At 38.6% G+C, this 144,179-nt stretch overlaps 2 long non-coding RNA genes across 3 annotated transcripts; both read left to right on the top strand.

Annotated features, from left to right (window-relative positions):
• Positions 1-40,524: 40,524 nt before the first annotated feature.
• Positions 40,525-109,948, top strand: LOC129784797 (uncharacterized). 2 transcript variants are annotated; one of them, XR_008747891.1, is made up of 4 exons: positions 40,525-40,607; positions 53,449-55,260; positions 76,515-76,621; positions 109,821-109,948. It is a non-coding gene; the product is annotated as an uncharacterized LOC129784797 (long non-coding RNA). The 2 variants fall into 2 exon arrangements; XR_008747890.1 differs by lacking the exons at positions 76,515-76,621; positions 109,821-109,948 and having other exon boundaries at positions 53,449-69,641.
• An 18,140-nt stretch (positions 109,949-128,088) lies between these two features.
• On the top strand, positions 128,089-144,133 carry LOC114013659 (uncharacterized). Its single transcript, XR_003556771.2, has 2 exons — positions 128,089-128,222; positions 139,084-144,133. It is a non-coding gene; the product is annotated as an uncharacterized LOC114013659 (long non-coding RNA).
• Positions 144,134-144,179: the final 46 nt, after the last annotated feature.

The following is a 144,179-nucleotide window of genomic DNA, read 5'->3' as shown; positions in this document are numbered from 1 at the left end:
AAGCTTCTGAGTGCTCAATATAACTAGTGCCTCAGATTGGATGCTGGCAGAGAACTACTAATTTTATTAATGATTGAATAACTAATAAGAAAATGCTGTAGATCTTGCAGATTTTTAAATTAATGACACTTACCTTAGAAGACTTCTGCTCTCTTATTCTGATTGTAGATAGAATGTACTTCAGCTGAGACATTTCCCTACTGATTTGATTTCTATGGGATATTTTTTCTGCTGCTCTGGAAATCAATTACTTGGATGACATAATAGGCCCCATTAATCTGTATGGAGCACAGTACAATCTGTTTCATTTCAAGCCAAGAAGACCCAATTGATGTAAATTATAGAGTCACTCAGTTTGTTGCTATTTATAAAATTAGTCACCTGCAGCATCATCCTGGAAGAAGTCCAGCGGATGAAACAATATTGAAACAGTCCTATCAGCACTTAAAATATATAGGACACAGTGTTTCCCTTGTGCATCTGCAAGTTGTACATCTCTTACTTTGAGGATGGGAAGTCCCTTTCCATTCATTCTGAAACAAATATAAAAAGACAATAAAAGCATTTTAAAGTAAGTTACTTTGTTTCCCTAGCAAAATTCTATATCCCTCTGTTCCCCTCAGTTATTGAAAATGACAAAATTGCAATTAGAAACTGAGAAGATGAACATCAAAATTTTGCAGGCCTAAAGGATTAGAAGAAAAACAATTCTACTTTTTCTTTTGTTGTCCAAAACCCGTCTAGCATATCAACCAATTTATACAAACTAGAAAAAAATATCCTTAGGAAGTGATAGGATTAATCTTGCATATGACTTCTGTTTACCCAGAGTAATCATGACTTACATTCCTATGCTGTTTTGTAAGCAAAAAAAGTTATTACTTTCTTCCACTTAATTTTCTGTAGATAAGGTGAAAGAGAGAAAGATATTGCTGTTTTCTACTGCTCATGATGACTATTGCATTAGTAGTTTTGTTTTTCTAAAGAGACTACATGCAATGCTATCACAACAGATCTGCTGTAGCATTAATAGTAACAAGCCAATGTAACGCTAGAATAATTCTTATTCAGTAATGTTAAATTTGCATTCACATCCATGAAAACAGAATTTGTCCAACATACTTTTCTTGTAACACAGATGTTTTTTTCCTCTTAGCAGCTATTTGACCTGGTAAGGGAGAAGATGCTTTGTGCCACTAACAGATGCCACTTTTAATGGGCATGAATCAGTTAAGCAGTGCCATGCTAAAGCTGAGCATTAAGAAGGCCTGTCCACTGATTTAGTTCAAAGCAATACAGCTTAAATGTCAAGCGTTTATGTGTATACATATATTTTTATACATATACATTTACATTTATAATTTAGAAACAGCGTACTGTAGCCTTGCACAACACAGAGCTGAAAAGTGACCTGATGATGTGGACATCTCTGGACTTGTTTTAATGAATTTATTTAATGCATGGGTGATTCTCCATGTCAGAATGTGATTGTAAGGGTTTGGAATGTGTCCAGCTGATTTCCTGGCAAAAAAAGGATTGATTCTCATTTGACTTAGTGTTGCTACTCACTGTGAGAAAGCAATACCTCCTGTCAAGACAAAGGGAGTTTTACTGGAGGAAGTTACTTTATCATTAATTTTGATTAAGTGACTTATCTCCTAAAAATCCTGGATCCAGTAATGGAATGCCAACATTTAAGAATTGTTCATGAAAGTCTGAAGTATGGTGATGAGCTCACACCATTTTGATTGGGATCCTAATTTATATACCATCTCATCACTGGTCTAGTCCAAGATCCTTTCTCCAATAGTGGCTGGTGCCACTAGTTGGAATTGACTAATGGAGTTTTGGTTCATGCTTGAGCCACAAAAAATAAAGGGGTTAAAAAATTCAGGCCAGATCAAGCCAAAACAATATACTCAGTGGGACACAGAAGCAACAAAGAAAATAAAACAATTATAATTAACTTTTATTTTTAATTTTCCTGAAATTTTTCTGGGAACCCCAAATGAAACTGTGCATTGTTTTCAGGTTATTTAGCTTTTTCATATAAAAGATAGAAACCATTTTAAAAATAAAATTTCAAAACAAAATGCTGAAATTGGTCTTTGGCAAATACCTTAACTGAAGAAATTTCTGAAACAGTTAGTTGCATTAAAAATTCAGAACAACTTTAAACAATATTCTTTTATGAGAAACATGCATCCAATTGTGTATCAAATCTGCAGGTCCAGAATTATTTGGCCATGGAGAGAGGTTTTTCTGAGCTCATAGTTTTACAGATACTGGTTTACCTCCAGAAATATTAAAAATTTTCCCTTGTTTTGTGTAGTTCTCTTTTAAAACTTCCACTTTTTAGCTACCCGTAGATCCCTCCTGCTTTGAGCAGGAGATCGGACTAGAGATCTCCTGAAGTCCCTTCTGACCTTAACAGTGTTATGATTCTGCCTCTATGATCAATACTTGTAAACACCTTTTTAAAGTTCCCTTTTTCTGAAGTGTTCTTCCTCACTACTGAGGGAATAAGAAATATTTCACCCATCCCAATAAACAGTCTTCACAAAGCAAATTCTTTCTTGTATACAGAACTAACATATCATATAGCAACAGAAATTCATTTATCAGTGTGCCTGAATTCAGACATGTCAGGCTACCCCAAGGAACAAGAAAATTGTTCATTTCACTGTCCTGTTACACAGCCTTAGGCTTATCCAGCAGGGACATCAGTGTAGTTTGAAGATTCACACACTTGAGATAACAGCTGAAGAGCCATCAAGTTTTGCTGCAGGAGCCATCACCAGCGATCCTCAACATCTCCCTAAAGTAGTCAGCAAAACCCATCTGCACTACTCATGTTAGTATGAGTGAGAGAGAGTGGAAGGGACACCTCATCTGTTTTGTACCACTTTTAGGAAGGAGGTGTCAGTTTGTCTCCATTGCCCAGAAGGAGGGCCTGCATAGTTACTGTAGCCCAGGCAACTAACTCTTAAGTTGCCAAACTTAGGCTGTGTGGGTCTCATCCTCCGTTACTATTGTGAAGATAAAACTGGAAATCTGGAGTTTAAAGCTTTCATTAAACATCACCAAAATCCTGGACCCTTAACACCCATGAAATATTTTTGTAAAATTTCTCTGATTAAGGCATCTTTGAAGGCACTTACCCTAATCCAAGATCACAGTCAAAATCTCTGCTCTAGAAGGGCCATAAACAGTGACCTCCAAAGCTTTCCAGATATCTTTAAAAAGGTGCAACTGAGACAAAATGATAAACTTGTAAATCCTCCTTAACTAAAGGAAATCAAATGCTTTCAGGTTACCAAAATTTAAATACTAGTGTCACAGACACCTAGTTCTTACTGCTAAGTGCATATTTCTTTTCCTGTGAAGTCAGTAAAGTGCACCTATTGCAACTTCTCCGAAGAAGAGGAAAGTTAGTACCTATTTATCAGAAAAGTGAAAAAAAGTAAAAGATGAGGTAATTAGATCAATCAGTTTAACTTCAATTCACAGAATAAATCTGGAACAGCCTTCAGTGCCTAGAGAACAACAGGGAGAGGAGCAGAAGCCAACATAGATTTGCCAAGAACAAACCAAAGCAAATTAAACTCAGTCTTTCAATGTTCAGGTAACAGGTCTTGTGGATAGATGAGAAGAATAGTTCATGTATCTTTACTCAGGCAAAGTTTTTGACACAGTCATAGTTGATAATCTCATATCCAAGCTAGGAAAAACATGGCCTTTAATTTGTGGGCACAAAAGTGATTAGATAACTACACCATAGAGAAGTTAATAAAGTCTCATTATGCTCAGGGTTCTGTGGGGGGTCTGCCTTAGATCTGCTTCTCTTCAAGGTTTTCATTAGCAAAACAGATGGTGGAATAGTCAGAATGCTCATTAGTTTTGAATATGACACAGTGCTAGGAAGGACCCAAATGTGTTGTAGGATAACAGTAAAAATAAAAATCTGGAGAAATGGACTGGAAACATCGGATGTAACTCATCCTAGACAAGGAATAAGGGCAAGGTTAAGACACAAGTGCAAAATACTGCAGGACAAATCAATGATACAAATTCAGGATGTTAAACATTAGGAAGCAAGTTTTTCAAAAAGATCTTAAGGTTATATTGAATCTCAAATTGTGTCTCAGTCCACAATGTTAGGTTATTTTGAAAAGACAAATATTCTGCTCATGGTGTACAAACAGAAACACAGTCCACAAGATACACACTATGATCAGAGGTTGTAGAAGGCATGAGGAGATAAGATTGGAAGAATGGATTTTATCAGGCCTAAAATAAAAAAGACAAGAGAAAGATGTTAGTGGCAAGAATGTTTAATAATCTTAAGGCATTCCTGTTGTTGCAAGGGGAAGCAATGCTGTTCTCTGTATCCACAATGAATGAGGCAAGAAGTAAGGCAGTTAAATTGACACAAGAACTATCAAATTAATTAGAAATGCTTTCTAATAATAAAGCTAATTGAGCATGGGAAGACATAGCTTGGGAAGACTGCATACTCTGTCACAGGAAGTCTTTAATGAAAGTTTAGTTGTACATCTTTCAGAAATGATATAAGTATTGCTAACTCTCTATAGAGCATTGAGATGGATCAAATTGGTTTGTATTTTTGAGTCCGCTGGGAGGCTGTGGCCCAGTAGGTAAAATAAGAACTGGGTTTTTTTCTCATAAGTGTAACTGTATTGTGCATTAGTTCATCATTTCAGTAAGGCTAGACACTTACATTTTAATGTATTTGCTTTCAGAAATTTTGCTTTTACTTAATTGAGGTAGAACTTAAGTTGGGCATTATAACTTACATCAGTAGCAGCAGATGCCCATCACTGCTAGTTCTTGACTCTTCTCTTAGAAGTGTTTTTCCATAAGTACAGCTATTAGCACTGGTGCATACTGCTCTGTGTGGTCTGTTGGTTTTTATATTTATTCTAATTGTGCAGCACCCAAATGTGGTGGCCAAAGAACAGGAGTAATTAAAAAATGTAATCATATGAACACTGCTCTTTATGGCCATATGCAATTGCAAAGATATTGGCTAAAAATTGGTAAGAATATTATTTCCATTAGACTGGAATATGCATAAGTGACTTTGATGACTTTAGAGACATTTAGAGACATTATAATCCCGCTTTGTTCTGTAACTGCAGTGTATCTCTCCCTATAGCAACCTTGTTCCATGGAGTCTAGGACTAATGAAACCATGGGCTTGTGTCTTGTAGTTGATCACCTCTTTGACCAAATTAATACTGAGGCTGCAGGGGAAGCTCATGCTCTGTCTTTTACTCGGGTGAGGACCCTGACTGAAAAAGCAGGTTCTCAAGAGCCCTGTAGAGCCTGGTGCCTGCCTGAGGCTTTCCCAAAGTTGAGTCACCCAGAAAATTTTCCTCATTTGGGTCCCCTTGTGTCTAACACAGGGCAAACTCATGCTGCAGCTTTTCCTTCAGTGGGTTGTTATCTAAGGTCCTCACTCATGCAGGCCTTTTGTTTTTTTCTTTCTTGAAACTCCCAGGACAGGGTGTACAAGTCAAGTATTTATCAGAATTCATTAAAGACCTCCTTGTATTATTATTGGACTGCAAAATTCCCAGCACTACAATAGCCTAAGTTTCCCCCAAACTGTCAATATCATCCTGTCAAAATACACTGAACACATCACTTCTGTCCCTATACGGATTAACATCCATTCTCTGTCTTTTCCTCTATTCCTCATCATAATAGTCCTTGTTCCTTCCTGTATTCCCTACCTACATTTGTTTAGCCTGGAGGCTGGCCAGGAGGTGATATCTGCTCTGGCTAGCCCAGACCCATGTACACGTGAAATGGTCAAGCTGGTGTTTCCCCTGCCTGAGTAAATGCCTGGTGCCTTTTCATTAAAGATTTGCAGTACAGATTTAGCCCTGGGAGCTGGCCCAGGAGCTGTGTGCACTGACTGATCCCAGCCATATCTGTGGGTAAACCTTCCTTTGCCAAGCTGGAAGATGTGGTCAGGGCCTGAGTTTTTGGATGGGGTTGGCAGATAGGCTTCCCACTCCTTCAGACTGACTGCAAAAGAAATCTTTAGTTGGGGAAAACAGGCAAAGTTTTCCCCTGCTCTGCCCTACAACCTCCCCAGCTTTTAATCTGCTAGCTGTAGATCACAAAAAGAACCTAGTAGCAACCCTTCCTATTCTCCACACACATCTGTATTTGCCATGTCTGTACTGCTGTACATCGTAATAAAGAAGCACTACTTCTGCTGGGTAGGACAAGGAGAAACTCCTTCCACCTACCATAAGCAGAAGAATAAGAAATGTAGAAACAAAATCTGGGATTAAAGAAGACAGCAAAAATCACCTCCAAAATTTGATTAAATGGAAGTAACTGAAGGCTCTTTAGCAGTTTCACTGAATTTAATATGGGTATTTTTCTGCCAATGAGAAAAAATTGGAAACCAAATTACTGTGGTAGACTTTCAATTAAAAAAAAAACAAACAAAACCAAACCAGAAAATGTGTTTCATACATTGTTCACCTGATGTCTATTATTTAGTAAGTCATAAGTCTTTCATTTGTAAACAGAAATGTTCTTAGAATTTGAGAGACAGAAAAATATTTTGTGCAAAACTACTTTTGGAAGAAAAGCACTCTTGACTAAAACTATATCCAAAGCATTGTCTGAAAAATAAACTAACCCTAGGCAGTATAATTTGCTTCAGTGTTAGCTACAGAACACTTTCAGTTTACCTCTCTTGGCACATAAACTAGGGAGCATTGTGCTGTAGAAAAGGGAATGGGCTAGAGTGCCTCTTCTTTTACCTACAAATGTCTGCCTTCCTATTCGTGAGTGTTTCCTGGTCCTTTTTCCCCACCTGGATCCCATAAACTTCTTTTAATCAATGGGTGTGCAAGAGTTTGTGGTGCTGTGTATGTATGTGTATTATATTTGGTTCTTACAAGGGGTCAGTCAGGTGTGTGGTGCTCACAGTCACAGAGCACTAGCTCAGCATGAAATTTTCTGATGGACTTTGGTGTAATCTGAAGTCAAAAGACGTATCTTGTAAATCCCTTAATTCCTGAAGCATAAATTGTCTCAAAATATCACTCAGGCTCACCTAAGAAGGTGAAAACAAATTCCCATAAAATGTCATTTTTACATACGGAAAGCCATAACCTCAGTCCCAGCTTTGAGGCAAAGCAGTTCCAATGAAATGCAGAGTGGATCAACTGCTTTTCAATATGCACATTAGGACCAAAAAAGGATCTTTGTCCAGACAATGTTATGAACAAACAAAAAGCTGCCCAGTTTAACTTTCCCCCCCCCAGAAATGTATTGATAGAAACTATTTTAGATATCAATAATATTGACTATATATAATTAACAATTCGGTACTTGGGCCTGAAATATTTGCACCTTTTGCCCCGATGAGATGAGAAGGATTTTGCCATTTCCTGCCAGGAGCTCTGTATGCGAATTCACGAACAAGCAGTTCATCCCTGACATTTCCTTATGCTCAGACAGACAAGGTGACATGTGAAGCCCAGGGGCAAAGGGAAACCTGATAGCTATATAACTGAGCTGCAGTCGGAAGTGGTGAATTCCCTGGACCACAGGGAAAGCTTCCTGTTCTTTGTAGATGATCCTATTATTGGAATACACTTGCCTGCAGTTAATCCTCAAAGTAATTAAATGGAAAGGAAGCAATTAAGTCACTGAAAAGGAATTACATCTGGTTCAGAGGGAAAAATCCAGCCCTAGGAAGTATTTCAGTGATAGCTGGATGTACTCAGTGTAAACAGGTATCTTCCTCTTTGCACAGATGATTAATATTTATATGCTAATAATATCTTGTGGTGATCAAATGAAATTGAAAAGCAGAAGTTCTCATTATTGTGGCCTATAAAGTACCAAGCAGAGAAATATTTATATATATTTTTCCTATGATGGGATAAAAACCACACCCGGTATCTTCACCTTGCATCAATTAACCTGGCACCTTGAAAGCCAGTAAAGCAGTGTACATTTACATCTGTTGAGAAACTATCTCAGCATTTCAGTAAGCACATCCCAGAGAAGGAAGGTTGCAAAAATGAAACTGAGGGACATGATTCATACAAGTCTCCAAAGAGAAAGAATACCCAAGTTCAGAAGGACCTTGGAGTGAGTCCTTAAAATCAAGTGCCAGGGCTATGCAAAGCAAGACTGTATGGTTTTAAAATTGACAGAAATCTTAAAATAAATACAATTTTAGATGTGTTGTAAACACCAATTGTTTTAGAATTCTTTTTTATGCTTGTTGATTAAACTTGTTAATTACTGCAAAATAGGACGTATCACTGCATTTTTAAGGTGCACTTTTTGCTCAGATTGTAACAAGGGATCCCATATATTGCTCCAGTCTATAGGTTAATTGCTGGAAAGCCATCAGGAGTATCTTGGAGAGATGTACTCATCAAAACTGTGACTGACGCTTCTGTATTTTCAGTGCTAGAAAATAAGTGGTTAAAAAACAACTATATTATTTTAAAATCTGTAGTACAGAAGCAGGATTCTGCTGTAAGAGCATAAGGAACCATAAAAGCTTCTCTTCTCCTTTTCTTTGTCTTGCTTATGTCTTTTATTTTTAATTTGCCCTGTTCCCTGGCACACTCTGGTGTTATATGGGATCTTACTGTTTTCACTGTTGCTGTCACCCAAGAAGCTGGAAGCTGGTCTGGCTGAAGGCAGAAGGTGATGTCCTGATGAGTGAATGACTACAGGTAAGGTAGGATAAGCTGCCTGTGGCACTAGCAGTGATTACTAGTAAGTGATGTTTGCTTTGGCTGAGCAAAAGGGGGTGATGCAGGAAAGAGAGCTGACATGTTTAAAACAACAGATTCAAAACTGTATTTGTGGAAAAAGACTAGTAAGAAAGATGGTGGTGGTAGGAACTAAGACCTGAGAGAGTGAGGGTATGGATGGGAGTTGTAGGTGTTTAATTGGACAAAAAAAGGTCGTATCTGACAGGTCATCCAGTAGCAAAGATGCTACCTTTTTGCTCAGTATTTGAGCTGAAAAATGTGCCCAGATTATTGATCTGAGACATAAACATTTGTTGCTGGGACTGGGAGATGGGTATGAAGGTTTGGGGAGAGAACAGCAACACTGACTGACCTTTGGTAGCCAATGTTACATACAACCTGCTTCATTATTTAAAGTATTTCACTAGCTGGCAAGAAAGAAGTGTCATTATGTGTTGCACATGAAGGACCAAACTTTACTTTTGAGTACCCATTGGTGTACTCAAATTGGCTCTATTGTGCTAGCCCAGATACAGAACAGGCTCTTGCTATAGCTAGGTCTAGAACCTTTCTTTTTATCTTCTATCAGTCTTTAACTTGCTTCAGGCTCTCCCCTGCTCTCAGAGAATCAAATGCAAGATGACAGTCAGCTACATTAAGATTTTCTTCAAGACCAGCTCCCTGAGCTATACATCTTCATTGCTATAATACAGATAGTATAGTACTTGGATGCTTAGTTCCCCATAAACTACTGTCTACCTGTGTCAGACCTTAGTAGATAGGAATGTTAATATCCAGATTGCGTAACGTGGAATTTATTCAAATGGACATATTAGTATATTAGAAAATTTGCTTGTATCGTTCTCACTATGAAATATTCATTTGCATTCTTTTAGATTTGTCTGGTAGGACAATTGAAGTTTGTGTGATACTTCCAGAAAGGTCTAATTTTTGATACTTGCCTAAGACAAGTCATGGGGTTGACATTTTTTGTGTTCAGTACTGCCATGAGCTGTTTTATTTTGTTTTCTCTTCAGATGTTTGCAAAAGGGGGCATGTCTGCAGGAAATCGGGTTCCTTAGTCCATGCCAGAAAGATTGCTTCTCAGCATCATTAGGCTCCTCATATTTGAGGCAAGGATTTGAGGCAAGGATCTATAGGGTAGCAGGCAACCTTTGTATCAAGAATCTACTTTCAGCTGTCTATGATCTTTGCCAAGATGGAATGTTTCAGAAAAACTTCTGTTTGTTCAGTAGGGACTACTGAGACTTTAATGAACAAGCCCCGTTCCTTCCCATGCCATTTGCAGCAACATGCTAGAAATCCACTGAGCTGTCAGGAAATTATGGTCCCTGTGTAAATGCAGGTACTGCAGCTGCCTACCGTGGCTCAATGAGATGCTGGGCATAAGGAAGAAGGAAGAAAGGGAGGGGAGAGGAAACTGCAGGACTCGGCAGTTGGAAATGAATTGGGAGCATGGGGTAGGAATGGGGCTAGAAATAGGGAACAGACTTTAAGACTATATCTCCATATATATCCATGAAGAACTGAATTGAATTTGATCAGACAGCTTTAATAGTGCAGTTTCTCAATTCTAGCGTCCCTTTCTATACAAGCTTGATGACCTTTTAGGCTCAGTTCTTCTGCCCATGTTTTGGCACTTATTACTATTTGCAATGCCCAGGAGTGTCTGCTGGGAGCTGACATATAACACAGGACCTGCAGATCTGTGCACTGCTTGAGCTAGACAACATACCCTGGAGTGTTTCACATGGTACTAGGCACCTTTGAATAGGCTAATGAATTGCTCCCTCAGTGCGCTTTTTGGAGAGGTAATACATGTTCTCAGGGTGCTAAGTGCCATTTGTGTTGCTCAGAATGAACAAGCAAGGTTCTCCCCTTGCACTGCGCTCTACATCTGGTTCTGCTGCTCCATCCTGGCATTTCTAAGCTATCCTGGCATGGCTGAAGGAGGGATGCAAATGCCCATTGTGGTTAATTCTTGCTGTTGCAATGGATTCAGGGTAACTGTTGTCAAGTTGGCATGACTGAATACTATCTTAAGGTTATTCAAGTTTATGTTGGGACTATCAGTTTGGACCCTAGCTACTTAGTTTCCTCTCTTTTGTAACCTTGTTCAGAAATAAGCTTTTGAGAAAGTGAGAAAGGGAACAGACCGAGATTGTATCATAGCATAAGATGATTTATAAATTCATATGAAGGGCAGAATTTGCCAATAAATTTTTTTTCTATGTAGATTCTTGCATGTACACTCTTTACAAATGCCATATGAATTTATCAGTCCCAAAGTTATTTCAAACTAAGATGTTGATCATATTCTAGTTGTTTATTCATGCAATATTTTCTTTCCTTTTTAACTTTTTTTTGGAATTCTGCATCACCTCGAATATATTCACTCCTACTGCAGCTGGACTGTTGCAAACAAACATCACCAAAACAATTTTGAAGTGAGCATGCAGCTGTTCTGCTACAAGTGTTATATGCTGGCCACAGGAACAAAACCCACAAGGTTTTACTTGGAACCTAAAGGGCCAACTAGGAGGTTGTGTTGGGGGCGAATACAGGACTCATGGAAGATTTGGGTCAATAATTTCTCTGTTCCAGTAGTGCTAGTCTTAGGGCTGAAATTGCAGATAACAGTGGGAAGTCCTCAGTGCTGTTAAACTTTGTTTAGTTTGGAGTTCTGGCATTAAAAGGTCAATTTCATTTACATTATTGGCCATTTCTAGCTTACTATACCTGAAGAATGACTTCGCAAAGGCACGTAGAGAGCAGTTATCTCTGCAGTATACTATTCTGGGTACTGTGAAGGGGGAACAGGAATGCATAAACTGCCAATTGGTTTGCTATGGTTTTGATAACTGAACAGTTTGTCTTTATGGCAGGAGACACTGTAGCCATGTTGCCACTACGCTGTGTAGGGAAGGCAGAACTTTGGAAATGCTGAAGCTTCGTTGCTTAGTCTCTTTGAAAGCAAATAAATAAAACTAAAATGTATTTAAAACTGCCTCAAAACTGTGGCAACATTTTAGTAAGAGAAGCTAATCAATATATCAGTGGCACTGCTAAATCCTCCCCTCTTCTCTCTGCATACTGCAATGAACGAAATTCTTGCAGCCTCAAAACATGGGAAACTCATGATTTAAATGTGGTTTTTTTTCCACAAATGTCAACACTTTGAAGAACATGTTGCAGCTGCTAGGCAAGTAGTCTAAAGCTGCAGGACTAGTGAGTACAACAGTGAATGAATCAAGCAAGCAAAACTGGGCAAGCTGCAGTATTTCATGCCCTTATAAACCAGAATGACTTCTCAGCCTTTGCTTTGTGCTGTAGGGGAGGATATGATGCACAGCAATGAACAGATTACCTGATGAAGGCACAGTATTTTTAATTGAGTTCTTTACCTATCTATCTATCTATCTATCTATCTATCTATCTATCTATCTATCACTCCTATTTTATCTTCACTTACAAGGATTTTAAATTAACAAAAAATGAGCTGTTTGATGAATGTAATTTGTATAAAAATTCAACAGTGTTGCCACAGATAAAGCTAGGCAAAAATAGAGGTGTCGGTAGACTAGATGCACTGTAACCCTACATATGTAAAGAAGACCAAGGCACAGAAAGGATACCTCTGTTTGTTGGAGAAGGATCCCAGGGAAAGATACAATTAAAAAAAAAAAAAAAAGAATTCATACACATTTGTAGATTGAAAAGTGTGCTAACCAAATATAGGAAAAACGTCCTCCATTCCCAGACTGTCTGGTAAAATGAGATGCCCCTTGTAGGGGTCCGTTAAGTCCAGGGCTGGTGTCACTGCACAAGTCACACCATGCAGTCAGGCCTGGTGATGACATAACCTGCCAGCTGGAGGGGACTTCCCCGAAGAAGCCTATGTCACCACTCCTCAAAACAGTCCAGAGGCTTTCAAGGACTTCTGGAAACTGGATATAGCCAGGAGCAGCTGTTGTAACAGGTGTGCTGTTCAGTGATCCCTCAGGGTTAGATCCACAAGGGAATGAAACCTCCACTAACTCTGATTGTCAGGGGCCAGCTTGTGAGTCTATGATCCTCATATCCCTTTGGGTTTTTTTCAGCTGTCATCTTTGGAAATGTGTAAAGCCCATTTGAGCTTCAGATTTGGGTAGGCAGAGGAGGCTGGCTTGTCCTACCAACACAAAGCCCAAACCAGGACTTCCTTCCCTCTGGTGAAGGGTGCAAGTGGCCGGGGGATGGCTTCTGCTTCATTCCTTGCCTGAGTGGATGTTTCACCATGCTGTGCAGACTGGAACAGTCTCCAGAGGCGAGATATCCAGTGTGGCTTCTCCTCTCACGTGGCTTGGAGCGAGGTGTATAGCCCCCTCCACCATGCATCAGCAGCTTGGTGGCTCTCAGATGAGAGGAGGAGCTCAATCCCAGCAGGAACACAGCAATCACAGTGTGCCCTCGTAGATGCAGGACTACTGACAGAGGCAGGCACAAGACACACCTCCAGTCTGGTAGATTGTACAGTGGAAGTATGATGCATTAACTGTGAAATATGTCTTTTGGTGATTCATACTATAAATTAAATGTTATCCTAATTCTTTTCAGTACAAAATGTACTTTAAAGAGTTATTCTTCTGGTATGAATCACCAAACCAATCCTTCCTCTAGATTAGCAACAGAGAGTAAACTACAACTGGTCAGGAAAAAGAATATAACTTTTCTCCACTCATTTTGAATTAGGGAATATATTCTGTTTAAGATAATATTTTCCAGGAAACCAAGTCTCCAAAAACTGAATTCTGGCACCCCTAAATGTGGACTTTCAAGCCTGCTGTCCAGCATGGATAACTTATGTGGCCAGGCAGTTCTTGGTGTTGCCTCAGCCTGCACTGAAGTGGTGGAGGATTGGCTGCCCGAGGAGCAGCTAACGAGAGAAACCACAGGCTCAGCTGCCTTTCAGAGCCGTTCTTGGTGGGAGTGGGGACCCAGAAGCCTTGGAAGTGCCACCGTTGCAGGAAGAAGTCAGATGGGCAATTTGGAGAAAAAAAATGGCAGGGCATCCAGAGCCTAAAAGTCCCTGGCATCCAGCTGGGGCATGTGGGGAAGCAGGCAGGGAGAGGCAGAGAGTTGGATGAGTGGGGCAGATCTTCTCCCTGGTTGCCTTGTTTTGGTCAAAAGCTTTGACAGAACTGCATATCCCTGCACAAAACTGAATATGCAGCTTTTCCCAAGGGAAATATTTCTTGAGTTTTGGATCCTGGAGGCTTAGAGCCTTAAATAGAATAGTAGAAGCCTTTGCTTACAGGTATGATCTTCAGCCTATTCACAACTCTAGCAGTGAATGTTCAGATTAGGTTTGGCATTTGGAGCATGGGGACAGAGCAAGACCTCTTGAGTTGAACTTGAAAATAAAGCATGACAGAAGTAGTGGCAGGAAGAGCTACTTACCCACCAAATTGAGTGTGAATGCTATGGTTATGCACAGGAGGTGTTTTTAACAGCAAGGTCTACTGAACCCTAGCAAGCTAACTGCAGACCATCCCTGCACAGTGTAACCCCTGGAGAAGTATTTAACTCTCCTGTAGTGTGTTACACAACTGCATACTTATCAGCTGTTTTAGCAGCAATGAGCCCTGGAGTCTATTCCTGGCTGAAGGTGATGTGCTAGGTATGAGGAATAGAATAGTTTAAAAAAATAAGGATATCTAGAATAGCTTAGTCACTCCATAAGACACTGTCAGGCACTAGATAAGATTACAAAGAGTTAAATGTGATCTGGAGATGGTCTGCAGTAACAGGAAAGCCATGGACAGGACCTTCTCTTAAGTTAATTTAAAAAGTTCAGATTTTCCCCAGCCTTTGTTTGTTGAGGTTCATGATTTCAGTCAATGATAAGGAAAATGAATTCTAAAAGTTTCCAGGAATAGGCACAAGTTTTGGCCTGGGCAATGTTTTCTGAAAATGTAGCCAAGCTCTACCACTGCAGAAGCACAATAGGAGAAACAATGCAGTTTAAGAACAGTAACAAGCTACTTTAGCATGTTCTAAAGAAAAGAAAAGAAAAAAAAAAAGGGGGGCAATTTATTAAAAATTTGCCAAAAGTGCCAAATTTCAACTCTTTTTCTTTCTGCAATGTCCAAAATATTCAACTTTTTTTATCGGACCACCAGAATAATCTGACAATGTTCAGGATTTATAAACTGAGTTTTAGAATTTGCAATAGCAACAAGATTTTTACTTCGGGAAAGTTTAAAGAGCTGATGAAAACTAAATTACTGCTACTGAACCATAACTTAAAGCAAGAAGAAATAAACTAAACTATTAAATGCACCAGAAATAAATGACAAGTTTTTTTCTTGTGAGTTTATTGTTCCTTGTAGTTGGGATACCACATACAAAATGGTGGTTATTACAAGCAGCTGCTGTCTCTAACTGCCCTATTATTAGCACTATTAGCACTTGCTGCTCTCAAAAGTCTTAACTAATTTACATTTTTAATCATAAAAGAACACTGCACTTTTCTTTCTAAAAGTGGATCTACTCCACTCTTTATTAGTTTTAGTCTTCAGCTTTCTAAGTATATTTCTTAAAGCAATGTGGCATTTTTCTTGCTTTATACTGAACTCCTTCGGCCCACAAAAGTATTCTAAAAATGTTTTTCAAATTCAAAAACAGTCTTCTAGATGAGTTTTACACAGAATCATTATTTTTGGAACATATATATGCTTTTCAGAGTGCTTCATAAAGTTAATCTTACCTAAAGATGTGAGAAGGCACATAGCTGTTACTATAAAAAAATGTTTAGGTGGGTAAATACTATCTTCAGTTTTATGACTTTAGATTTGAAGACATCTTATTATATTTCAAATGAAATGCAGGTAATTAGAAAAGAAAAAAAAATCTGAACAAAGTAAAAAAATAAGTAAGAAGTAGCTTACTGTGCATGTCAGATTTTAATGTGAGTAGAAAAAACTTTTCTGCATAAATATTTATTCTTTAATTGTTTATATTCGTAAGTCATTCACATTTTTTTTTGCAGCCCTACTGAAATATGTTTGTTAGGTTTGAGATCAGTATGCAAGCCATAAAACTTGAAATGCCAAATTGCATTCCTCTCCAAAGCATGTTAAGCTTCTATTGCACAGTATTGTGACTGCAAGGACATATTGAGATGTTCATATCAACACATATCATAATACATGGGTATACTGAGGGTAGGAGATGTAGATGAAGAATTGATTGACCCTCAGAGAAGAATTTAAATTACCTGGTCTCTTTCAATGCATGTGATTATGAGAATTTTCCCCATCTGTCCTTCTGTTCTGAAGAAAAATGTTCATGGAACTGACCAGCAGATGTTTCATTATTGTTAAACCACTGACAGAATAGTAAGGATACCATGTGACTGTTACCTCTCTGTATGATTACTTGGCTTGCTTTGATTTCTTCTTTCAGGTTTAAAGCTGCTTCAGGCAATGCAAAACAACAGAATTGGCATGTTCCTTACATGTAAGATGAATATTACTTTTATTATACTGTTGGCTTCATGAGGTTTATTCAAAATTCATATAATGATAAACATTGATTTTCAGTGCTGTTTCATTTTCATAACCTGATCTGTCCTCCATGAAGAGCATGAAAGCTGTACTACATCCAGCCATGTATTTTCATACATTTATTTCATGTAAAAGCATCAATATATTGCTACATGTGGTCTTTAGCTCAAATAAATAGATATTTTGGTACTGTGAAAAAATACAAAAGGATAAATTTCTACCTTTTCTTTGCACAGCTATTATAGGCCCAAATAATTATCTATATCTCATCATGTTGATGAGTGTTTCAATATTTTAACTAATGAAATAAAACTAAATATTTTTTAAGAAAAGTTTATAATGTGAATATTTCTCTTAATTTTCTCTCAAATGCATGAGCATGGCCTCTGTATCTTCAGTTTTATTATGCTATGGGTCTGCACACATGCTGTGAAACACAAGCACATTTTCATGCTTTCAGAGAGGACTGAAATTTATATACAACCATCTGACAACCTAATCATTCTCTTAGAAATCATTGGGTTAGAGCTTTGCTTTACATTTTTCATTAGTATCCATTAAATCAGCAGGATAGATTTCTTGGCAAGACTGTAGCAGCTCCATCATTGGAGATCTAGGAACTTGCTAGACAAACATCTATTTCAAGCTTCATAAAACAAATTAATCCTACTTTTGGACAGAGTGATGAATTAGATAGCCCCTAGCACCACTTCCAATCTCATGATTGGATCATGTTTCCTGAAAAAGAGCATATAAAATGATTTCTGGCACATGGAGATTCTGAATCAGGCTGTAGACTGACCCTATTGACCAGATGGTCACTTCTCAGCAGAATGGCAGGAGGTGTGTGTGTGTATGAAAGGTATGGGTATTTATAGGTGGGTGTTGAATAAAAACTTAGGGGGAATATGATGAATAACTGGAGAATGTAAGACATTCTGTCATCTCAGGATCCAAGAAAGAACTCTTTATCCCAGCATGTGTCCCTGATGTATCTCTGAGATGCCTCACAGAGATTAAAAAATGGTGAAACAACAAATTTAACTGTTCATTTGGGGTAGAATGAAAGAAATGTTAAGTGTGGAGAAATGTTTTTTGCCATTCTTGTCAATAGTTTGAACAGGAAAAAAGCCACATGGTATTTACCATAGTGCTAAGTTCTTAGAAGTGAAAAATAACAGTAATCAGAAAAGGTTGGAGAATTTGTTAGAACATTTGTTTTTCACCCTTTCCCTGTCAGCCTATGAACACTGAGAATTCTATTACATTTTAGAAGTTCTAAATCCTTTATATGCATTAGAAATTACTGTCTGTGCTATAGCAACACCTGGAGACTCTAAAGGAGTCTTGGCCTTTTGAAGATAAATGCATACCTGCAATACTTAGAAGCAATGCATTTCCCACAGAGTTTGAATTCCAATCAGAAAAGCCAGGAAAGAGATTCCTAGTTTGTGAGGGGGGTTTTGTGTTTCTTTTTGCTTGTTGGTTTGGTTTGGTTTGAAGTTTGTAGAAACTAATGCAGAGAAAAAGCACATATGTGGCTTAAAAATTATGCAGGAAACCTATGATACATATCAGAACCAAGTGAATCGCTGCCAAAGGTTGTTCTGTAGGCATATAATAATATTTATTGTAAGCAGACAGTAATTATACGATTTGATCTACAAGTTGCAAGAGATCACTTGAAGGGATCCAATGGCAGGCCCATGACCTCTGCTTATAAACCATTTAGCAATCATCAAAAGTGGTTTTACGTGTGCATGTTTGTTTGCATACCCTGTTGTATGCACCTGAAACTCAGTTGCTGCTTATGCAATATATGGTTATTTGCTACATTTGTCAGAATAGTATCGATATGCATTTTTTTGATGAGAAAAAAGTGAGTAATTGAAGTAGAAGGCTACTACAGAGAGAGAAAAAAAATCTGGTAATGGCTTTATAGATACAGAGGAGAGATTTCTGTATTGAGTGTCTTAAGTACAGTCTCTAGACAGTGCAGAACACTGAAGGAACTGCATTCCCAGCTTGGGAAGTTTGTCAGGAAGAAAATGAAGATCTGCTATTGCATTTTAGAAGGTAATTTTTGAAGTGAAAAACTTCATAAGATTAAATTGTGGACACTTGGCCATCCCGTGTGAATCCATAATTTGTCATTCTACAAGGTGTTAAATCACCATGATGTCAACAGATCCCAGAAAACTTAGCTTGGATGACACAACTGCGACAATACTAAATGATAAAACTACAAGAAAGACCACATGGAGAACAGGGAAAAGCAACAAGACTTAAGGTGCTTCCTGTAGTCACACATGCCACAAATATTAGCCAAGGATTTTTGCATGTAGTCAAACCAACATATTCTGCTTGACGAAGACAGGAAGAGAGTCACGTGAAGTCGCTGGAGTAAGAAAAAGATAAAACGTGTATCTTATATTTTGTGAATTAAATAAAGACAAACTAATTTTTTTCACTTCCATTCAGTATTAGAAATATCAAACAATAAAATCCACAATGTACACTAGGTTTATGGATAAAATGAAAAAGTAATAAAAACATCTATTTTCATTCTTCTGGTGGAGTTTTTAGTTATGCTGAAGGATATTTCCTCAAATTGTAATAAAAATATGCTTGACTATCCATTGTGTGCCTTATAAAATGTTTTGTTTACAGATAAATGAGTGTAGATATACTTCAAATTTAAAGGTTTATTTTTAAGAAACCTGGGTGATCATTATTTTATTGTTATGCTACTAATTTATTAGAAATTGGCTTCAATTCTTTAGTATTACTTATGTAAGGGAATTAGCACAGTGAATATAATTTTTAGAAATCTCTACCTGAAGGAAAAAATGTTGCTGGAATTCATTGAAATTAAGAGAGAGTGCTTATTTTCTATTATACTTAACAGTTTTTATTGACGCTAGGGCCTTATAGCACTTCCACAAACCTGTTAGCTTCATTTCTGGTAAAATACATCTGAGTTTGCTCTATAGGCAGTGGGCTTGGCAGTCACCAGGCACAGAAGGTTGTGGAGTCCAAAGTTATGTACTTGCTCACTGTTCAAGTATAGGGTTCCTGAAGCGGATCTGACCTGGACTGGAGCATGGGACTTTTTATATCCTGATGCCTACTGGGACCCAGTTAAGAATTCCTGCCTGGATGCCAATCCATGGGTTACGTTTTCCAGCCAGTCTCCACTGTGACTGAGACCTTCCCAATTGCTCTGCCAGTTATGGTGGGAATCAAATTATGTAAAAATGACAGAAAGACTGATCACAGGGGAGAGGAAGGAGGAAACATTGGCTGTGGAAGGGACAGGATCTGTTCAGCTGGAGGGTTTAACAATGACTTTGTTTGATGGGTTACATTTGTGAAGAACAGTAAAACTCCATGTTGTGGTAAGAGCACAGGGCCTTCACTCTTCTTGGCCAGTGGGAAAACATCCCCTGAACAAACGTACTTGCAACTCTTCACTCACCAGAGTATCCCCATGTGCTACTGTTTGCCACCAAGGGCTTCTTTTGGATTAAATCTGCATTGATGTTTGACCAAGGCACACAGAAAAGGAGACTCAGAAGTACTATTCATTGCTGCCTCTGAGCCTCCCTCCTGAGGCCCTCAAGAACCCTCAACTGACTGTCAAACATAAAAAAATAAAGTCAAATTATTACACATTGGAATATTTTTTAGGTAGTGTTGCCTATGCTGAGGGTTAAGGAGAGGGCATGTGACAGTATAAAAGCAAAACAAAATGAAACAACGCCCCTACACCTGCAATTTATTAAATAATGTACCTAGCCTTTAGGCACCCATCTCCTGAAAGAGGATGGAGGCACAGGGTTTGCTACCTCACCTCCATGGGCAGTGTGTGCATGGGGTTATGAGCCTTGATAAGAAACCTTTCATTGCGAATGGGGGACACCCCAGGCTATGCAGCAGAGAAATAACAAGCTGTCAAGTGAATCTGAGATGTCATTGGTTCCCATATGGTGCAGAGAAGAAAAGTGTACTCTGTCACCTTGATGCCCAGGGCCTGTAACCTCCTCGGAGGGAGGGAAGCTGAGACACATCTTCCAGAGAAGGGAGTGCTGTCTACTTTGAGTGGTGAAGGTGGCAGGGGAGATGCTATTGCTGTATAATAACATCATGGCACGGTGAAAAGGTGCAGCCCCTCATCTAGCTCCCCCACAACATGAGGGAACTGCAAACCAACAAATTTTGCCTCAGGAAGACTGCCTTTACCACAAGGCTAGAGACAGGGAATGGCATGTTATGTCACTCCCACTGTGTGCAATTACATACTAATGAACATCTGAGAGGAGACAGAAAAGAAATAGAGAGAAAGGAAGTAAAGGAATGAGTAGGCTTGACAGCTGAATGGAGGGCAGCTGGGACATCTGGGTAGGAGAAAGAGTATCTCTCTCCTGTTTTCAGGTCCTAACTGCACTAAACTAAGGAGGGATTGTGAGGCTGCACGTGTGGGTTTCCCAGCTCTGCCCCAAGCAGCTAGAAGTTGGGTGCTACCCATGTCCTCATCCACATCCAAAGCCAAGCAGATATGGCAGAACCTGTCTTTAATGTAAGAGCTTCACAGTCAGTGCACTCACTGAGGAAAGAGAACTCTTCATTGCATATTCTTTGATTCAAAATCATATTTCCCATTTCAGAGGTAAGTTTCCTGAGCGCTGAGGTGTGAAGGGATAGAGATGCCCGTCACATCCTTAGCTGAAACATACTGCTGAGTGAAACCAAATTCAAGGTTTACTGTGGGAAAAAGAGATGAAGAGATGTAGAGCACGATTTGAGCACCCAGGTTCAGTTTAGAAAGGTGATGTCTTGGACTATAATGTTCTGTGCCAAAGAACAGTTTCTGTGTTTTGTATTAAAGAAAAACTGTCCCAGCATCAGAGACACCAAAACTCTAGATTTCCTCATCCAAAAACTGTCTTAACATTAGACTAGAGCATTTTCTTTCTCCTGTTATTTTATCTTCTTCTCCTTCTGACTCAGCCACCCCCCCTCTATACAGTGGCACAGCTCGCATGGAGAGAAGTAGATAAGAGAAGATGGAGAGAAGGGTCAGAGCCAAAGAATATAATTTTCTCTCTGCAGCAGACTCTACTCCCACAGCTGCGGCATTATTCTCAGATAGAGCTTGCCTAGATCTGAAGACTGAATTGCACCGTAAGTCCTTCTGCCTGGGTGAAAACCTCCTCATATGAGGCTATTAAACAAACAGACATTTGTTCTGCTGCATCTTGTGCAAGAAAGTGTGGCTCCCTCTATTTCTTGAAAGGAGTTGTTTCCCATTAGATTGTTTTAGGATTACTCCAACTGAGTGTCCCAGAATAGACCTCAAACTAAATAGTGAATATTAAGTAGAGGAAGCATGGTAAGTAGAGGAAGACCCAGTTTCTGAACTTAAACAGTGCTCAGGCATGAGCCACAGAGACCTGCCAAGCCTGAGGTTGTTTTAGACCTGCACAAATTTTACTCTCTTCCTCCTTTACTTCTCAAAGCAAAGTTATGCCCAGTAACATCTTTAAACTTCTTAAAGATTTCCAAATGCTAGGAACCACTGCAAGAGCTTCTTTGCTCTATTTTCATGTCCAGATACCTTCTACTGAACCTTTGGTCTCACTTCTGCCTCTGATTTGTTCTTTGTTATTTGCCCTGTGAATTCAGCTAAGACCCAGATTCCTGACTGCAGGCTCAGAAGGAAGGTGAGCATTCAGCTTTGGCTGTGCTCAAGCTCACCCTGGCCTGGTTTTCCCCAAAAGGTCCTGAGTGAGGCCATACATGAACAGGGATTGTGAGGACTGAAATTCTGGCTGCAAGTGCCTAAGTCCTCCCTAAAGCCCCTACTCAGCTGCTCTAAGGTTGAAATCAATAAACTAAAGCCAGAAGGTTCTGAGACAGATGTGACAAATGTGAGGTAAAGGGTTAAAATAAGTGCCTTGTTGGTGGTTCATTTTCATAAGGGGGTAGGCATTCATTCATGCTGGAAGCCATTGAACTAGGAACGTATGAAGTCTTTAATTAAAGTTGATTAAAATGGTAATTTTTAGCGATCATTTAGAATAACATTTTTTTTCTCTCCTCACTCCACATTTGAAAATGTTCAAACTACTTCAGTGGACTGCAACCTAAGTAATCCTGCTCCTATTTTTAGGGACATAAGCCCTGGCTTCAGCAGGGCCATGGCAGTTAGAATAAGAAGATTTTGCAAGTGTGGAGGATTAGCCTTTGCAGCAGTTGTATGACAAAGCAATACAGTCACCACTGATAACACAGGAGGAGGAAAGAATTTATCATCTATTACATATTCATATTTGCCTTTTTTTAACTCAGCAACCTGCTAAAATCTATCCAAAATGACTCTTCTTTTGGATTAACTCGTAGGTTTCAGACCCATGAATGTTTCACCTCACTGCAGAGCAGAGTGGAGGAATACTGGATGCCAGCACTGTCCTGGAAATGAGAACACTAAGCATCACAGTTTGGGTCCTGTCTAATCCTCTGGTGTGGAGTTAACCTGCTGAGACCTAAAAGCTCCTCTCTTCCTGGGTACTGATCTTTGTAATCACAAGGAAAGCAGCTAATTAAGTACACAGATGAAGGGACATTTTATTATTCAGCTCTTAGATATCTGTACTAGCTTTACGCTTCCTCTAAAATCCATGCTCCAGCTGAGCAAGTGAACCAGTGCCCTTAAATTTTATGACATCAATCCTGCACTGGCGAACCTGCAGGATAACAAAGGAGAGAAATTACTGAAACAGCAAACCCGCAGAGGATAGCACAGAAGGCTAAGAGGTAAAACTTGTCATTAAAGCAAAAAGCCCCCAACCTACACCATTCCCCCTTGTCCCCTCCATAAAACCCCAAACAAAGACCCCCAAGCAGCCAAACTCAAAACTCTGTAATAGCCCTGCTTGGTGAAACACACAGGATTTCAGAACTAGGGTGGATAAAAAAGGTCAGAGACGTGTAGCTTTGTATATTTACTGAGTTGGGATAAATCTCCCCTTTCAGTTGCAGAAATTTTTGATGTAAAGAAGTAATAACAGGGGCATCAGATAATCTTGGTTACCTTAATTTATATGTTTATTTGGTCCTGTTTACATTGCCTTGAAGTTCACTGTCTATAGATTTTTCAGAGGTCTCCTTTTCTGACTTAAACATTCACGGATAAGGCACTTCAAACTCATGCATAAGTGTTTACAGCTCCTGAGGGACACACTTCTCTTCCTTTTTATGCAAACTTACGGCATGAAGCAGCCATTAATTCAGACCATAGGTACCCTGAAAGATACCCTATTGCCCACATACTGCAAGGTGCTGGAATGATTTTAAGTCATTTGCCCCTCTTGTAGTGCCTTAGGTCTTCTCTCAGGAAGCTGTCGTGTTCAATGGAAAAACAGGGGAGCCTTAAAACCTTGAAAGCCTCTTTAAGGTAACTGCTAGTGGGCAGATGCAACAGCCAAGCAGAGATTTCTGGAAAGGAGGTCCCAGGAATCCTTCTTTTTCCAGGCCAATACTAGCTGCAGGGTGGTATAAAAGCATGGCAGAAACTCGGCATTTCCAGATGCTATGTTGATTTCTATGGAGAATGCCAGTGCTAGGTTACTGTTGGATTCAATGATCTTTTCCAACCTAAATGATTCTATACTTTGTATTTTCAATACAATGAAATACCAAACACAGGCGAACCTTCCTTAGTGAATCTATGACGTTAGTATGAGCAATTTTGGTCTTTAAGCAGTTTCACTGGGTCTGGACATTAACAAAATTGTTATCCTCTGATACAGACCCATGATCAAAGTTGCAAAGACATCTTTGATGCTGATAGATGTGCCTAGTGGGATTTGCAAAGCACCTAAAGAATGTAGGTGCCGAATTTCAATTGCTTTGGCAGAAATCCTAAAAGAGATTTACTAGATGACACAAATGTCTAAAAATGAGTTAGAATATTGCCTAAGTTTCAGGTGTGAGCCCTACCATCCCCCCCAAAGGGTTCTGAACCTTGATGGAGGAGTCTAAGTCTCTACAGACTTCATGGGAGGCTCAGGTCCTTCTGTTTGCTTTGCAGCAAGCAACCTGTGAGTGCCTAGCATTAACTCATCAAAGTTTTGAGAGAAATGTCAGAAATACTGACCATCCTTGTGGTTCAAGACTCATATTCAGAACTTCAGGATGTTTTGATCAGTTCTGAATTCATAGAAAAGGTGGGCTGGTTTTTTTTCCCCTCCTGAGAATAGATTTATCCAGCCTTTCTTTTAAGAGAAGCTGAGCTCGATGTCAGAACTGCACCTGGTGGCAGCCTCCTTGTATTAGCCTGGTGAAGAAGCCCAAACACTTAGAGCCTTTTTCAGCTTCATCTTCCTTTTCCCTGAACAATGTCCTGAGTGTCAGCCTACATGATGCTTGGGCAAGGCCAGACTTTAAGCTACAGTGAAGCTAAGCCATTTGGATAACACACACCAGAGAGAAAGTGCATGCAAGGAAATGGGTTTGAGTGCTGAAAATCAGGTATTCAACTTGAGAAGCATGTTTCTGGTTCCAGCTCCTGCTGTGAAGACTTTTCTAGAGTTTTTAGTCCATTGGCTAAATGTGTGAGAAATTGAGAATTACTGCCCAGGATTCTCCACTTCCACTCCCGGATAGTCCCTGCTAAATATCCTTTTCCGTAAATAATGTCACTCAAGTTATTTGCTATGCAGTGCAGGAAAGACAGCGTGTCCCCAGGCTGCCTATTCTATCAGGGTTATGCTAGTCTCATGGATACGTGGGTTGGACTCTGCTCACGTTGCAGAGTCAACAGAATTTAGGGCTATGTTTCCAAACTGTCCTGCCACTGAGAAACATCTACTTCTGCTCCCTCAACTGTAAAGAAAAGGATGCCTTCATTACTTTGGAGTGTGTTGAATACCTCTGCTGGAGTGGGATCTTCAGCAGGTGTGAGGTGTGTGCTAGCCATCAGCATACACACAATTGGCATATGCAGAAGGCATAGGTACCTAAAAGAAGTCTTAATTAGCAAGTATCCATTGAAATTTAGATGCCTCGAAATTTAGGTGACAGGAGGAGGGGGGAAGGATGCTATCTTCTAATTTGGGATTGGAAGTTTCAGTCCCTGTAGTTACTAAAGCCCTACTGGAGAGGCACTTATCTGATTCTTGGAAGCTTTGCAAATTTAACTTTGGAGCCCTTCCCTCTGAACCCTAGATAAACAAGTGGAAGATTTTTCTTTGCTTCTACCTTCACTAGCAGCAGCCTGGATGGTTCAGTTTGTCCTCTGTGGACCCCTAAGTCTTACTTACTGTCATGGCAGTTCAGTCTGACATTTGTAAACCTGAACATCACCATGACACTGCAGCAGAACACTGGTGATTTAAGTGTAGGATAATTTCAGTTTGGTTTATTTCTTATAAAAAATAAAATCAAGGGAAAATATCTCAGGGAAGTTTCATATAACATCACAGACCCTATTCTGGCATAATTCCATGCCCTCTAGAATATCCTTCCATTAAACCGATTGCAAAGCTTATATGCACTAGAAATTGAAAGGCAATGTGGGTTTATCACTTAATCTTTAATATTAGGTTTTTTTGTTTGTTTTTTTTTTTTTTTTGCATGGGACACTTTAGTTGAATCTCTTCAGAGACTATATAATTTCTTTCCTGGTTTTCCATTTAAGATTTTTCAGTGGAACAAGTATTTGTCATAGATCATTTTGACCTGAGGTCTCCTCATCAACAATGTACACATCAACCACACTCTGAAATGTGTTCAGTTTTCTTTTAAATCTGTCATGAATTTGCTAATCTTCAGCTCACCCTCTATATCACTCAGATAAATTATAAGCCTAGTGATTCTGCAAATGCTGAGCAGCACCTCTCTTATTAATTTTTTCCTTGCAGCAGAGATTTGTTTCATGCACAATCATTTTAATTTTTTTATCAGGATACGAGAAAGGCATTTTGAATAAGATAAACACTGAGCTGAACTTTCACCCAAACAGGAACCAAATTAACCTCAATGTTAGGAAAATAGTCTTTAGAAATACTAAATCTCTGTTTTGCAGAGATATGGCAATTTCACAAGAAAACCAGAATGAGATATTTACAAAACCATTTATATGACACACTCAGATGATCTTTGGATTAGAATAGTCTTCTAATTTTTGAAGTTTCCCCATCACTAGATTATATTCTTTCTGGCTTTTTAACAATGCACATAAAAATACATTTCTATAAATCTGGTTCATTGGTTTTGCTACTCTTTTGCACACTATGGTTTATTATATTGCTACCTCTTAGCTAGCCCCTGTTCTAGTGAGGTAAATTTTATGGGAGCTGCATTTAGACCAAACTATGCATACATAATATGCAGCTGACATTTTATATGAAATGCTAACAGAAGCAGCTGATTTTGTTTCTAGTGAAGTCAGTAGATACAGAACAAGTCCTGAAGTAAGTATTTATTCATGAGTATTAGTTGCTGCACACACATATCCTTACCTGGCAGATGTGCTAGGGACATGCAACATTGCTAAGAGCTATGAGGACAGCATAAATTTTAGGAAGAATTACAATTCCTGAACTGAAAGAAGGAGTAATTGTTCCATCTTCTCAGATTACTTATGCTGGGATCAAACTGAAGTGCTTTGGTTAACGGTATGTGTGTTTGCTGCTACAGATACCCTCCTATTGGAAAATACAATTTTGAAGAAAGTGAAAATGGCTAGATGAATTTGCCAATTTTATTGCAATTCAAGGGAAGAAAATGGAGGAAGGCTTTTATATAAAACAAATGTCATATATACAAAGTATTGTCATTTCAGGTCTGTAATATTTTGGTTTTTCAATATGAAATGGTTTTGAATTTTAAAAATTCATAGAATCAAAGAATCACAGGAAAATTCAGGTTGGAAGGAACTTAATCCAGTCTGTTCCTGATAATAGACTCAACATTATACTCAGACCAGATTATAGTGTAAAAACTGAAGAAAAAATCAAATATGAGTCAAAATATTGTGATTAATCATAAATTGAGAGAAAAGAATAAAGGATACTTTCAAGACAATTTGAAATTGTCTGCTTTCTTCCTGGTAGGTTATGATCCAATATTGAAAATATGAGTTTCCCAGGAAGCAGAAACTCCTTTATAACTCATTTATAACTTCAGCTGACAGCATCATAATGTACCAAAGCCAACACAATAATACAAGAATCAGATTCAGTAACTGAAAATCTCACGTGTCTAAATTAAAGCTGGTCAAAGGGCCACACTATTGTAAATATTGTAGTTGATTTACTCAGAGTGAATATTGATTTTCCATATACACAAGAATAAGTTTATACCCTAGAGGAATAGCAATCCAACCTGCATGTTAAGCTCAAGCACAAATAATGTGTCATTTCAGTATCAAATGGAAAAGTGTATTTCAAACAGTAAGGCTACCAGACCTCTCGTCTTTGGATTCCCCTGTGACTCTCTAGCAATATTTTAAGACAGAGCTGAAATTCCAGATTCAGTGTTTCTGGTTCCCCAGATGTGCTAAATCCTCTTCTCTCTTCCGCTTCTTACAGTCCTGGCAAATTCTGCCTCTCTCCTGTACCAGCTTCTTGCAACAAATTAAAAGAAAATGAACCAAGGATTGACTGCTGTCCTGAAACACATAAAATTAAACCAAACAAGCCTTTCCATGCCCCTCTTCCCCACATAGTTGATACTATAAGTTAGGAAAAGAATGTTGTCTTTAAAAAGTCAGCCTCTAGGTATAAAAGGAATGGATAGTATTTAAGTACCTAATACAATCCAGAGTGCTTCTTTTTAGTGTTTTGACACTTTGATCAGACAAAATATTGCAGGTAACTTTGTACAGTATTTTAATGGAAGTATGCTATGAATAAACATGTCTTGCTTCCAGCATGAAAAAAAGACAAGAAAGGCAAGAAAGTGGAAAGCAAACACATGTGTAATGTGTAAAGACACAGAATGAAAAGGAATAATAATAAAAAAAGTAATAACAGTGATACTGAATGGAGAAATACAGAAAACAAAAAAAAATGGGAGTGGAAGGAAATTAGAAGACTCAAAGGTGAAAAATGCAGTGAAGCAGCAAAATGGGAAGTCCAAAAAAATAGAAAAGAAAAGCAAATAAAAATGAATTAAAGAAATCTCCGTGCAGTCACACTGCATAGAAATAAACAAAGTAGAACATCTAGGGAGATAAGGAGATAATCCAAGAATGAAAATATGTATGTAAATTGAAATGTGTATTATTGGAAGATGGGAACAGCAAATACTGTAATGTAAGTTAATAATGGAAAGCAAGGGGGAGGCCAAGAATTTTGGAAGAAAGTTCTTGACCAATTCGAAAAAGTTTCAGGATCTGATTTTTAGGTTTTTAGATTACAACTGACAAATCTTTCCATGGGGGTTAAAGACCATCACTTCCTCAGCTGCTTTCCCTTCGCTTTTGTTTTACTCTGGTGTTGGAGAGACTTGTTGGAAAGTGTGTCCTGCTTGTACTTCAGCTGCAGCAAGGCACAGCTTGCAGCGCTGGGGCTGAAGTGCCTGGGCTGAGGTTTTGCGCAGTCTCCATATGGTTCTTTGAAGGTTTGGGTTAGTTTGCCTACCAAAAGCCCTGTGGGAGAACAAATGTCAAAAAAGTCATTGAAGGAAATACACCCTTGCAAAACGCCTGAACCATGCAAGGTCTGCTGTGTGAGGGAAGAGTAACATAAACCTTCGTTACAGTAATTTGGTCGATCATGGGTGTGTCCTTGAGACTAATGCTATAGTGCCTCAGACACTCTGAAACTCAATCTATACTAGATATCTAAAGGATACAGAGTCCTTTTGCTCCTGTCCACCTCTGCTAAGAGCTTATCTAGTTTTTGCTGTTCAAAAAAAAGTGTTTCCTGATTTAGAAGCAACTCTACAGGTTTTATTGCTGGGCATGGTACTCTTCCAAGTTTGAAAGATTGTTAGAGCAGAGCATCAGCAATGACAACATAAGGGGCAATATGTGTGACTCTAAGTGGGAGAGAAGGATCCATGCAATGGAGTGTGTCTATGTCTTGGCACAGCAGGTCAGAAGGCAGATTTACTGGTCTTGGAGGACTGGCAGGGGAATCTAAGCAGCTGAAAAAACCCCAGGGCTTGGATAACAGCAGAAAGGGTGTTTTCAACAGTGCAAGGGGATACAGGGCAGAGGGATGGGGATCAGACCTCTGCAGAGGAGGTTAGATGCTCATCTTTCTTAAATAGCCACAGTAATCTCTTAGATGGATCCTATCACTGTACTATTTATTTGAGCACCTCACAGTCTTTAGTACAATTATCTTTTCACACCTTTTGTAAAATAGGGAATAATCATGATGCCCCAAGAGGCTGAAAAAATTTGTTCAAGATGATTCAGAAACTGTAGCTCAGCAGGAAGCTTACATGGAGGTAATGTGATCCTGCATCACAGACCATTGGGTTTTTTCATGATTCCCCATGCTTGCTCCCCTTATTCCTTTCGTCTTCAAGAAAGATTTCCACTAACTTCACCTAGTCACCCTTTTGGTCTTCTTCCTCTGCTTTCATTTGTAGGTGCCATGTTGGTACCTGTTGCTCAGCAAAGGGTACAGCTGGGGAAGGGATCTTCGGAAAAGCAGCAGAGAGCTGCACAGGAGGTGACCAGAGAGGAAAGCTGGGCTAATACACATCCAGGGTGTTGCATGGCTGTGTCAGGCACTAGTAGGGAACCAGAAGCAGTGAATGTGGATAACCTGTATGTGTCAAAAATGCTTTGTTTATAAACAAGGGGAAATTAAGTGCCCCAAGGCTGCATTAGCACTGACTTGCTGTTGCAGTGAGATTGCTTATACTTTTCCAGAAAGTGCACACTGAAGCCTTGAGGCACTTAGGAGTGCTATAGTCTGCATGTTATCACAGCCATGGCTTTTCTTTCTGCACCGTGAGCCGTGGCACCCGTAAAATACTACTGCTGTGATAGGAAGCAAAGCACGTGTCCACAGTAAAATAGGGTCACAGCATTTAGCTTGCTGAGGCACAACCTGCATTTATGTGAGTTTCCTGAACAGCAAAGCATCCAGTCTACCTGCACACCAGTCACTCAGCTACTTCACAAGAACAGCAAGTTAAGGACCACTTTTCCCCACCAGTTCACAACTCACCATTTAACTTGCCACAACCTGCTCATCTCATGCCTTCCTACTGACCAGCTTCCACAGCCGAGAAGCCTTGCTCTCTGCTTGCAATGCAGCCTGCGGAGCACAGTGCATGTTGTGACAAACTTGGTCACTCACCCAGCTCATATTTTTAGCCAGCCCTAAAGGAAACCCCATATGGTAAATAGTAGTGTCCGTAGTGACCTATGCCTGCACTAAGATCCTGCAAAGGCACTAGTCTCCTTGGTTCCAGCAGCTCCAGTAGCAACCATGGACATGTGGCTTTTGGAAGACAGCTGGTACCCAGCCAGCCAGCAGGCTAGTAAGCTTCAGCCTGCAAAAAGTCCTGTAGCTCTACCCCCATTTCCTGTTATCATAGTCATAATCCTGCAAAATCGATTCTGTGAATCCTTTTGTCACACAGCTACCTTTATCTAAATGTATGCACCTCAAATTGCAGTTTTCAGCTGGGGTTCACAGACACAAATGATGCTGAGAGGTAAGAGATGGAAGTAGCCTGAACCAGCTTCCCAAGAAAGGGTCTGCCACCCCAGCAGAACACTGTTAGAGGTTTTACAACTCTCAGACTACAGATTTAGGTGACAATTTCCATCTTCAGGGAAGCATTAGTATGTTTGGTCAGACTGGCAGGGTCTATTCAGTGAGCACATGCATATATGTATACATGTATTTGTTAATCCTGTGCTGAAAATTCCTAAAAAACTACCTGCAAAGAAATGATGACATACTGACATCTCCTTTTCCATCCCAATAAAAACTGAACAAAATAGTCTGTCAGTTTCACAGCAGCAAAAGAGTTTCCTTTTGCTCAATGACAATTTTGTCCTATCGGTTACTAGGATGGGAAGCCTTGCTACAGCATATATTGCTTTGCTGCATTGTTCTTAGGTATGTAAAAATATTAGCTTGTGGGTTTTCCTGAAATTTGGGAACAATAGGAAAGGAGCAATATAATTATCTTTAACCATATTAAAAGCTAAGGAAAAGCGTGTGAATTTGTTTTAATTAAACCAAATCACTCTACCAGCTTATGCCCTAAACAAGGCCATTTTAGCAAATTCTGTCAAATGAAACCCAAGTGGGATGAAGTGCCAAGTATTTTGCTGCCAACTCTGTAAATGCTGGTGACATTATCCTCTTATTTTGCCAGTGTAATAGGGGATCAATTGTAAGATTCTACAGAAGCTCAGCTACATAATCATTAATTATGGTTTCTGCATTAACTACGAAGAAAAAAAATTGGTAAAACCTTTCCTAGTTTCAAATGTCAAGTTGAGTCTGCAAGAGGCTGATAAATGTACTGAAGATTCTTTGCTCTTGGCATGATTACCGATACAGTCATCGTTGTTGGTTACAATAAGTGCAGTGTTGTTACAGCTGGGAAAATGTAAGGCAAAAGATTGTGGAATATAGTAGCATGAAATGCTGTATTAAGCTTTACAACAGTGTTCAAAGACATAGTTGTTCAGGAAAATGGAATTGTATACTATGCAGATAACATGAAAAGGTCATGACTGTACAAAATTTTTACAAAATAAAAACTATTCCAAAACTGGAATAATGCTCTGATCCTAGGTTTGATTATTGAACATAACAGTCCACATGATCTGAAGATACATCGATTTGGAAATGCAAACCTATCATAACCTATATGTAAGCAATTGCAAGAGGCATTACTTTAGCTGCTAAAAAAACAAGGGAGTCCCCTTTGCAACACAGAACATCCTCTTTCTTAAGCTGATGAAAGCACCTTGAAGAGAAAAATCCTCAGATCCCTTGAGAGCAATGGAGAAGAAATTATACCTTCTTATTAAGAACTCCTGTGTGCAAAATACGATTGGGGCTCTGAAGTAAAGGTAGCACAACAGTAGGAAACTGGTAATAGTTGTGCAGTTGCCTTTTTGCTAAGATAAAGCTTGCTCTTGGGCAAATGGAGATTCAAACAAAGCCACGTGAGCTCTTCATCTTCCATGGCCCCTTTATCTAATCTAATGGCAGGCAAAGAGAAATCTAGGTCCTCGTCATCATGAAGTGCCTTTGATAAATCACTGTCTTGGTAATGCTGGCTCAGTCCATGTGACCATGGCTTCGTGATTTTTATTGCTATGCTTGGGGTGAAAAGACATTTGTGGTCTAGCCTCTGGGGGATATACCAAGTTCCTTGTAAATATGAGGTCACCCACTGATTTACAGCTTTACTTCTCCTGCAGTTTTCTGGCCAAAGAAAAGTAAACTCAGCATTCCCTCTTTTGAAAATGTACTTTGCATGTACCTTTCATTACACAGCACTTCAATAAATGAAATAAAGCTTGATGACTTGAGGCAATATGATATTTACAGATAATTTATTTTTAATTATCTTCTGCCTGTAATGCTTACTGTCAGACTACATCCTCTATACACTTGTACAGATTCGTAGTGGCTGAAACAGAAATAAAATGGTTTGAGCTTTTTCTTAAACCCTTGGCTTTTTTAAGGCTTCAACTGCAAATGGAGAACATGACATTACAACTAAAAAGTTTTACTATGGAAGGCTGTCATGGAATCATAACATGTTTATTGGTGTTTGGAAACCAGTGTTTTCCACTGATGGCAATGGCTGCTTGTCTGGATTTCTCTGCTGAGAGTCTCCATGGTTATTTTTCCACCATAGCTAGTATAGGATGACAGCACTGCCTAAGCTACATATCTCAGGGAAACCTGATTGCCTTTTCAGGACTGGCTAGTTTTGCTTTCTTAACATCTGCAGGGACTGTTATATGATTCTGACTTCAGCATAAATCAGATTTATTGCAATGTGCATGTAGTAATTTGTATTTATGTACCAAAGTTTAGGTTTTAGGATATTGCACAAAATCCCAGACTGCATCATTAAACAGTTACTCTATAGTATTTATTAACTGGTTTTCTGCTGACAGTAATTTTATCATACATTCATAAGGAGGAATTGTATTTCTGATGTATATATATGTATTCGTTATAATAATCACAGAATGTTCCAGAAGGACTATTAAACTTGCATGTTTCCACAATCTGTTTATGTAATGCTTATTATATGCACAGCATATATCTGCTTTTCCAGGAAATTGCAATAAAATGTGCAAACTGTAATCTCTTTAAGACAGGACTTCTTATTCCAAGTGCATTGCCAGCAGTCAGCAATGAAAAAACAGAGTAAAATACGTATAGCATGTTGTCACAAGATGCATCAGATGTGATCACTGCTACAAGTCTCCTTTCCCTAAAGGTACTTCTTCTTATGCTGTCTGAAGAAAGAAAGCCTTTTGAATAGGCTTGGTAATTTCCTCTGCAGGGTCAGAAGATGTGCAAATTAGAGGTTGCCAAAAATATTTCACAGGCACACACAGACTAAGACCTTGTACTTGTCTTTAAACAGTCAAAGAATCTCAAGCCTAGCAAGTATACTAGAGACATGTCAAGTGATGAAATTGAATGTGAATGTAAAAGCTTTTCCCTGCTAAAAAAGAACACAGTCTTTAGATTAATATTAGCAAACCCTACTATGTCACATTGCTACAATCAGCATCTCTCTTGGAAATAAGAATACATTAGTTCAGGTCAATATCTGCACTACCATCAGACAAAATTACCTAACTGTCTTTGTCTGGTAATGATAATGACATTGCTAGCCTCCAGGGAGTTGACGTCACACAACTAAGCAACTCAGGAAGAGCACTGTGTATAAGTGAACCAGCAAAGACCTCCACGGGTATGGACTGATTCAGCTGATGGATGCCACATCAACCCTGCTGTGCAAAAATCCAAATACGCCCCAAGCTGCACCTGATAAAAACCCAAGCAAACTGCAAAAGAGTTTTTTAGGCATATAAACAGTTGTAAGTAACCCGTTGGAAAACAAATGTTGAAAGAATCAAATCTACTATAATCATGCTTGGATGTATACATGTGTTACTGCATTTGTGATGGCTGATACTCCTTTCCACTGTAAAAAATCAAAACACTTTACCTGATCTCTTTTGCTGTTGGCATCTATCTACTTGTCTATATGCACCTGCCTACCTACCTCTGAGTATAACCAGGTCTCCCAAATACAGCTTCCTACAAATAGGAAAAGGTAGTAAAATATGAAAGACTATGAATAAGATTGACTGAACTGTATTATCGGCACTGAAGTAAAGGTGGCATGTGGAATCTTTTCTTCACTAAATAAAAAATGACTGTGCACTGTTTGCCCACTCTGTCTATTTTATAAGAAAGGAACAGCCAGTTTATCAGAGTGATTATAGGGGCTAGGGTAGTAGGATTTTTTTGGTGTTTGTTCAAGGGTTTATGTGAAACTAATTCTCTCTGTATATTGCATTTATTTAATTAAAAGAGAGGCTCAGTCAATATTGCTGTAGCAAAGCCAAAGCATGTCTGAACTCATTAAAGTAGGGTTTGTACGCTGACACTGATGAAAGACCTGCTGCTGGAGCTGCTGCTACTCTAGTTAGTTTTTATTTGACATCAAGTTGCTCTGCCTGCACTGTCAGAGCTCGCATATGAAGTCGTAGCACCATGAAAAAAGAGTATATCTGACAAGAAGCCAGGGATTTCTCCAAAGATACCTGGACATTGCATCATTTGCCTGGCGTGTGATATAACAGGCTTGGGCAATCTGCTTCTTGCTCTCTTTCTTTTCCATCTCAAAGTGGTGCCTGTCCTCTTTCTGCGGTCTCCTCCAAATAGCTGCGTGTGGGAGGAGATACCTGCAATACAGCTTCCCCTACCCGCATTCCACCTCACATATGTTTGAGAAGGGAAGAAGAAATGGAGCAGTCGCAGGCATCCAAACTCAACACTTGTGAAAGGAAGCAGCTCTGCTAGAGCTAAATCTTCTGCTGCCAATGGTTTTCAGCCCACTGGGCTGCCAGGAAAATCCGCAGTTAGTGGTTGCAGCTTACCTAACATCATAACTGTGTGGACATGCTTTTGTAGGGCATTCATGAAGGCTGACTTAGCCCACTCAAGCTCATGTCACCAGACTGCCTCTCATAGCCAGGGCAGAGGCAGGAGAACATGCAGGACTGTTACAGAATCCTGATTCTCTCCAGTGACTGCAGAGGTGATTAGCCTCGCTAGGCTAAAGTTAGCTTCCATGAAAACTCTTTTTAGTTGTACTTTTATCAAAATGACTGCTTCAGGGTCGAGCAGATTATATTCCCATAGCTGCATTTTGATGCGCTGTTTTGCTTTATTTCTCTCTTCACAGTGCTGCTTAAGCACTGCCCAGAATTTTTAGGAGCTTCAGATCTGATCTGATTCATCTGTTTTGAATAGTCTTGCTATGTTAGCCAGAGAAGATCCTTTTAATTCCCTCTTTTAACCTGCAAGCTAGGTTTCAAAAAGGATCTGTCCCACTCTGTTCATTTGATGGTTTGTTCGCCAATTCCTGTGAATGACTTTTAAGCACACTGATCAATTCCAACTTCATTTGGCAGGGCACAGATGTCTCAGAAATATTAGCTTACTCAAAAAAACCCCACCAAAACCCAACCTCCCCCCCCAAAAAACCAAACCCAAACCCCAAACCCAAAAACCCACAGAAAAAAACAGAGGAGAGGCTGAGGGATTGGGGCTTGATTAGCCTGGAGAAGAGTATCCTCCCAGTGCCTATGATGAGGTCATCAAGAAGATGTATCCAGGCTCTTTGCAGTTTTGCAATGTAGTAGGAGAAAAGGCATAAATTGAAATGGAAAAGTTTCAGGCTGGCTGTAAGAGGAAGCTGTTTCCCCAGGAGGACAGTTAAGCAGTGGGACAGGGGCCCATAAAGCCTCTGCACTTGCACTGGAGGTTTCAAGCTGAATGAAGCTCTGAGCAACCTGGTGTGATCTCAGCACTGACCCTGCTCTTTGGTGTTGGGACTAGGGATCTCCAGAGGTCCCCTCGACTGAATTGGTTTGTGATTCTGAGTAGTCTCCATAGAGGGCGTTAAGCACTGCTGGGCTTAGGCAGGAGTGCCTGACCAAACCCAGGATGAGAATTTGTATTTATTTTCATTACACTTAGGAAGAAATTTTTAAAGTTTTTTCTATATTTTTTTTTTTAGCAAATAAACTACTTCACTTACACACTTATATACATTAACCTAGAAAAGCTGAGAAATCACACTTTGCATTTTGTGCCTCTAAGAATCTCAGAACTACGCGACAGTAGCTGTTTGAGGTACATTCTTGCAATGGTGCTCTGGGACTGGGGGCCCTTGCCTTCTCCTTCAGCATTTTCTCCATATGCTTACTTTCCTCTGACCCTAGCAACAGAAGATTTACAGTCGCTTACCAGGAAGCTGCTGAACCCCTCTCACTTTAATGACAAAAATCCCTACCAGCTTCACCCTGTGTGCCCAATCTGGAAAAGCCCAAATCCTGCTGCAGGCACTAAGCTGCAATATCATCCAAATGCCAAAACAAAACCTTTACCAAAAGAAGCAGTAGCAACATTATTCCCCATCCAGTATCAGACCCTACTGTGGTCTCAGCTCTTTCTTGCCTGCCAGCTCTTTCAGCAGAGGGCACATTTGCACTAGAGAGGAATCAATCCTCCTGATTAAAACTTGGAAAATGTCTCCCACACTCCACTCCTACAAGGCACAGTGGCATCCAGACGAGCCTGACCTGCTCACCCTTATGCTCTTCCTTTGTGCTCCACTCTAGTACATCTACTAGCATCAAAAGGCAGGTTGCCAGGGCAGCTCCAGAATTGTTCTCTTGGTGGTAAAACGCAGCAGAGATGCTGGGCTTGCCCATAGTGCTGCTCCAACGGAGCTACGCTACCTGCAGGACACAAACCTGCTCTGCCCTGTGAGGTTGTTCCCATGCCTTGTGGATATGAGACCACTTGGAGTGACATGAGAAGAGATGCTCACACAGCAATGCTTGCTCACTCTCTACTACAAACACCTGCTGTGGGCATCCTAAGCATGTGTACCATCTGTTTATCCTGTTTTTTTTCCGCAAGCAGGCTTTTTTCCTTCAACCCTTGCCAGCTTTTTTTTTGGTTTTGGTTTGTCTTGACCACCAGCTCCCAGCGTCCTTTCCTTGGAGGTCCCTTCCTCTGTGACACCCTGACAGAATTTTCTCTTCTTGTTCCACCTGGAGAAGATTTCTCAAAGAGTTAGATTTGGCAAGTGGAAAGCAGAAGCTCGGCTTTGCCTTTTCTAATGACATTTTTAACTTCCATGGAAGAAATCCAGCTAGGCAATCTACCCCAGAGTTTCTGTTTGCCCCTGTGCAAGATAATGTTACTGCAAACTTAGTAAGCAATTTATGTTATTTAGCTGAAAATTACATTTTGAGGGCAAAAGAATAAAATTAGCATGTTGAAAGACTGACTCTGCAATGTTCTCTGCACCAGTGAATGGCAGCCGTGCCCTGGCTTTGCAGGTCCCGAGCATAGACTGCCAGTAAGGACACTAGATGTGCACACAGATTAAGAATTAATAGGGTTTATAAATATATTCTGCCAGTCAAACAATATTAACTTTAATTCAAGCTGTAAACAAGGTTTGCATGCCACATATGTCTGTTTATATCTGTGACTGCTGAAACTGCTTTAGTAGAATGGACAGGCAAGTTTTCCACCTTTTGGTAGTAAATTAAGAAAAGTCTATTTCCCAAGCACTCATCCAAACACATTATGAGAAAGCTTAGGTCCATATTAGTTTCTAACTGCCTTCACATCACAAATTTATTTCTACTTGAAACCCTTGTAGTCCTTGATTATTTCTGAATGTTCAGTATTTTGGGGTTTTCTTTTTTCGCTTCAAAAATATATTTTTTAGGATTAAGAAAAGGAATTTTATATTTTAAACAAATTTATATTCTTGTGCAATAATTAGGTTTTCTTTTTTAGTGATTCTGCTCAGAGTTTTATTGGCAAATACTTGTACAAATTCACAAAGAAAATATTAATCAATATTTGTTTTAATAGAGCACCATTTTGGAATGATATTTTGAATGGCTTTCCTGTGGCAGAGCTACCCCAACTAGAAAATACAGTTAGACCAAATACATTTATTGCAATCAGTCTTGAAAGAAATTCAGTGCCCTTCAGGCAAATTATTTAAACAAACAAAAAAAAAGTTTAAGCAAGCAATCTGCTTGGTGTTTATCTACACACAGGCACACAGGCCTAACATTCCTGCCGACAAACATTTATCTTTTCCCTACTGATTCCATTTTAGTGCTTCATGTTGATTATTGCTGTTTTCATTATAATTTTCCCATTTCTATCCCAAATTTATGAAATTATTTCCAACCAAAAGCATGATCTCTGGCCTAAATCATCTGCATGCCGAAGACTATGTTAGACTAATATGCCACAGGATACTGAAACACTTCACTGATTTCTGCAATAAAACTCAAAAGGATTAATTGTGTAACAATTACTTCAGGTCATTAGATTGCTGTAGCAGGTGCTGTTTTATTTGCAAATTCCAACAAAAAAACTGATTTCCTGTAATATGAGATTGTGAAGATGGGAAAGTTACAATGTCTGGAATATTTCTGCAGCATATGTCAGCTTCTTCATTTCCATGGGCTGGGCAAGAAAGCGAAGAACCCATAGCTGACTGTACTGTACTGTTTTAGGGAACAGACAGGAGAAAGTGCTTGCAAATGCTTCTGAGGAGTTTAGTATACAGTTGATTTTACATCTGTTCAAACCTAAATACAGTGCTCTCTTGGTTTAATTCTGGAAGTTAATAAAGTCATTGCTATTGGAGTTAAAGTCAGAATGCCGATGATGAGAGGGAAAGAAGACATGCTTTCACCAAATTTCTCTTTTTTGATATCTGTCTGTATTTATACATGTATGTACAATGCACATCTATATATTCAAGTGGGCAAATTCCATCTGGTTTCTATTATCTTTGGTACGAAGACATATGTGATGGGATAGCTATATTAATGGAAAATGCATTAGATATTTGCCAACATCATATGCCTGAAACTCAGAAGAAATAACAGAAAGGAAAATATCCTTCCCTGGTTGACCTCCTGTGCTCATCACCATGGTATCTCAATATGTTCATAGAAACACTGATTGCAGTGTCTGTTCTCTCTCACACATGGTTCTTTTTTCCTCTTATCCCTTCTCTCCCCATGCAAGAGTTAGGGGGTAGAACTGGATTAATTTCTAAATGTTATTACTCTATAATATGGAATGCAGTTTTCTTAGTGAGCCATATCAGAAAAGACAACTTTTATTTTGAATGTAGAACAGCTTAGTTCTTGTGAGAACAGGCCCCGTAGTTTTTCAGAGACATATAAGGAAACATGAAATTGGGAAAAAATAAATTTTAAGAAAAGTTTAATCACTGAACCATTAAGAATGACACTGACCAGTGTCTCTTCTTTGTGTCACATCTTTTAAATCCAAATGAGACTAGTATGTGCACAAAGTGACACGGCAGACAAGTACATTACAGTGTCTTCAGGATATGAGCATCATTGCTCAGTGCCATTAGAAGAGCTAAATCCCAGCGGGGAACCAGATTTGGCAGTGTTGGCTCTCTTATAACCATAATGTCATGGCAGCGTTACAGTATGCTCAGTTCTGAAAACAAACTGGGAAGACCAGTAATTGTCCTTCAGCCAGTATTAGCCACACAGGTCTCTCTCTGAGTTGTGGCAAGCTGAAGTGAATCTGCTTCCAATGTCCCAGATGGTTCTTGTACAATCCCCGTAACTTCTTTCAGTCTCCTATTCCCTTCCCGCTTTTCCTTCCAAAATGCCACTGACTATGAATAATTTAATTTGCCTGCCAGAGTTCTCCATCACTTTCTCCAGCCTTAAGAGAGTAACTTTCTAACACTGTATTTCAATGTCTTCTGGCAGAATATTTTCCATCTGCTTTTTAGATGTGTGAGTGTGGGAGGGGCAGAGGAGGCTGGGATAGCGGGGGTGGTGTCAAGGAACGATGCCAAGACATGCTGCTCTCGCTGAAATGATCTACTGCTTCCTTTCTGTTTCCACAGGGCTTGGTACGCTGCTCTCACTTCCCTTCGGTGTGGCTGCTGTTCCTCACTTCTCCCAGAGGTAAGGATAAAAAGGAAAGAGAAAAAGAAGGTCAGCTCCTCTACAGATAACTTTCAGAATGTGTTGGGATTGGAAAAGTCCATGAAACAAAGCTTTTATCTCATTATTCCAGGCTTTTAATTGCAGCTAGCAATGTAGCTAGCATGAAAAGTATTTGAAGAATGAGCACTGATCTGGGTGGACAGAGGGAGCTGGGCGAGAAGGTGGGCACTTGGAGGAAAAGGAGCTGGACTCTGCCTGTCCCAGATCACTCTGGGCATTGCTCTGTGAACTGGGAGGACAAAGAGTCTTCTGGTTATCACAAAAGGGAAGTGTCACAAAGCAGTAGCTGTTTTGCAAGATGCTATTAATAGGAATAACACATGTTTATTTGCCATGTGGATTTTAGGGATTCACCTTTACAGTGAAGATACACCTACTATAAGCAGTTTTCTGCTATTTGGGCTGGGAGAAGCTGGTGAATCTCTGATCTTCCTTACCTGTAGACATGTCTTTGGAGTGGTTTTTGGTATGTTACATAAATAATGGGAAGCTGTAAGAGACATCCTGAAGCAGCCTTTAGGATTGCATTGCAGTACAGTTATGTAATAAGAAGCAGCAACTTGGATTAGCTTGTGGAAGTCAAGAAACATGACAGCAAGCATTATGCTTAACAGGGAACATATTAATGATAGAATAAATAATACAGTATCCTGTTCTAAAAGACTAGTCAGATAGTTTGATGCCTGTGGCTATGCTTGATGTGGTGCAACCCATCACATTCAATCACAGATACTAAGTTCGGCTGTGCAGGGCCTTTATGTAGATGCAGACCTCTTGGAAATCCCACCCACCTTTGCCACGAGTCAAGGAACTAAACTTGTTCTGTGAAGCAATATTAAATCATGGAAACGGAATGCAAAAGTCTTTGTGCAGCTCTGCTGTTGCTGACACATAGCATGGAAAATGGTTGCTGATTGCCCCATTTCCTTTGAAATCCTGTGCATTTCTTTCTTCTGAGTTCTGCTAAATATAGTGGCATTTCATCCAAGTTATATAGCTTCTCAGTGGATAACTGATTATTAAATATAGTAGTGTTTTATCCAGATGATGTATTTTCTTTAGTAGATAATAACTTTAGCATATCTGTATGACTGACAGGGAATTGGATGAGATTTTCACATTCTTGAAAGTTGTAATGTAAAATTGCCTCAGACATGTTCATGGGATAAAGACATGACTTTTCTTTCTAAGAATCATTAAGGCTGAATTAACATGTTTTGCTATTGCAAGGTAGCAAATGTAGATGCTGATATCTATTTGTTAATATTATACTGTGGATATTTTAACTTTTTTTCTCCATATTTTTAACTCAGTTTGACAGGTGAATACAGCTGAATAATTAATTTATACTTTGTCAAAGTTAGGAAACAATTTGAATGGCAATTCAGAAGAACATCATGTAATGCTTAAGTTAGATCATTGCTCCATGTACCTTACAGTGTGTACAAGACAAAGGCTGAAATCTACAGCTTTGTTCTGTTTTGCATTAAATTGTAGGGTTCTTTTTTTTCCCTCTTTTTGAGCATATGCCACCAAGCATGCTAATGAACCACTCAAAGAATCAGCTGTACTAACAGTTAATGAGAATTCAAAGAGATTTATTTGTCTGGCATCATCATTTCAGTGAAGACTCAAAAAGGATTAATTTGATTTATGTCAAAATGGAGGAATCTTTATATAATCTGCAGTCAAACTTTCATGAATATATTTATGCAGAGTTGCACATTTCTTCAAATTCATGTGTAAAAAGCTATGGGAGAAGAAGACAATATTTATTTATATGTAAATTATTTGTTTTGCGCAGAAAATATATTTCAGGTTTCAAATGTGTTTATATCTCCTCTTTGCAGTGCTGGGGAACTTACAGGATGAAATTTTGAGCTGCTGAAATCACTGAGTTTTATACAAGATTTTGGTGAACTCCAGAATTCATCTACAAAAAACTGATGGTCAGGCACAGATGAAAAAAACCTGTACAACATATTTCTCAAGGGCACTCAACCATACCTCAAAGCAACAATTTTTCCAGAATACTTATCACACACACAGAATACACATTAGTGTGCTATCAACATTTCATCTGCTCTTTTTTGGAGGAGCTGCATGACTCACATTTTTCTCATACCCAAGTACAAAACTTGTGCTAATAACGTCATTACAATGCACCAAAACCTCATGTATAACTATATTAAGTATGGAAAAGACAGCTGATTTCAGCACCAGCAGGATTTGTAAGCACATCACTGCTCCTAAACCCCATATCATTACCATTTCCAGGAACTGTGCATGGCATCTTGAAGTGGGTTTTCATATACCGTTTCCACAGACCTTCACGCACTACTGCTTTCACACAATGACCCCATATCATGCATGAAGATACTGTGAGTCACAGAGGGCTTTAACACAAAAAGCCTTGTGTTGAGCAATTTTCTTCACATACACATTGAAATCCAAATTATTCATGAGTAACTATACTTTTGTTAGACAAGTTGTGCTAGCTAAACTCCAAATTCACAAGATTATTCATGCATGGCCAGAAAAGAAAGAAACTGTAGCATGCAGTATTAAATGACCTGGCCAGCTCTTACATTGTCCTTCACTCTTTTTTAAATTTCTTTGTCTAGTAGGGCTTTTTAAGCAATGGGGAGAAGTACTTGTGATGCACACAAATGCAATCCTTTGACCTGCTCTTTCCAAGGTTTTAGGTGAGGTTATTATTGGCAGTGGACATTAATCCAAGACCAGCTATGAGAAGCAAAAGCATTTTACTTGATCCAAATGGCTACTGGTAACTGATAGTAACATTCAGAATAAGCAAAACTTCCAACTGACATGTGTTTAGGCATATAATGTAAGGGAAAAAGGATATCTAGTCTCATTTTGCATATAATGTGAGGGAAAAAGTAGATCTAGTCTTTTTTTGCACCAAAATGTCCCTTACCCGCTGACACACAGACTCTATTTCACTTCAGTATTCTTTCATGCTCAGTAGCAGCATTTGTTAAAACGTTTTCTCTCTGAAAGGATTCTCACGGCCTCTGGCTGTGGCCAGTGTTCTCTGTCAGACACCATGTTCAGCACATATTAATAATGTTATGCTTCAGTGATAAGGACTTAATGTCATGTACTGTCCAACCTACTATATGGATCATGCACATAACTGTGCAGACATTGAGAATGAAATCTTAGCCTTGGCATTGCCTAGAAAAAGTAAAGTAGGAAAAATCTCTTTGATACATACCTTAATTTTAAATAGTCACATGTATTTACTTACTATACTAATGGAATACAGATGTGCAGAGTGATGCAATATTTTTGACCAGGGAAATCTGAAAAAGAGTAACCATGTGGGAAGGATACAAGGTTAGTCTAGTGTGGCTCCCATGGGCATCAAGACATTCTGTGACTGGTATCAGTTGGAGCAAACTCTGTGGAGCTCTGGCCGCTGCAGAATTTAACAAGAAATTTCTGCAGGGAAAAAAAAATAATAAAAAAAAATAGAGGCTTGTTTGACAGAAGTAGTAAAATCTGCTCTTCCCTAAACCAGACTTTAATATGAAAAATGATGCTAGAAGTTTCAGTTAGTCTGGCAGGGTGGAAGAAGTCTGGCTTTCCATGGATCTGTGTTCTCTGATTTTCATCTCTTACTCACCCACTTTTGTATTCCTATCCTCTATATTCTGTGTACCACAGTTTCCTTAGGTCTTTCTCCCACAGACAAGCCTCTTTTCTGATACCTCTGCCTCTTCAATGTCCCAAGGCTCCTGAACCAGTGTTTTGCAACTGGTGATGCTTGGGCCACTAGTAGTCCACAGAACTCCAGGTGGCTGCCAATAAGAAAACTGGAAAAATACCCAAAGACTTTTACATGTGCAAGCAAATGATCACAGAAAATTGGGGAAACAGAAGCAGTTAATTAAAATTCAGAGCTGATATTAGTTTTAGTTTATTGATAAATGAAAAGAAGTAAAAGATGCTCTTTGGCTGTCCTGCAGAAGAGGAAGATATTTTTTGAAATGGGTAAGCAATCCTAGAAATAAAACTATCTAAGAAATAATATCTTAACCATATGTATTTCTTGCCATGTCCTTTACCTGTCACGTTAGGCCAGAGCATCACTTGCTGTGGCAGGTTTAGACCTACCTATGAACTGGCTGACTCATCTCTTGATGGAAACTGATGGGTGCTTCAGCAGGGCAAGTCCACCCCTAAGCCTCACTGGTAACAATCCAGGTGCCTCTCTCCTTCCTAGCCAACAGTCTTTACAAAATATACAGGAAGATGATATCGTTGAGACGTCTACTTTTTTGTCATATCTCGTTGTAACTGGCTAACTGATTAGACATTTATTAGTTGGTACTGACAGGTGAATTCAAAGGCCTTGATCACTAAAATACCCAGCTGAAAATAGAAGGATTATAGCAATGTTCTAGGTGGCAGTTTCAGTATGATCTTAATTAGCGGGTCACATTGGTGCATAGCATATACAAACTAAGCAATCAGGTCCTTTTAATGACATTTGAAAGGAAAGAAGAATACATTTATTTACACTGAAACAGGAAAACTTAAAATTTGCACAGAGTAGTTAATGAGTTGGTCTAAATATTGTCTGCTACTGCAAAATGCAGGTTCTGTGTTCAGTCAGTTGTGCTATGATAACTCTGTTACGTAAAGTCAGGTCATGTGAATGTAATGCCATTTAATGGGATAGGTTATAAAAACAGCTCTGAACAAAAAATCCATTACGATTTCCCATGCTTGCCTTGACTAGGGATTAAAACTTTGTAGTGGCCTGCATTATCTTAGCTCTGAACATATGGTGACATTGTATTCCCTGTTAAAAGAATGCATTTACTTTTCTTTGATCTAGAATGTAATTCTAAACAGCAGTTACCTATACTCTCTTATGCTGTAATGTGTATATACTACAGGTATAGCAAAGTTAATTTTAAGCTATACAGCCTACAGTCATTGGGATGGCAGCAGTATGGGGCTCAGCACAAACTAACCTCACAATTATTTGCTTTGCTTTTTTGGCTTTTCATCTCTCATTGAACCTAACACTTCCTCTGTCTCCTGTACCTGAATCAGCCAGTATAATGCTAGCTCAGGATAGTTCCTGTTCCACGCAGTGCAACAGCACTGTAATCAGTAAAATAAAGGAGTGAAAGGGCCCAAAAGTTTGTGCCTTATCCTGCTGGAGAACAGTTACGTATGGAGAATAATATCTTCACAAATCACACCAATTAACAAAAGGATTTTCCTTTTATTCCTGTTGTCTTACTACGGTGTGATAGAAGTGGCAGATTCCCTTCACACATGCCATCCATGCTTCCAAATATGAGATCCGTGTCCTACAAGACAAAAAAACCCCAACCACATTACATAAATGAGATCATACCCTCCATAGACTGACCTAGAAGAATCACTTCAGTTTTCAGAAGCTTCATTAAAAAGCTTTCTTTCTCTTCATGGGGGAAAGAGGAAAAGAATAAACATTGCACAGAAAAAGAAACATTGGACTGTATTAGAGACCTTGGGTTTGTTGAGGCAGTTTACCCAGAAAGACATCAGGCATAGAATTTTTCTCCAAACCTTTTGGAAAACAGATGACCCAAAAATAACTAAGCCATCATAATAAAAGCAAAGCTCTTAAATCAGCCATGAGCCTGAGCTTTTCCAGTGGCTATTCACAATGGAACTTTGAATATTTTTTCAATGATGTGCAATGAAAGGAGTTATGTCCTTCTCTAAAAATGTACTCTGTTTTATGAAATATTTAACATGTATAAGTAAACATGTACAAGTAAACTGTAGAAAGAATAATATATTAACTACTAGGAGGGAACACCATCCACTTAACTTATTTCTTGAACTTCCTTTTAACATATACTGTGGATGGTATCAAGCCCTAATGTGTTATATTTATAATCTGTTCTTTTTCTAGAAGCAAAAATGAGACTTGAGTAGCATTTTGGATGTAGAGATTTGGTAAACAAATTAGCTGTAAAGCTTCCCACATAATAATATTCCTTTGACTTTCAGACTTTGGCCTCACTTTTAAAAAGCATATGCTGCACATGGAAGTACTTCATAGCTCTTTGAAAGTGAAATGAAAGCATATTTTAAGATTTAAAAATGTCAGGATATTCTTTCCTGATTTTTCTATTTCCTAAATTAATGAGAAGGGAAAGATTCACAGCTGCAACTGTCATAGTGCCAGGACAGTGACTGAGAGTGTGTGGGTTTTTTCCCTTTTCCCCCCTTTCTTCCTTTTGCTAAGTTTAATGGAAAGCATTGTATAAATAATGCCTGGCAATAGGATAATAAATATGTAATATCAACCTTCAGATACTGGGCAATTTCTCTAAGGACACTAGAAAACAACTTAAATCACAGTTTACCAGTACTGCGTTTACAAGGAATGCATTACCCAGGACTCCAGGACTTCTGGTGATGCCTGTGGGTTTCAGGACAATGCTTACACTCCACTCCCACTTTGCTCCACATATGGCTGGGAAACTTAGTCTGAAGAAAAAGTGTAATTCACCTGTTCCAAGTGGTGCTACATTCTCTCATGTCTGGTTAGTATCTCTTGCTCAAAAACACAAAGATAACCCCACTAATATTAAGTTACAAAATACTCCTCCTGCCCTCAGCCCTACAGCCAGACCACAGCAGCAAGGCAGGCATTTATTTATTTTGCTTTCATCTGAGATCTGCTTTCTAGGATCATCTGGAGCCCTGTTTAACAAACTGGGTTATTTTCAGGGCCTTAGGTGACTGGTGGTGGTCTCGCTTTCTTGAACTCCATTAGAGGGCAGGGTAACTCGGGCATTTGGTCTTCTGCTACAGGCTTTAACTTTGGCAGGGAGGGTGGGCAGCAGCTCCTTGGATCTGGTATCTTATGCTGCAGCTGCCAGCAATTATGGGGAGCCAGGTCTGACAGTCTTGGTGTTCCCATATAGTCTCAATGTTTTTGTATACTCTTGATTCAGAAAGACAGGGTGGTACAAACACAGGCAATGGGAAAAAGTAACACTAAGAAGCCAAACTTCCCTGTCCCTTCTTTCCACTTGCCCTGTAGGCCACATTCAACTGTGATTTCTATAGCAGCAGTGAAGAAATTGTATGCTAATTTCTAAACATTTCCTGGAGCAAGAGAATGAACAAGCTACAGATATGAATTGCATAACCAGTACATGTCAGTTTATAAAGTGAAAAAACCCAAAGCAACCCAGATTAACATTATTAAAATTCAGTTTGTCTTTTTTCCTCTTTGTTCTTCACCAGAGGCAGTAAAAGTCACTTTTTCTGCAAGATCCCACTCAGTCAGTCCCAGATGGCAACTTTGGTTTCATTGCAATCAATGACAGCATCTTCACCAAGCTTTCACAAAAAACAAATTAGAGTCTTTCAAATTAGTAAGTGGTAAGAAGACAGCTCAAGATTACTCTCATGAAGTAGCAGTGTGTCACCCCATGCAAAAACTTTAGAGCTATTATTTGACCTTGTTCTAGAAAAGAGAAAGGGTAGCGCTCAAGGGTCAGCCTAAAGAGTGCCTCCAGGCTGGTGAACTTCTATGATGTCTCCTCCTGTCTATGCATCTGTTTTTCCTCTAGGAAAATCTGGACTAGATTATCTAAAGCAATTACTGTATTTGAAACCGGTTTACTAGATTTTGATTAAAAAAGGGAAAACAAACAAACAAACAAAAAAAGAACATTTTCTGCCCATGTCTTTTCTTAGCTTTGGTGATGTGCAATAGTGAGGGTTTTTTTTAAATCCTATTCTGTTGCTGCTTGTTTCTACTGTGACATTAACAGTTTAAGACTGCTTTCATCTCCCCTTCTTTTCTTGCTCTATAATACATACAGAGGTCCTGGCACAAGCCATCATATACACTTCCTACTACTGATTTTTGTGTTTCTGTAACATGCAAATGAACAGTAATATAGTATAAAGTTCAGCTCAGATCTCCTAACATTTGGCTGCTCATAGTTTCCCATCTCCAGACAAGGAAAAAATACATAATATATCTTCTTTCTGTGGGGAATAACACTCACTTGTCAGAACAGTCCAATTTTTTTAAAGCAGCTCCTGGGAAATTTCCTACTATTTATTTTCACCAGTTTTGGCAATATTAAGAACATTAGCGCATGTGTGATACTAGCTGTACTAGCGTGTTCAAAAGGTGGTGCGGTATGCTCTGAGTCACTTTGAGAAAAGAAGACATCCTTTGTCAGAAGCATCAATACTGGCCAGAGATTAATTCCTCAAAATGGACCTTCAGTTGTCACCAGGTCCAGTTAGCTACAGTTTTTGTTATTTAGCTTGTAAGCAGATGTAATTACAAACATGGAAACCAATCACTCACCTTCATTCTTTCCACATTTTGTTTGCTTGAAACGGTTTCTAAAAATTTCTATGAGAAGTACATCCCTTCTTGGTCTCAGTCTTCAGCCAAATGACAAATTTTTTAAAGAGTGTCTGGTGATATTCTTCCCAATAGAAAGTACATTGTGAACATTCAATAAAAAGCAGAGTGCTAATGTTCACATTTGGTTGTCTGATGGTTTAGCACTCTTTTGTTTCTGAGATGCTTTTCTGATTTTCTTCATTCTTTGCTTTTCAGTGAATCTTTTATTCTCCCTCCTGGTTGCTTTTGTTTTGCAGGGTTTTTTTTGGTTTGTTTTGTTGTTTTTTTGGTTTTTTTTCCTTCCCTCAAAATATAAATCGGTCACATTGCATAGTGCATATTTACATTGTTCATTTATCTTCCATCTAATAGACTATTGTTTCTGTTGCTTTCTAATGGGCCCCAAATATGGTACTTGTAGGAGGTGTAATTCTTGGTTCACTTTAGTGGGTTTACACACTTTTACAAATTTAGCTTAGATGACCAAAATATTTTTATTCATTGAAAAATACTGTGGTATGTGTGTATACTTATTTCAGTGTAACTAGTAACCTTTACTCAAATATAATGAGCAAACAAAAATCACAAAGCAAAAACTTTTTCCAATAATAAACAAAATGTGGAAAGAATGAAAGTGAAAGATTGGTTTCTATGTTTGTAAATATAGTCTGAAACATACAACTACAGTAGTTATGGTTACCATAAGGGAACTCCATAGCAAAAAACCAAAAGCACTGGCAATGTCATTAGGCAGTTTAAATACATTTTTAGCAAAACAAAATATGCTTTATGTATTGGGAATTTTAAAATTTATTTTTAAAGCAAACTCTTTGTGTCCAAACCTTGAAGATTATTGCATTATATTATTACATTGTATAAAATTATGTAAGCTTTATTAAAATTCAAAAAAAGTAGGATGTCACATTATACACATGAAGATATTTTGCTTAAACATTTTGCTAATCTTTTAATTTTTGTCAATAATTTGTTCCTTTTGGTCTACACTACTCACTTATGTAAGTACAGCCATTGATGCCAACAGTACGATTTCAAGATTGTCAATATATCCAACTACTTGTCCCTGGTCTAGCTTCTGTAGCTGTAGTCTACCTTTAAAAAACATTTGCGTAGAAAGACAAAATTAATTTTATTTTTAGAAATCACAAAATTCCGTATGTGTTTACAAAATGGGGATACCCATCAGTCTCTGCAGCCCTGCTAAACAGGTAATGCACACTGTCACCACAGACCGCAAATACTATCTAGGAATTGCTCCTTAACCACAGTGTGACAGTGAAAACTTGGAGAGATAATGTGCCCCATTTGGGAAGGCCACTTAAACTACTAACGTCCAGGACTCTAATGAGCAATAAATGTGCTTCAGATATAGGCCATTAAAACTTCATGAGTACCCTGTACTAGTATGCCATCTCACAAACATTCCTGTCTATACGGAGAGAAACAGAGAGACCTCCTTATTGTGGCAAACCTGTTTAATAGCTGTATGTAAGTAAACTTACTTGGTTATTTATAAAACTATATAAGGTTTCTAAACTATATTTGTATCTCTTCCTCTCAGCAACCATGCCTTCTGCTATTTTGAGGTGATAATTGATATCCAAATAATCCTATTTGCTATATACAGCTCATCTTTATTTTTGGTCTCCTATAACTAATGCCTGTGGGTCTTGTCAGTTTGACCTTGAAAAGACCTTCTATTTGTCACATAGGATAATACAGATCTAAGCCATCAATGATGGTAGACATGATAGGCTTATGAAAGTGTAACAGAAGGCACCAGTCATGGACAGGTCATGAATTTAAATTGAAGTCTTCCTATTATAAATGAGGTGGAAAAGTGGACAGCATGTTTCCTGTGATTGGACAAAAAATCAGGATATTCATATTCTAACTCTTCCACCAGCTTCCTGCAACATGTGGCTCTGGAAATGGGCTGTAGATTTTCATTTTTCAGTCCTAAATTTGGACAGAGAATGAAATTAATCTCACCTAACTTTAGACCACTCCAGTGGAGATGCCAGTAACTCTTTACAGTCTCATAGACATAGAGTTACCATAGGGTGAGACTCACATACTTTGTATGAGATGAGAATTCACTGATTATTCAACTTACAGGTATCTTCATGAGATTGGAGGAATTCTAGTTTTAAACCCCAATGTTCACATGCAAATCATCCTCACCATCAGCTGAAGCTAATGGAAGTTGCAGACATTCAGCACTGCTGAAAGCCAGAGTCCATTTGTGATGCACATAATTTGTAGTTGCTCTTCTATTGCCATGGTTTGAAAAGCACTCTCATCTCTTACCAGAAACATGTTACGGAAGGTAGTGATGAAAATACATCTTTAGATATGAACTGAGCCACAAAACTGTTTCAATAGTTGATAAACTCTGTAATCATTTTGTCACCTCAAGTGTATTCATGCCTCCTGAGAGGTGGTCAGATTCCACACAGTGATGCAATCCATAGAAGAGTCTACAAATAAAGTTAATAATGAACTAACTCTTACAATTTCTTCAATTTTAAATACAAATGCTAATTTATCTGTACAAGTACAGGAATGCATTCAAGTTTGTTTTAAATGCTGGCCTTCTTTAGCTGCTGAGGTTGATTCAGAAAAAGAATTCTGTCTGAAAAACAAACGCAGCACAAAATACGAAGTATTTTACTGGGAGGTTTTACAGATCTACCCATTTTACAAGTTCCTTTTTCTCTAGTACAGTAGTTTGTTAAGTCATAAAATGAAATACCAGACAGTCTTTTCAAAAGCGAGACTTATGTTTCCTTTTATCAAAGCAATAGAAGTTGAATGTATGTGTGGATGTGTGGTAGAAAGTACTCTGCATGTACGTACAGGATAGAAAAAAGGCATGGAAACAGTTTTGGCTCCATGTTCCAGATAGGTCTATTTTATCTGATAAAGGTTTTATGAGAGATTTAAGGAAGGGTTAAGATTGATCATAGACTGCTTTGGGGGAAGGGGAAAAGGGAAAACTGGACCCAAGGCGAGGCCCAATATGACTCAGCTGTGACATGACTTGATGGACATGGCACAAACTGAAGCAAAGCAAAACTTCCTCTCCTGAACCTCTGGAAAGTGATAGTTTTCCTGCATGATGAGATTATGCCTTGAATGTAACAAGGATCTCCTGATATCAGGAGGAAATGGATGACACCTCACTGCTCATTTGAAGGATGGTTTACCATGGTGCTCTGTGGTTATGTTCCACATCTAATGAAAGAAAAAGACTGAGGAGATTGGAACAGAGCTTGAGGTTTGAGGTACTAAGATGGCTAGAGAGCAAGAAACCTAAATACCTCAGCTCTGTGCAGACTGATTGCATGATACTGTTCTTTAGCATAACCCATGGAAATAAGAAATGAAAACTCACTCATTCATTTTGCTTTGCAAAAGAAAAAAAATGTACTCAGCTTACTCTGTGGCTGTCACAGATGTACGTTTTGAATAGGCTATCCTGGACTAATTCCAATAAACTAGATCATGTTGCTAATATCTGTGTGAATGTGTGGATGCTTAAATATTAAAAGAGTCATTTCTTTCCATAATAACAAGTAGTAGCTGGTTTGACTTCACAGGACAGAAATACTGCTGAAGCCTGTTGCAGAATCTCATTATATTGGATTGGGAAAAGCACACACAAGTATTGAAATGGCTGCTTCAATGGAGTAGATGCTAGTGAGCTGTAAGATCTTTTCCTTTATCAGTTTTGCCAGGCAAACTTTTTGTGCAACAAAGGGAAAAACTAAAATATAAGTGAAAATCAGGCTTGAAAACAGAAGTTCACCTGCTGCAGTATGCATATTTGACCATGAATTCCATACAAGGAAAAACTTTTTCACTGTGAGCATAGTAATATATTTGAAGAAGCAACCCAGAGAATCCCTATCTATGGGAATATTCAAAACTCAGCAGGTCTCTGAACAACCTGGTTTAACTGGACTGCTTCAAGCAGGGGTTGGATTGGTTGTGAACCAGATGTCCTTTCCAACCTAATTTATTCTATGATCAGAGAGGCTGGGGACTGATTGCACACATAAGGCCAAAATACCAACTTTAGTGTGAAAACCAGAGTGAAGAGCAAGAGAGATATCTGCACTCAGAATATATCATGGAACAAGGAGGTTATTTTCTAAAAGATTTTCCAAACAGCTGTGCAAAAAATAGTTAAAAATACTTGCCTTGAGGTCAAATTTCATTCACTATTGACTTAAAGTTAGAATTACACCAATAATTAAATAAAATATACCTAAGTTGATTCGGTGCTCAACTTTAAAGCTCAAGTTAGGTGAGAAAGCACCAGTCTTTACAGTTGCCTCTGTTTTTTTCCCCATGTAGGACAGAAAGATGAAGAATGTTGAAGAGCTGCATTGTTTCTGGGATGCTGTAAGCTTTGAGTGCTGACTAGGGCAGAGGTACAATAAAGACTGGACTTCAGCAAAGCATTCAACACTGTTTCCTGCAGCCTTCTCCAGAGCAACCTGGACAGGCTGGAAGAGTGGGCTAGCAAGAACTGTAGGAAGTTAAAGAAAGAGAAGCGCAAAGTCCTGCACCTGGGTTGAAATAACTAAAAAACCCAGTACAGGCTAGGATCTACGTGATGGGAAAGGAGCCTTGTTGAAAGGAATCTCAGAGTCCTTTTGGGCAGCTAGCTGAACAGGAGTCAGCAGTGCACTGCTGCAGCACTGAAGGCAAATCGGATCCTGGGCTGCATCTGAAGGTGCTTTACTAGCAGGGACAGAGACGTGATCATCCCACTCTACTTAGCGCTTGTCAGGCCACACCTAGAGTGCTGTGCAAAGCTATGGTCCCCACAATTCAAAAAAGATGTGGACAGACTGGATAGGGGCCAAAGGAGGGCCACGAAGTTGGTCAAAGGGCTGGAGAACCTGCCCTATATGGAAAGACTGAAGGAGTTAGGTCTTTTCTGCATGGAGAAGGAAAAGTACAGGGGAGACCCATCATGGTATTTCAGTACTTAAAAGGCATCTACAAAGAGGACAGAGGCTCTCTCTTCACAAGCAGCCATATGGAGAAGACAAGGGGCAACAGACATAACTTTCAAGGAGACAAATTTCACCTCCATATAAAAAAGAAATTTTTTACAGTGAGAGCAGCTTATCATTGGAACAATCTCCCCAGGGATGAGGTAGAGCTCTTGTTGGAGATTTTCAAGACTCAGCTGGACAGGGTGCTACGTAACCTCATCTAGGCTCCCTTTCCCATGAAAGACTGGACCACATGATCTTTCAAGGTCACTTCCAACCTGGGCTATTCTATTATTCTGTAAAAGAGAAAGAGATAAAGCATATTGAACATCACCTGGAATGCAACTGTGTAGTAAGGTATTACTTCATCAAGAGCATGTGGTCAACAGCTGATTTCAGCAAAGACTTGTTAGGATTTGGCATTGGTGCCCTTTGGTTATTGCCTATATTGACTGTTGTCCATCAGCTCCCAAACTCAAGAAGCGGCTCTCACACAGCAGCAAGCAAAAACCCTTCCTTGAAACAACTTTCCCTGCAGTTGCTTCCCTGCCATGAAAACTGCAAAGACACCGTCTTTCCAATGCTCCTCTCGCTGCCACTCCTCCTACATAGGATACAGGAGGAAAATTTCCCTGGGTCAAGTATGTAGAGGAGGAGAATTAAAGAAAAGAGTGTGGAGCTGGGCTGGAAGAACTGTCAGTTTGGCAGGAAGGAAGGAGAAGAAAGTTAGCCAATAGTGGTGCATGTTCCTGTCTGTCTGCTGAGATTGAACCCAGTAATACCAAATCTCTGTTTCTTTTACTGTCTAGAAAGAAACTGTACTGCCCATGTGTCCCCAGCTCATGGCAGATGCAGAGCTGAACAGGAAGTAACTTTTCCTTGCTATGAGTTCCTCTCTCAGATTATGCTGTCATGACTTTTAAAAATATTTAGACCCTGTTGCTGCTGAGGATGTGGTCATTGGGATCTTTGCAGTTCCATGGGATGGGGCCTTGAACCATGTTCATTGTTAAACAGTTCAGGAATTCCATCTCAACTGACATGATTTCAAAGATGTTTGTGAAGTCGACTCAGTATTTGCTGGCCAATAGTATTTCAGTCCCTGCTCTGACATGTGCGCCGTTACAATTGGAAAAGTTAATGACATTTCAACTGTTCCCTTGTAAGGAAATCTCACCAGAATTGAATGTTAAGAGCCTGCAGATCACTCAAGTGCAGACCACCTTCCTATATGTGACTAATAGAGTTGCATTTTGCTGTGAACTTATGTTTTGCTTCAGCTATCTTTATTTTTCTGTAGGGGACAGATAGGTTTGAATGTCTGAGAGTTCCAAGGAATTATTCAAAATTGCTGTTGACAGAATCACGGTGTGAAATATTGCAATTTACTAGAGAAACCAGGAAAGAATGCACTTTGTGTCTGTGGTGGCAACCTTCTGGTAACCTTCTCATGTTATCTGTAGATAAAAAAACCAAAAAGTGCCGGGGTTTATTTATTTATTATTCTGAGGGATGAACCACCCTAAAGGGATCCTGCTACCTCCCAGATGAATTACTTCTGACATTTCACTTGTGATCTGAAACATGGAACCAAATCTTGTTCCAGGCAAGTTTTAATAGCTGGTTTCCTGCACTAAATATACATTGTATAGAAAAAGCAATGGTTAGGAGGGGAAAAACAAGCACTACTACTGGTATGGGTGCCTAGCCTTCTGCTGCTCCTTCCTGCTCTCATAGTTTGGTAATTACAACCAGGAGGCTGGACGGTTTTGTGTGTGGCTTTGTTTTCAGTTTCATAGACATTTAAACTATTCATTGAGCAAAGTTGGTGTGGTGATTTAAAGCAGGTCAGAGATTAGTCCATTTGAACGTGGGGGTGCAACACAGTCCTTTGTGTAAGAGCTGAGGAGCACATCCCTAGACCTCAGTGTCCTCAGGCCTTACAATGGGAAGGTGAGCCTCTGATACTGAACTCACAACAGCTCCTGTTTAAATTGTGCCATGGCTCCACAGTTACTTTGAGACTATCTAAGAGTGTAATGTTTTCCTCATTTTTAAGCTTTTATTAACTATTTCTTTTTTAGATAAAGGCTGGATATTTGAGGTCTAACAATTAACTGTAAGCCCGGAACAATCAAAAACATATATTGTGGTGCTTTTCAAGTTTCCTTCCTAATTTATGAATACTGTGTGGGAGAGGACAACAATCTGTACTCAGGAGAAATCCAGTGAATCAGCCTGTTCTCTATGGTGAAATATTCTTTTACGCAGCTGCTGTACCTTGGAGAAAAATCCAAATAAACTCCAGATTCTACTTTAATCAAACTCATTTAAAACAAACAAACAAAAAAGTTAGGCTGTTGTTCTTAAAACAAAGATACTTCCCAAGAATGGAATCTAAAGTCTGCAGTCTTAATGCAATATTTGGTATTGTTTGGAAACATTGTATAATGCCCCCCTCCCTTTCTCTTTGGCTGCAGGAGCAATACTGATTAATCACACTAGACTATTATGGAAGTTAGGCAAAGGCAGAGATGGGGAATAGTACATAGATCTATTGTCCCAGGGAAGGATCTGGGAGGGGTTCTTCCCTAAGTGCTCCCACATGCAAACAGTGCTGGTTGAGATCCCTTTTTAGGAAATTCAGACCGTTATCTGTGTACCCAGCTGACCAGCTAGGGGCAGAGAGAAACAAGCACAGCCCTCACTGCTTTTCCATCCTCTGCGGTGCCGAATGCCCGCCAACAGTAACCACTTCTTGCCTTGCTCTGTCACTGGGCAGGGACATAAGAGGTGACAGAACAGGTACTTACACACTCAGAGTCACCACAAAAGGGCACCTAGAGAAGTCGGTGTCAGTCTGATTTGACCTGAGTTGAATTATTACACCCTTTGTCCCTACTCTAGGGAGTAAAGGACAATATGGAAATGTACTAGTCAGCTCAGTGACAGCATAGGGCAGTGGCTGTTCCTCTACACCTTTTCTGGAACAAAAACTAGCTGAGGCATTAACACAGATTTCCTCAACATGACTGATGACTGACAGTTTTCAGTTTCAGCCTGTAATTACTACTTTACCAAGTGTCACTGTGCTATGACCATAAAAGGTCTGGGAACTTGATGTAAAACCTGAGGCATCTTGGGATTACGTGACTCAGGGGACCACTTGAATGGTCATGTACTCTGACATCTCTTCTACTTATTGTCCTAATGTGACAGACTCCAGGAGTAAGGCTGGAAGCTCTCCATTCTTAGAGACTCTCACCAGTGATGTCTTTGCTGGGCACAGTCCTCTGTAGCACAGATCTTTTTGAAGGCACAGCAGGATAATGTTCCTTTGTGCATTTCTGCTTCACCTTCTGGTCTGACCAGATACAGCCATGGCCCAGCAAAGCTCTAACCTCAATAACAACTGTTCTTGTTCACTGTGGACATCTGTGCAAGTCTCAAGGGACTGCTAAGGTTTTTGGCAGTGTGTCCATTCCAGATTGCTGTTATGACTACACATATCTGCGTTTTAATTTATATGACGAGAAAGAGTTTCAAGCATTTTTTTTTTCTTAGTGGCAGACATAGCCTTGGTCACCATGCCTTACACAGCTATTGCAGCCACAGGGGGATCCAACAGTCAAAAAATGCCCACTCCTATCATCCACATGCTAGAAGACACCAAGAACTTCACGTACATGCTCAGGACTCTTTCTGGCTCCCTGGCAACTGCCAGGGATAAACCACTCACTCACTGTATGAAATAGACAATGGACATGCACTGTTTCACAGGATAATAGAATCATAGAATGATTTAGGTTGGAAAAGACCATTAAGATCATTGAATCCACCTGTTAACCCAGCACTGCCAAGTTCATCACCAAACTGTGTCCCTAAGCACTGCATCTACACGTCTTTTAAATACCTCCAGGGCTGGTGACTCAACCACTTCCCTGGGCAGCCTGTTCCAATGCTTGACAACCCTTTCAGTGAAGAAATTGTTCCTAATATGCTGACACAATTTAAGGCCATTTCCTTTTGTCCTATCACTTATTACCCAGGAAAAGAGACCAACACTCACCTCATTACAACCTCCTTTCAGGGAGTGGTAGGGTAAGAGAGTGCCCCCTCAGCTTCCTCCTCTCCAGACTAAACAACCCCAGTTCCCTCAAATGCTCCTCATAAGACTTGTTCTCTAGACACTTCACCAGCTTCGTTGCCTGTCTCTGGACACGCTCCAGCACCTCAATGTCTTTCTTGTAGTGAGGGGCTCAAAACAGAACACAGTATTCAAGGGGTGGCCTCACCAGTGCCCAGTACAGGGGGGCAATCACAGTTCCCTTGTCCTGCTGGCCTCGCTATTTTGGATACAAGCCAGCATGATACTGGCCTTCTTGGGCCACTGCTGGCTCATGTTCGGCCAGCTGTCAGCCAGCACCCCCAGGTCCTTGCCCACCAGGCAGCTTCCCAGCCACTCTGCCCCAAGCCTGTAGCATTGCATGAAGTTGTTGTGACCCAAGAGCAGGAACCAGCACTTTTCCTTGTTGAACCTAATAAAATTGGCCTTGGCCCATCAGTCCAGCCTGTCACCATCCCTCTGCAGAGCCTTCTTCCTTCAAGCAGATCAACACACCTGCCCAACTTGCTGTTGTCTGCAAACTTACTAAGGGTACACTCAGTCCCCTTGTCCAGATCATCAATAAAGATATTAAACAGGACTGGCCCCAATACTGAGCCCGGGTAACACCACTTGTGAGCAGTCACCAGCTGGATTTAACTCCATTTATTGTGACTTTTTGGGCTTAGCCACAGCCAGTTTCTACCCAGTGAAGAGTACACCCATCCAAGCCAGAAGCAGCCAGTTCCTCCAGGAGAATGCTGTGGGAGGTGGTGTCAAAGGCTTTACTAAGACCCAGGTAGACAACATCCACAGCCTTTTCCTCATCCACTGAGTGGGTCACCTTGTCATAGAAGGAGATTGGGTTAGTTATTTCTGACCTTATACTCCCAGAGGAAAAACTCATTGCAGCTGCAAGCAGGACCTTCACATTTGCAAGACATTCCTCCCACTCCCAGCCTTCTCCAAACACACCTTAGAGCAAACGTAACAACAGGCAACATGGCCTACAAAATACTTCCTGAGAGCAGGCTCTGCTTGCAGCAAAATATGAAATTGTAGCTCACAGAACAGATTTGTAAAGGCACTCTGTTAAAAGCCAGTAGGAATTAGGCACAAAAGCATATTTACAAATGCTACTTGGTGAGGATTTGCATCTGGGCACCTGAAATCTTTCTGAGGCCCTGAACTTCACTCAGTGGATTTGCCCTGTTTCTTTTCCATCTGCAAGGTGTGGAAGAAAGGCAACCGTTATATTTTGTCTCATTTTGCAGGCATTGTAAATGTTCCATTTTACGTCAGTTCCATACATGCTTTTCGCATCAGAGCAAAATAGTTTATGAATTCAGATTCATGCAGTTATCTCTACTAACTGGGTTACGACGTTTCAGACCCTTGATCTGAAATGCAGCAGGGATAAAGTGATGATTCACCTACTTGTGTTCACAGCTTGTTTTACTGAGCATTGCAATAGTTTGTTTTCCCCCAGCAACACCCAAATATGTTCAGACGCAGCTGATACTGTGGTATTGTGAACCTTTGAGGTATTTTTTTTTTAGATTCTTATGGTGAGTCCAGTTGTAAAGTGAAGATCCAGATGAACCAAGGTCAGAGGTGTTTACGTTCCTAGGTTCAGTCTGGGAAACTAAAAATATGGGATGGAATTTTATTCCAGCATTCTCCTTTCCTGACATTCAGGGTGGCAGCAGCTGTTAACGGTTGGCGTTAATGACTTGGTGCCCAAAAAGACCCATCAGGTGACAGATTGTTAATTATTATGTAAGGTGATCATTTTTCAAATGCTTCTAAAAAAATTTGTATTATTATTGGTATCATTCATTGTAATGTGTGATAATACTGACCAGATTTCAACTCCATCATTCACAAACAGCCCTATATTTGAAAAGAAATTGGACTGCTTAGTTTAGGTAAAGCAGCAACCCCCCACAAAGGGAGGAAAAAAAATAATTCTGCTGTATATGTTACACATTGGAAATTTTTTTCTTCCAGTCATGGAATACGAGGACTAGCATATTATTAAAAACTTTATTTTCTATATATTTGCTGATATTCCAGCATGAATAAGGCATGACAAACAATGGCCAGAGTGTTACAAATACTTATGGAGATGCTGAATTTTAGACATGCAGGTAGTCCATTGAAATTCAACAAGCATAGTAACATACAAGCCAAAAGCAATGTTGATATTTAGAGAGAAAAAAGCCAAACAAACACTACTGTTAGTTACTCAGGGATGTACCTTAGTAATGACATTGTTAATGTAAGAATGTGTTTCCTAGGCATACTTTAGAAACTGACCATCTTTGACTCAGTTTTCTTGAAGAAATGCTGCAACAGAGGCATGATATGCGTTTCTGTGGGATAGGCAGACCTCCCTTTACACTCTCACTTCCATTTTTTATTTGTGCGCTCTGTGTGTTGGGAGTGAACCAGGGTCCTGTTAGTGGCAGCGGGTGGTCAAACAAACAGCAAGTTCTGCTCAACCCTGCGGCAGAGACAGGCTGGGCGTGAGTACCGACGCTGAATCAATGTGTGCTAATAGAGATTTAGTGGGGATATGTCAGCTTCAGAGAAGTGATGCTTGGAAAAGCATCTGAGCTCTGTGGTGGGCTGTTTTAAGTATGAAGAATGATTTGTACCTGACCTCCGAATTGGTGTGCAGGTTGGACATTCTTCTGAAATTGTCAGGTACTGAGAACAGGCATGTGAATGCCTCAAGCTAGTGGAACTGGACTTCAGATCCAATTTCTTTTCCCTGGAGACTGGCACCCTAATTGCTTGGCTCTTTTGGAGGACATGAAGGGGAGCAGCAGGACAAGGAGAGGAGCTAAAGCTTTCACTTGCTCTTTTTTCTTGTAGAAATTGAAAGGTCTCAAATTCATCCCAATATGGAATGGAAAACTGTTTCTCAACTTGAACATACTCCTGGAACGGGAGTAAATGGTTTCCTACTAATTTCTATTCATGGTTCTTCATTCTTTCTATTTACAGCTGTGGATTTCAGATTATGAAAACTGAAGTCCAGACACCTTTGAATAGCTGTCCTCCCAGGAGATGCTTAGTATGGGTGCACATGGGTGAGTGAAGATGGAGGACAGCTGCCTTGTAAAAAGTATCCCACTGCTTACCTTCCTTCATTTTCACAGTATTCTTTTGGCCTTCAACTAACACCAACCATTTAGTAGAAGGAAAAATAGCTGAAAGCCTGTCATAAATAATTATATAGTCCTGCAGTCCTCTTAGCAATGTTCAGCAGTTATTTTTGAAACATGCCAGCACTAATACACAATCGTTAAAGTGCTTCAAGTTATTTGCTTTTTGTGTAGTGGTGAATTTTTCCACTGATGTTTTTTATTAGATGAAAACAATGCAACTGTCTGGGAGCCAAGAAGATCCTCTATTCTAATCCATGTAAGACAAGGATTTGACTAAGAGCTTGTTGCTGTAACTGTGGTTGCCCAGGCCAGAAGAGAAAAACTCACCGAACCAACAACAACCCCCACAGATATTAGTAGATAGGGGAAAAAAGGCACAAACGTCCACTGATTGTGTAATTGCCACCTCTGTTGAATGAACTGGGGCAAGATGATTCATAGTATGATGATTTATTAGATCAGGGATATTGCTAATTAAGTAAGTAGCCATTGCAGCCAAGTGCTTCATCTTCAGACCATTTTTCTCTTTAGTGTTCTCTGGAATCTTGTGTCTCTTACTACACCATTGGATGCAGATCTTGTAATAGTTATCCATGCGTTTTCTACCTTTAAATTAATCTGACATAATATGCTGCATGGGAACTATCTGCCAAGGCTTTCTGGGAAATGTGTTAGTGCAGCATATAGCTGGCCTCTTACTGAGCAGCAGAGAACTTTACCTCGGTGCTCTGTGATTGGCATCATCATCATTTCTTCATTTCCATGTAGCATTTAAAGTATTGCTTTTACCCAGTGAAACTGAAATAGGTCTCTTTTAGCTTGTTAACTTAAGAATCTGCCTGTGCTGTGCAATGCTATCTCTAGAAAAGACAAAAGCTGAAATGCCTATGTCTCTTATTATCAAAATGTGACATTAACATCTGGTAAGCTTGACTTGACAAGTCTCAGCAACTTTTAATTTAAAATGTATTTCAAGGTAAAGAAGTTGCAAGAATATTGAACTAGAAAAAGAGAAGGGGGGGAGAAAAAGGAAGAGAAAATCTTTATTATAGTGCATTATTTTTACACTTAGATAACTTTTAACATTCTGGGGAGCCAACAGTGTTGTTGAACCAGTTTTGCCAGTTTATCTTATTAAAAAAATACTAAGAAGTACTTATCAGTCTTTTATTGCAGTTCTTTGTGGGACTGAGCAAAACTGTGTGAAATCATCTTTTCCATCACCTGGCTGTGAATCACCTGCATTAGTTGTAAATTACGTCTGCAAGAAAATGAAATGCTGCAATTAGACAGAGATCGCTCAGCTCAAGCCTCACAAGGCCTTAAACTTCCTCACAGAGGAAGAATGCACTTTAGGTGACTTCATCACTTGCAAAATAAGACAGAGGACCAGAAAAGTTTCCTATAAAACTTGAGAAATGCTCTGAGTAGGCAAGTATCATATAGAAAGTATTTGTGAATGCTTCTGCATAATCCACAGTTCATTTCTGGCTTTGGGCATGCACATAATGTGATCAGATGAATGGGTCCAGATAGTTGCACTGTCACTCGACTCCAGAGTCTAAGATGCAATAAAAATTTTAATTTTAGCAGGACAAAATGGTTTGAACTACATGGAATTCAGCCAGATTGGAGTTCAGGCAGAATGGATATGTAACTGTCTGTACCTATGTGTGTAGATGTGTCCTAAATCTGTTTACTTGCAAACACTGGGGCAAGTGAAATGCAGGCAGCATAGGAGGTTCAAGGCTCAGGTAATTGTATTTGTACAGGATGCCCTATTTTAAGAAAAAGAAGGATCATGACACAGAAGCATTGACAGGACAATGATAAATATGTAAAGGTAATTTGCCAAGAGGAAGAGAAATATTTGCCATAAAAAATGAGCACATCTGAGCAGACAGAATGGAAATAATATTACATGAGCCCGAGGGCTATCATATGGTTTGTACACAAAATTAGGAATGAACTGGAAGCTAAATTTCATGGGTGAAGAACAGACCAGTTCTAGTTAAAAATATTGTGAAAGGAAAAATTACATCATTAAGGATGATGTGTGGCATTCAGAGCAGGTATAGGAGGGGATAATAGAGACTTAAAGATGAAAATACCAGAGGTCTTTCTGAGAACATCAGAAGGATTGAAATTGGCAATAAGTTAGGGCCAGGCCAGGGTGCTTGTCCTAGGTGTTTCAAACATTGTAAATAATTTCATTTTTTTCAATTATTTTATTTTATTTTATTTTATTTTACGAGATTGTGTTAAAATTCTCACTAGAGGTTTTTTGTTTGGGTTTGGGTGTTGTTTTTTTATATATATTTGTCCCAAATGATTGTTGATCATTACATATGAGCAATAAAAAATGTGACTGTGTGGGCTGGCTATAATGAAGATGGGATTTTGTGTTCATTCATCACAAGATGTAAAACAAGTGCATCTGTTATCTATTTCAAGATCTTTTTTTCTTATGAGTAGCTTCATGTATAACTGAGCTAATGAGGATCTTTGTAAAAAATCATCAGGAAAGAAAGTGCATAGAGGCTTCAACATGGTGTCTTTCTGGTGGGCTCAGTCATGACAGAAGAATTACAGAAAAATAGGGCTTACCTTACACATTGTCACACAAGCTTTAGCATACAATTTCAGACAGTCATCAGGGCCCTCTCTATTAATGCTGTATGGAAATCCAGCTCTTACCTTATACATCTGCCTTATGATGTAGAGAACTGGCTTGTGAAGGCGCTAAACCCTCTTCAATTAATACAGAGAACCAAATAGTAGCTTAGGTAAGATGCTTCCAAATGGCCGGTAACATAAATCTCACTTTAGCAATACAACAAAAATCCCTCTGCCTCCAAGAAGCTGTTGAAGGAGAGAGAAACGTATAGGTCCTGCAAACAGCTAGTGGAAGTTGGGTACAGATCTCAGCAAGTACCTGCAAACTCCAGCCTTGGGGTGTTAGGCTGTCCCTCCTACCTAGCAAAGGAGGGATATGGTAGCAAAAGGCTGCGTGCAAAGAAGCCTGACCTCATCTAAAGCACTCTAGTCATGTGTTGCTTGTATATAATTATTGTGAACTTCAGAACCAACACAGGCAGTGAGCTGCTGACACAAGGGAAGAGCATGGAGGTAGGAAGAAGCTTGAACACGGTCATCTGAGTGAATTAGTGCAGAGCACAGAGACTTGCATTCTCTGTGTAAACAGCAGATGCTGTTTAAAGACATACCTTCTCAGCTGTTTGCCTGCTGGAGGTTACTGTTCCTGTAACTGTGCTGGTAGAAAGGAACATGTATGTGTCAGCAGCTCCCACTCACAGACCTGCATCTTCATACAAGACCACTTTTACTGGTGACATCAGCTAAGATGCTGGTCCCGATGTTCCCATCAGGGCCATGTGGGCACAAACTGAATTATTCTGATTCTGTCATGAGGAGGCAGTAGGAAATGGTGGGCAGTGGAAAGCTGTAAATTAATAGCTCAACATTCACCAGAGATGCTTTGTCAAAGCCCTAAATCCATGTAGAATTTGATTGTTCATCTCCTCCAAAAGCCTCTGTCATTCATTCACAATTGCTTTAATCAGCAGTTTGCTTATGGTAGGGGACACGCTTCCTGTTAGAGCAAGCTGTTGGAGGCCACAGAGGTTTAAAGGCATAAACAAGAATTAAATACCCGACCCTAATGACTTTTAGTGTAACCTAGTCTTTAGTGTAACCAAGTGTTGTAGTCTGCACCTTTCAAATGCTTACCTGTGGACCTGAATGTGCTGTTTTTCAATACATCTTTGAGATGTGTTTAGTCTTCTCCTAGAAATTGCTGTGCTATTTTTGCATATTCAGATCTCTGTATCAGTATCATTCCAGTTTGGAGAGGCCAACTGTTCCCTCTGTTTTCATATGAAGATAGAATGAATCAGTGCTACTTCCACCCATATTGCTGTTCCCCCAAATGCTTCCACAGATGTACTAGGAACATGAAGTTCTGCGGTCTATAACAGTAATACCCCAGACTGGGCTGCTTTCAAAAACCACACTGAAGGAACCATACAATTATAAGTAACTCAAGGCTGGTAGGAGTTATCATATGTTGCATGAGGTAAGATCCCATGAGGGTGCTCAGGTGATAGCAAATCTCTAACAGGAAAAAAAAAAATCACAGAAGCAAATGGGCTTCCAGCAATTCTGTGTCTCCAAGACTGGCCAGCCCAGTACTTACCAGACGACTGTAAGGAAACTACTGACTGGCATATCATTTCTTTTCAATTTGTTGTGTAAATTTTAGCTTGCTTTCAGGCAGACTGGTACTAGTCTATATATTCTTTTCTCCTTAGAAATAGGCTAGAAATCTAGCATATACTCCTATATATAAGGAGACTGCTGATTTTTATATCCAGCCTGCTGTGAGAATGAGTTCACATCACAGCATCACCGTGCATCATTTGTACTACCTCAGCACAGGTATCAGTGTGAGCTCAGAATGGAGGAACTAATTAAATCTACATTCCTGATGAGGAAAAATATGAGGGAAGTACTGAAGACAAGAAAGTACAGTGGCCTAAGGATGAAGACGGAAGGGAGCGAAAGTACTTCAGCTGGTAGACTCAAACTCTACAAGCCTAGACATTTTTTTCTTTACACTCCAATGTCAATAATATCGATAACAGTTAAGAATAAAGTGAAGAATAAAAGTTAAGGATAAAACGAAGGCTATGTAAGCCTTCCCTATCTGTGAGACACTTAGGCTCCACCAGCTGTGCTGGCTTGCTTCCTACATCTGGGCTCCAAAATGGGTAACAAGAAAACTCTGAGAGAACTATTTTAAGAACTCTGGCACCAAGCAGAGTGGGGAAAGGAGGGAAAAAAAAATCCTAACCCTCCACTTCTTTACTGAAATCAGTCTGTTGAAAGCATTTCTGTTTGGCTGCCACAGTTCGCCAAGCAGCCTGATGTGCCAGCTATTAGTACCCAGCAGAGAGCATGTTTGCAGCTATTCAGCAAAACTATCACATGTCCTTAGCCAAGGAAAGAGGGATCAGCTGCTGAACACTGGAGCTGATGAAGAGCAGAGCTATTAAAGCAAGCAATAAAAAACAACGCAACCCAGAATGGAGACTGATTTTTATTATTATTTTTTTAACCTAATGGATGACATTTATAACTGGAAAGTATGAGTCAGAGCGTGCTGTGCCAGCATGGGGTCTTTATGATGTTTTCATCTTGCTCGTTCTTCTTCCTTGGCTGGGACCATTCTGCCTTGTTGATTTGTAAGTTTTAGGTTCCTTGCAGTGCTTAGGAGATGGGCGTGCATGTGTGCGTGCATGCGTGCGTGTGTGAGTAGTGACCACAGCTCAGTGAACTGGAAGTAAAGTGCTAAACTACTCCACTCTGAAATTTTTTAGGGAGTAGTGAGACTGCTTTACAGTGCTGGGACCTCTTAGATAAATTATTGCTGCCAGAGTGTTATTGCTGCCAAATGTGGCAGTGGTGTGAGTGTGGGAGGCAACCACCCACTTCCTAGTGAGGACAGAATGGACACAGCTCTGTCCCTGCAACCACTAATCTCATCCAAAAAGCTTTAAAAACAGAGAACTGTTTGTCCCTTTGTAGCACATAAGCAAATAGAATCCATTTGCCACAGAGCTTCTCTGTAATACCGTATCTCTAGTATGTAACCAAGAAACAAAATTACACTATTTGTTGCGATGACATTAGAGTCTGGTTACCTCAGAAACAACACGCCTGATTCCGGATCCTGGTTCCAGAAATTTCTCTTTACGTTGCAAGATCAGCCCCACAGCATTTCCCAGGAAGAATACGTTGAGGAACCCCTGGTATGGGAGAGTCCTGTCCTGACATAAAGCCAGCATTGTTTTATGGTAGCTTCTCCTACCCTGCAATGCCCTGTTGCAGAAATCACGTGGGGACAAGTAGGCTCCTGCAAGCAGAGTAACCCCCAAGACCCACGCAAGGCAACATCACATAGCCATGGCTGCTTGGGCTGGCGTGGCAGCTGAGTCCCCTCGCGGCTTCCCGAGGACATGGGGAGGTACGAGGGACCTGCAGAGCCTTTGCCTCTCTTTTCCCACAGCTGATATGGGTCATGCTCAGTGCAGCTGAAAATTGAGCCCTCAGGCAGGGAGCTGTAATGAATTCACTAGATTAGGCAATGAAAACCAGTGTGAACAAAACAACCAGCTGGCTCAAGAATATTTCATGCTAGCATAAAAGTGCTACAGGAGGGGGGGAAATAAGCTTCAAAACTGCCCCCTTTCATTCCTCTGAATATCCTGCTCATCTTTTCTTTTATGCACATTGTTATACCCTACATACAGCTGTGAGACTGAAAAGAAATAAAGGTATTTTCATCCTCTATGTACTGTTATATGTCATAGTTATTAAAAACAGTAGACTGTGTCCTCATGTAAGAATGTGATGCACCTTGGCAAAGGACTGTTCAAGGAGGATTTCTGTCTGAAGCTCTGGGATGTCACTTTTTTCTTTTTTTTTATTTTATTTTATAATGAGTATTGAAATCCAACCCAGTTGTTTAGCTCTTTGTAGTTATTTTTTAATCCTGGACAATTAAAAGGCTTTTCAAGTTTTCACAATCATTATTTTTAAAGAGTCTGTGAAAGAAAAATAGCATACATAGGGTAACAGAATTCCAGAATCAGAAACTGAAAAGGTGTTTTACCTTTGTTATTGAAAGTGGAACAGTAATTTCAGCACAACTAGTGTGAGAGTAGACTGCAGTTTATTTCATTGCTTTCATCCTACATCTAGGGTTGTGTCAAAACCCTGGGCTTTAAAATGCTGTTGATTTTCCTTTAGCTGAGATGTGTCTTTTCACATGTAAGCCAATCCATTCACACTCTTCCTGTGATTATCCTCAAGAAATGAGAAGAAAATTCCATACAATGTGCATGCCTGATAGCATCGCATTTACACTTCAAGCCTTCTTTCACTTGATTAATAGTTTCCCTTCCTTTCCAGTTTCCAAGAAATATGTATTCCCATGAGGTGTTTTTGGAAAATGCATGGCAATTACTCTACCGGAGGAATGTCTCCTATGGATGCCACTCTTACCACAAAAAAGGCATGGGTAAAAACAGCCTCACATTTGGCATTTGAAGGAGTGAAAGGCAACACTTAAGAATTCCTGTATGGCGTCGCCCTTACAATCTCCTAAGGAAATGCACCGTAAAATACAGTATGTGCTGAGAACAGGCTGGGCCACCTAAATATGGATTGCTTTTGGCTTCAGCTATTCAGAAACACTGAGAACAGGTGCCAAATTAAGTCACCCTACTAGCTGCTTTCCATGGCTGAAGGTCAGTAATAGTTACCACAGAGCGGAATTTGGATAGCACATCTTGCAATTCCAGAGCACTGTAACTGCTCTAAAACACCACGGCATTCTTACCTCGGGAAACCTCAAGTACAGAGCAGTCTAGCTTTCCTTTGACATGGCAGTGGTTTACAGCTTATAAGGAAAACATATTAGTCTTTCATATCAATGTTAATTTATGCCACATTTCCTGTCTATTTATAACTCAAACATTCTAAATTAGAACTATTACATGCAAATATATTATAATCTGACAGAAGACAAAATATTCCATAAGTCTGATTTGGAAAAGGGAAATATTCATTCATATATAGCTGACTAATGGTTCTACAGTTGCAATTTCAGGAACATGCTTTTTTGAAAGAACTGCTGACAACCCATGTTAAACTTTGAAGATTAGTATGTTTAGCCATAATTTTGCTCCCATTGGAAACCTACTGTGTTGTCTGCTTGTTGCTTATTGCCTTTTTTGTTTCTTAGAATACTTGCATAAATAGAGAATTTTTGTTACTTGAAAGGTTTTTGATCTCCTTTTCATCTCCCACCTGCAATTATAACTCTTTCTTGGTGACATCATCCATTGGATGAAATGAAAAGAATTTTGATAAATGGCTGAATAAACAATTACTGACATCAAGTGGAAAATAGCCAGCTGGAACTGATGAACTCTGAAAAAGCTTGTTTGCATGCAGGAATCATAAATAAGAAAGAACACAATCAAAGAAATACAGAAAATACTTTATGCAAACTATGCAGTGCAAAGTCAATGCACAGAATTGAAAATCTCATGAAGGTGGTTGGTAATACAAAGTTAAGTATGTAACCTGCTTAGCTAGAGAATTCTTGCAAGCATGAATATAACAATAGTGATATATTATTTTATTTTATTTGAATAAACAGTGAACTAGTACAGACATTGTAATTTCTTTTTCTTCCACATCTACTTAAATTCTGGCTGGTACACTTTTAAGAAGATCCTTCTGCAAAGATTAATTTCGTTCTCCTGTGAAAACACAAGTCTATGATAGGCCCATATTCCTACTGACTTACTATTTTATCTTTTTCCTTATTCCTAATACTATTAGTTGCATTATAAGTTCAGACTGAGGAAGTATGAAACAATATAACTCCATGCATGGAGCTGCCTTTAAACTGTGCTAGTCAAGAATCTAGTACTTATCTGAAACGAGCGCTGACATACACTACTGCTTTTGTGTGTGTGTGTGTGTGTAAACAGGGGTCATATTGACCTTAATCATATTTACTATGTGGACACAGAAGTAAGGATTGCAACCCACTTCCCTCTTTTAGGTAAGAAATACTATTTAAAGAGAATTAAAAAGAAGTTGTTGCTCCTGGGCTCTGTCTACTGTTGTGATGCTTCATAATATTCACAGCATAAAAGTGAAAGCAGGGAATATGGCATGTACCAGTAATCCTAGTTTTGGCCTCTTCTTTTGAAGGAGTTGGAACAGAAGAAATTCAGAGAGGAGTTTCTGTGAGTTTAAATTTTTGCCAAGTGGACAGTAGAGTTACCTGTCTTAGTTTTGTCACTCTTGGTTTGCTGTCTAGCAAAATGTGATAGCTAATGCATATTTTGGAAAATCTTCAGGTTAACAACCAAGTGCAGTTTAAGTCACAGTTACATATTATTATCGTTATAGCTACTTTTCAGACAAGCCTGCTATGTCAAGTGACTGAGTGGTGCTTGGCTGCCGGCCGGGGTTAAACTGTGATACTTTGTTCGCTGGATAATAAGATATAAAAATTTACTGAACTTAAGAATGTAGAACACAGAGATTCAGTAACAACCCCTAAAAGAACAACAACAGTCATACACAGTCTTGCAGTCAGAGCTGGTTTCCATCTGCAATCACAACAGTATTGTCCATAACGCTTATAGAAGCACTGTGTACTAATAAGCATAGATCACGTTAAGGTTTTCTACTGTACTTTGAACTTACACAGCTTATCAATTCATAGTAGAGATGATGCAAATGCATTATCTGGTTCAAAAGCAGTTGCCCTCTGGAATGACTTATTAGATGCTCCTATTTCAAACCTAGTTATTTAAGTCTAAAAATCTCTTTTGTACACAGGTTATATCTGCTGTGAGTCCATCAAAGCTACTGTGGGTTTACACCATTGCAAAAGTAAAAGAAAAGCAGGCACTGCATAACCTCTCATCCCCCAGGGTCTCGTCTCTGTCTGTTTGGAATGGCATTTTTGGGAAACCCTTGAGCTCTGCAGTATGAACCAATCAAGCCAGATTTGGTTTAAAGCAGACTTTTTGAGAGTTCAGGTAGACATTGTATGTAAACGATGTGGTGTAAACCTCTACTAGCCTAACCCCTCTTCTGATAGTCTTAGATGACAGAGGGGTGGAAATCAGAAAATTATTTAGAAACTCCAGTTCTGAGAGGAACACATTTTGCATATAAACCTTTAAATAATGTTAGGAACACTGTATTTGCCTGCCTTGATCTTTGAAACAATACCTTCTGGCTGCATAAGATACTGGCAAATGCATTTTGCATCCAAGCAGATTCTTTCATAACTGTCACAAATGACTTTTCACATGGAGCATCATTTATGTGACAGTTACAGTTCCTGACAAAAGCAAACAGAGACATGCCCAAGAATGCCACTCTTTCCCCTCTGAGAAGATGAATGATTCTTTTACCAAAGACAACAAACAGTTTGTTGCATGGTAGACTTTTGAGTCATACATCTTATTTAAAATCATATATGTAGTTACTAAAGGGAACACTGTGACCTCTTTGACTGCAACCATCAATATTGGGATGTCGCTTAGCTCCACTTTGCTTCATATTGTGCAGATGGCACAGTTCTTCAGCTTTATTTATGCTGGGTTTGAGATCATTGCTTGGTTGAGAGGTAATTACCTGAAGCACATCTGAGAGAAGCTGGCAGACTGTCTGAGAGAGGTACTATCTGAGACTGAAGGAGCAATTTCCTTCATCATAGCCAAGCTTGTGAACTGAGAGTAGCTTCTAGGACCTTTAGGTGCTTATTGATACCTTGACAGCAATAGTAACCAGGAACTTTATTCTGTTTTGTTTTCTTATTTAAAATCTATGTCCAAATGCAAACATTCCGGTATTTTGCTTATCCGAAGTAAGCCACTGTAGAGCCCAGGTTTTAAAATAATTTGAAACCTCAGCAAGAGTACAATATGGTTTGCTTTCTGCTCCATCTCTTTTACTGCATTGCTGCTTAATAACTATTCTGACTTCCACTTCCATTCTGGATGCATATTAATTACTGGGGTTTTAGATCACTGTATCTGAAAGATACAGTTTCTTACAAGGCAACAGGTAAAATGACCAGAGGAATACATGTCATGGTCCTCACATTTGAACTTCTGGATGGCTGAACTTCTACCTTGGTGTGATCTTCAGTTCTTGGTTTAGTGTGCTCATTATCAGTGAATACTACTGGTATAAGGTATAATAACTTAGGATTTTATTTAGAGGAAAATAGTCTGTTTTTTGCTGCTTGGGAGGTATTTAAAATTATGTCAGTTTGCTGTTATCAAGAACACCATTTTTGTATAAGTTTTGTATAACATATACATTAATCCAGAATATTTGGGACAGGTGCATCATATAAACTGATCATATAATTGCATAACTGTTGTAGATATAAAAAGCAAGAGTTTACTGGAAAACGCCTGTATAATGGCTGGTGCAGAAACTAGGGCATGATTGTGGTTTATCAGGCACAGTCATCTAAAAGTGTCATTTTAATAATTTGTGCTATTAGAGAAGATAATATTGCTTCATTCCCCAGCACAGGGAATGAAGATATTTCACAGGCTGATGCAAACACAAGCAGTTAGCTGTAATAATTTATTGGGTTCAGCCCTTCACTGTTACGCAGTAAGACACAGCTGTTTTACCAGGTCAGAGAGCGCTTTTCTTTTTAGTTCACTGTTAAGGGTACATTGTAATCTCTGTATTAGTTTTCCTGAGCAGAACACATATCCATCATAAATGTTTTAGCAATGCATTCAGAAAACAGGCAATGCAGCTTGTCAGCTTTTACAGACTATCATTATCTGGTGCTGCTGGGGCAGGATGAGGACTTAATAAGTGCTCTTCCATTGAGAAACTGTCCAAGATCTCACTTCCCGTACAATTTCAGTTAAAGTACCTCTCAAGAGCTTAACAGAATGGATGGCAGTATAAATGAAGCAAAGTTTTACAGTAGAGACCTGTTCCAAAGATAAGCCAATTCAGTAGTAGACTTCTCAGTGATTTCACAGTGCTTTCTGCAATTTTACACCAGGCCTTCAATGTAAATTTTCTTTTTCTCACTGTAATTTAAGAAAGCAAGGAGGCAAGACAGACATTTCAAATCTATTTCTTTTGATTGGAAGGCCTTGTAGCCAGTGAGTGTATTTTTAGCATCTGCTAGTCGGGCATCATCTTTCACCACTGGATTAACCTGTACTACTGATACTTTCATTACTTTGGTTTCTATGAAAAGATGGAAGTTTTCTATTAAAACAACAAATGTATGCTTGAGTATAAATAATGAAGACAATTCTGCTAACTCACTTGGGTGTCACTTTGTAAAGACAGCCAGATATTGAAAATTTTACTGTCTGGGTTGAGTTTGGAAAAAACATCGATGAGAAGGAAGCTTTCTTACCAGATTCCAACACTTCCACTTGGCATCTCAGCTGGAAATACCAGAAGAAAAGCCTTTCTATTAGAGCACAGTCATTTCCAGCTCTAGTCCCTGGTGGAAATCAGAGGTGCTAAAGTACTTTTGGTCATGAAGGGTTCAGTGTAAGTTCAGTTCCAAACATGGGCTGAGGTTACTTTTGTGTTTCTTCCTTGCAGCCTGTGGGGGGGCTTGGTCTGTTGTTTTTTTTTTTTTTTTAACCCTAATTGTAAACCAGAAGGGCCTTCACTTCTAATTGCTGAGGATGTGACTCAAAACAATAGTTCTGAGAATGGACCACTGATTGGCAGGTTTTCCATAAAAGAGAAAGGAAGCGGTTAAGGCAGGGGTCCTCAAACTTTTTAACCAGGGGGCCGGTGCGCGGGTGCAGTGGCAGGCAGTCATCTGCGGCTGCTTGGTTTCCCCCCCCAACCCCTGGCCGGGGGGGGTGTCTGTAAATACCGGGGGCCGGATTGAGGACCCTGGGGGGCCGTATCCGGCCCGTGGGCCGTAGTTTGAGGACCCCTGGGTTAAGGTATTGGATGGAACTATAAGTTATAAGTCTAACCCTTTTCCACAAAATGCATAGCTATCTTCTTCTGCCTGAGGAGACTTGAGCAGCAAACTTTTACATCCCTGAAGACTGCTCTAATCACTGCACTTCAGTACTGCCTGAGTGGGAAGGAGGAAAGTCTTGGCCACTTTTGATGAAGCTATTTCACTTTGAATAATATAAAATGAATTAGATAAGAGGTTTAATGCACATCTCTTTATATTCAGAGAGGTGCTTAAGCTAGAAGACTTTTATTTTCAGTGTTTACCTCAATTAATATTTAAATGAGTGCATAGGTAATAGAGCAGTTTCAGTCAGAGAGGTAGAGCAGACCCTCCGGTCCACAATGTGCCATACCCAGATATTAGATCATGCTTGCAGAAAATTTAAGTTCAAGACCACTGAAGCAGATGAGAAATGTGAGTTCAAGACTTTCAAGACCCTGAGTGCTCTAATGAGCAACAGAGAAGACAGCACCAGCATCTCTTCCAGCAATTTTTCTTTGTGTACGATGACTGGTCCAGTAGCCATGATCTGAGAATTCCCAAATCCTGAATTGATGTTAAGCTGGATGTTTAGTTCATACAGACATGGTTTGGGTGGTTCTGCACATGCTGACAAGCAGATATTTGAGGTTAAATTGGGATTGATCTTGGTTAATTCTCTTCAGTCAAAGACGGCACTGTCAGTGCGTTGTTCATCCTATATACCACAGGCTTACACCTTATGGTAGGATGAGTGGTCCTTTGAAGGTTTCTATTTCTCTTCACAGTAGGAATATAGACATAGAGCTTTAATTATATTAACTTTTAGCATAACTGGTAACAATCCTACTGTTAAATACTCAGGAAACTCATCTTGTAAAAGTGGATACATTTACAAAATTCAGAAAACTATACTGTTTGATAACAATTTGTGGGGTCTTTGAAAATTAAAATTTTGAATATCAACAAAAAAAGTCGGAAGCAGGCACCCCAGCCTGTTTGTTGATGTAGCTGTGTGTGCCTGTTTGGTATCTGCTCTCCCTAGGCCTGAGGCAAGCTCTTTAGATGCTGTTTTAAGACAAATAAATAGTGGTCCTTATTTTTCTTTGTGAAATGCTTTCATGTAAAAAAAATCTGTCTAACAGTAAAAAATGTTCAGGGTACTGGCTTTAAAACCTTTTATAAAGTTCATAAATGTGGGTTTCATGTCTTCATTTCTTTCTTGCAAAAATACCTGGAACAGTATGCTTTGCCAGTTTGATATAGGTGTGCAGATGGATTGGCTGGGAAAGATAGCATGATTCTTTTAATAACATTTTCAGTTTTCCCTCCAAATTAAAAATGTTGATTATTTTTGAAAATACTGTGAAAGCTGCAACATCTGTAAATCTTTAAATCATTTTTTCTTTTTAAAGTTTAAATTAAAGAATCAGTAAATCTCTCCATTCTTAATTTTTATTAATTCCCATTCATTCTTAGTTCAGAACTTCACATGAATAAATGGAGCACTGAAGAACTTTGTGTTCTCTTATATAGGTGATAGCCTATACTTCTCCCTTAGAACTGATCTGTGGAAACCGTGCTCTTGTTGCCAGATTCCTAAGACTATATCAGAATACTGTATTATCAATACTGTAGTACATAACCATAGCCAGCACAAGGCAGGGACAGAAATATCCATGGGACACCAGGCAACTTGAGTTGTGAAGCTGGATCTTACCTTAAATCCATTCTAGTTTAGTTCTGATGCTTATGTCTGAAAAAAAAAGGGCTTATCTCATTCTAGAGAGAAGTACTACAGCCCTGAGTAAAGTGAACCAAGATTTTCCTGCTGCTTGAAAAAGGAGAGCTGGTGATGAATGTTACCAGAAGGTCACCTAAAGTAACACAGCTGCTTTAGTGTACCATCTGCCTAGAAAGCAAGAGTCCTGGCTTACTTTCTGCCTGAAATTACTTTTTTTGTTGTGTGTATTTTCTTGAATCCATAAAAATGTGTGGATTGTACCTGTGAGCTGTCTATACTGTGGAACAGTGTGGAAATAGGCAACGATCCAGCAGCCAAAGTCACTAACCCAGTTATCAAGTAATTTCTAATTTCTTCCTGTGGATTTCAGCTTCTTGAATAAGGAAGGCAACAGCCTTTGAATATCAACATCATCAGGAGACGTGTTCAATATGGGCTGTACACTGCTGTGCTTGTAATCGTTGACATAAACGGTGAGCTGGGGAAGGGACGGACTCTTTCCAGTCCCTAGTCATCCATTTGGCTCACTCAAGGGCAAATTTATTTTAACAATGGTTGATTACTGTCTGGAAGAAGTGAACTTCAGAGAAGGCCAGGGAAACGGAGCTGAGACACACACCTGCTCAGATCACAGTGCCAATGAAGTCTGTGAAATGGTACATTTTTCCTGTAGAAAATCCTTTCTTTCTGCATAAAGTGTATTTTTCTCCAGAAGTTAATTAATTGATATTTATGTTTCATAATGTGTTGCTTCTATTACTAACATTATAGCCTACTGCACAATACGCACATCAGGTGTTTCTTCTTTTTGCAGGCTTTCAAACAAGCGTAGCGTGGCACTAGCTGTTTAACAAGACAGAGCGCATACTACCCATAGCTAATTCGTCTTCAAAGCGGCAGTTGAATTAACATAAGCTTCAGGTGGGTGTTATGTATTCATTTGCACATTTTCTGCTGCTGCTTATGACTGGTTTAGCTGCAATCTGCTACACACGAAAGGACTACTGCACCTATACAGAACCTTACTGAAGTGGCTTCAGGTGTCATTTCATAAACTGATGCAACACACTGCAGGTCATTAGTTTCAAACGTTTGAGGGCAGAGGTACAAATCTCTTCCATTCTCTTTCTCCACCCACAGTCTCACCCACCACCAGTTCCAGACAGACACATTACATTGGCACTCTCTAAAACTTACCTCATCATCATGAGTCATGTTTCAACTTGTTGTCCTTTTCCTCTGCTGTCTATTATTCAGGTGAGATATTTGCTTAAAATATACCCAGGATGCATTGGCTGTAAAAGAGATAATTTTTTGCATTTACCTCAAAAGACTGAACCTAGTAAAATGCAAACAATTGCAGCGCTTGCTTCTCCACATGTGCCTGCTGCAGTATCCCCAGCCTGAAGGACCCTGTGCATAACCCTCTGCTGAGTGTGCTGTAATGACTTTGTTAAACTGTTTCCTTAGGAAGAGTAAGATGAAACCAACACCATCTTTCTCTGCTATTATCTAGACAAGATCTGAATTCAAATTTTTTGCAGAAGTTCCTGTGACAGTTCACAGCTACTGTTTGTTTCCTTTTTTCTGGATAAGCGTCTTTAGCAGAAAATAATCAGTACTGTGGCTTCCTGAATTCAGATTAAATCATGCAATATATGCTGTTTCTAGATCTGGAAAATATGATTTTCTTCTCTTGCCTTCTGTTTGGAAATTACTTTGCATGGCTTCTTTTTCCCAGAGCATATTAGCACATTATATTTTTTTGTTGATGTATGCAGTGGTAATTTCCAAGACCACATAGGAACAAAAGCAAAGTGTGTGCTGTTTGTTTTGATGGCTTATCCAGCCATTGCACAGCAAGGGTAGAGCTCATTCATGAGTTGCTCTTCATTTCATATCAGTTACCACTGTGACCATTCTGTGCAAGCTGCTTCACACACAGAACTGTAGAGGCATGTTTAATCTATTACCTCACTCAGATCACTTCATAAAGCAATGCGTGAAGGGGATTACATAAAAATGTGGTTTGTTTTTGTTTCTGGCCCACATTTTACATGGTGTCTGTCTGAACACCTTAGGCATTTCACAAAAACATTTTTGTACACACTTTAACTTTGAAACACCTTTTTCTACAGCCTGTGGTTGGTATGTATGAAAACCTGTGGATTGTATCGCTGAAGGCATGTCAAATATCAAATGTCACACAAGGCAGCAGAGCTATTCCAAGGGCAGATGGCTAAAAGTCAGACTGTGGCCAACAGAGTATTGGGCTCTATTGTAAAGTGATCTGTCTTTCTAATATCTCCAAATAATGACATAGCACAAACTGCCTTACTTCCTCCACTATTTTGATAGCACTGATTTACTGAGTCAGGCTGTAGTTGTGAGAGATGACGGACCAGTGGAACAAGGTGACCCGAGAGGTTGTGGAGTCTCCTTCTCTGGAGACATTCAAAACCCACCTGGACATGATCTTGTGCAACCTGCTGTAGGTGAACCTGCCTTAGCAGGGGGCTGGCCTAGATGACCTCCAGCTCCGTTCCAGACCTGACCATTCTGTGATAGGAAAAGTGGCTGACAAACTGCAGAAACCACTGTAAGAATGGAGACAAGAGGGCTGATGTCTGTTTCAAAGACACCAGTTATCCATGTGAAATCTATCTCTGGACATGCTCACTTTCCATTGTCAATCATGCCTTATAAATTGTTCCTTTTGCTTCTTGGCTTCTGTGACATGCAGTATACAGTTTCCCACCCCTAACAGGTTGCTATTTATGAAACCTACTTGATAAAGAAAACTATTAACATTTGAGCCTCACTTTGAAATGTTAAACATGCATCCTTTAGAGATAAGCAACTTGTTTATACTCCTACACACTTTTTTTTTTTTTTTTTATGTCATTGGCTACTCAGTTTAATGACATAATTGTCCCTGAATATTCTGTTAAATAACCCCAGTGTAAACGGCTTGGATACAGTAACTGAATGATATATTAACAGGTTGCTTCAGCTGTAGGTGAAATGTCCCTGTCACATATACTGTTCAACATTCTCAAAACTGCCTTTTGAAACAAATATTTCCTAATGGGAAAAGACAAAAAATACCCCCATATTCTAAAACTTTTATTTCAACCAGAAAAAAGGGGTATCACACTAAAAATATTACTTTTCAAGAGATTTTTTCTTTCTTGATTTTTTGGGGGGTTTTTAGGGGGTTTTTTTGTTGGTTTTATTTTTTTCCACACATTAGATGATTAGATGATTGTGTGATTAGATGATTTTTTGAGTTCCTAATATGTGACACACCACATCAATTCTCATGAAGGAAAAACTCAAGCCTTTGACACACGATGGTATTTATCTCACCAGGTTTTACCAATAAAATATTCAAACATTTAATTTAAGCTGATCAAGTAGGCTCTGTTTGCAGCTGAAACAGCTCCATACTATTTCAATACAAGTGTCTTGGGCTGGTGGGATGAACAGCCCTCTCAAGATGCCTGCCTCTCAATTAAATATAGATGGAGCCTAGATGACCATCCTAGATTTGATGTCACATCTAACTTTTAGATGGATAAAATTTGGTGAGGTAAATTGCAAGTGAATTCACATAAAAATTGATTCAACACAGTATGAACTCAAGATGTTTTTATTTAGAAGAAATTCCAACATTAATTGCAATATAGAGGAAAATAAAATAAACTAGATAACAAAATCTTTTGCTATTATGTTGCACTGCAATGTGACTTCATGTGAAATAAGGCAACAATGAAGGAAAGAAGGCTGAATAATCAGGTAAATTATCAGTCTCAAGAGAGCAAAAGGGCTCTCATTCCTTGCATCATTACCTAGGTAGAATAATGATCCACATTTCACTCCCATCTTCCCCTCTGGGGGTTTGGGCAGTAGAAGCAGAGAAAAAAGAAAGCTGGCCTTTAGGAAGATAGGATACTTCAGGACAACAGGGCAAGTTAGGAGGACAACAAAGGTGAGAAATTGTGGGAGACTGATCTTCGTTTGAGTTTGGTTAAGAAAAAATAAATTCACCCTGGTATTATTTTTTTAAAATGTTTCTGAACTGGATCACCCTCATCTACCTAACTTTGTCAAAATGGTGCTTCCTAATGAAACTGGTTTCAACATTATTTTGCTGTGTGTTTTTTTGATAGTGTATTTGGTAAACTCATCTACATATTCAAGAACACCACTTCATGTAAAATAGAAGCTGTCATGTTATGAAATTAAAGGAAAACGTGAAAAACAAACCACTGTGGTGTTATTAACAAATCCACATTTAAATAGCTACATCTCATCCACTTACTTCCACTGTAATTTCAGTTATGTGATTCCTGTGTTTACTAATTATTTCTATAGAAATGCTATGTATCATTAAGCAGCTGCAATGTCTGGAGACAATGGCATTTCAGCGGTGAACCATGAGCACACATTTATATATAGGAGAGGTGTTTTGGCAATAATTTTGCATCAGATACGAATATCAGAGAAATTTATTGCACTTTGGGGACTTTGTGTTACTTTTTTTCTCAAGAAAACTAAGAAAATTCTTTTGAAAAACTATCAGCTAGCTGTGGAATGCACATCTGTGTGCATCAGATTCTGTTGATAGAGGGTGCTAAGCAAAACAGAAATTCTTAACTACAATTGTAGTGAGTTATCTGTGTTCACTAATGACCAGAAGAATATTTTAAGAGAAATCACTTTCTAATGTTGGAATCTAACCCATAATGTTTGGATATAAACAACAGAACCTAAATGTATAAAACCATATTTTGTTACAAAGTCAGATCTTTATGGGCGTGATGTAATCAGAGCTTCTACCGGCCTCTGGGGGAACCGTTTTATGGCTCAGCACCTCTAAAAATAAGACTCCAGAAAACTAGATTGAAAAATCTTAAATAAGTAATACTGACTGAAAAGCAAAGACATTTCAAAGCCAAATATTTTGTTTAATATATCAGTCATCGTAAGTAATGATAACCTCTGTATTTAGTTTTTGGAGGCATTTGTACTTTACACAAAACAAGTGTCATTACTAAATTAGGTAGTTTGAACAGTCATACTTGTTAAAAGAGTTAACCCTGTGAGCGCTTGCTGAAAAGCCAGCCTGAGGCTTTTCCACCACATTCCTTGCATTTAATGAACTATGGCTACACAGAGACTTACTGTCATTTGGATATATAATTCCACCACGGTCACTGAACAACCCAGAGAATCACTATTCATTAATACGGTTATGGGTTTATTGTTTGTTCTTAAATAAATAATGATGCTTCAAAAATGTAAGGCTGGGGGGAAAGACCCTGTAAATATGTAAAACAATAGTACACTCATTAAAACTAAAAGTGTTCTAAATAGAAGCATTTCTATTGAATTCAGTAGAATTGCTATCCCAGAATGCTGATCTTCAAAGCCACATGGGGATTTTGTCTGTAAGCTTCCCATTAACTTTGATGTGAAAATTTCTGATGATGATTATGACTGTTTTCCTTTTGTTCAAATGATTCACCTAATTTTTTTAACGGAAGAGTTACCTTCTCTTAAATGTACTTTTCTGACAAGCTCATAACATTAGCCCTCCTTCAGCAAATGTTTAAGATAATTACAGACGGGAGCATTAGAAGCAATGATAGACAGAGCACTACAGTTTCTGCACTTTAGCTGATTTGACATCTGAGAGATCTGTATCAGTGGTGGTGATGTGGGAAGGCAATGCCAAGACAACAGGTTTCACTCAAGGGTATAATTCAGACTATGGCATAAGGAGCAGCTCTTACACCAACTTGCTTGAAGCTTCATCATATCATTCTTGTACCTGCTAACCTGGAGAGGTCCGTCAGTTGTAGCTCCTTTATTCTAGCCCATAGTGTTTATTCTATACCCATAGTAAACACCAGTCAAAGGGGTAAAAAATGGGAGAATTGCAGACTATTTTTGCAGTTAAGGTCCAAAGTTCCTTTTGTTTTTCTTCTGGCTGACCAAATTTGAGTGTATGGTTAAATATTATTTTAAATTACTACCTCTATCTTGCTATTTAGAAGCAGACTTGTACCTTTACAAGTATATTTGCATGTGTATGGATATTGCCCTTTTAAAAGGAAACAGATTCAGTCATACAGTTGTCAGCTCCTACCTTATGTAATTAACCCCAGGCTGTGAGGGTGATTTTGCCCTTTGTTATTCTGAAAGTTAAAAGCCAACCCTAAGCTAACCATGTGGGCTGGGATTCTTCTTACCCTTACTTCATTCATTTATAGATTCAGAGTCATAATTTGCCTCCATGGCCACTGGTCATTTCTAGAGGACAGCTGACTCCTTCTGTCTTACACCTCCCTCCATGACCAGAAGACTCTCTCTCAGCCGGTGCCCAAAGCTTTTCTGTAAAACACAGAGGCAAGTACTTGACTTCTGTGGTTTAACCCCAGACAGCAACTAAGTATCATGAGGTGCTCACTCACTTCCTGACACCCCAAGCAAAATGGGGGGGAGAATCTGGAAAAAGGTCAAACCCATCAGTTAAGATAAGAACAATTTAATAACGGAAATACCAACAACAACTAAACCAACAATTGTAATGAGAAAGAGAAAGGAGAGAGGAATAAAACCCAAAGGGGAAAAAAATCCCATGTGATGCACAACACAACTGTTCACAACGTGCTGGCTGATGCCTGGCCAGTCCCTGAGCAGCGATTGGTGGCTCCTAGCCGACTCTCCCTAGTTTATATACTGGGCATGATGTTCTATGGTATGGACAAGCCCTCTGGCTAGCTCTGGTCAGCTGTCCTGGCTACTCTCCCTTCCCGGCTTCTTGTGCACCTGCTCACTGGCAGAGCATGGGAAACTTGAAAAGCCCTTGATTTTGAGCAAGCGCTACTTAGCAACACTGATGTTTTAGTGGGTTATCAACATTATTCTCATACGAAATCCAAAATACAGCATGGTACCAGCTGCTAAGAAGAAAATTTATTCTATCCCACCCAAACATAGGACACTAAGACTGGACCCACATTTTAGATGACTAAAATTAGTGAGATGAATCCTACCATCTAGGTGCATGATCTCTGCATAGAAACTTTGTATTGTGTGGAAAAAATGGATACTACAACAAATATCACCCTTGTAAGATCCGAGAATTTCAAAACACAGCCATGTGCCTGATTTTTTTGTCCAAACTGGGCATGAAGTTTAAATATATGCTGAATTTTGAATAATGTCTTCAGCATCAGGCAGACATTTTCAATAAGCATATATAAGTAAATTTTTAAAAACCCCAGAGGCTCCCCTCTTCTGCTAAAACTATTGATTAGGTCTTCAACACCTTCTTGTGAAGCAAAGGACATTATTGTAACAAATACATTCAGCTGAAAGCAAAGACAGTGAGGCTAGATATAATTATATTGGCTCAGAGTCTAAATCCTTGATTTTCAATTGGCAACTAGCTTTTTTTGGCCTTGAGAACGTTAAGTTTCTGGAAAAAGAGAACAACGGCATGGTTTTCTTTATTTAAAAGTTTCAGTCTGTGTTTGATGTGATTATATGAATGTACAGTCTATAGCAAAATTACTGCCTGTGGTAGAAAAGGCTCATTACGAAAGGCATGTAAAAAAGAAATATATCAATATTAATTCGGTATTGTATCCACCAGTGCTTCTTGGATATCAGGGTGTAAGTTAGGTGTGGTCATTCACCTCACACGTTCACACTTTTGGGGATAGCTGAGATATTTAAAAGATCAGTACTCTCTGTTCAGCAACTGATGCAAGATTGTTTTTGAATTAAAGACTTCTGTTGATATACAATCTTCTTTCATCATTTTATTCCTCCAGAAAAGAGCGAGTAGCATATGAACATTACACTGATGGATTTTTTGCACACGGTTAAAAAAATCTCAGCTTGGAAACTTGGGGAAATAATGTGTGACATTTACGTAAAGTCCGCCTCTACCACAAAACAGTAAAAGCTTTTCTGGCTTTTCACCTCCAATCTGAATTAAAGTCAGAGCAGAGCAAAGTTTGAGTAGATGGTATCTTTCATATTTCTTCTTCCCTAGAAGCAGCTGACTAACTCCACCTGGATTATTTGGCAATCCTTAGTGACAGCAGTCCTGGTAGAGAGAACACATAGATGATCATGAGTAAGGCGTTTGAACATGACAGCTTGCACTTACTTCGTAAAAAAAAAAAAAAAGGTAGGAAGAAAGAATCTATTCTTTAAAAATGCCTAGTGCTAATGGAATATGCCCCTGTTCCGTCAAACTGAAGCATTCCTTGCACTAAGTCCACATTTTCTTAACTTACACTGGCATAAAGTACTTTCCAAAATATCATCTATTTTAAAGTGGTTACCTTCTTTTCTGTTCTCCACTGAAACTTATATAATAACTTCCTGTTAAAGATGAAAGCCAATAGTATCTTTATTCTCCCCATAGGAATATTTCTTTTTTTAATTTGCCAGAAAAAAATCATGGCTTGGTGTTCTTCTTAAAGCAAGAATGTTTCTGAAAATACATATTAAAATGTAAATTTTTAGGGTTTTCAATAAATGCTGAAATATAGGAAGAAGTATTTTCTGATGATATACTCTAAGAATCCCCCCTCCACAACCTTGCTAGGTAGTAACACTGCTGGAAGATTTTTAATATGTGTTTGCCTTCATTCATTTTGCAGCAAAAACAGTGACGATGTTCATATACCAGTGCTCATTTATGGCTTGTTTTTTGCAACCCTGCCTCAGGAATTAGCATTTCCTTAATTCACAAGCGATCCCTTTTGTTACTGCATATTGGATACTTCATAAGTAAGTAATATTTGGTTTATTCTGCATTGCTCTAACAGTCCAGCTGATGCTCTAGAAACAGTCATTCACCTGTATGTACCAGCCAACGGGCAGCAAACCTCAGCAGACTGCACCCCATGGCCATCAGTCTATGAACTCTTCCTATTTTTTGCTGCCTTAATTTTTGCTTCATTTCCAGTTCCACCACAAACAGTAGTGGAAATTTCCCTACCTTTGTACATGTTTTGTATTAGGCTATTATTTAATAAACCTAAAACCATCAGGATTCTGTACCTGAACCGAAAACCACATTGAAGGGCCATTCTTTCCTTAAACCAAAGGTGAACAGCTTATATACCTGTGGATTATAAAGACTGTTAAACCAGCTACTGGTTCATAATGGTGCTTTTTACTAAAAACCTCAACCCCCTCACAGGCCCCTCTGTGGCCAGCACAGAGACTCTCTGTATGCATTACGGTGTGAAACATGTTCCTGTGTTGCCTTGTGCTCTCAGTCTCCCCTTGTCTCTTCCCCACACTGCTACAGATTGGGACAGGGCAGCCTCAGCCCTTGCTCTGCAGCCCTGACCCTGCTTTTGGCCGCTCCTGCTGCTCTTTAGGATTGAGCCTGGTTTCACAAAAAGTCTCATTTGTCTATAACCTGAGAGCCATGTTTCGCGTGCCTGCTCCTGCAGGAGGTGCACTGATCTGGGTGATCTTTTTTACCAGCAAGACCCACAGTCTGAACTTGTCAAAAGACCTAACTCCTTGTGACTCTCTGTGCTGTGAATATTCATTGACAGTTAACACATGCTGGTTTCTGTTAGGGTCTGGCTTTAGTATGGGGAATGTATCAGAGTAGGGTCACATAATGGGCAGATCACAAACAGTACCACCCTGTATAGGTGAAACCACCTTGGGACATTGCCTTGACTAAAATGAAGAGAAGATGTTTTCTTTTGTTTTATCTTTTCCTCAAATTTTTGGAAAAAAAGAAAAAGAAAAAAAACCCACCCATGTGGATTATGGAAGGAATTGAGCAGGAAAGGAAAGGAAAAGATAATTCCAATTAGATCAAATTTCAAAGACTGAGACAAAGGGGATCTCTACAACAGAACTGATCTGGCAATGTTGTTTCAGAAGTGGGTATTAAGTCCTAGAAATACTCAAGTCAAAGCTAGAAGACCAAGGAGAACAAACAACAAATTGTGGGAGAAAGGTCCTAAACATCTGGCAGGATATACTCAAAATAAGTGGTGAGAAAACTGTCAGGAAAATGTATGTGACAGTATTTGCTGCTGTTTGCCTAAACTTTCCCCTTTGCTTAAGGCTATGCGGATCATATGGAAAAGTGCCCAGCAGAGTGGCATGGGAGAGTGCCCTGTTGCAGGGAGCTCAAGAAATGCTCTCCTGGTGGACAGAAACGGTGTAATGGGTTATACTGGCGGGCAGAGGTGATGTAACGGGCCATGGCAGTGACTCAGAGAAGCAAACTGCATTGAGGCAGCAATGTAGTACTGACTCTTGGTGAGAGAAACGCCAGCTGTGCAGGTGAGCTCCTTCTTGCCTCTCTACTCCACCAAACCAATGCAAGTGGGTCCAAGCTCCTGATTCAATGGCTTGAAGAGAGCTGTTCTCATCTTGCGCAGGTTTAAATCAGTGCAGGACCACTGACTTAAAAGAAATTGCTCCTGAATGAATCCAATGCAGGTGAAAAAAAGATTAGTCCATTATTTTGTCCATAGCAAATCATGCCAATAGAGCCCATGAGAGGCTTTTCATGCACTTTAACAAACATCTCAATGCTACTTCTTATTGTTGCATTGTCTACTTCTGCAGTCAGTGGATAAGATGGTAGAATTCCTGCTCCTTTAAGTATTGTGTATAAGTATTGCGTAAAATAATCTTTTCTTGAGGTCCAGAAGGCTTTTTTCCCTGCTGTACTGTACCTGTCTGCAAGGAACTCCTCTCCAGTTCTTAGTTTTCAGTATTTGTTAGAAATGCTTTTACATCATCTGGCAAGGTGACAATAGAATAACCCTACCTATGAAGGAAATGTTCTCTTCAAAAGCATTACATAAAATGAAAAAGGAAATAAGCATTAACATAAAGGACTAAAATATATGCTACAGGGTCCTTGATGTGTCTTTTTAGCTTCTGAACATGATGTGAGAGAACTATTAAAAACCCCAAATAATATATTCATAGACAGATCACTACAACCTCTTGGGACTTGTCTGATGTAGTTACATATGTATCTAATAGTTGTTCTGCCTTTTCCTGTCTGTTGTATGAGTTAACCGACATTGGTTTTAATGCTGATACTCAAAAGAGCTGTCTTTGCTATTCTTGTTACACTTCCCTGACTTAACTGGTGGGCACCAATACATGAACCAAATACTCAAGGACATACTAGTTCTCTCTGTTGCATCTTATATTGCTCTTTATAAAAAGATAAAATTGATTTTAAGAGACAACATATTGTTACTGTAAAGCTTCATCTCAAAGAATCTCAGTATAGTTTAATGGAGCAACCGCAGTTATTTTCTGATAAGGAGCTCCCTTCTGATAAGGACAGGTAATGTTATGGTTTTTCCAACTCCAGACACTCAAAAATCGTGGGTCAAGTCCATCCTCAACACATCCAAAATAATTAAAAAATGCCAACATAATTTTTCTTTTTTCTTCTTGGTTTTTGGGGCTGTATGTGTGCTCACAGCACACTTTCAAACTATTCTTTTCAGCCAAGAGTATTTTATTGCAGTTTTTAACTAAAAACTGGAATTATGTTTTTGCTCCTCACCTCCAAGAGCTGAGGTTTAAGACAATGCATTACAGAGAGGGGGGCCTTAGATAAATTGCAGTAGCTGGGAATGCACATGTAAGAAAACCATGGAAAATGTAACATGTATTTTTGTGCTATAAAATAAAACTGTGGCACCAAGAAAATGATACACAATTTAAAGAATGAATGTTAGATATTGCTAGCTGATCTTTAGAAGGAATTGTACAAACATTAAAAGTGTCAGTGATTGACTCTTCAATTTAATAAAAGCAGTAAGAAATATGTTTCTTATTTCACCGCCTCTTGCTATTCATACAGATTCTCACTCTGCGGTAGCTCATTTCTTCAATTACAGGATGTACCTTCATTATTGTTGATGTATTTTATTAAACAGTAAGTCTCTTATGTTAATATTCAGAAACTTGTGGTTGCCAGGCATCCTTCTTAAAGAAAAAACCCTAGAATTTTCTTTTTAATTAAACAGTTGTCTCCAGTATGAATAGTTGTCATATGCTACTGCTGTTACCCAAGGGGTAATGTTTCCAAAGATCATCACAGAATTATCTAATAAGAAATCCCACATCTGTATTTATTGAATCGTATATGAAATACATAAAACCAGTCAAATTGCCAAGTAGACAATTCTCTACTGTGGCCCCCAAAGAAAGGAATTGTATAACAGTACTGAAGAAATTTTTAGGAGTTTCTGCAGTTTCCCATTGTATTCTGGGAAGAAATGAGATAACCATGTTTGTCATTTGTATCATCTGCTCTTATTAATGTAATACTCATCTTTTGCTCTTAGTTTTTCTGTGGTGTCTGTTGCAGACATTGGACTCATCTCATTAACTGGTCTATAATAGTTTGATGAGGAAGTGATGTTATTCGAGAAATCTAGGCAGCTCTTAGTGAGAAGCAGTGGCAAGGGCAGAGTGGGTACTGCCTCTTGCTATGAATCCAGCAGCTGGGGGGTGAGCCATGTGTCCTGTAGTGAGGGCAGCAGTGAGGGCTGACCTCAACTGACCCAGTGTGGAAAGGGGATAATCTGGATTAGGTAACTCAGGGTAACTGAAAGGCGACTGCCCTGTCGCTCGCTTGTGCATCACTGACTACACAGCAGATACTGGCTTACCTTAACCACACCTGATCACTTGTAAAGTCTTAGATGAAGTTGGCAGATCTCAGTGTAATGAATCTGGTCTTGGCCCGTGCCTTTGGGCCATTCGTTAAAAATCTGAAATATGAAACTTGACTGTGAACTTCACAGTGTGCAGAAATTTCCCGTGTCACTGACTAAGACAGAACTCATAAAAAATATGCCCAGCTTCACATGTTTGAGCCTGGGAAAATAGATGGAAGATGTTTCACTGTGCTTTCCTCTCTCTTTCCCAGTTCTTCTTTGGCTACTGCAGTAATATGCAATGAAATAATGATCTTACAGAAATATTGTGTATTGAAAAAAAAAAACCCAAAGAATGCTTTTTAACAATGGGATTTGTTATTTAATCAAAGCAAAACTAATGTGATGTTGCCTCCAAAGGTGATTCCGTTAATCCTAAAATAAATACCTAAAACAAGTGGGATCAATTGCCCTCTAGAAATGTCATACTTTTTTGCATTGTCTGCTGAGGGAGCCCAGATGACTAGTTTAGATTATGTGCCTAATTTCTAACAGGCTAAAATTAAGTCCTAAAATTGCTCTAGATGGTTGTGTTATAATGATCAGCTCTTTGATGTCCCACTGCACTCAGTGCAACACTGGCACCAGAAGGAGCCCTGAGTTCAGTTTGATGATAGAAAATGATTCCTACTGTAAACCTACAAAGATCTCTAAATTGTGCAAAATGCTGTAAGACAAACAAACAAAAGCTCCTACCATTTCTTTTGTCTTCAGAAGACTGAAAAGTCTTCAGATTGTCTGTTTTATAAAGCTTTAATAATTGATGCAAGTACATTTAATTGTTCTGGTGCTTCTGTTAATGTTTTTCTCAGCATTTTACCTGAAAATCACCCTAATGGAGAACTGGGCAGAAAAATGTATTTGGCAGGAAACTGTGGATTGTCAGAGAGCTGTTACCTTGACAAAGAAAACCAAAGAGGAATGGAGGAAAGTATGAGACAGGAACATTAGCTCTTGCTGCTCCTTCACCAGCATTATTATTGTTAGAAAGACCACTTTCCAACACAGCAATGAGGAAAATAGAACTGAAGGCTTGGTCTTGTTTTGACATAAATAAGACAGTACATACCTCTGTAGCTGACAATGAACATAACAAATGGTCAAAATTTAAGTTTTCCTGCATTTTATTTTCCTTTCAGGATTGATTCAAAGTTACCATTCTTTCTCATAATAGCCTAGGAATCACTTGTAACATTTAGCCAAGTAAAGTAAAAAACAAAGTTTAAAATCTTGGCACTAAATTTCATTAAGTTTTCAGAAGACATCAGAGAATGCATACAATCTAACCTCAAAATGCATTCTAATTAAGTATTTTTCTGTACAGAATATGACATATCACCATATACTTATCTTAGTACAACACCTTCCTCAGATGCACAAATACTTCTAGTTATGACTAGTGTAATAAGATTATTTTTGGATTACAGCAACAAGAAGGATAATTATTTGATATCGATAAGGAAAATGTATGGATTTATGAATAATAAATCAAAATAGAACATTAAACAGGATTTTTAATAAATTAATAAATATCCTTTATTATTTTTTAAATTTCTATTTCTTTAAGAAGACTTTCATATTTGTTCTGTCTCATCATAATAGGTTTATCTGCCACATCTGTCCCTGAACTTTTAATAACTTTTGATCTTTTTGACTGAATCCAGACTAATTTGACAGAGAGGAGGAAATTTCATCAAGAAATTCTTAAGTACACCATAAATGCCTGGCTGGAGAGAGGAAAATGTGTTCTAATGAAAGGAAAATTACCATAGGGATTTATATCTGATTAGGTACCAAATAATTAAACCAGGAAAGAGCCCTTAGACGTCCAGTGATACATGGAAGAACTCAGTCAAATTTGGCCCCTTCTTGATATCAGATTCAATTAATGATGATAATGATGAGCTCTGAGAAGAAAAACCCTTGATTAGTCCCAGTGCTTATGGAACAAGGTCTTTGTTTTCTCAAAGTCTGTATGTGCTTACACCCTGATAAGAAGAGAGTCAAGGCAAATTCATTTCAGTTCCCCTAGCTGAAGGTGCCATATGATCTCGCCTTTAAACTGTCACCAACTATGCAGTTTCAAACACCTCTCTTGATCAAAGCCAGGTTTTTAAATTAATTTTTCTTGCTTCAAGAAAGTTTTCATTTTTCTTAACTATGTTGTGTTAGAAGTGCTGAAATTAAGTGAGACGAGCTTTGAAGGCTCTTAAACCTTCACAAGATTCCACTGGATTCTACACATGTCTCAAACATAATGGCACAAGATACACAACAAGTCTGATTGGTTATTTACAGATCTTGTCTTGTTTTAAGCTTTACAAATTTAGGAGCTAAAAGTGGTCTTGTCTGTGTCTTGCAAGTCATTAGTACAGAATATGCAAAAGCTCCATTCTTCTCAGATCATAGAAGACTACAGATGGCACTTACTCCTAGATTCCTAACTTTTTATCTGCTAAGCAAAGACCATCTATCCACCTGGTTATGAGTGACAGAGGAAGATAATTTAAATGAGCTTGGCACCCATGATGTGAGCCACCTAGCACTTGTGTGGATTTGCAATGGAGATTAATGCCTGTTTAAAGCAGACAAAAGAAAAATGAGACACTGTAGCTGAAGTGCCAGGGATTAAAGCACCAAAAATTGGGTGCAACAGTCAAAATCTTCTTAAGTTAATTCAACCTGAATGAGTACAGCCATTTGTGGGTAAGGTGTGCTAACTTCAACATTTGAATTAATTTTTACTTCTTCATTCATCCCTGCTTCAACTAATAAGGGAAATGTGAAAATGCTTTTGAAAGTATCAGAACATTTTGCCTAATTTTACTTACTATAGTGAAAAGCTGACAAAAGTCATAATAGAATCTGAAACCATTTACTATACATTCTGTAAAATCTAGATTTCCTGTGAATGAGAATAAAAATGGCTCAAATATGTACATCTGAGCTGAGAAGGACAGGAAACAAATGGATAAATGTGTGTTTTGCTTACTTTAATTATATGGCCACACATACCTATATTTCATATATTTTGTTTATTAATATTTTTAAAATCAGTTTTTGATATTATACACATATACTTTTAATAAACAGTAAGTTCTTATTTTAAAAAATGTTAATACATAATTTTATTTTATATATTATTTACATGTTTATATATATTTAAATAACATTACAAGATTATTTAATATAATAAGAATTTATAAACATAATACATATATACCTCAAGCACTTTTGGCAGTCTTTAACTGGAGCACTGATGGTGAAGTACCTTACTATGTATTCCTTGATATTATTGATACTGTTAATTAGGTGTTGTCTGTTTCCCTCTGAGACAACACCACTTCTGCAGAGGAAACAACATTCTTTATCTCCTAATAGCTTTTGGTGGAGCCAAGCATGTACAGCAAACTCCAAAAGAACACTTCGGGTTAGTGAAGACAGTTTGTAAAGAACTTGTAGAAAAAGGCTTGGATTAAATACCTGGAGGAAGCCACAATTTTTTTGCTCAATGCTTCAGTAGCAGTAGTTGGAACATCCTTGTAAATAAGTAATAAAGAGACTAGGTTTTTTAGAAGCACACAGCCCTTTCATGTCACAACCCAACATATGTGAAACATGGTGGCAAGGAGGAAAACTAGTCAGAATGACAACAAAAAAAGTGAGTGCAGTCAGTAGCAAAACAAACCAGCACTTAGAATCTGAGTAGGCGACTCATATGATACGAAATGAGATAATTAACAGAAATAAAGCCCCAAACTGAAGAAAGTGGAAAACCTGTTTAAATTCTGTCACCTCAAATTGAAAGAGTGTCTGTGGTGACTGTTTATCAGAAAGCAGAAAGCAATACAAGTGATAGTGTTGAGAAACTTGTTATATGTCACTTTGCATTAAAAATTGCCTAATTTTTGGCAGGGGTGTATCATGGAACTTGTGCCTCGAGGCTTTGGGAGGGATTGGTCAGAGAAACAAATTTCAACCTCAAAAATAATCTGCAAATAACTAATATAAGTGAAATATTCAGAGAAAAAGGCAGAATAAACTTGGATGTTCAAAATTAAGGAATTCACAGGGCAGGACAGAGGGAGAAAACTGAGGAAAGCAGGCAGTCCAGAGCAGCATGTATTCTGCAGAAACTAATATAGAAGTCTGAAGGAAGATAAACCAGCTTCTGGACAAAAATACTAAAGAACAAAAAATCCCACCTTCTTTTTACCCAGTTAATTGTGCAGCTTCTTCAGGAGGAAGAAGGTAACCGAGGAGGACAAAACTGCTTCTGGAGGGAAGGCTACTTGTGATGTGATTTGCACACCCATTGCCAGACAGCTGCTGTGCTTGCTGTGGTGCAAAAGGAAAGAACTGTCTTAGGTGTTGCCTGGCAATGAATTTATGTTAATTTTTTTTCATTGAGGAAAAAGATGAAATGAGTGAAAAAGTTTTAAATAGTTATTTTTCTGATGAGTGCAATGAAAGAAAGGAAAAAAGGTGAAAATGTGGTTTTGAAGAAACAGCAGTTTTGGGAGAAGAACAAGTCACGCTATAGCCAGCATGAAAAAAAACACCAATAAGCACAGACATATCTGAAGCTTTGGAAGATAAGTTCAACAACTACTGATCTGAAAAATAACTTCTGCTAACTGTTGCAGGCATGATAAAATTTGAGAAAGTACAAGCGGAATTATAAAGGGGACACAGGTTCGGTTAAGATCCCATATATTTCACAAAAATTACGATGAGTCTACAAATCCATTAGCAGTAGTGGTTATGTGTCCTTACTCTGTACAGAGCCAAGCATGGTCTTTTGTGCTTAATAGTTTGCAACAATGGTAATATAGTACATTCTAAAAGGATTTTTGCTTTCAATTGCATTTTTTTTTACAAGACTTGAACAACCAAAGTGATAGTTTAATGATTGAAAGAGTTTAATTTTGTTTCTCTAGATATAGAGAAATGCCACTTAATAGCAGAATGGAGACATTAACTGAAAAGTAGTGCATGGAAATCAGCTAGAGGGATGAAAACAAGTTCCTGTCTTAGAATCACACCTCTAGCTAAGCATATTATTTTGTATATATCATGCACACATAGACACACATTTTAAGAGTTCAACTAGCTTTCTGTTTCAAACAGTAAATGGTAAAGTTACTTAACATTCTTACTTTTGGAGCATTAGATTGTAAGGTAGGCTCTTAAGGTTTGGGTTTGGATTTATTTTTTTTTTTTAATATAAGGATGTTCTTGTAAATTCCACATCTTTGCAGTTTACAGGTTTATTTTAAGACGGCAACTGCCAGCAGCCTTGTTCATCCTACTGTGTTTATCCCATAACATATCTTTTTGTTTCTCCACGAATTAAATTATAATTCATAATTCTATCTCTGAATTAGCTTCCCACAGAGACGCTTATTATAACAAATGCAGTTGTTATAACTCATTTTAACAATTTAGTCTGTAACTTGGCAGAAAGTACTTTACGTTTTTTCTGTTAGTGAACAGAACTTATTTTTGAAGGGAGTTTAAATGTTTATATGTACTGCATGCTGACTGCCTGATAAAGTTTTGCATCTCTGCCATTACAGTACATTAAGAATGTACAAATGCAGCAAACAGGAATGTTAGCAGCAGACCTGAATGTGAATTTGAAAGAACTAATACTGAAGAGAAAAAAATAACACCTTTGTGGAAAAAAACCCTAGAATTATGTTGATGTCTTAGTGTATGTGGAAATGTATTCTAATAAATACCGAGATTTCGAAGAAAAACTCCTGCCAGAATGTTGAAAAACTGTCTTATTACGGCATACAGTGCTTTCCCTGCAGGCAATTCTGAGTGATATGGCAGATATTAGGCTTTATTTATAGATACATAGGTAGACAGACTAATATATCTGTATTTTAAGCTATTTAAGACTGGAAATTATTAAAATGGATAATGTGTGTTTTCTGTCTCTCAGCGTATCCCTAAGCTGTCAGGGAACAGCCAGGCACCAGAAGGCTGCCCTGGGGCTGGGGGGCTTGGGGGGGGGAGGGGGGCAGTGCCATGCTGTTGCCAGCAAGGGTGCAGCCCTGCACAAAATGAGCAGGGCAGGGGTGGTGGCAATGGCTGGGGACAGCCACGGCCTGGCTGTCATCCTCGTGCCACTCTTTCCCAGGAGATGGTGCAGGGCTCTTGGAGGTACCATCTCAGGACATGCACAGCCAGCCTCCTAGGTGCAGGAGGAGGCTGCAGAGCCTGTTGGGGTGCTCGGAGTCCTAACACACTCCGTCTGTCTCTTTTGTCTTTCCCCACTTCTCTCGCTTCTAGTTTTCACAAGGCAGTGGTTTTTGTTTTTGGTGTTTTTTTTTTTTTTCTTCTTTTCTGTATAACTCATACACAACACTTTTCTTGCTGAACCTCTGTTTTGGCTTAAAGAAAAGTAGGTATCATGGGACTGTTTTTTTCTTTGTCAATACTACATTTCTCAGTAATTTCCATCATCTATGCCGGCATCCTTGGGTTAAAAAAATGCTTTGGAATATTCTTTTTGAGGAGCTAAAATGCCTTGTGAAGAGACAAGCATCAGGCATTTATGTGTCACTGCATTTCTGTGAACAAACAAGAGCTTGTCGCCGTGCCTGGCACCGAAGCCCCAAAAGTCAGAATAATTTCCAGTCCTTTTTTGCATTCTTTAAGTCTTTGCTCATGTAGTCGGTTGAAAAAAGATTGATATGGATGAAGCAAATTCATGGCTTTTAGATCCTCAAATTGCTCTCTTAGGAACAGAAAAATTGATATTACTTGTTAGTTCATAAATCTGTCAATGCTATGAGATTATTTTTAAAGCAAGGATTACACAATGCCACCTTGATCATACCATGCTTCTGTTTTTCTGGACAAAAGTATTGGCAGTCTTCATCAGCAGAAAGCCCATGTATCTAGGTGTCTTTACCCAAAATTGTTCATGCCATTTGGACAGAAATATTCCAACAACTAAAAAAATTCATTGAGTGATACCTTTTGACATTCTAGTGAAAAGTACATTTTAATTACCTTATTAATTTTTGCTCTGATACTGCCACAGGTGATCACTTGAAGGAGATTTTATTAACGTCTGAGTAATTTCATCAAAGGTTTATTTAACCCAACACAAGTAATCTAGATTAATCTCTGTGGCCTATGATGGAAAAAAATTTCTCAAGGCTCTCTGGAATACAATGTATAACAGAGTCCAAAGAGCACAAAATTCTGTCAGTCCAAACACATACACATGCCATAAAAACATAATTCGTTTACTGTAAATAACTTGCTGAGTTCACCCAGCTTGAATCTGCTCTTATGGAAGTCATACCAATAAAAGCTAGGAAATAGCTAGTTTTTCAGGAACTTTAAGCCATCACTCATTTGAAAATCTGACAGTCCATGGGAGGGGAGGTTGGGTGTGGAAAATTTAATTGCAACCATATCGCTACTCATGACATTAAAAGTTCTTTTTAACATCATTAAAATCATCGCCTGACAGCAATCTAGTATGTTTCCCCTCTGCTCTCTAGGAATAGCTGGTTTCCATTTTAGACTATTTCATTCAGTTAGGCTGCGTAAAAAGTAGGACACCAGACAATAGAAACACTTTTCTTTTCAGGAATGAACTCTCAGTACATTTTGAAGAGATCAATGGCCAAGGGACCTAAAGTTAATTATGTTATACAATCTGAAATTCTGCTTCCCAATTCCAGCATCCAATGTTTTTTATTTATTGTTTATTTAATACTCAGAATTAGACTGAATGTCATATGTTCATGTGAAAGGTTCATACTGTTACTTAAATGAATTGCTTCTTAAAGTGCACTAATTGTGAAATCACATCACTGTATCTCCAAATAGCTAAAATAGAAGCCACTAGCTGGGCAGAAAAAGATATGTTATTTTAGACAAGACAGAAATGTTAATTAAGAATCTTACATGTTGAGAGGAAAAATCCTCGTGTCCTACCCCTCTGACCAGGAGCAATTGCCCTGACAGATATTTGAAAATTTTACCCAGAAACAGCATTTTACTAAGCAGAAAAATTTTAATATCTCTCTCAATTTCCTTTCCAGGTGTTAGGGGTTATTATATAGAAAATTAAATGGCATATTGCCTAAAAGTACTGAAAATCCAATCTCAATATATACAAAATCACAAAAACAATGCATGCCAAATAAGTTATGCAAGTAGCCGTCTGGCTAAATTTCTCATAGCCTGAGCTGATTGTGTCCCAAGTTGTTTTCCAAATGGATATAATCTGGGGAGGAAACTAGATCTTCTGCTCATGATAGATGGCAGCCATTTGCCTATTACTTTTATTACTTAAAATGTCCTTGTTCTTGCTTTTAGATCCATATTACTTCAACTCAAGGTCAAAAGGAAAATGTGATTCTTATAACAATAATTTTCCTGATTGACTGAGATATTGGTTTTCCCATAGCTATTTGAAGGTATCACATTTATATATATATATATGTATACACACACACACACACACACATATGTATTTGTATATAAACATACATACATACACATGCAGAAACTAGGAAGCTTTTTAAAAGTAAAGGGACTGGGTTTGTACTCAGTTTCTACTAAGGATCAACAAGAATTTGGCAGCTGAAATCCAGTTTGTACCCTTGAAAACTCTTCTCCATAAAGATCATCTTCAGAGTTAATATCCAATAGAATAATCCTGTAGCCTCATTGATAGAAAAGCGTTGAGGTCCTGCTTCAGTACATATGCAAAACACCTTCTTACTGGAAAAGAGAAATTAAACAAATCATGTTCCATTTGCTGTATTTTCTCTTTTCTAAATGTAACAATAATATCTTTATCATTGATGTTTGCGTCCTAATTTTGTCCTAATTACAGTAGCACATATTAAAACATATAATACATGAGAAATCAGGGCAAAAACATGACTGTTAGATCATGGTCCTCTTAACATTTTTTGGAAGAAGAGAGAAGGGGGAAGGTTAATAAATTATTATTGTACTCTAAGACTAAAAAGTAAAATTACAAAAAAAAAAGTAAAAAGTAAAAAAAAAAAGGAGTAGATAAGAAGTCAATCTGTTGTTTTCAATAGCAAATCACTACAAATTGCATTTCCTAATGAAAATATAATACAATTTGTAATAATTTTGTGAGAACCGCAGAAGTGTTTAACAACAAAATATCTTTGCTAAAATATCTTGGATTTCAGCTGGAAAATAAGCAATTCTATTTTTCTGAAAAGGGAGGCAGTTCTTATCTGATGCCTTCAACTACTAATTCTTTGATACTGAAACCTGAAAAAATCTTTTCTTCCCAAAGACAACATTCCCCAGTTGCCCAAGGTCAAAATGGCTCCTGTCTATGCCACAGACTGTCCTCACAGTCTTTTTCAGTCCTTCTGTACGCACGTGACATTGTCTATCTGTCCAAATCCTCTGTTTCATGCCACCTCCTCTCTTTTACCTTCATCTATTCTGCCCTTAGTCCTCTAGGATTCATTTTTTCAAGCCTTTGAAATTCTCCCTTCTGTAGTTTCTCACTGCTGTTTTCCTATCACTCCTCCCTAGTTCTCCCATCTTTTCTATCCCTTCTCTAAAACCAAACCAAGTCCTGGTACCCTAGTATATGGACTCCTGTACCCACCCACACATTCTTCCTGTCCCTGCTTCCCACTTTTGCATACAAAACTGCTGTTGCCTGCAACCTACCACTGTCATGCTTCAACCCATGTTGATGATTCCACATTTCTTGCTATGTCCTTACTTCATTTCAAGCATGTACAAACTGTCTTGGTCTCTCCAGTTCCTGGGTCTTCAATTTCCACTGGAATTTCCTTATCTGGCACTGAATCTGCACTTGTTTTCTCTTATGGAAAGCGGTATTTTTATCATACGGCTTTGTTTTTCATAGTTTCTTCATATAACCTCCAGTTTCTTTCCCTACTTGTAATTTCTCCTGTTGCAGAACAGCTCAGTTTTCTTTTCTGTTTTCCTTTGCTCCAAGCTGCTAACTAGGCCAGACTAATCCCACCTAATTTTAGCTGTCTAAAAGCTAGCATGCAGCCTGAGCTGTTCATCCTATGGTGTTAGTTCTGAAGTTAAGAAAGAAAGACAGGCAGTTTCAGAGACTGATTCACAACACTTATGTATCTCAGGATGGGAGGATATAAACTGCAGAGGTGATTACTTTTCTGTATTAACTGTCAGAGGAATATATACAGCTAGAGCATATTACACAGTTGTTTTTTCATGGTTAAAATTAATCCTCTTAATATATATTCCATTGTAATTTCATCCCCTAACTTTTTGCCTTATGATCTCCCACAATTATTCCACAGCTCTATATAACAATTTTCAATTTCTCTATTACAAATTTTAAAGAATTTTAAAGAAATTAATGACTCATTTCTCACAAATAAAATTCTGTTTCTCATAATATAGTCTGTTATCTTTTTTATTTTACCATTATTGAAAAGACTTCTTGTTGTATTACCTCACTGTTATTGAGTTGGTCAGGATAGTTGAAAAGTATATCTGTTCCTTAATGAGGATGGTTTTAATTCAGCTTTGAATACATAGTTGTTAACTAGGAATGAAAAGTAGCCACTATTAATAGAAGAGGCTGGACAAATCAGACTAGTAGTTGGCATAAATTTACAGCAGTTCAGATTGAGAAAAAAAAAAAGAAAAAGAAAAAGAAGGGAATCTAGCTGTTTTAGACATGACAAAAAAACATCCCTCAAACCACAGAAAAATCAGTTTGCTGAATATGTTAGATGTCTACAGACAAGAAACTTGAGGTATAAATAATTAGATCTAGAAGCTTGACTATTTTATCAACAGTATGACTTATCTGGAATAATGCACAGTTCATGGTGTAATACACATGCATAATTCATAATACACAACCTGTATTTATTAATGTTAACAAATTTAAGAAAATGAAATAATAAGTATAGTACATATAAATGGATATTCTATATTTATTAATATTGGTCTAAAAATTGAACCACATAACATTTTAAACCAATACAATCAATATTTATATTAATATAAAAAGTCAGAAACTAAAAATGGGAAGAAGTGCTTCCATCCAGCTCAGAGACACATATTTGCTCTGAAGTCCAGAATGTTGTTAAAGCCAAATACAGCTGATGCATAACAGCAAAAGATGACAAGTATATCGTACTAAGGATTATGGTGATTCAAGCCAAGTGAGCCAAGGTGGAGATAACTTTTTGTAAAGATGGAGCAAAATTCTCTGAATCAGAAGACTAAGTGGTTTTGTAGGGATGTTAAATAGGCATGTGTTAGAAGAGGAATTTAAAACCCATTCAGTATACGCATGGAATGAGCTGAGGGTTTTATAGAGAAAGTAAATGATGCTATAGAAGAGTGTTTTCTTCTCCTCACTACAGAATAACTGACAAAGACTGAATGCAACTTAAGCGATGGTGATCCTAAATCACTGAAGTAGGAAGAAAAATAATGAAAAACTGATAAACCCAGAAGATTTAAGAAGACAGATTTCAATAAACTATGGAGAAGTGAAAACTAATAACCCCTCAGAGAAAGTCCAAGGCAAAAACAAGTAAATGAGACCTGATATTTTCTTAAGGAAATAATGTTAAGTATAATTCCCAGCTACATTTTAGGAACTGGATTAAGGAGTCCCAGTATTGAAGATGTGGGGTTTTTAGATCTTGTGAAGCATGACTGAGGGTCCACAAGACAGGTAAAGGGCAAACAGATCCACCTTTTTCTTTTTAATTAGCACAACTAGTTTTGAGTTTCTGCACTCTGTTACTGCATACACATAACATATAGTGCCCAGAAAGACAACTACATCTCCCATTGGACAATATGACATATTAACATAAAATACATCAAAAGTGATAATGTATTTATATATGTGAATTAATGGTTTTGTTCATTTCCTAATATTTACTGATCTACTTCCCAATACTATCAGTACAACTGATACAATAGAGCGTCTTCTGATTTTCTAGATAAATTAGCCATCAACAGACAAGAGAAAATCAGACCTTTTTTATTCACCAGTAATATATACTCCCAGAAGAAGATCAAAGTAGAGAGAGAAAGTTTATTGGGCTAATTTAGTTGTGAAAGAAATTGCTATTCTCAGCATTGTCTTTCTTACACTTTATGAACAAAAGCACTTGGAGGAGACAAATGTGGAGATCTTTGAATGCAAAGCAAAATATGAGCATGGAAATTCCTTGCCTGCTAATGCAAGAAGTAAAGCATTTTGACTACAATCCACTGAAAGACAACTGGGAGGGACACACACATTTATATAGTAAACCAGAACAACTGAAAAGAAATAATATAGATAGCCTAATAAAAGTTTGTATTCCTGCCAAGAAATAAGTGTTCATGCCAAACATGTTCTGGAGCACAGCTGCCAAAAAAACCCTGAAAGCATTATGAAACACACTAAATCTATACATAAAGGAGGCTTAGAGAAGAAAAAAAAAATGTTTATTCTTAAGATTCAAGTATATGAAATCATTATGGTTATTTTATGCACAATAAGCAAAGCTCTGAGCATGCTGCCAAGCATTCAATGATGCATTCATGTGGGTTAAGAAGCATGTTGGTCTTAAATTCAGGAAAAAGGCTCAAAAAATCTGTATCTAATTGAGTGTCTGAGATATGCTACACATCCATATTGACACAAAAACTTGCATATGTTGTTGGACAGCTCAGTCAGCTCTTGATGAAGGTCATTGAAGATGCACAGAGCAGGCATCCTGGGTGCTGTCTTGAAGAAGATGAAAAGTGGATTGCCATGTGGCTTACAAATGAGAACCTCTGTAAGGAAGCTGAAGGCCCTTAAGAATCCTTCCTATTCTGCCATTTCCAAAACAGTACTTTCACCACCACATCCTGGGGGTCAGATCACAAATTTTTAGCTTTCCTCTTGAAGTTAGTCTGTTGAGGGGTAAAAAAAAATCAGGACTCAGGGATCCAGGAGGGGAACTGGAAACCAAAGGTCAGTGACAAGGCATGATTGGGAGATGGAGCTGCCATCTTCTAAGAGACTGAAGGTCAGGGGCTCTGCTTCAGAGCAGAGAAAGATGAGGGATGACAGACTGAGGTTTAAAATTCATGAAGGCAGAGGGTAAGGTGAATTCAAAACTGTCATTTACCAAATCCCATAATACTGGAACCAGAGGGTGCTCGATGACACCAGTAGGAAGTGAGATTAAAATAGCTGAAAGTACTTTGCACAGCAGGTATCAAACTTTTGGAACTTGCTGCCACAGGAGGTTTTTTTAATGTCCGTCCATGAAAAAGGATTTCAGACATATTCTCCTTACTCCTTCTTGTGGGCTACCTAAAACCTTAGTGCTCAGACCACTTATGACACTTGATGCAGGAGCCTAGACCTTCCTCTGTCTGATTTCTACACTGCATCTTCAGCTCTTATGTAGACATAAAATCAGCAACCAGGAGTATGCTCTTAACTTTTTAGCATTACAGCACCACCTACCACAGTGTCTGACAATTGTTTTTCAGTATCTGCCTCCTTCCCCATGAAGATACACAAGCAGGCACATTAATTTGTTTTCCAGGAAAGCAGTTTAGTTTACACAGCATTCACAAGTTTCCCTGTGGAATAGGATGTAAGAAATATGCTTGCAGCACTTGGAAAAAAAGAGAGGTAAATCACAAATATGTGTGAAAGGTTATTGCAGTTTGAGTCCAAATCAGTTTGCCTCACACAGGGCACCAATTGTCATGGCACAAACAACAAAAGGGCTTTACTGTGAATCAGATTCTACTGTCCACACTGTTTGGTTCCTCCCAAGGCCAAACCACACTGCTCCTTGTCTCTGCTAAGTCCAGGTTCTTCCTTCTCCAAGCTCCTCCTCCACCAGACCTCCCACCCCCAGGCTCCTCAGGGCTATTTAACTACTTAGCAGGAATGAGCTACAGCTGCACATCGTCCATGTCAATCAACATGGCCTTTGAAGCAAGGCCACAGCTGCACATTATCAATGTCAATCAACCCACTGCCTTCATTCCTCTACAAAAGGTGGCTTACTATGGGTGGCAGGAGAGGAAAATGGCTGAAACTGTGATTTGCAAGGTGGTCATTTTAGTAATGGTACTCTCTCAGGTTACTGCAAGACTAAAGGGGAGTTCCTTTTCTAACATTAATAAAGCATGAACTTCTAAGCATAAAACCTTCTGCTTTTGATGGGCTGTGAAGTTTATGATTAACTTGCGTCATTACTTCTCCCTTTATCACAATACCCAGTGAAGAGAGAATATAGTTTTGATTTTCTTTTTTGTCTGCAAGCAGGAAAGGAAAAGTGACCTCTGAACAGATATTTATTTTTTTTGTCCATTATTGCTGATTCTATACATACAATTCTGTGAGGCAGACCCAAGCTGAAGAAATCTATATTTGTTTTCACAAAACAAGGAATTTTCCTTATTCATGTAACTTTTTTTGCAATTAATCATTGTATCACAATTTTAATTATGATTTTCAATTGTTGCTATGATCAAGCATCTTGGAGTTAGGCTCAATAATAAACATCAGAATAAAAATATTTATGATGGTGGTATCACAACACCTTAAATTCCATTTTCAATTTTAATCAGCCCTTTGATAAAATCTACATTGATTTTAATGGCTGAAAAAGGGCAGAGAGAGGACTTAAGTATTCTGCACAGTAAAGAAATAATTAAGCAATAATGAAAATAGTATGATCAAAACTAGTAGTTTGTTCTTCTACAAAACCTGGCTAGTATCATGGTGTTGGCTCACTTCATTTCCAGCTGCTAGATTTCACTAAAAGAAGCTAAAAATAAATTCAATACTTTCCTAAAATGCCTTTCCCATGTAAGCAAGTGCTGCAGTTGCCATAGGGATGTTATAACATCACGAATGGGAAGCAGTTCACATAGTGGTAAATAAGCACATTGGTGGGCAAGTTGTCCATTTGAGCATGTCTCTAAGAAGAAATCTCTCAGACTATATTTTTTGAGGAGGGGAGGTTAAAACACACACACACACACACAAGGACCACTGCTTTAGTCTGCAATAGTGCAAATCACTGAAGTACGTTTCCACAGATGTGGGCATAAATGCATATGAAAGATATACTACCTATGCTGAGTGCTGTAGCACCTAACTTGTAGGTCCTACATCTTCCATTAAAAAGGGATAAAAATGTTTAAGATATCTTTAAATTCTGTGAAAACAAAAACATCGTTGTGTTCTTGCGTTTACCATTTGTTCAGTAAGCCTGGAGCTGTCCAGCCTGTCCTGATTTTCTCTTCTCCTTTGTAACACATTAAGTGACTGAATTCTGGTAGTATGTTTTTTGCTTTATACTATCCATTTGTTTTGAAAGTCTATTCAAATAAACACAAAGATGCCTAACAAACCAATGGACTTCCTTTCCAAGGTTTCTTCATAATGTTCTACAAATTTCAAAGGTCAGATGATATAAATAAACAGTGACTTCACCGAAGTTGATACTACTGTCCTGATTTACAGCAAGTAGTAATCTAGCCCCAGCACTCAAGCTTTTCATTCTGTGCTCAACCCAGAATAGAAAGCAAATGGTTGGATAATAAATACCATAGAAACAAGGCTAAAAAAAAAAAGAAAAACAGCTCCCAAATCCTATAAAGAGTCAATTCGGGAAAAAAGAAGAAAAGCCAGATTGTCTGTAGTTGAAATAGAATTCACTGGAATTCAGCAACAAGATCATTTAAATACAAAATATGATCATTTCTACATTTTTTTGGTACATGCTTTCAGTTCTTGTCTGAGGGCTTTTTCTTTTAAGGCTGACAGTTGCACCAGTCTTACCAAATAATTACCAGCTGCTTGTTCTGAATTCAGTTTCAAAGTGGTCCCTTTCCCAGTCAGCTGTTTCCCATTTTGTGGATCAAGCTTTCTGAACTAGCCTCTCACAACACTATTATTCCTCTGCTTTGAACCCATAGCCACTTGTTTCCTCAGATAAATAAGGTGTAGGTTTCCCCCTGAAGTGTGCCCCATCCACTTTGCAGTATATGTATAGCTAGAGGAGAGCTCAGGCTGGTCAAGGATGTTGACCAGTAAACAATCCCTCTGTTTACTTATTCCTCTCTGGGATTTAACCTTAATTACATTAATGGCTCCATTTTAAAATATTAGGCCCATAGCAGAAGACAAGTGCTCAAACATAACACCTACATCCCCAAGTAGTGCTCCATGATCTGCTGATCTTATCAGGTTTTGTATTATCCCAGTGTCAGGACAGGATTAAGTTAGAAGAATCATCGGCCATCTTTCCTGATTTATTTCATTTAAACTAATATCTTTTGGGACCATGTGGCTGGTCAAGAGCAGCAGATGCAACCCAGTCCTCTAGAGTTTGAATTATAGTGCAAAAAGTAACCGCACTAACTTGTAAATTGGAGATTTTTCCCCATCCTTTCTGTGTCCGGTGTTCAGAGCCTGGTGGTTAGGAGAGAGTGAGCCTTAATAAGTGGATATCAAAATGGTATTTGGTCAGATTGTTACCAGGGCTGCTAGAACCCCACAGTGGAGTCCAGATCTGGGGTGAGATACAAATCATCTCTCCAGCTTTTAACAAGAAAGATTTGTGTATTGCACTAGTCACCTAGATTCCCTTTATAGTCAACAGGGAGAAATGACATTAGATAGGGTGAATTAATCTATTATAGATATGTACTCAAGCATGAGACAATTAAGGTACACTCTGCTCTGGATATGACTATTTATCTCCTTTGGTTATAATGGAAACCTAGAATGAACAACTCAAATGTGTACATATACATGACAGATTTAGGCAGACAAAAATCACCTTGGCTGCTCATACTGTCCTTGCAAGCAGTCAGCATTCACTCTGAGCTTAGCTTGCCTGCAGAAACCATGCTTCTGCACAGAAGGCAATGCCAGAAACTGTCTCAGAAGGATCTCAGAAGCCTTACAGGCAACCACTGGCAGCAAGGGCAGATGCGGCAGCTGGGGACTGCAAAGTATGGTGGCATCCACTAACAGAGCATGAGTGCTGGCCACACAGAAGATTATGCTGGTCAGCTCTGGGAACACTACCAGGGTTGGATTTGAAGCAAAAAGTGAATTGAATACCTGTGTTCCACCCCCTCTATTCTGTGAGCTATTGCTCAAAAGCAATAGCCCTCATTTCTGTCCATACTTTATTAAGTTTGTGCTTTGTGCCTTTCATTTTATCACAAGTGGCTGGAAATGAAATATGCTGGAACTGGCAGTTGGTTTCAATATTTCTGAACTTTTTCTTTCAACCCAACATGAACTCTATTCAAACAGGATTTTGTAAGTTTTGCTTTTTGGCTAAAATTATAAGAAGATGCTGACCTAAATGTAAAGTGATTGTTGGTAGTCCCAGAAATGTGTTTTTCAATGAGAAAAGTGCTTGAAAAAAATATGATCCAGCTTCCCTGTCCCTCTAACTGTCAAGTAAAATGGCTAAATGAGCAATATGATCCAATATTTAGGCTGAAGGTACAGCTGATTTTTATAGCACTGGAGAAGACCCCAGAGTGGACAGAAAAGCAGAGCAGGCCCTTGTATAGACTTTATTGTTTTTAAAAAATGAGTAACCATACTTCATTGACTCGTCCAAAAGGTCCCATGAAAGTAGGTGAAGCTCTTTCTGAGGCTGGATCCACTGAACAATGTTTGGAAGTAACACTAATCCAGAAGAAAAGTAGTGTTCAGATAGGTGTCAGCTTCCGTATTTTATTACATTTGTGTGTATGTATATACATACAATTTTTATATACAGAACTGTATAGTTATATGTACAGTTTTAAATTAACCATGACTAGAAAATTTTGCTTTGTCATGCATGCTCTTTTTGTTTATATGTATACATATGTGTAAATATAAATATGCACACACACACACATTTAAATATATATATACAGCATAAGAAATCTAGATTTTTCAGTTCTGACCCAAGACACTGAATATGTATGAAAGTACATACAGTCAGCACAGACTGATTGTATACATGTTAGAGTGACCTTTGTAATGTTTTTTGTGGTGTTTAAAGGGTCTCTGGTTTGAAGGTTATGACTCAGGTGAGGTTTTTATATAACAAAATAGAGAAGGGAGAAGCCAGGAAAGACCTCTGTCAGTTGCTTTCCCGAATGCTTTAACAGCAGCTTCTGAATCTTCTTCCCTCTGGGGAGCCCTGGTGCTGTTACACCTCCAGCTTTTGCTGACACAGAGACTTCTGTTTTTACTTCATTGGCATGAAATGCAAAATGGTAGTCGGTTGAGGATAAAAATTTAAATATTAAATTAGTTTCATTTTTATTGTGTTTGTGTTAGTTGTTTACAAATAAATAACTGGGTAGAAACTCTGTTAGTCGGTTGAATATGCATGAATGAATACCTCAATTTACAGTTCTGTCTGAATCAAGGTATGTGAGTGATACTGTTAGTGTCATCAAGGCAATTGCCACTCAGGCTGGGTTAGACACCGCAGTAGCAGCACTAAAAGAAAAAAGCTCCTTTCAATGACAGAATTGTATCTGTTGGGATACTGCAGCCACAGCAGGCTGTCCAAGCTGTGCAAAATGGGGAGGGATGAACGAGCTCTGATGACAGCAGGCCCTTGCATCCTAATTCAGCCTCTAGCTTAAGTTCAGCCAAGCTCCTCCCTGTTCCTTACATGTGAGGTATGAAAGTTTCTCATGCTGAAGGTGGTCGCTAAGGAGGCTGCTGGGCAGGACAAATTGCCAGTGGCTGCCCCATACTAACCCCTTTCCACTACTGTATTTACTGACAAGCCAGTAAGCAATTGAAACTTTTCTACACCAAGATAGGCAGGAACAAACTCTTCAGCTGGAAAACTTAATCCCTTCTGTCAGGCCACTTCATACAACTGACTTGGTCTAAGATTTCCTAATGTGAATAATGTTAACAGGACCATGAAGACCTTTGCCTGTCCTCTTAGCGTTTATTCCTCCTCTCTCTCTGCCTCTCGTGCAATGTTTTAGCAAATGAATTAAATATTAAATTCTTGCCATATTATATATGGGAGCTGACAGATATACTGAGCCAGCAGTACTTGCCAGCTAGATGCCAGCTATCCTACAACGGGTACACTATACTGACAGGCATACAGTGTCAGCTTCTCTGACAGCACATGCTACGCCAACTTCTGCAGCTTCTGACCAGGCCAGCTCTGGAATCATATGAAGTAAGGCTAGACATGACATTGCAAGTCATGTAATTTGTACCCCTCTACCCAAAGACAAGATCAGCTGCTTCTGAACCATTTGTGAAAGGTGACCATCTTACTGGTTCCTAAGACCAAAGAGTGAGAGTAATTCACAATCTCAGGGCAATCTATTCTAGAAAACAACCATCAGACGATTGGTATTGCTTTTTTGTAACGTCTAATACAAATCTTCCTTGCTCCAATTTATGCTTATTACCGCTAGTTCTGTTCTTAGGGAACGAGGAGCATAGTTTGTTATTCTTCTTTGGCAGTTTCCTTTAGAATATGTGAAGACTGTTAGCCCATCTTTCCTCCTCATTTCTTTTATAGACAAAATGAACCTAATTCCTCTGGTCCTTCTGTGTAAGTCATTCTTTAGATTGCAGTTCATTCTCATTGCACACCCCTGAGCTCTTTATGAGAGTTAAAGGACAACCATTACACAATATCAACGCATGACTTTGCTGTAATCACAGAAACTAAAATAAGGTGTGAGGGTGATTTGCTGTTTCTTTCCAGAGGCATAAAATAGTCTATTCTTTTATTTTTTCAGAGTTCTTTTACCTCCTCTGAGACAGTTGTTGAGGTGCTTTGAAGGCAGTGCCACCTTAGACTCTATTTTGCTTGCAATTGTCAAAGTTGCAATTGTATAAAAATATCTGCCAAACTCTCTGCAATGAAGGTATGACCTCATTACACTGGGAAGAAAAGAGCACACATGGTCCCTTAACCTAGTAATATATATTGATATCTTGTTGATACTATTTTACATGGAGGAAATTTATTTCTTTGTATTTGAAAAGACCACTGTGAGAAACAGCTGTATAATTCAGAGGTTGTTTGAGAACCCATATATGCCCAGTCTGGTGCTAAAGGGCTGTGGCAAGTTCCTTACAGGTCTCATGCTTCCTTAAGTCGACACTCTTGGAACCACTTTTGGTTGGCTGACTGGTGATGTCAGCCCATCAGATTGAGATAATTGTCACGCACCAAGAGGAGGAATCTGCAGAGACTGCAACATGGAAAAGATTTTTCCACTCTGCTATTCAGGGTGCTAGCATACACCCTCTCATGCCTGGTATCCAGCTTTGATTTAAGGCAGCAAGCACATGGCTTGAAAAGTGGCCCCAAATCGCTGCCTGCAAGCTGCTGTAACAGTAATACAGATACAGACAGGAACAGTGCATCCACCTGACACAGCTCTGTGATATGTCAGCAATTGGAGCAGTGGCTGAAAAAGCACAAAACACAAGCTCTTCAGCTGAAGAAATCTGACAGTGACCACACATGACTGTGTTATGCACTGGAAGTGGCACAGGTACAGATAATACATGGGCCCACAGCAACAGGCTTTGCAGGTAGATTTGGTAAAACTGGTTAGACATGCCAGGAGCCTTTACTCAGCTGTAGATTGTCATGCTGATGTCTCCAAGCAGAAGAGCCATGATGAGAAGCAACAGCAGCATATACCCTTTTTCCCCCCAAGAATGTAAAAGGTTTTGGGTGCTGAATATGAAATTTGTTTAGCTGTGTTTACCCTTCTTTTTACCAATACCAAGTAATTTGTTGAAAAGACAAAACAATAGGCCTGTTCTTGATATCTCTGCTACATGCAACCAGGTCAAATGCCACAAAGCTCCAAATAACCCTTATTACATATAAGTCCTGTGCCAAAGCACTGAAATAAAAGACCAGCCTGTGCATGGAGACAATTTGTATCTTTAGCCCCACTTGGACAGAAATAAAATATATTTTTTCTTCTTATTTTCCCCCCAAACTAAAAAGTTTTTTGAGAGGTCGGTGCATTTTTCAAACTTTCCCATCTTTAAAAACAAAATGTTAAGAACAAGAAAGGAAACAACACAAAGTAATAATAAAAAAATAATACTTAATCAAAGGACACAAATCTTGATTACTGTTTACTTTTTAGTTTTGTTTTCCCAAGGTATTTCCTTTCCCAGTTCCCAGCCAGCCAGCGCTCCTGGGTGAAAAGAATTTTCAGCAAATACTGTTCGCTTCTGGATTAATAGCACCTCTTGCATTTATATAACAGTAAGGAGGGCATATTCTCATTGAAATGTTTGTTCCTTGCAGATGCTCCCTGCCACAACTCACTTTCCAATTCTGGACATGCTGAATCTTTCCTCATCTTCAGTCTGTGTGATTAGTACCATTATTCAGGATCTTTGGTACCCATTTCCTCTCCTTCTTTCTACATGTGCTGTCAGGTAAGTGGTGATTTGGGTGCCTCCATGAGAGGTTTATTCCCATCTCTCCCTTTTAAATCACAACCACTGGTCTTGTCAGACCACAAAGCAAAGTTTTTCTGGGCTCTGCCAGACCAGCAATTCCAGGTTGTAATTTCATTACCTGAAGTGCAGGGAGGCAGAACAGTCTGCATGTATCAATCTGCAGACAGGACGTTTACATGAGTGTACTGGATTGCCATGCTGCTGGAGATTATGCTAGCCTATGACAGAGAACCTTAACCATCACCACTATAAACTACGCACACATTCATATTTGATCAGCTGCTCCTTTGACTTGTACAGACAGGTTATTCAAGCATGTCCTAAAACTACTACACATTTACCAAGGAAATTGAGGAAATAATCTGCATATTTGTCTCTGACACAAACAACACAAAATATACATCTATGAAACACTTTTTTCACATTGCAAAAATGAATTTGCTCATTTACTACATATTTCAGTAATTGCCAAACCAACATGCTCAAGGCATGACAACTGACACCAATCACAGAATTTTTTATGATGGTAAGTCTTTTCCACTGAAATGTAAGCCAGTCAGTAAAGTAACAGCTAATAACACTGAATACTGCTTTGCAGTGCTTCACTGTCCATACAAAGAAACATTTACAGACATGGAGTTTTATACTTCATAAAGAATATATCCTAAAAAAGGATTGGCTGTATTTAAGCCAGCTTAGTTGAGAAGAATTCATGGGGGACAGAATTTCTTATATTTGTTCAAAATGGTGGTACATTTAATCATTTGATAAACATTTGTCATACTTCCAACCTCTGCCTACTGCCTTTGCATGTAAAAAAACCCAAATTATTTACAAGTTTGAACATATAAAAGGTCACTGGTGGCATCAACATGAACTATCTTAGCCTTTGAGCTAGATTAAACAACAAAAGTAATGTCCTAAATCCCAAATTCCAACAAAAATCAATTTCCCACAAGAGTATCCCATGCATGGGATGACGAAAAACTGAAGACTTGGGCACACAGAAAAAGACACTGGCCACAGATTCCTTTTGCTGAGTGTGACTCTAACCATTGCTGGGGAACAGTAAGATGCCTGTAGCCAGCCGAAGCTCTTCTGGTGCATCAGACAAACCAGAAACAACAAACCATGTGTTTCTGAAGAACGTCATGGTTAAACAAAGGAAGATTCACTGATGGGATTGTTCCTCACTTTAATTTGTCCTTGGACAATATCATTTGATCTCACCCTCTGCAGGAGAGTTAGGATTGCTAGATACAGTCCAACTTTAAGACAGTATAAATTATATATATATATATATAAATATCCCATTAAAATAAAAAGTAATGAAGCAGGAGCTTTGGGGGACAAAGAAAACCTGACGTACAAATCAGCTCCATTCTTTTGTCCTGTCAACTCAACCTCATCTCCTTCACCTCAAAGCCGGCAGAAGTGTTTCTTAGCAGAGTTACAGACCTATATCAGGACTTCAAAGCATCTCCTTATAACTGTCCTTGATCTTATGCTGGGAATTTTTACATACCCATCTTTTACACACTGTTTTTACTCTTTTGTGGCTTAGCACAGGCTGCAGAGGAGTTGGCTGCTGTCTCAGTTACACTTTTCTTGTGCTTCCTTCCATCCCAGTGGAACAATTTTCTTCAGAAGCTGTGATCCTGCAGGAATTCCCTGGTATATTTCCTATAATTAGTTTTTGGATAGCTTAGAGGAATTTGATAATTCTCTAAATCAACTCCAGACATTGTGACATTTTTTATTAAACATCTGATGGCGTGGTTAGCTTCATCCACTTCATAGCCAAGTACAACAGAAGTGTGACTTCTGCCCGCCTACCCTCCGCTTTAGAGATGTTCATCTTCTGGACATCGTGGGAAGCAACTATGAGTACAAAGCTCTCTATGGGTGGCTTTCAGCCTCCTGTGCAGCCTGTTTGACCTTTACTGGCATCTAGTGGTAAATGAGTTTGTATGGAAAGTCTTCACAATTAAATGGCAATTAAACCAGTGAATACCAGTTTCATCTTTATATGTGTAAGTGGGAAGAATGGAGCTTGCAATGCATCAGGATGGTGAGGACAGGATGCTGCCTGCCAGGCTACCTGACTGGTATAAACCAGTCTCCAGGTACTATTAGGCCATGTAACCAAAATAGTTTCAGTACTAATTTACAGAGCTTCCCATGAACCTTTCTAATTATGGTTTGGAACAAGGGCTATAGGTAGTTAAGAAGTTAGCATTAGCCACCTTTTGCAAATAATAAGTGTTATTTTTGCTACTTTGTTGATTTTAATTCCTTTGTTTCGTATAGCTGTGGGAGACACACTTCTACCACAATGTGACTCTTACTATTACCCTTCAAAATGTCACAACAGATTTTGATATTGCCTTGGCAGAAGAAGTCCCCCTTCCTAAATGAGATTCACTACTATTTTGATTTTATCAGATGTCATAATACTTTCTTCTCCTGTCTAGTATTAAAATATACATGGACCAATATACTAGATAATGGCAACCCACAGTTCAGACTCAAAAGATATTTGTCTCGTAAATATATATTTCCATATTCAGGCACCATACTGATAGAAGTTGATAGAGACTTCTAGCTGTGCTTGAATAACAGTCTGCAATTTTTAAACTGCCATGCTTTTAATGCATTAGTTTTACATGAAAGTTAGTTGCACGCAAAAAGAAGCAATTTAATAAACACTGTAGATGAAGTAGTGTCCTGGTTTCAGCTGGGATAGAGTTAATTTTCTTCTTAGTAGCTGGCGCAGTGCTGTGCTTTGGATTTGGTGTGAGATACTGATGGCACACTGATGGGTTTGGTTGCTGCTGGGTGATGTTTACACTCAGTCAAGGACTTTTCAGTTTCTCGGTCCCTGCCAGGGAGAGGGCTGGAGGGGCACGGGGAACTGGGAGGGGCACAGCCAGGGCAGCTGACCTGAACTGGCCAAAGGGATATTCCATACCATATGGCATCATGCTGAGTATATATGTAAGCAGGCAGAAGAAGAGGGAAGGGGGGGGACATTTAGCATTATGACATTTGTCTTCCCGAGTAACTGTTGCGCGTGATGGAGCCCTGCTTCCCTGGGGAAGGCCAAACACCTGCCTGCTGATGGGAAGTAGCAAATGAATTCCTTTTTTTCCTTCACCTTTGCTTAACTTATTGAACTGTCTTTATCTCAACCCATGGTTTTCTCACTTTTACTCTTCTGATCGTGTCCCCCATCCAGCTGTGGGGGGACTGAGCAAGTGGCAGCATGGGGCTTGGTTGCTGGCTGGGGTTAAACGACAACAAGTAATCTAACCAAATGATTTTTTAAAAATAATTCTGAATTTTAAAAATTCAAGCCAAAATATATATATGAAACATTTCTGTAGGAAGTATCTCCACAAGTGCAAAATGTCATACATGAATTGAGGTATGCATATTTGTTGTTATTCTGTAGCTGTATAGGGGATGAAAAAGTGGCTGTGAATATAGCATTTACAATCCCTGAAATCTTCTGAAGAGATTTAGTATTTACATTATGTACCCCCTTATATTCATGTAACAAAAAAAGGTCTGATGCAAAGTTTAATATTGCTCATCATTCGGACTGACTGAAAAAATACTGTTTGAGGATGCTTTTCAGTGAAACATTTTCAACTAAATTAATTTCTTTACTGAGATACTGTCAGATTAGACCAACTTTGCAAGAAAACCTAGTAGGAAATGCAGGAGGATGTATTTTGGTCATTGAATGGCTGAAAAATACTATCTAGTCAAATCCTGTAAAACAACTCTGAGAAAAATACTGTAATATGCCATTGTGGGATTTTTTGATAAAGTCCTTCCTTCTGTATTCCGGAAATGCCTCCTTTTTCCTGGGAGCTCCCACTTCCTAAAGTTGCTATAAAGCAATATGCTATAATCTCTTAGGTCAGCTTTTTAAAAGAAAGAAATGACTGTTGGTTTAAGACATGGAAAAAGTCAATGAGTCACAATTCACTATTTCAGAAAGAAACAAGAAATCTTTCCTCAGAGGATTAATGAATGAGATACATTAATTCAGCAAGTCCTTCTTATTTCCTTTGCTGAGGGATATACTCACATTCTGGCAGACAATAAAACCTGGGAGGCCAGAAAATGTATTTGGTCCAGCTGAGTGTGTTTGCCTGCCAAATTAAATAATAGAGCAGAGACACTGGAATAGGACTAGAGGATGCAGAAGATAAGTGAAAGCAGTGCCAGATAAGAGGTCTAATGGTCTTACTGGAAAGTGGCTTGAACAGCTTGCAGCTGAGATGAGACAAAATGTCCATGTGGGTAGAGAAGTCCATCTGTCTCTGAATGCATTTTTCCACTTAGTGTTTAGGAAAGATGCAGAAATTATTTGGCTTCCTTGATTTGCATAATAAAAGGAAAATGGAAAAAGATTGTTATGTTCTTCTGACATTGCCACCATAACTTCAGAGCAGCTTTTGCTTTGTCCAGGTAAAAACCTTCCGCTTGAAGAAGCATTAAAAGATGTGTCTGGCATCAAAAAAATCCCTATTAATAAAACTGAATGAATGGTCAGAAAAAAATCTATAGCACATAGCTGATTCTAGCAGTGAATAAACTCTATCCAGATGAAACTCATTGGACATATAAAAGACATGCTTTCTATGGTTCAAGAAATATTGACTGTATACCTGAGAAGTCCCCAAAAAATGTCTCCTCCAGAGGAGGTGAGTTTAGAGGAAGAAAATCTTTCTGGAGTTACCCAGCATCCTGGAAGCATGAAACTATCTAAAACAAGAGGTAGAGTCCATAGTTGCCTTCTAGTGTGCAATAAGCTGATGGCTGACAGCTGATCACAGAATTTATTATTTTCAGTGTGATGGTGGCCTTTTAGAGAACGAATAGCTCCTAGCTAGAAGAGGACTGGTTGAACAATTTCGGTATGATTCAAGCAATCAGTATACAGTTGGCAGGTTTTGGAACGGTACTTAAATTGAGGTGGATTTTGTTCTTAAAGGCTTATATTTTTCAGGCATGGTTCCCCAGCGGTCTAAGTGTATGCTTCTCTCCCTGCAAATCCAAGAACAGATGAGACTGAAGGACAGGTGCTAACAAAGCTGTAGTAATTTTTTAAATTTATAGAGTATCACCAGTGTGAGCTGCATTTGTCTAAAAGATGTGGCAATGCAATATGTTTGCCAAAGTGCTTAAAATCTGAAACAGTTACATTTATAGCCAATATGTTAGATTAAAGAAAATTATCCAAATACTACAGAATTATTTTTTTATACTGTAACACATAGGTCTAAACACAATAGACTAAAAATTATTAAGGCAAACAGAAAAGTCATAGTCAGATTTATGCAAAAAATATTTTAGGGCAGATGATATTTGGAACACAAGTGTAGGGAAAAGTTCTAGGTATTAGTAGACAATGGAATATGCTTCAGTGAGAACAGCAGGCAAAGGAGCAATCTAATGATTACTGCTGTCCTTATAGGCTCTACTGTGCTAACCAGGAGCCACAAATAGAAAAAATCCCAATATTTTTTCAAAGTAATTCCTCCTCTGAAGAATGTACCCACATAGGAAGAGAAAAAAATACAGGGATGAAATAAACATGTAGAGGAAAAGAAGGCAGAAGCACAAAACAAATAATGAATGTTCTTGCTTATTTTTAACTGATGGGAGCAGCAGGAGGGAAAGAAATAAATGCCTTTGGGATAGCAAAGAGCATTTTAGAGAAATGGAGGGAATAAGAGATCAGTATAGATAGTATAGTGTAGGTAAGGGTGACTAAGAAACTTGAATATGATGCCAAAGGAGAAGTGAGGCTGATCAAGGGATTCAAAGAGGAAATTGTACTGTACTGCATGCAAAAGACCAGTTAAGATGGAGAAGCTACAAAAAGCAGCCAAAGAGAGGATACAATTATTAACAGAATCAAAACAACACAGATAGAGAGACAAAATATTTTTTGTTTTTCAAAACTCAATTTGATGGCCTTTACATGCTGTACTTTATGAGTTCAGCACTTTTACCATAGGCAGCCAAGAACATTAGGAGATTGTTGCTGCTACTCACTTGCAAAGAAATAGCCCTCATGAAGCAGCTCTTACTTGACGAGACTTATTCCAGGGATGTACTGCATGCTCCAGGGTCTCTGAAAAAAATGTTTAAACTAAATATTATATTTATTAGCTATTCAGTTATTAAAGACTTTGGATAAAGTAAGAGTCACAATGGCCTAATCACAGCGGGGCTATAGTCAAAACCAGATCAGATCAGCCTTGACTTTTTCTAGCTGCATCTTGGAAATCTCCAAAGATTTTCAGGAAACCTCTAACGATGGAGATCACAGAATAATAGAATGATTTGGTTTGTAAGGGACCTTAAAGATCATCTAGCTCCAACCTCCTTGCCATGGACAGGGACAGCTTCCACTAAACCAGGTTGTTCAAAGCTCCATCCAACCTGGCCTTGAACACTTCCAGGGATGGGGCATCCACAGCCTCTCTGGGCAACCTGTGTAAGTGTTTCACCACCCTCACAGTGAAGAACTTCTTCCTTATAGCTAATCTAAATCTACCCTCTTTCGGTTTAAAGCCATTACCTCTTGTTCTGTCACTACATGCCCTTATAAAAAGTCCCTCTCCAGCTCTCTTTAGGTACTGGAAGGCTGCAACAATGTCTCCCTGAAACCTTCTCTTCTCCAGGCTGATGAACCCCAGCTCTCTCAAGTTGTCTTCATCGAAGAGGTGCTCCAGCCCTCTCATCATTTTCATGGCTCTCCTCTGAACTCCAACACGTCTATGTACTTACAGTGGAGACCCCGCAACCTCTGTGATTGCCAGTGTTACATTGTCCTCCCAAGACAGGTTTTACCTAATGTCCTGTTTGAGCCTTAGTTATTCTCCCACAGAAATGCCTATAAATTCTCATAATTTATATCAAAAGTTAAAAAGTCCCTTTACTTAAGACAGTTTCAATGCTGGAAGACAAGTTCCATGCATTCAGCTACACTTCTCATAGACTCTTTCTGCTGTTAGAGAAGCAGCAACAACACTAAACCAGTCAACATCTGATAGGGGAGAATCACACAAACATACCTAACTATTTATACTGTTAATTTTATATTTAGTGTTTGCCTCCATTTTACCATCACCTACCTATGTTACGACAAAAATGGCACATAGTTCTTGCAGTCATGTTTCCCCTCATGATGCTAAACAGAGCTTTAACCTAAGAGCAGAGTGGTAAAAAGCTTCTTGCTGCATGCAAAAGTAGAAGTCTGAGATTACACCTTCTCCTGGATTCATGCTACAGGCTGCCCCTGTTATGAATGAGGTTTTGGTCATTTGAGCTGGGGAATTGAAAGCAGCTGGATATAATGCTTGCCTTATGTGCTGTTGGCTACAGATGATGGCATTCCTTAGCCATGCAAGTTTCCTCTGTCCTTGGGGAAGCACTTTTTGAGCACTATAATGTGCGCTGTAGGTGTATCCTCCTACTGTCACACTCCAAGTTGTTCTTCAACCCATTCTTTCTCCTTCCCTCCTCAAAAGATTTCCCAGTTTGGAGAAATCTGATACAAGTATGTATATTGGATGCCTGTGCTGCCTCTCATTTGCAACTTGTCAATGCTAATGTTTTATTTCTCTCTGCTGGTTCTAACAGGAAAGCAATTTTCTCCATGTATCTGAGTGAGGAATCAGTCAGTACCAGCAACAGGGGGTACTTAATAGGCTGTCAGTATTTAGCACGAATCTTAGATCTTACAGTTTTTAAATGCTGATCCCTTAATTAGTAGTCTTCATGTTTTTTGGTTTTGTCTTTAATGAAATGAGCACTCCAACTCTGTTGTGGAATCATTCATGCAAGTCTGAATAAGCCCAGTTATTCCCCTCATGAAATGGATGACCACAGCATTGGAATGACATTTGTGGTTTATTTCTAATTTGTATTCTCTTGACAATGTACGTTTTCAAGTGTAGAAGTAACTTTAAAATGAGTAACTTTGCCCTAACATAACCATCTGCAGCAAAAGAGTAAGAACTTGGCAACACTAACTAGTTCATAGAAGTTCTTACTAGATATAAATAATCTCGTTTTCTGGCAGAGAAAATCCTCGCAGTGTGATCTTTAGTTAGAGGAAAGAAAACTTATGTTAGTTGGCACATCTAACAGCATAATGTAGTTATTATTAAAAAAGTGACCATGTAAAAGTGGCACCTTGTTAAATAATGTAACAACTCTCTGTGTGTATTCTGGGGTAGATTGGCTTACACTGTTTAAAACAAAAACAAACTTTTACTGCTTTCTACTCCTATTAACACTGCTGAGCCAACACATCCACACAGAGCAGCAAGAGGCCAGAGCCAAATACTGACTGAAGTGTTTTAGCAGGACCAAGGTGGACTTTAAATGTCAGTCATTAAGGCAGATTAAAAAAATGGGGCTACTGTAGACGGAAATTTCTAACAGAATCCTCTCTCTAACAGAAACCCTGATCACAGGGGTTTTGAAGAACATGCCTGGAATTTCAAGACCTCTTGTGATACTGGCAGCCTTGATGCTTCCCACCCAGCAGCTGCATGACCAGAGGTCTCAGACACACTCCCCTGTTATGGGCACGGCTGAGATTTCTGGACATGCAGCCGCCTGGTCAGAGCCACGCTGCATTTTTTCTCCACTCTGAGCCCTCTGCTTCAGGGAAGCTTGAGGTGGATTAGTGATGCATGCTGCATGGTGGCTGCTTCTAGACCAGTGAATTGGATGTGCTCAGGATGCTTTTCAGCACAGAGGCCACTGGAGAGAAATGCGCCTTATGCCTGCTCTTAACTCTATCCTCCTCCAGTTCACAGTGCCTGTATTTCCCTGCAAGAAGATTCAAACACCAAGCCATGGAAATGTACCGAAGACACCAACTTTTTGACAAGACTGGATGGGGGGTGGCGTTCTCCACTCATTTTCTTGAAGCTAGATTGTTTTGTTCCAGCAGATGTAATGGGCATCAGGACAGTGTCATTACAGCTTTGCGACAAGGTCTTCCTTTCATAGAAGTCTGCAATTCTTGATTTCGATGTTGTCCATGCATTTTACATTAAGTAGTTGCTACACTAGGAGGAAAGAAACAGGCTCTATCCGTAGTTTAGGACTGGTTCCTAATGATTTCCAGGTGACTGCCTGCCACTGCATCCGCGCGCCGGCCCCCTGGTTAAAAAGTTTGAGGACCCCTGCCATAGACTATTGAGCAGATTTTTTTTCTCTTTTCAGGCAGATGGTGTAAAGAAAGCTTTTGATACCCCTATCCTTGTGCAGAGCATATGATTGTAGATGTGTTCAGAAACAACTACTGGTTAGGGACTGATGGAGAAGGATGACCCACATTTAGGTGCTTGGGTGGTCAGCTGTGTAATAGGCGTGGTGTTTTTGCTAATGCCCATAATCAGGGGTGTAATCACCTGGGGGACACTGACATTGAAAGCTGAAGTGCCTACACACTACAACCACCCTGTGGGCTGGTGAGAGGAAAGGGAGCTGAAGATGCATGTTTTGAAAACAGATGTCTGATCATATTTGAGTTTAATGGATCTAGGGCTTATCCATATTTGGCTTTAAGTAATTCATGCACAAAATTGTGATCTTCCCCAAACTGTTTGTTCATTTTTGTCATGGAAGATAGTAATACATACAATGGAAAGAACCTCACTGGAGGTAGGTTTGTCCTTCTGTATAGAGGTGAGTAAAACATTTTTTCTTAAAAATTGCATTTGAATGAAACCATACCTGATCTACAGCTACTGATAGCCTGTTGTCTCCAAGAGATAGAATTTGTACTTCTTCAGTACAATAAAAATGCAGCCAAAGTTATTGTTTCATTTCTTACTTTTTTAAGGTTTTCCACCACATTGCATTGCAAACCATTTACATCACAGAATTTTCAGTATCTGATGTCTTTGAGACTTTTAGTCCTGGTTTACTAGAAATCTTAAACTCCTGGATTTTTTTGGTTATTATTTGTTCCAGCTCTAAATGAAGTGATTAATGTTAAGACATAAATAGAATAAAAATTAAGTAAGGTATTTTGTTTTGCTACAGAATTATGTTTATGTACTCTTTATTTGTTAAGTTCTACCAATAAATTGTATTCTTAATTCCACTATTTGTATGCAAGTTTAAACCAATGTTTAAATGGAGAAAATATTGATATGGTAAAACCTACTTTTATTTAACATTGAATCTAAAAATGTGCACATAAAATTGCAAAATTCGTGTCTTCTCTAACCAAAAAATGACAGATTGCTACTGGCAATAATCAATGACACCCACCTTCTAGGGGATTTACTGTAAACCCTCTGTGATACAGTTTTAGGATGTTTCCTCACATTTTCAAAGGAGTCTTTGCAATAGATTTTTGGCCATTTAAGTTCTAATACCTGTTTCCATCTTCAAAAAGCTTTGGATTTTTTTTTACTTTTCTGGAAGAAAAGCACTATCCTGTGATTCACTCAGATAATCGCCACAGGTAATTTTGGTTCTAAAAAATGTATGCTATGTAATGTATTTTTGAGCACTTTTGAAGGTCTATAGTGCTGACTCAGACATAATGGTCAGTTGTATGAAATGACATTTAAAGCAGCTTTTAGAAGACTGGTATGTAAGCCTTAAATGTTACTATTATAAGTTATATTCTCAAAGGCTATTCTTGCTTATATTGTTAGAATAAACTACTTTGAGACAGCTAGAGTCAGGTAGGAAAAATCCTGCTCATGACATCCAGAAAAGTATCTACTGGCACAGACTAGGAGAGTGCTACAGGCACATATGTAAGAAGTCGTATGTGGAAATATATTCTCTTAGCTCCAATGTGGATTAGTCTGATGCACCAGGAAGATGACCAGTAAGCCATTCTGTAGCTATTTAATTGCAATTTATTTGCCTCAGTGTGTTAGAGTTTTAAAACTGTGTCTCTTTCCTTTAAATGGTTGAGAATGAACATGTGAAGGAATGGTTTAAATAGTGCCAGTTGAAAAGTAAACTACTTAGGGACTGAAGGAATTTTCCTCTCTCTGAAGAATGCTGGTCCCACTGAGCCAAAATTGATGCTTGTCCTTGATTTAAGTGAAACCAGATTTCATCAGAGGCTCACAGGTGTCCAGCTCCATTGACAGATGTGGAAGTTCAGCATTTCTAAAAGTCAGCCCTGAGTGATAATCCAATTCAAATCTAGAAAGTTCAACTGGAAAGTCAGGTATGTCTACAATAGCTAAAGTTAAAGTTGTGTTTTCAAACAAGAACTTGCAGACCATTTCTGCCTGGTTTTCCAATGCAGTACTGCTTTTACAGCCACAGGTGAAATTTTGTGCTGCAGTGTTTGCAGAGCCCGGAGGAGCTGAGGGAATCAGTTCTGACTGGTAAAGGCGGCAGCTATTGACATGCTGTCTGCCTTCCCAGCTACTTCATATCATCCATTAGTGGAGATATTATCTTAGCGGCTGCATTAGTGCCCAGCATTGCCAATAATATTTAGGTGAGTACTCAGGTACATTATGAAGAGAGGACATTTTTTACTGGTACCGGTAAATATCTATAGTTATCATTCCTGAATCACTGCATTCTCTTTCCTTGTACCTTGGTCTTGTCCCACAGTGGGTTTTTTAACTCCCTATTGTTCTGATGTGATTTTTTGATGATGATACAAAACCTGTCAGATGAGGTCAAATAAAATTCTCCAAACCTCCAAAGATACTGCCTCACACTTATTATATTTATGATGTGTTCTGAGACAAATTCGCAAAATTCCTAGCAAAGTTTTGCTAAAGACCATTCTGTATAATTCTATCTTCAGAAGTCCTACTTCTTGATAATGAGAGTTTTGAAATGTGGATTAATGGCTAGAGCTGAACCCTGTCTCTTGACAATGACATTCTCCTTTACAATAGCAGAGAACAGTCTTCCTTTTCAACAAATTCTTGAATTCAAGATAGTTACTTTAAAAATAAGATTAAAAAGAACTATATATAGTGTTACCCACACAGGTCTCTAAAGGCATTTCTGAAGTCAAATAAATTGCTAGTAAATCCAGACTTGATCTTAAATTAGTTATTGTCATGACCCTCTGAAAGGCTGAGAACTTTCTGCAAGATGTTCCTGTGAATATTTATGTATCTACTCTGTAGTTCAGCAGTCAAAAAGATAAGACCTGTGGCACCGAGCATATTGCCAGATGCTCTCAACTTCTAATACAGTGATTTTATTCCCATTAAATCCTGTTGAGGAGAATTTACAGGTTTGGCCTGACCTGGAATGTAGCATGGGTTACAAGGGAAAATTCAAGCAGCTTTCTTTCGCCATGCTTATTACAAAGTAGGGAGAACATCTCTCTTATGTATGACCTGAGGGCACTGGCAGCTCCAGAGGAGCCAGGATAGAGAAATTAACGCACTGTTCCTTCTCTGTAAAAATGAGCAAATTGATACCAAAGGGTTTCTACAGCCTACATCCTTTTTGTAACATCTGTTCATGTGACTAGTTTAAGAAAGAGGATACGGAAAGGAAAATTCAGAGCGATATTTTCCTCATGGTGCAAGCTGTGTCATGAGTCTTGCAGAGGCTGCCTATTCACCACTGTGTTTATTAGCTATCAGTAGACATTTCTTACACATAATTGTTTCATCTTGTTCAATCCCGTTTGTACTGATGGCAAAACATTCAGACACAGCGAGTTCCCAGCAACTTTATACAGGATGTAGAAAAACTTACTTCTACTCTTTGCTTTTGACTTGATGCCTCATGATTTCATTTAGTTCCCTCCAATTCTGGTTTTATGAGAAATAATGAAAAATTATTCAACATTAACTTCTGTGCCATGCTTCTTTAATGTGTTTCTTTCACTGTTTGTTTTCTAAGTGAAGTTTTAGTGAGCTTAGGCTCTGCTTAGGCTCTCCATTTTCTTTGATTCCTCCTGTTGCCTTTTGTATAATTTCTTCCTCTGCAGTTTTGTTTTGGTTGTTTTTTGGTGGTGGGTTTTTTTTCGGTGTGGGTTTTTTTTTTGGTTTGTTTGTTTTTTTGTTTTTTTGTTTTTTAGGTGGAATGACCAGAACAAGGCATGATAATTAAAAACAGTTTGCATTAGAAATTTGTACAGCAATATAGCAGATTCCCATTTCATTTTCTATTCTCTTCCTACTAATTCCTAGGATTCAATTTTCCTTTTGGCTAAACACTGAGATGGAGATTTTAAAAACCCGTCTCTTACAGATCTCTTCCTTCAGTGCTAGGAATCCATTTAGAGTTCATCATTTGTATGTATAATTGGGGTTGTTTTTACCATGTGCATTAGGCAAATTACTGACAATGGATTTTATTTTCCTTTTTTATCACTCTGCCACTCAGTATTTCAAAATGGTTTTAAAGAACATTATTGTAAATTTTAATTTTGGCCACTGAAGCTATTTTTGTATCATTTGCATGTTTATCTGTGTAACTGTTTGATCTCTTTTTCAGATTGTTTAAAAATATGCTTGGTCCCTAAGATAGTTCCGTATAGGGTTCCCCTGACAATCCTCTCCCTCTTTTTAAGAATGAACATGTATTGCTGTAATTTGTTACTTATTTTTCAACAGAATACTGATCCACAAGACAACTTCCTGCTTTTCCACATGACAGCTTAATTTCTTTTAAATAAAATTGCAATAATTCCTTGGAAATCCAAGATGAGTTAGATGGGTAACCGTCTCCATACGACTACTGACTCCTTGAAAGAACTAATACCTCTCAAACTTGGAAATTTGGGAGGCATAATTTTGCTCTTCAGATGTTAAATTGCCTCAGTTTTATTATATTTTTTATTTGATTACTGATACAATTTCTATTTATTTCTATAATTTCTCTTTGATATCTTTTTTTGTTTGTTTAATTTGCATTATCTTTTTTCCCTGTGAAATGTATAATTCAGCAATTTTATATTTGGGCTTCTTTGGATCCCTTAGGTGAAGCTCTTTTGGTCATGCTGGTTTGTTTTTATACACATTATGAACCGATTCCAAAATTCTTTCACCAACACCAGTCTTGCAGAACAGGTGAGGTAAACCAGGCAGATTGATTCAAGATGGTTCCCTTTATGACTGTACTTGTCTCCCAGCAAAGATTTATCTCCCCTCCAGATCCACACAGGACAGTGACCTCATGTTGTCTGTTGCTGCCTCTCATACCTAAGAGATGCAATGTACCCTATGGTAGTGAAAATCAAGTTACCATTTCACACGCACCAGAAAACCACCATTCAAACCATGTGTCTGAAACCAATGATCAATGAAAAAGGGCAAGCCGTATTTCCTATTTTATTTGAAATTATTAAGAAAGTGGATGACTGTGAAAAAGACTGTGTAGAACTACACTGTAAAAAGTTTAATCTGTTAGACATTTGTAAAGGCAGCCTACAAAGAGACTGAAAATAAGGGGTCTAAGCTTTTTTGCTTTCTTTAGAATCTGATCTGAAAAATGATATGGAAAAAAGGGACTCATTCTCTTGTTACATATTAACAAAACAGGTATATGGAAGGCAGGGGGCAATGATCAGTATTTGACTTTTCTATAATGAAAAATTCAGATTTTGTTTCTACATCTGTATTTTTCAAGAGTTTTTTAAAAAATAAATTATTCTAAGACAGGCATGCATGATTTTTCTTTGCATTGATGAAATCTTGTCTGATTATTTCATTTTAGCACCTATGTACACATAAATACTTGGAAAAAAGAGTGTATGAACATCTTTAACGACATCCCTTGTTCTCTCTTTCAGCTTTAATCAACAAACAGGTATGAATGTGGGTAAAAAGTCCAAAGACAGTCCAAAAGACTGACATGACATTACTGATATTTTTGTGGTTTAACAATAGCAGAATATTAAAGTCTTTAGAAGGGAAAAGCAAAAGCTTGTTCACAGTGTTTTTATCATAAAGAAACAAAGGTTACCTGTTAAAAGAAAGGAAAATTGGGTTATGTTCTTTTTAAGTATAAGTATGTAACAGGTCAAAGAGCCATTTGAAAATAGTCTTCAAATAAATTTTCTGGTACATTGTTATAACTTTTTTTTCCCCAAGCTTAACAAAGCCTCTCAGTAAGAATTTGTAGAAAATTTGAACAAAGCCACAAGCTATTAACTACTGTTAAAAATAACCACTATCTTCAGAAAGTTCTTTGCTACTTCAGCTACAGATGGAACTTGCTATTCCTTAAGGAACATATGAAGTCGTGTTGACTTAAAACCAAATAAAAATTATTCTGAATTGCAACATTTAGCTAGGTATAGTATCTCCATTATGCAAGAGGAGCTGTATTGTTTCCTCTTTGTTTTCCTGTACATGCTTTACACTTTTTTGTCCTCAGGGTTCGGATTATTGCCATGACTGAGAAAATATCCTGGAGACTTAAGACATCTTTCATGTTTCACTTGGAGTAGCTCCTGTTGTTGGAGACATTAATAGTTACAGAGAAACTCTGCTGTTTTGGATGGAAATTTACTATGATTTGAAACTTAAATAAGTAAATACAGTGGTAGGCATAATGTCTGATTGTTGAAACTACATAATGACAGGTTGTTCGAGTAGGTAAGCAGAATTCCAGAGTATTTCAAAAGCAAGCATTTGAAGTGAATGCAGAGTTATGACCTTTTCCTAATGACTTTTGCAGTAGGTACTGTCTCTTGGCTGCCATAAAATCTTAACCAGTATTTTCCCCTAAGAGTAAGCTCATCATATATAGAGGAAGTATTTCTAAGAAAACAGTATCTGGTAAAACCATGAACATACTCACAGATAACACCATTTTTTTCATTGCCATTTCCATAAGAAATTGCAGTAGTAAATATAAAGTGTTAGTTTAAGATTAGTGTAAGTATAGCTACATTTACAATCTGCTAACCTGAATAGATATATCTCTCCAACATCTCTTTAACAGAGCTTTAATAAGACTTTGTATGAGTTATAAACCTTCATTCATATACCACACTAAAGGGCAGAGATCATGAGTTAAGTAGTTTTCATTTATCAGGTACTATGTTTTCTTATATGTTTATTAGTGCATAAATAAACTTTTAAAAATAAGAATGAATCAAATGGGACTCTTTTACTCCCTCTCATCTTCTCACTTGTCTCATATTTGCTGCCCTTAATCTTTCCTTGGACCTTTCTTGCCAAACCATAGGAAAATAAGAGCTTCCACCTGTTGCCACATCGCTACTGAGTCCAGCTGATTGACCAGGAATGCTTACAGCCAGTGTGAAATGCATTACAAACACTCTCAGGTTGATCCCAGAAGATGTGGTCACTTGACTAATCTTTTTACCTCCATCCTTCAGATAACGCAAGGCATTAGCCTGTAAGCAAGTCTCTGAAATCCTTCCCTTCATACAGATTAAGTGGTAGAGTCGCATGCATCTTAGTCAGCAAACTGTTTTGGGAATGATGATTGATTTTTAAAAGCCTACTGATACAAATGCCTTCATGTTTCTTCTCATGCTGTTGTACCATCTATACATGCCTATATTGCAGCTGTGTCCATTCTTCCTGACTGCGTCTCAGGCATTCTTCTACAGGGACCTGGTAGACTTCTTGTGTTTTCTATTTCTTGATCCTCTGTCAGAGACTTGTCAGAATAAGAATATGTCATGCAGGTTTAAGGCTTTGATTTTTGAAGGCATTGTAGGGGAAATCAGTACTTAGCTGCCATTCTTTCCCAAAGTCCTGAAGTCACTTATGCCCTCTAAGTGGCACGTCAGCCTCATAGACGAGCACAGACCATCTTCCATGCTTAAGGTACATGTGCAGTGCTCAAGGCCATCCCAAGGAAGTATCTCGTCTCCGAGCCACAAGAAAGAAGAAACCTATTAACATGAAATCCAGGGCTGGGAGCAATCCCAGGAGTGCACTATTTCAGTTGCCTTTCCTTAGGTAACCAGAGGTTTAGAAATGTGCTGTGCATCCCGGTGAAGGACCTCACTGAACTTTCCTCCTTCCCCTTATAATCAGGCTGTCCCAAAGTAGATTCATAAATGCTCTTCTTCTTACCTGATACAAATACTGTTCCTTTGAAGATGCCAGGGACACACTTAGATCCCCAAGCATATTGCTGGATTAATACACTTGAAGGATGGCAGCTTTCTACCAAATTTCTAGTTAGACAAATGGGTTGCTCATTACAGCTTAGGTGTCTCTGCTAGGTGAACAATCCTGTCAAGGCAAGTGAAGAGTCTTGATATGGTAGAAGGTGTCTGAGTAGCAACATTCTGTTTTTGTGGCAGAAAATAAAAAAAAAGATTGTGGTAGTGAGTCATCTTTCCAAAATTTTGGTGTAGGGAACACTCCTTCCTACCTGGATAGAAAAGGGAGTGTGCTGCTGCTACTGAGATGTGCCCAGGCGGGCTGCACACTTCTGAGGCTGCCAGCTTAGCTGGGCTGGCGGAGGAGAGACTGTAAAAGCCTGTGCATGTCAGCCAACCCACAGAGTGATACTGTGCAGCATGGCGGGGGGGTGTGGTGGTGAGGCACAAGGCTGTTGTGCTTCAGGGTGTAGTGGCAGATGCAAGGATGCTCTCACCAAAGGCCTGAGTTTCTATCCTGTAGACAAATCACATAAGCAGAATATCCCACAGAGCTTCCTGGGTTTATCAGGTGGCATACTATGTGACATTCACTCCTGTGGTTAGCTAGCACAGGCTCTTCAGGAATTTGTCTTTGAGGGGAGAGATGAAGGTGCTCTTGCAGGACTGTAAGTACAACTACTGATTCTTTTGCATTTTTTCAGAATATCCACTGATTTCAACCAGATCTATAACTGCATAGCTCAAACTGGTTAGGGCATCCATTAATAATTTACAGTATAATAACTCATATTCCACAATCAGTGACCTGTCTGCCACAGCTTCCAGTAGAGCTTAATGTGTGCTCATTAATGAACTACCTCTTAGAGAAAGAAAAAAGTAGAATCTTAAATTAATTTTCTTCCTTTGCTTTAGAGTTTCTTAGCTGTTTCCTTTTCTTGTGTGTGACAATCTTCTTCCTCAAATTTACTAGACTTTCTTTTTATATTCTCAAACAGAACTTGTTTTTCCATCATTGCAGCAACATTTATTCAACCAGGATTATTTAAGCATTTGAAAATGCAATATGCACCCTCCACGTGGGAAGATTTCTGGATGAAAATATAAACTGCATTGCATCAGTGTAAACCAGAAGTATCCTCACTGAAGGTGATGTAGTTATAACAACATAACAATAATGCAAATGAGATGTCTTCAACACCTAGTATTGTAATCCCTTGAGTAATTAATTTCTTAGTTTGTTTGTACCAATCAATATCAATCAGAAGTGGGATGAAGAGAGAGAAAAAGAGAAGTTAAATAGAATCATTATACACACCTTAGTTTAGTAAGCATGTGATTCTATTACTGTAAACCTTACCACATTTTTTACTCTGTTTTTCGTTTATTTTCTTATGTTTCTTTGGACAAAGAAATAGCTTTCATCAGGTAAGTTCTAAGCACATGTCTGAATAATAATTAGCAAGAAGGTTATACTATCTCTTACTTTCAGGCCCACAGAACATTCTAATTCATGTTCCTTCTTTTCTCTGAAAAAATCATATGATCTTACCAATTTGCCATCTTTTGATTTGATTATATGATATTTTTTTTTTCATCAAATGTGAATCATAATTTTTTTTAATTTCCAGTTAACCTTTTCATGCCACAAACACACCAGCTGAATAATGCTGCTTTTTCTGCTTGGAACAGTGAAAACTGTTAGTTCACTATCATCTAATCTCCCTACCTATTCTTTGTCTGGATAAGGGTTTAAATGTATAGATAAATACTTAGCGTATCTAAAAAAAGAGAAGCAACATAACAGTAATCCCTAAATCAGCTTTACATGCCGCCTTAAAACAGCAGAATACTTTGTTATCATTTAAATAGTAAACTCCAAAATCTATTGTAAGTTAATTGCTGTACTCCCAGGGCAGAAGACCTGCTGAAATATACTCCTAGACACGGGGTACCACAGACATGTGTTGGTCTGGATGAGTAAAAATAATAAGGGCTACTGGTCTTTTAGACTATGACTAACCCACTTTCTAAGTCAGTGACACCAAAGCAGTTTATCTGTTTTCTTGGAAACATGCCTGTTCTTCTGTCCCCTTCCTTCTTGAAATGTACTGCACACAGAGCAGCTGCCAAGCCAGATGAATTGCACACTAGGGGGAATTGTTGAAAATAAGCAGAATACAGACTGAAAATCGGACTTGGGAATAATTGCAGTAAAGGAAAACAAGCATGGTTTTCTCCACTGTGGTTTCCTCTTAACCACTTTCTAAATGCTTCATGTACTATGGAAAATATTCTGGAGAAGAGGTGCAGTGGCCTGAGCTGAAAAGAAAATTCATTGTTGTTAATGACTTTTGACACCAAAGGTTGACATCAGGCCCTCAGTCTCCCCGCATCCTGCATTCAAGGACTCGTGTATTAGTGACTAAGACCTAAAAGAGTGTGCTCAAGTACAATATGAAGTTTGGTGCCTTTGTCCAAAACTGAAATCAAGTCCTGCCTAGCTTGGAGGCTGCCAGACAGTAGGAGCATGTTCCTGACTGCCCAGGCACTTTCTTCCTCCTGTGTCCCTGGGTAGCTCTGTCTTTTCAGGGCTGAGCAGCCCAGTGGCTATTTCACAAGCCATCATATAGATCATCCAACACACAACTGGAACAGACTCCCGAAAAAGAAATGTATGAGGTTGACTTTCTTAAAAGACAGCTAGATAACCAATTTCCCCTGGGTATACAATTTGAGCACTCATCCTAGAAGCAGGGAAAGGCTTATTTCATGCTCTTGACTACCCAACAAGATGCACACTTACATTTTCTGCTGCTTCCTAACCGTTATAGACACTTTAATGCACTATGGGAGAAAGAGGGAATATTTCCAACCCTTCCTGTTGAAGCAGTGTTATTGTGCAAAAGAATGTAAGATTTATTGTTCTATAAAGGCAGTAAGACACAACACAAAGCAAAACTGCCTTTTCGTATTCTAGCTTGGAGGCAGCCATCTAGGTTTCCTGTCCTGATCAGAGGCTTTATAAGGATTTAAGGAACAATCACTGTGTAAAAGATGTGTAAAGGCTGTTTTGAAAAGGATTAGGATCCAGATATCTTACTGCCAGTGTCTTAACCATTAAGCTATGAACCAGGTTCATATATTCTGATTCATTTTTTGTTCATTCACCAACCCGATGGGTGCTGATTTTTTACTCTACAACTTAGTTTCATTACCATAGGGACCTGAATTTCTCTATTTCTCCCTAAATATATTTCCAGCTAAACCCAAACACTTTTATATGAGGCTACAGGTAGCATGATGGTTAAAATATTTTCCTAGCGTGCTTTTGTACTCAAAAAAGAAGTGCCCCACTTTGTTATGAATATTCCAGCAATTGCATGGTGATAAAACAAGAGCAGGAGCAATGTTTTAGAAGACAGTAGCAATAATTACACTTGTCTTGTTGTCCCTATTGGGGCATGCTTAGGGGTTCTGGGAGAATGCTTGTCAAACCATATCCTTCTAGCTACGCAGATGGAGGAATGCCAGGCCCAGCCATTCCTTATGCATCAAGCTTCTCATCTAAGTCAACACTGAGAAAGAGCTACACATCTATCAATTAGGTGCTGCTGGGATCAGGAAGCAACAAAACTGGCATATACAGAGTCATCATTTAGGACTGCAGAAGAATTTAGGCTTCCAGCTCAGCTTTTAGATGTTTAAATCCTTCAGTAGGTCTGGTCCTAAATTAACCAAATACATGTATGCCTCCATGAGAGAGCATCAGGTCAAGAAGCAGAGTAAAGTCTAGTGTGTTCTTAACTACCATATATATCTTATTACTGGGATTATTTCGTACTGTGGAGTTAGACTGAGATCTATGTGACTGTAGATGGTTCCCAACCTAACAGAAGATGTCAGGATCCATCCCACATGGATCCTTCAATCACTGCTGGTTCTGCAATATCACCCCAAAAGGAGCTGGTGTATATATAATGGTCTGATATAGCTCCTCCATGGGGTTACACTTGAGTCTTTAATAAGAGGCAGCACAGTCTCAAGTGTTGTCTTCAGACTATGGAGCAAATATAACCTGCACCTAAATGCAAGCATGTGTCCTTACACCTCTAGATGCTAGTCCAAGCTTGTCTGAGTCCCATTTTTTAATAGAATGTTGGGTAATTTGGTCTCCAGTACTTGAAGACCGGCTACTTTGGTCTCTTTGGTTAGTGGGTGATTACTGAAAACAGGAATAACAAGAAAAAAATTCTGCTTGTCACCATTGATGTTACTTTGGTTTTTGTCATTAACACAGCTACTATAAGAACTGGCCAGTTATCTTGGCTAGTAGAAATGCAGGTCTATTTATATTACAAAGAAAGTTAGGCCTGATCACCAAATTACAGACCATACTCCAAACTCTCAAGTGTTTTGCTTTCTCAAACGCATGTATTGTATGAATATTTGGTTTTAACACTACAGTCCTTATTCAAGCAAACCCACCCACTATGGTCAAAAATAGTGTAATTTGGCATCCAGTAACAATCTATTCTCAAGTGACATTATTCTCCTACCATCACCATTGCTTCTTGTTGAATAATTATTGTTCTCTCAGCTTTCTCCAGCTTTATTAATTAATTTTATTTCTCCTTCTAATAAGAGTGATTAAAACTTGTCAGAACTTTAGGATGAGGACACAGCATTCATATACCGTTATTATTTCTTGCATATGCTAATAAGATTGCAATTAATAGTGTCATATTTCTTCTTTCCCCTTATTAATGCAGTCTTAACATACCAACCACTTTTTGGGGGCTCTGGTAAATATTGAGCAGATCTTCCAGTGTGGTGGTTGCATAAAACCCCCACCCTTATGTACACTGGGTTTTTTTCATCTATAAAGAGCAATATACTTATTTTCAAGGAAGGTGACTTATGATATGGAAAGCCAGCAAAAGACAAAGAAAATATATTAGAAATAGCGTTTATTTCTCTTCTGCGAAGACCTTCCATTGTGAACACGTTTCTAATCTTGCATAGATACGTTTTATATTTCAAATGTATTTTGAGAGAAAATAGCATCAGAGATTTAGACCCGAGACTTTTCTTAGGTCTCATTATTTGGAAAACAAATTGCTTTTGATTGTGCATGCATGTATACATATGTGCAGTCATACATGTGCATGCCAATAGTTATAGAGTGCCATCTGCTGTCATATGGGACTAAATAGTGTTATTTCTGTTAAGTTCTTAGGATCAATAAAGTTGTGTCCTTCAAGGACTTTCTAAGTCACCCTCACAGACAAAGCACATTTTTAAAATGTAGGAAGATTGGAGTGTTTTTTTCCTACCTTTGAACACGTTGACCCCTCTATACTGTATTCTGCTTTAATTCATATAATTGATTAATCTTCCTGGCTGCCCTATCTGTGCAGTCTCTTTATTCTTTTGGTCATAAACGAAAAAATACTTTTGTGACAGGCTTGTGCAAAATATTGATTTTCTTAAAACGCTAACTTATTTAGACCAACACGTTGTTTTTTATTGATCTAGAAATAAATTACAGAGTCCAGGCACAATGTAAATAGCAGCAGAGGTATTCACAAGCAGCATTCAGTCTCCTTTTTGGGAATGAAAATCTAAACTTATTCTTCAGGAGAAAAGTCTGCCTTAAGAATAGGAGTCACAGAAATGTTAATGCAAAAAATAAACTTTGCCACTTGTCACAGCTTCCTCAGAGAGGTAAATCCATCTCCCCCAGCCATATGGTGTTTCATTCAAGACTGAAAACTTGCTCAAATGCTGTGTCTCTTAAGACTGTTCAGCATTTCCCTCTGGTGCCTGTCCCATAAAATATTTCTCACAAAAGTTAAATTGCTTAAATTACTCTCTCTTTGAACTTAGGAAATGTTGCAAAGATCTAGATGAATAGAAGTTTGCACCAGTTTTCAGATGGGGTCTAAAGTGGTTTTAACTAGAAGGTTGTAAAAAAATATTTTAATATTATAGCATGTTTTGTAACAAGATCTTGGTTTCCAGTTTGGGTTAGGTGGGTCATGTTGGTGAAATTTATTTAAACTTGAAATCTCAGGAATATCACAAGAGCATATTTACCTCAGTTTTTAAGAAAGCAAGAAGAACGAAAGCCAGCTATATACTATTCTGGGCAGGCTGACTTTTTAATCCTTTTAGGAAAGGTAGCCAGGGAATCAGGACATATTCTTGTATCTGACATGATTGTACAACTAAACCTTCCACTCTGCCATGGCATCTTTATGTGCTGCCATGATTATTTTGTGTTCCCCATGAAATGTATTCCTGTGGAAATGTCCTAGTCTTGACATTAATAAGACAACATTGTTTGCTTTTGTTGCTTATGTATTTTCAAAAACAAACCCAACTTTTACTGTTCCCTCTTTTGGCATTCAAATGTGGACACCTGTAACCTCATTTTCAGAGTTACTTGCATCAGCATTTTCAATATTTTTTGGCAGTGAGCACTTAAAATAGGCTCCTGATACAGGTATCCACATAAAAAAGAGGAGGTAAAAGGAGCTAATAACTATGGGTAGGATTTGAAAAGTGGTGCCACTTTCTTATTCACTCTCATTTTCCTGAATCACTCCTTTTTGTCTTTTACTGTGCTTTTCAATGCAAGTTACCTGCCATTCATACTGTTGTGCATGGCATTCTTCTGTGAAATATTTAACTTTCTGCTTTTTTCTCATTATGCATTTGATTATGTAGTCTTCATTATTTATTTTTATACACTACTGTGATTACATGAAATATTTAATCTGTGAAAAGTATATATTCTGTAAAAGTTGCTACCCTCTTCACTTTTTCACCTCCTTCTACAAGACCATATTTTAAAGTCTTTCTTTCATGGAATACTGCAGCAGTGACTTAAAACAGCAGTCAATGTAAAATATGGAAACAACTGAACCTAAACTGAAAAACTCACTCTGTTAGGTCTCATGCTGATGCTTTTCACTGTTGCCTAGTGTTTTCAAGTTTTGGAGGATGCAGGAAAGACAAGCATATCCAGGCCATAGATCTATATTTTATGTATGGGAACCTAAACAGAGTTAAATGTGGACCTGCCTTGAAAAGTGAGATTGCCACTGGAAGGATGGTTCAAAAAATATTAGCTGGAGGGAACTCAACCCATTTGTGTCAGCCTTCAGTGTTTTCTTATACAAAAAAACATTTCTAAATAGAAAATGAGTGAGACTTATGTTGTCATGTAAAACTGACAAAAATGTGTATTTTGGAAATAGTACCATAAAAAGCCAACACTGAGGTGGATATCTGGAATGGATTTAAAATTCCTATATTTCACTAGGTTTAAATTTTGGCAGAAAAAGATAGAACACAATATTCAAATGATTTACTTAAGATTTGTGTTAGGTGATTGACTGTTCTATGGGCCATGATCAGGGACCAAGAAGGAAAAAAGATACTGTATTACCTACAGCTTGCCAGAAATCTGGCAAGAAATGTCATTTAAATTAATAATATTCTTGAAGGGAGACAAAAAATGATGTTTGGATTTATTTTTTGTGTGAAAGAGGAATAGTGATTTTAAAAATCTGTTTAAGAGAGAAGCAACAACAAACAGAAAGTCATTGCATTTTCAACTTTCCCTATAGCTAGACACATCCCATCTTCCTAAAGTTCCTGAGGACCCAACAGTGTAACTCCAGAGGCAGATGGAAATTTGGTAGTTGAGAGAATATGGCAGTCTGGCACACCGTTCAGGAATGCCGGCAAGCAGGCAGGTAAGAAACCAGGCAGAGAAGGAGACAGTTTGTCTTAATCCCTTAATTCCTTAGATAAATTCAACAGAAGCAATATAGTATCATGTAGTATTTTAGTCTGGTGTAATTGGTTTATTGTGCCAGAGAACAGTTCCAGTGGTAGATTTTCAATCTATCCTAAGGGTAGTTTGCACTGCCAGAAAGGCTTCTACCAGGGATCTCAAAGCACTTCCCAAATGCTCATGAATGAAGCCTTGTAACATATCCTTCTCACTGGGCAAGAAAAAACATGGGAATGAATGGAAATTTATCCTTTCATTGGAAATGATCCAAATTAGCATCACTGAGCACTCTCCCTTCATTTCAAGTGGAAATATCAATATTTATTTGACACACATCCTCTAAGAGAGAGGACCTATTCTTAATCTTGTTCTTTCACAAATGTAGGTATGTTCTGGCAAGAAAGACAGGAGCAAAGGAAAAGGTAGATCCTAGTATTATAAACAATCCTTATTTTTGCTTTAAAATTGCTTAAGCAAGGCCAGATTTGACTTCCACAGTAATCAACTTGAATAATTCTCTTTTCAGATGTGTGCTTTACCTGTAGGCCTGCAAATTTGGCAAGAGTTTTATATGCCCAGTTTTATTTATAGACTTTTTACAACATACGAGTGATTATTTTAAGAGTAAATAATGCTCACTTTAAAGATGGGCTGCTGTAAGTAAAAAGGTTGAGGACAAAACCAGCTCATAACCCCACTTGCCATCGAAACCAGGAAAGTGAAAAAAAAAAAAAAAAAAAAAAAGGAATTTAAAGCCTTCAAATGCCTCCCAGGTTCCAAATATTATTACAGATATAATATCTGTAATCTGTCTGTGAATATACACCATGACTTAACACATAGTCACTAAGCACTGGTTTTCTTGAATTCTTTAATGAAAGTAAGTCACTATGTGTCCTCTTTTTATGTGCAGTATTTACTGTTTGTCTTTTCACTGTATATATCCATCGATTAGGTGCCTTTACCAAGGAACTTGGATCAATGAATTCCACTTTTTCTTGTAACTGAAATATAAGCACCTGGTGTAATTTTTAAGATCTATGAAGTGCCAGTGAGACATCAAACTGAAATTGATGTCTGTGCAAGACCGTTCTGTAATTTTCTTACAGTGTCAAATATCAAGGTCAGATGTGATTACAACAGTACAGTGACAGGTAAAGAAATCTTTGGGTACTCTATCCCATGAGAACAGGCTTTTCATTACAGATCATAAATCAGAAGAAAAATGACAATGTTTCACACTCCAATGTGAAAACACTTATTTCCCTTTTCAAGCTTTTGTTATTGCACTATTATTATAGACCTTATCATCATACACTTACATTATGGTGCATTAGTACCATCAAAAAAAAGGGATTCACTTTGAATAAGACAGATCATTATGCCTTCTAGAATTAAGAGAGTTTTGAGGAAAGCTTGCATTGATGTCCCTAGGGTTTGGAAAGCCTTTGTTTAGCTCTTGGGGATGAATGCTGCCCTTTAGAATTGTACTGCTCTTCTTTTGTTACCTCTAAAAAAGCTCCCAACAATAAACTGTCATTGACTCCAGAGAATAATTAAGTTTAATAGTATCCCCAGACATAATATTCAAAACACAAGCACTATGCTACATAGCATAATGTTGTCTTGCAATAATAAATATCTTAATGCATTTTGGATGCTTATTTATCTCCTGTTTTTTACACATTTGACATATATTTAGGTAATTTTTTCAAGCTTTTCATTGAAACTTGATTTGGGATAAGAGAACGGTGGAAGTTGTTTTATTGTTGATGTTTAATGAAAGCCAACTTTCAGTTACAAGAAAAGAAATCTGGTAGGTAGTAGACCAACCACAAAACTGTGGGAACTGGCAATCCTAATACACCTTCACAAAGATGCAATGTGAAGTCATTTTTATATCACTTTTATAACTAGCCGAACCTGAGTCCTACCTTTAGATTTCAGGGGACAATTACTAGGAAAGCTCTTTCATGTTTGGAAGAGCCAATTTTAAAAGTTATGAACATGGGCACATAGAGAAAAAAGTTTCTAAATTAAAAACTACTCATCTTTTCCAGGAATGGAGAATAGCATTGGAGTTACACTATCAAATGCAAAAGCCATACAAAGAGAAAAATAAATCTATTTTAAGAAACTTAATTTATTTCTAAAGCTAACAGATATAGAAGATAAAGATACTGGTATAGAGTTTCTATATAATTTTAGAAGGTTTAAAAATAGAGTTTTAGGGGAATACATATATTTTACAGCAGTCACTTTAAACTTAGGAAGCACATTTCAAGGGAGGGAGAGAGAGATGGAAATTGCCAGAGCATGGCAGTTCAGATTCCTGCAGTAGGGTGGGAAGAATTGCTGTCTGGAGAAGCCTGCCTTTCTCCTCTGACTACAGGCTGTCTTGAGCAATCAGCTTATACTTGATTCCTAACATTTAGATAGCTAAAATTAGGCAAAATAAATTCCACCTTATGTTAAATACTTCTCCATGAAGACAGAAACATGAAAAAGACTGTGAGGTGGAAGATAATGCTATTATCTGCATTGCTTGTGCCAGGGGTGCACTGAAGTACCTCTGGTCTTTAACCAAGCTCCTAGTATGCAATGTACAACGCAAGCACAGAACAAGAGAGCGTGCCATGCCCTGAAGAGCTTGTTCATTCCCCACTGTCAAAAATACTGATAGTTCTACCAAATCAGGATTATCTTCCCACGCTGGTCTGCTAAAAAACTATGATCTCAGTCATAATTCAGTAATGAGCTTTCTAACGCAAGTAGAGAACACATTAGAAATGAAAAAAATATTAATACATTATATTGGTATCTTCTGTGATTCTTAAGTTTGTCTTATTCATAAAGTCTCCCCACAATAAAAGGTCTAACTTCCATCACAAGCTGAAACTGTTTAAGAAACTGATAATTTTAAGAATTCAAAAGCATTTATAAGCATCTGGACTCCTATCTTATGTGTACCAAGTGGTAAGATAAAGGTTTCTGTGTATGTATAGGTGGGTTAGTGTCCCACTTCCTTACTAGAGTATATAGAAGCATCATTTTCTAAGAGATTTAGTTTAAAGATCCAAGGCTGAAATCAGATAAAATCTTATGAATTTTATGGTATATATTCCAGCCCCACTATCCATCCAGTATGATTTGTCTTGTTTTTCCTTTAAGTTGTACTCAAATAATCACTGTGCAGACTATCACAGAAGTTCATTACAATGGACAAAATCTCTACAATACTGGGTGTTTTTTCTTATAAAACAGCTTATAGAATCTGTCTTTGCCCAAATTGGCTTCCTCCTTTCTGTGTGACACACCAAAGATATAGATACATCAAATCCTACATTAATATCCCATACAAAATGGTGATCCTGATAGATACACAGTTGATGTATGCAGGGCATGCCAGAATTTGTTTGACATGAAGATGTTACAAATTCTCCCATATCAGGGACTGAGTTATATTAACCGCATTGTATTAACTAGTTTTCAAAACTCAAATGACATCTATAGGAACTAAAAACATTAAAGCCGTAGCACTGTAAAACAAGGAGAGGTCATCCAGAATGCATAATACATTGCAACACAAAGTTTATTTACTACTAGTTTGCTTTTTAACAAGCTTTAACATCGTTTTGAATTTTCAAACATACCCAGATGTTGGGGTTGGTGACTATTAATTCATGTGTTTATTTTTAACCAGAAAAATGCTGTAAATTACTTGTTTCTATGAGGCATACAGTAGCTGATGAATAAATCCAGTAGCTGAAATATAGCTGGACATACAATAACATCTAAGATGAAACTTCAGAAGTAATAGAACAATAACTGTAATGAATTAAGAGATGATGGAATTTGAAAGCAATTAATCTGGTGCAATTTTTTTAGCTGATATATCAGTGACATAACTGTAAAATTTGAGCACTTCCATCAGACATTACTGGACACCTCAAGAGACAGACAAACCTCTTATTAAAAGGGTTTATGTAGTTATGGCATCAAATTAAAAGCTGGTGATTCATTTTGCCATTACAGAAGAAATAACATTACTTCGAATTTATACATTATTCTTTTTGTCATAGAATGCATAATGAATCACAATTTTTGTTCATCACTTGCTTATTATTAATTTAACAGGCATAGAGATAGTGTAATATATTTTCTTCCATTCCATTTTTTATTAATAGAAGTCTTCCTTTTCAGGTTTAGCATGGTGCCCAAGAGGAATGTAGTGTTGGGGTAATGAAGGAGCAAAGAAAACAAGTCTCCTTGAATTTCAGTTCTCCTGATTTACATAGCAGTCTTCTCAACAGGGAAAACGATTCTATTACCTGCAACAGAACACACACCTCATTATGGATGAGTGGTGCACATTGCTTTAATGAAGCCACAAACTACAACACAGGAATCGTGAAGGGCTCATCTGGGGTGCAGCTGCTTACCTGGTTGTAGAAACACACAGGGAATGTATACATTTTATCCTTTCTCCAGCTAATATGCAAAGAGTTGTAAGGGTAATTAAATTAATGATATTACATCAGTGTTTATGTAGAAAATATTTATTTATATGTGTTTAAATATAAAATATCAGCCCTCTTTCCATCCAATAACTGCCGTCATTCCAGGATCTACTTTCAACGTTTCTGTTTCTCTGGAGAAAACCGTACAAAAGTTATTAAACACAGAAAGGAATTTTGCTAAATGTTCCTTTTCAAGATATCAGCAATATATTAATATATATTAAGGCTCATTTAAAATATATTCCATTGTTTTCAAGACAACACATCTATTATTAACGCTGCATTTATCAATTTGAAAGCAGTGCAAGTCTCAGGAGGAAATCCGCATGGCGCAGATACAGCAGATACTGTGGGTGTGTGTTGAGTGCCTGTTTGGATATAACAGTAACAAAGGAGTTTCTGGCTTTGTTCATGTTGCACAGCTATAGTACCCCTGAAACTTTCATTTGACTTTCAAAGTGAATCCTCTGAGTGCCCACAGCGTCTGACCCCAGGACTGACCTCCAGGACATCCTGAGCACAATCTGGCTGGAGGAAACCAGTGAGGAGAAGCTGCCCTTTCGGTACCTGTCAGAAGATCCTTAGGCACACTGTGAATCACCCTGACATGGAGCATGTCAAAGGCCCAGCAACCCCCAGCACATGTCCCATCTGAGAAAGAGAAAAGGGAGGAGCTGCACCTACAGTATCCCATTGTGTGGATCTTCATAAGGAACACCTGTAAGCCATTCAGCAAATCCATGCATTTTCAGGTTCTTCTGATCACAGATAAATCTCTAGTCTTATGTGACAGTCTCATATCACAAGCACATACCTGCCTGCCATGCAGCCCAAGTCAGCCATCTATTAGGAGTAAAAGACACGTAAGAGACCATCATCCTGCTGTGACAAAGGCAGTAGAAACATGATTTCTCTGTAAACAGTGCAAGCACAATCTTCTCATCCAGTATCCAGGCCTCCTCCAACAGTTCACCCATCCCCAGGGCTGAAAAACAGCCATTCTCAGCCTGGAACCAGGTTGCAAGTATTCATCTGGGTCAAGCCTCATAGCCATTAAGGAAAAGATGAACTGCTTTTTTTGGGCAACCACTTTCTGGGGTGGGTCCCAGAATGCTTAGAGTCATCTGCTGTTGCTCTTGACACACCATCAGGTCATGTTCCTGGATATACGCCCTGTAAAGTGTATGGCAGCGTAGCCCCTCACAACAATATGCCTTGATCTTTTCTTGCATGATGATCCCTAGGACCTTTGCCTTTCCACTGTCTCCCAACCTCATTTATGATAGCTTGTGACACATACTAATGCGAGTGAGACCAATACAGAGACTGATGATGGGACATTTTAGAGTAAGATGTTATTTCATGGCACAGACAAGTAGAGTGGGTGAACACTAAGAGTATCTTGCTAGACATGCTGTGAGGACTGGTGAAATGTCTTGATGAGAAAACCTTATCCAGTTGGGATATATCTGAGCTACCCTAGAAATGTCCTGGCAGCTTGGTGTGTTGACAGCAAGTATGAATGCAAGGTGCTCTTGCTGGAATGGTCTTTAGAGTGGCTGAAAAGCACAGTGGAGACAGAACCAGTGAAAATGAGAATTACTAAGTTAAACCTCCAGCTTGCCAAAAGCACAACTTCCATGGGGTAACTGTGTAAGAAGGGGGGTAGAGGTGTGAGGCAAAGAAGTTACCAGTTCCAAATTACCTTCAGATATAACACTACAGTTAATACTCACAAAGTTTAGGCTTTATTTTCAAGCTGTCTATATTTCTGAAAGCAAAAGTGAAGGCAGAGCACAAGTATGGGGAACGTGGAAGGTCTATACAGTCTTGCTCTAATTTTCTTGCCACCGAATGAGAATTCAGGTGCCTGGATGAGGGAGAGTCCTGTGGTAATTCTTCAGTGCTTGCTGCCCTGAGCCCTGTAACCCTTGTGAATGCAGAGGTCTCCCATCATTCCCTCAGCTGCCTCTGGACTTCTGTCCACTTTCCTGTCTCAGATCTGCTCTGAGTCCTTTCAGCCCAACCTCTTGCCTCCCATCACTCAACTCTTCCCATCTCAAAACCTTCCCTGTCCTCTGCCCATCTGTTCCCAAATCCCATCCTGACTTAACAACCCAGGTTCATGCTCCCTGACACTTCTCTACTACCTTTTCCTACTCATGGCTATCTCTACGAGGCACAGCTTTTGGCATGCAGGCTGTTGTGCTCCTCTACCCCTGTAGTGCCTGCAGCCTGTGGAGGCAGCTGCTGCCACACCAAGCCACCACTGCTGCAGGCATCTGCCTGTACCCTTCAGCTTGTCTTCACCCACGTCCTCCCAGCAGTGGTTGTGGCTTTTATTCTGGCAGGGATTTAAAAATCCTGCAGAGAAGTTACATTTATAAAATACTGACCTAGATGCACTTCAGAGGAAAAGTTCAGGAAAAAGATTGGAAAAGAGAGGTTTCCTTGCAGGAGCACTCGCTCCTCTACCAGCCGTAGAGATTTTCTGGGAGAATCGTTGAGGGTTAAATAAATCTTAAAATGGTTGGAAAATGTTTTTAGGAGATCTTGGCTTTGCCTCAAGATCCTAATATAGCATTAAGGAGAATTACATAATTTAAAGACGGCAAAGGCCAAGCAGATGACCCAGTGCAACCTCTCAGCAGTACAATCTTGCACTGTTTAGCATATTTTGTGGTGTCTTTGTCCAGTCTAGATCCGATTTACAAGAGATGAGGCTTCCTGTACTCCTTTGACAGTTTACATGATATTAACCTTAAGAAGTTTGCAACATAAGAAGTCTGATACCTGTGACTGTCATTCAGACTACAGAAACTTCCATTTTACACCATACTAATTTCAGTTATGTACAAAAGCTGAAACATACTGTTATAGTTCAGCAGCAACATAAATAAAAGCAAAAATGGGCTACTCAGTCATTTTCTCTTTACTAATCATTCACAGGGAAAAAGAATTCTGACTAAGCAAGATCTCTCTCTTCCTATAATTGTCAGTGCACCTCACCTGTTTTCAACACTTACCTCTGCTCTTCTGGCTGAGGGTGTCTTTTTTTTTTTTCTTCCTTTCATTTCTCTTTTTAATTTTGACCTTTTCAGTCATTTCTCAATACCTTTTCTCAGTTGCTTTGGGGGATTTTATGAAATACTTCAGATCATTCTGCAAAGCTGTAGGATGCCTGAAGTTCACAGTAACTCTTACTGATTTACTATAGTGTGTGAAGGAACCACTGTTCCACCGAAATCAAAAAGGATTTTGATACAGATTTTTCTGGGGTTCAAATGCCACCTTGTTTCTGCTGTTTTTCAGGTTTATTTTCCACTTCCAATAAAACTTTGAAATCACTAATTCTGATAAGAGTGATTTGATACCAAATATTACAGCAGCAAATAAGATGTGTCAGATTGACTTTTAACACTTGTGTCAAGCAGGATTTTGTTCTAGTAGGCCACACACAGTACTACAGATTTGTGTGCTTAGTTGTGCAGATAAGAAAATCACATTGACTTGAGCAAGACTACATGGAGGCACAAATTCATTAAGGATGACTGTGTGATGAAGGATGTCATTGTCCGCATGACACAATGGGAACAGCTTGGCTTGCGTTAGTGCTGAAAAACTTCAGAACTTCAGGATTTGAGTTTTCTGCATGAATTGTAACAAGGCCATTCCACCAGTTACGTTGCTCTGTGCAATGAAAAAAGATGAGAACTGTACTAGAATTGGCATTGAAATAAAGAGATAGTATAAGTGCTTTTGCTCTCAAGCGCTTGGGGTGCCATTTGAGTTGTCAAGTCTTCTTATACTGAGTAACATCCACACCTGTCACGTGTTGTTGAAAGACACTTCTAATTCTTCGCCAATATATTTTTGGACAGAGAAAAGCATTTCTTGTTATGATAGTGAATGACAAGCTTTACAATTTCATTTGTGGGGTAGTATCTGCAGAGAATTTAAGTTGAAATGAGAAAGACCTGGCCTCTGCTTGGACATGTATGTACAATGGATGTAACATTACCTGTCATACAACAGGCTGGGACTACTCTTCAGAATTTTTCTTTGTAACTGTGTGGCCTAGATATATTTGAAATAAATCTGGGTAAAATGTTTGCTATTATGTAATGGGTATTCTGGCTCAGATACCTATACAAAACACAATTTTTGCTTTGTTGTAATTTGATGTGCTCATTTTGAAAAGGCATTGGCTTTCCCCATTGGGTTGAAATATTCATAAGGAAAAAAAATATTTTGCAAAACTTGCATTTTTCCATGAACCTAACAAAGTGAAAACTTAGTAAATGGCTCAAGTTATAAACTATTAATCAAGCTGATAATTTGACATTATATTGTTATAAAAACAATGTTTTTGAGTCACCTTAAGTGACTCAGTCCTCCTGGAATAAAGCACTGAACTTCCAAGAGATGATAGTCTTTCTGGTAATCTGAATGCTGAACAAGATAATTGTGATTAATGGCTATCATAATTAATGTAGAATAAATTAGTAATTGCTTTCAACTTTGCAGTAAAATGCTGAAGATAACACGTATCTTCTGTGATGTACTTACTCTACATCTACAAGACATTAATGTTTTAATGCATACTATTAAATGATGTGAAACTGCTATTATTCATTTGCTTTGGAAAAAAATATTTTGTATCTTACTCTTGATCAGGTAGTAAAATCTCATTAAATTAGAGATATTTACAGGGGAAGTATGTAGGATATGTCCTTAAAAAGAAATTACATTTTTGGACATGGAACACTTAATAATGAA

Source organism: Falco peregrinus, chromosome 6 (assembly GCF_023634155.1).
Source record: "Falco peregrinus isolate bFalPer1 chromosome 6, bFalPer1.pri, whole genome shotgun sequence".
NCBI classification, from domain to species: domain Eukaryota; kingdom Metazoa; phylum Chordata; class Aves; order Falconiformes; family Falconidae; genus Falco; species Falco peregrinus.
The sequence above is the reverse complement of the archived record's forward strand: the minus strand, read 5'-3'. Positions and strand labels throughout refer to the sequence as shown.